General features: G+C 41.3%; 3 protein-coding genes and 1 long non-coding RNA gene across 5 annotated transcripts; 2 read left to right on the plus strand and 2 right to left on the minus strand.

Annotated features, from left to right (window-relative positions):
- Positions 1-3,915: 3,915 nt before the first annotated feature.
- On the minus strand, positions 3,916-40,989 carry GPR176 (G protein-coupled receptor 176). 2 transcript variants are annotated; one of them, XM_032110892.1, is made up of 4 exons: positions 39,867-39,939; positions 11,295-11,362; positions 9,245-9,497; positions 3,916-8,362 (listed from the first exon to the last, which is right to left on the minus strand). In XM_032110892.1, the coding sequence occupies exons 3-4, from the start codon at positions 9,487-9,489 to the stop codon at positions 7,255-7,257; spliced, it is 1,353 nt and encodes a 450-aa protein (XP_031966783.1). In that variant the 5' UTR covers positions 9,490-9,497; positions 11,295-11,362; positions 39,867-39,939; the 3' UTR covers positions 3,916-7,254. The 2 variants fall into 2 exon arrangements, with proteins under 2 accessions (XP_031966783.1, XP_031966782.1); XM_032110891.1 differs by lacking the exon at positions 11,295-11,362 and having other exon boundaries at positions 39,867-40,989.
- Positions 40,990-41,501: 512 nt separating this feature from the next.
- On the plus strand, positions 41,502-83,020 carry EIF2AK4 (eukaryotic translation initiation factor 2 alpha kinase 4). Its single transcript, XM_032113168.1, has 40 exons — positions 41,502-41,558; positions 44,910-45,272; positions 46,923-47,038; positions 48,191-48,293; positions 50,868-51,041; positions 51,887-51,967; positions 52,419-52,567; positions 52,863-52,978; positions 53,647-53,804; positions 54,237-54,772; positions 55,150-55,259; positions 55,811-55,968; positions 56,318-56,730; positions 57,475-57,544; positions 58,644-58,727; positions 59,923-60,045; positions 60,488-60,592; positions 60,825-60,882; positions 61,577-61,656; positions 62,466-62,567; positions 63,157-63,207; positions 64,229-64,465; positions 65,076-65,151; positions 66,737-66,858; positions 67,262-67,311; positions 67,403-67,571; positions 68,041-68,157; positions 68,567-68,632; positions 69,172-69,342; positions 69,939-70,073; positions 70,189-70,296; positions 71,050-71,178; positions 72,522-72,608; positions 73,930-74,042; positions 75,577-75,635; positions 76,820-76,917; positions 78,948-79,016; positions 79,654-79,698; positions 80,810-80,934; positions 82,161-83,020. The coding sequence occupies exons 1-40, from the start codon at positions 41,502-41,504 to the stop codon at positions 82,213-82,215; spliced, it is 5,238 nt and encodes a 1,745-aa protein (XP_031969059.1). The 3' UTR covers positions 82,216-83,020.
- SRP14 (signal recognition particle 14) lies at positions 80,614-86,998 on the minus strand. Its single transcript, XM_032110657.1, has 5 exons — positions 86,897-86,998; positions 86,356-86,428; positions 85,554-85,666; positions 84,998-85,030; positions 80,614-84,666 (listed from the first exon to the last, which is right to left on the minus strand). Exons 1-5 carry the CDS (start codon positions 86,918-86,920, stop codon positions 84,577-84,579), a joined length of 333 nt encoding a protein of 110 aa, XP_031966548.1. The 5' UTR covers positions 86,921-86,998; the 3' UTR covers positions 80,614-84,576.
- Positions 86,999-87,026: 28 nt separating this feature from the next.
- On the plus strand, positions 87,027-105,565 carry LOC116444911. The gene is made up of 3 exons (XR_004240584.1): positions 87,027-87,875; positions 101,694-101,766; positions 105,140-105,565. It is a non-coding gene; the product is annotated as an uncharacterized LOC116444911 (long non-coding RNA).
- Positions 105,566-132,978: the final 27,413 nt, after the last annotated feature.

Raw genomic sequence — 132,978 nt, forward strand, 5'->3', positions numbered from 1 at the left:
AGGCAGGCAGGAAAGGGAGGAAAGCAGGGAGGCAGGCAGGTAAGCAGGTAAGCAGGGAGGAAAGCAGGGAGGCAGGCAGGAAAGGGAGGAAAGCAGGGAGGCAGGCAGGCAAGCAGGGAGGCAGGCAGGAAAGGGAGGAAAGCAGGGAGGCAGGCAGGCAAGCAGGGAGGCAGGCAGGAAAGGGAGGAAAGCAGGGAGGCAGGCAGGAAAGGGAGGAAAGCAGGGAGGCAGGCAGGCAGAGAGGAAAGCAGGGAGGCAGGCAGGCAAGCAGGGAGGAAAGCAGGGAGGCAGGCAGGCAAACAGAGAGGAAAGCAGGGAGGCAGGCAGGCAAGCAGGGAGGAAAGCAGGGAGGCAGGCAGGAAAGGGAGGAAAGCAGGGAGGCAGGCAGGCAAGCAGGGAGGAAAGCAGGGAGGCAGGCAGGAAAGGGAGGAAAGCAGGGAGGCAGGCAGGCAAGGGAGAAAGCAGGGAGGCAGGCAGGAAAGGGAGGAAAGCAGGGAGGCAGGCAGGAAAGGGAGGAAAGCAGGGAGGCAGGCAGGCAAGCAGGGAGGAAAGCAGGGAGGCAGGCAGGCAAGGGAGAAAGCAGGGAGGCAGGCAAGCAGGAAGGAAAGCAGGGAGGCAGGCAGGAGCCCCGTCCTTACCGCGGGAGCACAGCAGCAGCAGCGGGCGCCGCCGCCGTTGCCGTGACGACCAGGCCAGCGAAGTCTCGCGAGAGCTGCGGGCTGTCCCGGCGCGGCGCGGTCCCGGGGATGGCGGGGCGCGTGTCGCGCTGTTCCCGGTGCGTTCCCAGGGATCCGGACGTGAGCGAGCTCTCCCTGAGCCACAGGGAGCCCCTCTGGAGCGCTGCCCTCTCCGTCCTGGTGGAGAGGAGTGCTGCCTGGAGGGCGCCTCTTTCTCCGAGCCCCCCGTGCCGGGCCCGTGTGAGCAACAGGAAAGAAAAGTGACTGTGCTGACCCCTCTGAACGGTGTCCGTGCTGTGAATTATTAATGTTTCTTTGCGTAGTCTTGTTTGTCTTCTGCATTGTATCGTGTATACTTGCACACAAGGCTAGTTGAATCACTTTTAAATAAACCCGTTAAAACTTTAAAATTACTACTGTGGTCACTGTTTTTACGTGAACACTCACTGTTAATATGGAATTAAAACAAACTGTAAGGACTAATTCCCCTGGTCCGATTAACTTAAAAAAACTGCAGAGACAATTCCGGGCTCCTACTGCTTGCTTTGATACCTATGTGTGTTAAAATCAGGTTTTCATTGGCAGTAAAAATTCACAAGAAACAGTTTCTTCTGAAGAAACAAAGTTCATCTCGTTCAAAGTAAGGTTTTGATTGACAAATTTTTGTGCCAAAATAAATCTTACTTAGCTAGTGGTATGTAGTGGGGTCTGCAGTAGAGTTTTTATTGATGCTTACAGTATATGGTGTTTTACTGTCACATATGCCACTAAAAGAGCAATTTTTCCTGGTATTTAGTGTAGTAACGATGCAATGTGGTTCACAGTTTAAAACTGAAGACAGAGAAAATGCACTAGTGAACCCTGTGTGTTTTTGCCTCCTCACTAAGCATGCTGAGCTCTGGTATGTTAAAATTCTAACATAAGTCTTGTGACTGCTAGTGCAATACCATAGTGGTGTTTGGAAACTGTGATGCTTTCCATACGCTGCAGATGATGATTTGAAGCAAAAAGCAGAAAAATGCATGTTTACATCTGCAAGCTGCACGTCTAAGGCCAGTAATGACAATGCGAAAGCAGTAGAATGGACAACATCATTCAGAACTGGCTAAACTAAAATACGGGTTTTCTGTATTAGGAATTACATTAGCTATGAGTAATGAGCTATGCCAAGCAGCTAGGTATAACTGCCCCAATATTTTTTTTTTTTCGACAGTACAGTGCATATGCTTAACAGCTGACAGAGTTTGACTTATTACCAACTTCCCTATTACCCTTGCCTACAACCTCACAAGAGCCTGTGGAAAGAGGCTCTGGATCTGGTTACAAATGGACATAAAACTCCTTTGGATTTGGTGCAGGAATGGGGTTCTTACTGGTGTTTTTCCACGTAGAATCAGTGAAGTTTTCCTTCCAATGAGACTGTCACACCTGAGATTGAGTAATAATGTCTTAGCAGGGATATCTCAAACCACAGCTGATCTTATGATCTGCTATGTGTCCTAGAAGATCCAGAGATGAAAAGAAGAGGTTCGCAGAGTTAATCTCAAATCCTGTAAATCAGGTCATGAGAGTCTTCCTCTCCAATAAGAACTGAACTTTAGTTACATTAAATAACTTTAATAAATAATGTTAATAACATTAAATATTACATAATCTCAAATATTGTTATAGGTGGCAGGTGTACTTATACTGAAGCTTGAACTAAAAAAGCAGAATCAAGGCTGTGCTTTCTTTTTTGCCTTTCCAGGAACAGGTCAATTTTGTTCTGAGATAAACTAGATACTTCTCTGAAATATGAGTTTAAAAAAAATAAAAAGGTTGCAATGGAAAAAACTCTTGTGTCTAGGAAGTGCACAGCAAGAAAAGCACTCCAAGATGTGCTTTTCATCCTAAAAGATGGGTTATAACATGATGAAACCACATTTAGACAAGCCGTCTTGATACTCAGAACACAGTTGTCATAGTAACAGAATTCAATCATCCTCTTCTCCCTAATCCAGTCAAAAAGAAACACAAATGAGGGGGGAAATACAGGGAACTTGTTCCAAATTACCACTGCTTACCTTCATACTCCTCTTCTGAAAAGCCTTTTAATACACAAATAGGTAGCGAAACAACTTTCATTTCATTGTCTCATACATGTTGAGAAAAAAATATCAACATTTTTAATGCTCAGTAGTTAGTTATCTTTGGTTATTTTTTAATGTCCTTCTATGTACTTACCTGAAGTGCTTTTTATTTACCATAAGCAATATTTCTAAGGCAGACTGTAGCAGTTCCAGTACTCAGGTTGACATGCAGAGCTAATATTCACTATATTAATTCCTCTAAATATTAGGCAATAAACAGACTCTTTTCTTGCAAACAAGTGATTATGCAGTAGTATTTTTTGACTGGCATGTGCCAAGTTAAGGGCAAAGAGCCATGAGTTTTGGGCTATATTCAAATTTTCCCAGAACCCTCAGTGAGGATGAGTAGAGCTCTGCAGTGATACAGCAATCATCAACAGTAGTGGTACAGCAGAGCAACGTGTCAGCCAAGGGAGACAGGCCAAACTAAAATGCTAAGGCCAGAGTCAATGGTAAAACTCCCATTGTTTATTAAAGCCAGGTTTTAATCCTTGACTTGCATTGGAAAAGCTCCTGTCTTGACAAAACTGCCGTCCATATTGCCACACCTGCTGCTGCAGGATGAGAGCAGAGTGTGGAAGCAGAAGCTCAAGATGGACTGGGTTGTGCTGAAATGCCTTAGTGCTACAGGTGCAGAGTGTTGGGAGTTTGCAACCAAAAAGGTGCCAGGCAACCCAAACAATTCAACCCTGCAAGTGTCTCAGGACATTCTTCTGTGGCTTAGGATGTGATCCAGGCAAAAAGGAGAGGGTTTAGTTTTACAGAAATGGAGGCCAAGAAGTTATAATACCGCTTAGTCAAGTAGTGTGCACAAAGGAGTTTTTGGAGTAAATCACCATCTCAGCGCATTATGCTTAGGCATAGGGAACCTTGGGATGCAGAACTGCTGCTAGAGAAACCCTGGTTTGCATTAACAGATGTATATTCAGGAACTGGATCTCATTTGGTATTTCTTATGGTTCCTTTTAAAAATCGTCCACTTTCTCCTCACAGAGAAAATACATGTTTTTAAGTATTCCACCAACATACCATTATCTAGTACTGAAGGACTGTTTTGGTTTTTCATTGGGTTCGGGTTTGGGGTTTTTTTAATTTTTACATGATGTTTGTTTGAATTTAACAATATTTCTTAAGGATATCTCAGAACAATAAACTGACATTGTCCTCGTAGTCTTTTCATCCTTTTTAAACAACTTCCTTCTTTGTTTAATGTGAGCTCTATTTTCCTCCCTTGTGCTAGAATAATGGGTTCTATCTTTCCTTCCTCCAAGTTTATTCTCCAGTAGTAAGATTCAGCCTTTAAATCTATTTGCACAAGCCAAATTACCCCAGGCTTTTTCTTCTTAAAAGTCCCATGACTTTGCTTTGTATTTCACATTTGTTCTTCAATAATCTAGAAACATTTATTTTACCAACACCTGTGGTGGTTAAAAACTACCATCATTACAAAAAAAACCAACCAACCAAAAAACCAAAAACCACCCCAAAACTCACTTCTGCCTAACTTTTATGTGATGTTATAACAAGACTTGATTTTTTTTTTCCATGTTGGAGACTGGAAAACATTTTGCCCAGTCAGATTATTTGAGCAACAATCCAAGAGACACCAGTAATGACTCAAAGCTACTACTGTCTTAAACTGAGTTAAAAATGAAACTCTACAAGTGAAATATTCCATCTTGCATAAAAAGTTTCCTGGATTACTGTCTTCTGATGGCAATTCTAGCATAGAGGCTACTTTGTGAATTTTACACAGATTATTTTTTCTGTAAAAAAGATGTGCTTTTGTGAATTTTTTCCACTTCTTTTAAACATTTGCATGGATAAATTGCTGAAAGATGGACTAAAAAAATATTCTCAACTAATTCTTGAGGCACGGAAAGCCATTGTAGTTAATTTTTTGTTGAAGGGTTTCCATGTCTTTGGATACAATCAGCTAAAAAAAATACAATCAAGTTTTTACATGTATTCTTTTTGAAAGAAAGACGTATTTTTTTCTCAACAGCAAAAACCCATCACAAACCCTTCACTTTCCAGATATAACACAAACTTATATACAATTTAACTCTTTAAATTTATCAGTGGTATTTCATTCAACATGAGAGTTGAAAAGGACAAAACCAAGTTTGCTTTCCTCAAAGGACTTCAGATCTGAGTCAACATTTATCCACATTCAGTAATCACAGAGATTTTGAGCAGTACCTATATGTAAGTGGGACATGAATGTTAAACTTAGCTAAAATTCATAAGGAAACTACAACTCCTACTTTGATTTTTAGATTTTCAAGATTTTCTCAATGGCACCTGTTCTTTCACTAACTTTGGAAAAACAAACACTCCATTAAATTACTTTTTATTGACACTCAAAAAAAATGTGTGCTGTGGTACTTCTCCACCTCTGCCACAGAAGGACGAATTTTTTCTGGAATCTTTCTTCTGTCTGATTTCAGGCAAGCTATGTCTATCTTCTCATCTCTGTATCTAAGAAGGGCAGCTCAGGCTCCCACCACCCATTGAAGACTGTTCCTCACTCCCAAGCTGAGAAGCTCTTGAACTAGCAAGAAATGAAGTGCACTGAAACCACAGAGGAAATGGAGAAAAATATATTTTACACACTAATTTATACACTTTTCTTTAAATACATTTTTATTAAAACATTTGCTTTTAATGACTTGTAGAAATACCACCTTGGAGCCATCAGAAGCTGGTGACTTCCTTCAAACATGTCAAAGGAAGAAAAGGTACATTCTGCTTTAGCAGAATTTTTTCTCACTTTTAAGATTAACTGGTTGGATTTAGTAAGTTACTGTGAACTTTTCAAGATTCTTCACCTTGTCCCTTTTAAAATATGCTTTAAAGAAAACTACTTTCATAAACAGACAGTAACCACAGATAAAGGTTCAACATGCAGCAAAGGGCTGAAGTACAGGAAAACCACAAGGAGTAAACAGGTGTTACAAGACTGTGCTTTTAAGAAACTACCCACAGAGACAACAGTGAGTGCAGATGAAAGACTATTTGCAACTGAACAAGAATGAAAATACCAGGGCTGCAGTAGTTTTAGGTCACCTAACAGACATAGTTTAAAGTTCACATTCAGTATAAATGAGACAATATGCCTGTGATTACGCTGGGAGACAAGCGGCAGCACAATGCCTGAACTCTCACAGAAAGGCTGCTGAGCTGATACCAGGGTTGGCATGACTGTGACTCAGGAATTAGGCACCAGATTTGCAAGTCTTGTGTTCATACACTGGGCGCTCTACTCTGCAAGAAGAGTGGAGCAGCATGGTTGGTATCTGTATCTGTGAAGATAGGAGGAAAACCTCTCTACCTCTGGCAATATGGAGCAACAGCATTAATAAACCTTTGCCTTTTGAGGTCTGTTACCAGCTTCTTCACCCAACAGTTCAGTTGTCACTGAAACACTCAGAATCCCTCTCTGTGAGTCTCTCTGTGTGTGAGTGAGAGACAGACTTGGAAACTGAGACTGTCGTACTCAGAGAAAGGCTACTAGCATTTCACCCCCACTTCTTTCATTTGCTAGCTGTCCCGTAAGAAAACAGCAGAGTGCACCAGCAGCTTAGTTTATTTGAAGGCTTACCCCACAGTTACTTAATACATACATTACACTTTAGGGACATTTGTACATGCCCTTTATCACAAGATTCTTAGCACATATATATTTGGATTTGTCCTTCATGGTCTCCAAACCAGTTTTTACTTAGAACTACAGGACTATATGTGGGATCTTTATAAAAAAAAGTCTTTCTCAGGTTTAACACACATGATGATTTGGGTATTCTTGGCTTTGTGGATGTTTTAAGCCAAAAAACATCGGTTTAGGTTTTAAAATAATTTAGATGTTTGGCAAACGCTTGGTAGCTAATTTGTGCAAAAACATCCAGCAAGTTTTAACACTGATCAAATAAATGCGCTTAACAGAAAACAAATGCACTTAATAGTCCATCTTACTTCATTAATGAAATGTGCAGAATCTTGCTGTGTCTACTTGCAGGAGAGTAGGACTTACCCATGCTGCATGTCTTCTGCTCTCTACAGCCTCTCCTGTTAAGTTACTTTGATACCCAGTCCATTTTAATATACCATGAGGTTTCCCAGAAAACCAACTGCCATATTTCCATAATCCAGCTATAAAAAGAGTTGCCAAATCCATATGTACTTTTGAAAGTTAATAATAAGACAGGTATCATTGTAAGGATTTCAGAGATAAAATTACAAATTTCCGTCATTTGATATATTATTTTCATGAAGTATTTCATATTAATAAGGAACATTTGTATATATGTTTTTCTTTTGTTTGTTCATTTAACTTATATTTGGCAAAAAAAATCAGGCTGTAACAAATTTCAACATAATAAAGATCCATGGGATCAAACATGTAATAGAAAGTGACCTTCCTCTGTCACTTAAAACTCCTGCTCTTACTAGGAATCCACCTTGGGAAAGATACTGACTTTATTGTTTCTGCTGACTTTTCTTTCTGCTTTACACTTAGGCTGTTTTGTCTGGATTAGCTCTTCAGGGGTATTCCCCAAAGGAGGCAGGAGTCGCTTCTTACTGTTTCGGTTTTCTGAGAGCCACTGTGGAGGCAGCTCAAAGGGTCCGAAACCAAACTGCATGGAATACTTGTCATTTACTGTGTCAGCCTCTGTGGGCACAGCTAGGGCCACCTGAGCTGCAGAGTCTGCAATCGTCTGTGGTATAAACCTGTGAACCAAAGTCTGTCCTAGCTCTAAACTGGCGGTAGGAATTTCTTTCCGTTGAAAGTCACCAGAGCCAATGGATTTGGTCTCATTCTCCTCATCTTCCGTAGGCTTGAAGATTTGTTGTTGCCCAATGTGAAACATCTCCAGAAGCTGGCTTCCTGAATGGACACTGGGCTCCAGATTATCATCTGCAATACCACCCGAGCTGACAATGTTTCTCCTGCTAAACCTTCGGTGCAGCTGTACTATTGTCCCCACTAAACACTTCCGTACTGATTTGTTAACAGTTAAAAATAATAAAGGGTTGGCTAGCAAAGAGACCTTGGGCAACCAAATAGCGGTGAGGAGCAAGAAGACTGATATATCTGAAATATTGAGTATAGTGCGGTAAATCACCAAAGTCACGTAGGGGACACTGCAGAAGATAAATATCGTAACCATAGAAAGCAGCATGACATGGAGCTCAGCTTCTCTCTGGGAGGCATATGGGATAGAAACTGTATTCTGAGGGGTCCTTAATGCAGCTATGATGACTTTTTTCTTCTGGCTGGCACTCAGCGCTCTGCGAATAAGAATCATAAAGAGAAATACCACAGCCACTGGTACAATCACAGTGGTGATATTATAGATGATGACATATATCAGGTGGCCAAGGGAGTAACTCCAAGATTCAGAGCAAGTGGACATGGCATAAATATCAGACACATTGGTCACAGCAAATACTGGAATGCTGGCCACTATTGCATGGGCCCAGATATAGATAACCAGGTCTCGGGATTTTGCATCAGATATTTTTCTTTCCAGAGGGTACAAAACAGAGTAGTATCTGTCAAAAAAAAAAAAAATTATTTTAATGAGCATACTGCTTAAGAGAAACCTCTCAGGAGCCATCTGAGCATAAAGCTCCAAATCCCTAACTGAGTTGCCAACTGACTACCTGTTTATGAAAGGAAAAAAAAAAACAAAAACAATACAAAAAACCCCCCAAAGGTCTGCCTTTTCAGGTCTGTCTGTAGAAAAAACCTGAATATTTAAATGTCAAGCTATATTTTTGGTGGTGAAAATTTCTTTCAATACATCACTTTGGCTGATGCATATGAATATTATTTTGAAAATTTCACCATTTACTTACTTGTAAACTAGACAGGACATTGCACACACTCAAAATTTCAAAAGACATGATGGAGGCACATGTCACATTCAAAGGCCAGACTCATTGTTTTAAAAGTTGCTTTATAGCAGATTTTTTCTGGATATTTGGAAAAAGCTGTTGGTCACAAATTACATGTATCCATCTATTGGAAGCACAATGGTGTTTTGGTTTGCACAAACTGTGGCTGGCAAGGCCCTGAGCAAAAGCATTGCTGAACATTGAATATTCTGTGTGCAGTTAAATAAAAAAGTGCATCTCTGACATGCACTTCAAATTTCAGACACTGATTGGCTGTTTGCTTACTACTAGAGTACTACTGTGGACTTTTAAGCTCACAGAGTTTTCATGACAGACCCAACTCTTCACACTTATCATTATAAGTGGTAGGAGTTTGTGTTTTTTGTGAGGCAGATCACAAGTCTTCTTGGAGAAGGGCAAATGATAATGCTGTTCCAGTGGCAACACTGGTGTGCATTACAGACAGTGATACCACATTTATCAAGACAGAGAAAGAAGAAAGAAAAATCCAGGATCATGGCAAATTTTCCCCATTACCTGTCAAGAGCAATGGCTGGAAAACTTAGGATGGTCACTGAGCAGAAGACTTTGTGCAGAAACTTGGCAATTCTGCAGAAGAGCATCGTATAGATCCACCAGCAGCAGTGTGGACTGGCACTAAGAGCAATGTCAAAAGGCACACAGACTAGGCTGGCACAGATCCCCGAGCAGGCCAAATTCTTAATGAATCGGTTTGTTACAGATTTAAGTAGCGATGTTCTGCAAGTCGACCACAGCACCATGATGTTACCTGTGAGTAGAGACAGGAAGCATAAAAAAAGGAAAACAGACAAACAAACAACTATCCCCAAACCCCAATAACAATAATCTTAACATATCTGAATGTTCCCTAGTACTGCAAAGAAAAATAATTGTTTGGAGTTTGCCAGGTATCACTGATTTGCATCCTCATGCTGCTCAAACTAGGAAGTCTGTAATGGCTAGTGGCTTTATAAATCAGAAGGCCGAAAACAATCACACCCCAGCTGCCTCCTCCCGGCTTCTGGTAATAAATGTATTAGGGGATTTCAGAGGCAAACGCCTAAGATAATTATCCAAACCATATTTTTAGATACTTACGTTGATTCCTGTATTAAATGGTCCATCCTGAGTATTCAAATACAGACATTGGCTAAAGTGCTTATATTTTAATAAATAGTACAGAAATCTTTTTTAAAGATAAAAATACACTAAGTAAATACAAATATAATTAAAATATAAATATAAATATGTAGTTTTAATCTGTTTGTAAGTGGATCACAGCAGCTTGCTTTTCTTTTCACTGACATTTCAGTGGCACAGACAGGCCTGTGTAAAGCCACATACAGAAGAAATCTACCTTTCCACCCTCCCCCAAGACATTCTCTATGTACCTAATAACAAAACAAATGGGACAAACAGAACAGAAAAGACTTGATGCACGTAACTTCACAGAAGAATACACAGAATGCAACCCACTGTTTTGGATCTGCAAGCCCTATACATTTGTTTCAAATAGTCTGGATGGATGGCAGTGAAACAGAAGTACAGAAAAAAACCAGGATTAGCTATGACAGTATTTTTCCCTTATCATTGCATTCCATCCAGATCTCAGAAAGAAATATCATATGACAGACACAAGTTCTCCATCACAAATTTCCCTATGATTCTATCTCACACAGCATCAGCCCAAGAGTAAATTAAGTGATCTGTTCTTACAGCATGGGGCCTTTCTAATGCATATCAAGATACCATAAAACTCATAGGATTTTATCTCTCCTTTAAGAATCTGTCTTTAGAAAGATCATAGAATCATGGAATAGTTTGGGTTGGAAGGGACCTCTAATAACATCTCGTCCCAATGCCCCTGCCATGAGCAGGGACACCTTCCACTAGACCAGGTTGCTCAAAGTCTCATTTAACCTTGCCTTGAACACATCCAGGGATGAGGCATCCACAATGACTGTAGGCAACCTGTTCCAGTGCCTCACCACTCTCACAGTAGAGAACTTCTAGCTAATATCCAATCTAAACCTGCCCTCTTTCAGCTTAAAGCTGTTCCCCTTTGTTCTATGACTGTATGCCCTTGTTCAAAGTCCCTCTCCAGCTCTCTTGTAGCCCCCTTGAAGTCCTAGAAGGCTCCAATGAGGTCTCCCAGGAGCCTTTTCTTCTCCAGGCTGAACAACCCCAACTGCTTCAGCCTGTCTAGATCAAGTTCTCCAGCCCCTCTGATCTATGGAGGCAGGATTTCTGCTAACACAGCTAAGTGGGGCACACATATTCAAAATCATGTAACCTGGTCCCAGCTTTCCAACCCTGCCTTCACAGACATTATTTTTCTCCTTTATTTTATTTCTCCCAAAGCTGTACTGTGCAGTACCACCAGATCAGTCAAAGCATAGCTACCAGCATACAAATACTGCCTGACAAGACAACTCCATTTATTCTCTGTAGCTGGACAGCATGCAAAGTAGAGTTTAGCTTCCCACCTCCAAGCAAAGTTAAATTGTTCTTACTGCAGACCATATCAACAGCCATGTTGTGATTACTCTATATTGTTGACACTTACCAGAAGTTCTTTTGAGTTGAAGTGTAATTGATTTATGTGGCAGATTTGTTAGCGTTTTTGTAGGTTACCTACAAATAGACATAATGAGAGAAAACAGCATCTTAAGCTGCTGATTGAGATACAGAAAAGCAGCTGCAGTCCCCCAACACTTCTCTCTGTTGGCACTATCATTCTTTGCCTTGATTTCTCCTCCAATCAATAAAAACCCCCAAGTTTTTATGTGCCAAGTAGAGTTTTCCTATGGCTGGCCACGTAAAATACCAGCAATATCATATTCTTGTTCACATGGCCAATGTGTAAAAGCAAGTGGCAAGTACCAAGAACTAGCAAAAGGTCTAGTTCTGCTTGCTTCTTGATAAAACAGCACTGTTTCAACAGAAGCATACAATATTAACTTTAAAATCTACCTCACAGACCTCCTATTTTGGTCTGCAGTACTTGAATATCATTTGGGATTCAATTTTCTATATATTGTGTCAGGTGTTTTATGCAAATTCCTTTTCGATACTGACAAAATATTGAGTTACATCTCTACTATCTGATGTCTTTTAAAGAAAGGAATCATCACCTGGTTTTGGCAGGTGCTTTGGGCTTGACAAGGTATTCCTCAGGCAGTATTCAATCAGTTGTATTTAAGCTTTCTAAGTTGCTAGGAGATACTCAGTTAATCAAACCACTTGCTTTCAAAAGTATCTCCAACTCCCCAGCTATTAGAAAGTACTTCTAACAGTAATAGTATATTTTTACAATGCCCTGGAGAGGGGAGAAAACAGGCTTTTTGTGTGTGTGTTTCTGTTTGTTTGTTTGTTTTACATTAATTTAGATCTTTCATCTAGTTTCAATTGCATTGATTATAACCTTAATTCCCAAGCAAGTTTCACCTGCATTAGAATTAATATAAATGAAGAATGGAAAACTCTAAGAAATCAGAAGTGTTTTCATTAATACTTCAGAAGCCTCTAGAGAACTACTGAGCTACTCTTCAGGGTCCTGCAGAGGAGCTTCATTCAAGACTCCATATTCTCAGCTGTTGAATTACTTCTACAAATTATGTCATATTGTCATTTATACATCAGAGTCACAGGGAAATGAAATTAGCTCTGGTTCTGACTGATCCTAAATGGGAAGAATGAAGTGTGTAAAAAAAAAAGTATTGGTTCAAAGATAAGGAAGAACTCTTCAAATAGCAAATAAAGTCAGAGCCTGAAAGGCAAAAAGGGATAAGCAGACAGAAGTGTCCACTTGGGACACTGGAAAATTAGTCAGGGAATATCCCTCAGGGAAACATTATTTTTTCATTCGCAACTATAAGTAATTTATCTATTAATAAACTGCTCTAATGAACCAGATAAGCTTTAGTATAGACTGGTAAATCTTTCTGCTGACACCCTCAAATCAGGTATTTCCCTTCATGCATCCCAAAGCAGAGGAAAAATTACACCAGAAACTTTGCATGGTATCAAATATAAGAAGCTTTGGAACAAAACTGCAAGCATTTCCCATTTCATTGTTCCTCACTTTTCCCCAGCAACTCCTTTCCATGGAAGAGGATAACACTGTTCCAGGCAACAAGGCAATTCAACGAGCAGTTGTGCTCTGAATACCAATTGTGCTATGAATCTTTTCACAATGTCTAGAGGCTCTTTTCGACTCTCCATCTATTAGTCATTCACTGATGAACCTGGGAAAAATTTATTCTCCTGAGGTTACAACTATACTGGGCTGTTGCACATCCTCACAGTGGGCAAAGCTGTCATTTTCTACCATGGGTTAGTTTCAAGAAGGGTTTCTGCTGGATAACTGGTCTAGAGCTACATTACCTTGGATTCAGACTTCCTAAGGGGTTTGTACTGGTTAGCTGGGAGGCATCCAAGAAAAGCTGGAGTGAACAAGCAGCTGGAAAATGCACCATCTTGCAATTTCCTATAAGTCAATACTGTCAGGGACATGAGTGTCATTTATAAACAATCACATGTCACAAAGCATATCCCATATTGCCAAGTTCTACCACTAACGCAGAAAGATGAAGAGTTTTTAATTTAAAAAGGAAAAGCATATCTTTGGTCTTCTCAGAGAGTGAGCTGTGTCTGCATAAAACCCTTACGATACCTGACATTATTTGACAACCTTCTCAGTACACAGACTGACTGAGCAGGACATAAATATCAACCTTAGAATAGAATAGCTGAAGTTGGAAGTGAGGTTCATTGACTCCCTGCTCCTCTCAAGACTGCCTACAACTAAACCCTATGATTAAGAACATCATCCAGAAACTCCCTGAACCCTGTCAGGCTTGGTGCTGTGACCACTCCTCTGGGGAGCCTGTTCCAGTGACCAATCACCCTCTCAGTGAAGCACATCTTCCTAATGTCCCATCTGAGCTTCCCCAATGCAGTTTGATTCCATTTCTTCATGTCCCTTTGCTGGTCACCAGAGAGAGGAGATCAGCACCTCCCATTCTGCTGCTCCCCTTGAGGAAGGTGTAGGCTGCAATGAGGTCACCCCTTTGCCTTCTCTCCTCCAAGCTGAACAAACCTCAGCTGCTCCCCATAAGGAGCTCATCTGTGCCTTTGACCATTTCTCCAAGTAAAAAAGAAGTAGGAAATATTAAAGGTAACCACTGCATGAGAAGCAGCTCTTTTCACATTAGAAACATGTTTAAAGCCTGCCACAATCAGAGTTCATTTTATCCTGTTATTATCATAACTATCAGCATTCAATAAATCTCCACGTACTATATACCAACTCTATTGTATGAGATTGAAAAAATGGTTGTTTCCAGTCATCCCCTACTTTTTTTTTAAATTGAGACACATCATAGATAAGGAGCCACACAGTACATTAAGTTGCATGGAAGTACACTGAGAAAGTAAATACAATGGCATGCTGTCCAGAAGTCCTTCTAGCCTTTACTGTGGTTCAAGTTTACTGAATCTACAAACAGTAACATTCTCTGACCATGAAATGTTATCAGACTACATTAGTCTGATTCAGAGCAGCAAAAATTACTTTTGCTTCTCCTCCAATCTGTACTCCTTGAATTTCACTGCCAGACGCAATGTGTTTATGCAGGCATCAACAGCTGAGATAGTCCTGAAGTACTAGCTCTTAGCAAGAGCTTAGCTCTTCAAAGAATGTGAAAGATTCTTAAAAATACCTTTAACAAGCAGAAGTAAGATCACCATGGAAACCAGAAACAGTTATCTAAAGAAATGTATTTGCCATGCAGTCATCCAAAAAAAAAAGAATAAATACTGCTGTTTGTCAATTAATTCATGGAACTCAATCCATTAGATGGGTATGACATCCACCTTACATTTTTGTTAACTTTAATCAGTACACAATTGAATCAAAACAAAGTCTGCACTCCAGCAAAATCCTCCTCCTCACAACCTGCCATCCTCTGCTTGCTCACCTCCCTCCAGAGCAGGTTCCAGGAATTCAGCCATCCTTCCTAGCAGAGAGCCTCTGTGTACCCCACCCACGCTCCCTGCATTGTCACAGGGAAGGAGATGGCAGCCTTCTTTATGAAAAAACAAATCAGGAAGCCACAAAAAAGGTTAGAAACTAGGCTTTAGCCAATAAAATCGTTCATTAAAAACAACTAACTGAAAAAGTCACTCTCTCCATGAACATGATGAATAGGAAAAACTTCTTGTGTTGAAACACCAGATTACATTCCCAACTCTCCCAACTCTTTATTATTGTTTTTCAAAATATTTTGACGAAAGAGTTTTTCACAGAACTTATTCTTCCAAAAGACAAACCACATTCCAAAAAAGTGGTTAATTGGAAACATTTTTGGCAACCCATGATAGGAAGCTATTAAATACTGTTTTTATATTAAGATGTATGTTTACCTATTCTTCTCCAGAAAGAATATGGATATATCAGGATACATTTTGGCTTACACAGCTTGAGGAAATGTGCACGTTTATCACAGAAACACAGAATGGTTGAGGCTGGAAGGGACCTCTGAAGACCATGTGGGCCAAAACCTGCTCAAGCACAGATAAATTCTCGCAATACTTGGTAATTCTTTTTATTTTAGTTTGTATGAGTGTAGCCATGAGACTGATGGAATAACCTTTATAGATGAAAGAAGACCATAAAACTAAAACAAAAAGTAAACTTCCTGAAACCAAATCCAACCTTTTTCTAACATTTTAGCTACCAACTTCAAAATTCAGTGATTAAAATAACAATTGCAGTCCAGTTAAAAATAGTGGGAAAATATTTAATTTGTCATTTTAGAACATTTCTTTCAATTTCAGTTTGTACATATGTGCAACCAAATGTTTTATATCCAAAATGAAGTGTCTGCTGCAAATGAACTACCTTGGAACAAGGTTTGCTATATGCCTAACTTTCTTTTCCCTTCATAAAACAGGAGAGCTCCCTAATTTAAAGTTGTTTCTCACTCCTATTCTTAGAATTCTCATTCACACATTCCTACTTTCATCGTAACTATTGATTCAGAAGTATAATTATGTAAGAGATTTATCAGGTCAAATGAAATACACAAAGCAGGAATTTGCCCAGCACAGGGTAGCTCCCTGCAGAGCATAGATTTAAATTATATTGGAAGGCCTTTCATTTAAAGTGATACTTGTCTACATGGTTTCTGTTCCCAACCATGTATAGTTACAAGGTAGGAAAAATTTTATGGAAGGAGCTAGTTCATAGCAGCTCAGTCTCAGAAAGTGAACAAAGATTTTCTTGCAGGAACAGGTAAGTCACTGGCTTTTGTTGCAGCACCACTTACAGTTAGTCCAAGGCCACAACCTGCCTACATAATCCACTGGCAGCAGCTACTGTGACTTGCTCTGAAGGTGGAGCAAGGGAGAAAATATATATGAGGAAATTAAAAATTATACTTACAGAAAGCATAATTTATGTGATATGATGGTATTTTTAATGTTAAAATCACTATGCGAAATTATCATTAATGTATTTCCATTTTGACTTCTATTTTACTGTTGTCCTTAGTATTTGATATGTTTATTGTCTGCAGGGAGATTCTAAAGTAACTGCATCATGCTAATGGTCTTGTATTCCCACTTGCATTTCTTTCAGATATGCTTACTTGAAGGAAGATAAAAAAGCATTGCACTGATAATCTTCCAGTTCTTCATACCCCCTGCCACTTTTTCCCACCTCACCTTTTGTATTTTCTATCCCACTAAATGGAGAGAATTTCTAGACAGGAACAATAATTTTCTCCCTTTTGATAAACTACGGTCCTTCCACAGCCATCAAGATCATTTCAGCCAATCAAGAAAATAACCAAACCCACTTATTTTGCTTCAGTACACTTGACTTGCCTGAATTCCTGGCCTCTATTTTAAAACCAATCTTCTCAAAGAACCTGAGATTCTTCAAGATCCTTGGAAGGAAAACAAGTTTAAAGAATATTGCATCTGCAACTTCAGAACCATGGATTGTTCCCTTGTCAGGAAAATATGGCCACAAAGTGTAGCATTACCTTTCAAACCTAAGCTAGGAAATTGAAAAACTGAAAAAAGAATGTCCAGATGTACTGCTCTAACCATAACAGGAATATAAGTCTTTTCAAAGTTAGTAACTTTTTGAATCACAGTTCCTAAGGGACCAGCTTGTTCTACTTAGAACCAAAATATAACCAAATTTTTTAAACCAAGGATTTTACATGACCTCCATGAGAGTCCCCCATGACCTCGGGACCAATGTTTTGACCACTTCTATAGAGAAAGGAAATAGAAGGAATAGATATAGATGAGGTAAAAATATTGGATGCCCACATCATCAACATATATGAAACCATTAGTAGAAGCATGGGATCCTGAATCTCCTTTGCCAACAAAGGATCATATCTAGTGGATCCCCTGGCCACTTTATACAAGGCCTCATGCCAGTCACCCTCGGAGAGCAAATCTGATGTTATCAGTAAAACACTGCAAGGCCTGGAATGCAAGTGAAGCCAGTTATCTCTCTGAACAATCTGTCTATTCTTCAGCATCCTTGGCACAAGAGGAATAGCCACTGTCCCCTTGTTTTATAAAGCAATCACAAAAGGGCTATTTTGAACCTGTATTGTCATGAGAGGACTGTGTCAAGCAACAGGGTGATTTACTCAAGCAACCCTGACCACTGTGCTGAATCTAATTGCAAACAGCAGTCTTAACACAGGAAACAAGAGAGTTTTAAGATTTGTTTTTAAATAACATTGCTGTTTGCCTCTTTGTACCTCTTTCTTTGTAGAGAGCCTGCAGACACTTCTGTTGGTAACCTCACTATGTAAGTGCAGCCATGGCTCTTCAAATGCTCCTTTTTTTCTGGCTTCCCACAAGCACCTGCAATGCATAGGCAGGTATGTTGGTGCCACTAAAACATAAGGTCACAAAGATGTGACTTTTCACATCACAAATGCTTAATTTAGAAAGCCAGCCCTAGTCCCTAACAAGGTTCTTTTAGGAGAAACCTGCAGGACCCCTGCCATCTCTGCATGACATGCCAAGGACAGATCCAGGAGGAGACTGACAGTTTTGCACTTGTGAGGTTGTGAAAAAAAAATTGTGTTTTAGAGCAACTCCAGCATTTGGCCTGGGCTTTAAGCTGCTCCACCATCAACAGCTGACAGGAGCAACTTCCCATCTTCCACACTCAACCTGATGTCCTCCTGTGCTGTGTTAAGAACCTTACTCCCTCCTGGCTTCACCCTTATATCCATACAAAATGTTACCAGACAAGAATGCAATGCAGAAATGGTCCAACGATGCATAAGCATGATATAACAGAAATTAGTTGGTGTGCCATATTGTAGTATAGTGGATATGTGAGATCTGTGCAACCTATACAACCAACTGGACAATTTTAATTTTACTTAATTACTGGGTAGCTGATTTTCCCTGGCTTGCTTATTGAGGAAAAAAATGAGAAATACACACAATTTAAAATGAATGACACTTAACAGAGAGCAAAATTTTAAAAGCCTGTGGTAATTACTAGTAGTTGGAAGACAGACTTTATCTTTTGTTTGGAAATTGAGGCTATCTTGCACTCTTGATTTAAAAAAATTCCTACCCATTTGCCCCAATTTTCATCTGCCATTACAGCTGAAATTAGGGAGTTTGTAGCTGAAAGACACCACACTAACAGCTATTTCATAAAGCAGAAATTATTTCCTGACCTACCCCACAGTCCTGCGACTTTTTTTTGCTCTATACAACTAAGAAAGATCTGACATCATTCCTGCGTTAGTTTGCCTGTGCTTCCCTTTCTCCAAGTGCCCGTTTACTACAAACAAAATTTTATTTTTTATATAGTTTTGCCATGCAACCATTCACCATGCCACCAGCTGGGCATATTTGCTCTTAATTTTTCAAACACAGATGTCTTCACACAGAAATTACATATGCCTAATACATCCTGTGCAGTGGGATTAATTTACATTATATTTAGAAACAAGCTTTTTCCCCTCCTTGCCAGCTGACTGTCATGAATGGTTCTCTCTGCTCCTCCCAGCCCTGTGAATGGACTCAAGCAATACTCACTAAGAATAAGAAAGTAGAGCTGGGACTCTGACACACATCTGATAAACCATGAGTTATACACTGAAAAAATCAGTATGACCCTAAATCAAATACTATTTAGAAAATCACATGGAAAAATATTCTATTGAGTTACCAAAGTGTGGCATTCCTCTGAAGAAATATAAATTTATGGAGCTGAATCAGATTTATTCCAACTTGTCAAAGAGAAGAGATGTGTTCCCATTGGACAACTCTGGGCAGGCAAGGTGCTTCACTGTTAAGATAATAGTGGCATTTCTGGCCTGACAGAATGCAAGAAGTGAGGTTTGGTTTGACTTGGTTTGTTTTTTTCTTAAAATATATAGAGGCCTGAAGTATAATTTTAGATTTTTTTGATCAAGTATTTCACTTACAAAATCAATTGTTGATTGAGACTTCACAGATTTCCTCTCCCTTTTTTTTTTACAGTCTGCCATCTGTTACAGAATTCCACTATTGGACTTCTTTATTGTCCAGTCCCAATCTGCTTTCTTTTACTCTTCTTATAACTGAATTCCCTTTTCTTTGCTCAAAATCCTCCCAGCAAGAAGCAGTTCACAGGTCCATTCTCTGTTAGACAGCACTGTTAAACCCAGAATAACACTGGGTTTAGTGAAATGGGCCTCAACTTTTAAATCTTCAAATGCCTTCACAGGAAACACTAAAAAAAATTAATATTAGTACTTAACACTTCCCTTCAATTAAAAAAAAAAGCCAGAAATTCAGCTTATTAGGACTAATGTCTTAGAATCCAGAGCAATATGCAAGTGCCCAGGATTGACTGTAGTAAAAACCAGATTAAGATACAAAAACTGGAGAAATACTGACATTTTTCTTGACCTCAAGAATAGGAATTTTTTTTTAAATTCTAGGCCTGGACACCATCTAGCGGCAAAATAGTTCTGATAGTAAGATAAGCTGTAAAACTGCCTAACAGTCACCCCAAATACACTCCTGATGTGTGGAAAGAATTTTTAACTTTTCTTTTAACCTTCCAATAATCCAGATGACTGCCATACTGGCAAAGGAAAAGAACATGGTCATTTTTGCTTTAAGTCTCCTTTTCTTCCCTAGTGTTAGAAATACAATTAGATATCCATATTTGAACATCATAAATTGCTGGGCACAGCAGGAGATAATGTACCCTGAAACCTGCCATAACATTGCCAGTACTTTGCTGTGTGTTACATTGCACTACTGTGCAGCAATGCATGACATATCATGTGCTGGTGACACAAACTCCCTCATCAATCATCCACATGCAGTATGTAATTTTAAACTTGTGTTTTGCTGATAGATGCAGCTCAACAGAATCTCTTTGCTGATATATGGAATTTTTAGGCCTCTTAGCATATTAAAATCAAACTGATTTCAATATGAAAACATGATAAAAAGCTGGAACAATGTAACATAAAACTAGTTTCTAGTTTTATTTTCTGAAACTAAAAAATTATTTCGTTGTCTTCTTATATGTATATATACATGACCTGATAAGGTCTACCCTATATTAGCCATCTGCATGTAAAAATTAAATGAACCTAAGACCATGCAGCATAGAGCGAACCCTGTAAAGGACAGCAGCCTCCAGCAGAAATGAGAGTGAGGAGCCATGTGTGCATGTCCTACCTCTTCCACCAAAAAGGATACACTGCACACAGGCAGTGACTTGTTTGATTGGGGCAAATCAGCAAGTGGGTGCATCAAATCACTTACAGCTTGCTGTGTTTTCCTCCACACATATACAAATACATGCTCATTAGCAAAGCTTTCCACAGTTCTTGCATCTGTTCTCTGCAGCCATCTCTAAAACATTTCTTGTTGTGAAAGAGCCAGTAAATCCACAAATAACCAAGATGTTAGCTGCTGTTTCATTGACCTCTGCTTATTAAACATTCAACCCATCTACTGCTACAAACCAAGGCATGTATTACTTATATTTCGTCTTTCGTATTTTTACATTTCTCATCCACTTTGTCCCTTTTGCTTTCCTTCAAAGACTACCATGTCACACTGGTTGGGAATACTTAGATGACACATTTACGTAATTACTCCTCTCTTGTACTGAGTCATCCACTGTCAGCAGGTGAAAAGGTTTCGTATCTCCCTATGCCACATGAAAACAAGCAAAAAGTGAAAACAAACCAGCAATTTCTCTTGACTTTAGCAGATGAAGTAGCAACAAAAACATATGCCAAATATCAATAGTGATTTCAGCTCTTCTGTTAAGGGACTAAAATGTGTCCATTAACAGATGAAAACCCTTCATGTTGTGCCTCCATTGCCTGGATGTAGTATTTTCAGTAATAACTATATAATTAGTCTTGTTACCTTAAAAACAAACATGGACATACTTTGTGCCTTCAGGGGGAATATGAAGAGGAAGATAAAGATTGCATATTTTAGTCCCTCAAAAATCACTATGACAAATCCAAAAGGTCTTCCAAGATAGCAGAGACAAAGAAAAAGCTCTTGTTTATTTAACTACAGGGGTTTTGGCATACTTCAACTTGTGACCTTAATACAAGAAAAAGTAGTGGATCCTTTCCTGAGCCATTTAGGGATTTGTCTGTGGAGACCTGCAACAGAAATACCAAGATCAGTCTGAATGAAATGCAAACAGAAGCAAATATGTGTGAAAGCATCAGCAGAAACAATAAAGCAAGAATGTTTTATTAAAAGAATGTTAAAAGAATGTCATGAATGGATACTGACAGCAATTCTTAGACCACAGTAACAATATTACATGAGATAGAGGCAGTATAAACCAGTTCTGCGTTTTTTCTTGGTCTTGGTCAATTTAAGCTGTTGCACATGAAAGACTAAATTCTTCCTTACCACAGTGGTTTTGATAATTTTCAGATGAAACCTTTCAGAAGCAATCAAAGATTTAGTTTTCCTTAACCACACGTTATTTTTGATATGGACAACATTTCAGTTTTTTCACAGAACGGTTGGAGTTGGAAGAGACCTCTGGAGATCATCCAGTCCAACCCCCTGGTAAAGCAGGTTCACCCAGAGCAGGTTGCAGAGGATCACATCCAGACAGGTTTTGAGTATCTCCAGAGAAGGAGACTCCACACACTCTTATGGCAGACTGTTCCAGTGCTCTGTCATCCTCGAAGTAAAGGAGTTTTACCACATACTTGGATGAAATTTCCTGTGTTTCAATTTGTGCCCCTTGTCCTGTCACTGGGCACCACTGAAAAGAGTCTGGCCCCATCTTCTTGACATCTGCCGTTAAGATATTTACATGCAATGATAAAACATATATCTTCAAAACATATCTTCTTGATTCATTTGTGAGGAAGATTATTTCAATCTTGAGATTACTTTTATTTCACCATTATACTCATTTGTATCAGCAATAACCGCAAAAACAATTCAATAAATACATTCACAAATACAAATGTAAGATCACTCTACAACTAAAACAACACAGTTGTATTGTTTGGATTTGGGATGTGTTTGGGTTATTATTAGCATAAGTTACTAGACATAAAACTAGCACTGGAAACAAGAAAATCCCATCGAAAACATACGATAATTGAAAAAGAAAAAAAGTGGAATTGTTAAAAAAAACCAACAAACAGTAGTGTATATGGTGAACCATGTCATGTAACAAAATTACTCACAGGTTTGTTATCAAACTGTCATTGAAGTTCCAAAAGCAAACTATCAGCATGCTTACACTAAGAATGTACTATCAAAGAATCTTAAATACAAATAAATGAATATGTATGTGCGTTGTTTTGCTCATGTTAATTCAATCTCAGTAGGGCATTTTATTCAAAAAGCTTATTAAGAAAAAGGCATTCCAGAAATTCTCTTCACCTAAGAGACATTGTAATAAACCATTCAGGTACTGAAGTGCCAATACAAGCATAAGTAATGCTTAATGAGGAGGTACTCAAAGAACAGCATAATCCACTGTCAGAGGCTACCTCAACTCTTGCTTATTTTCCAGTGGGAGACAACCCATTGTCAGTAACTGTTCAAAACAATTTGCTTCCAGATGTGTACTGGGGAAAACCACATGAGAATCACTGTGTAAACGTCAAAGGTAAGTTTAATACAAGCAAAGAGAAGACTTCACTGTGACAGCAATTTTAAATTGCCTAATTTTAATAATCTCTCATATTTTGAAAATTATATAAATACAGCAGGAAAAATAGCCACCTGTGTTCCAAAATGTCTTCAATAAGATGCTTTCATTTTAGCAAACTAGCATATGGATTTCTTTCAGATTCTGTTGAAGCGCTCCCTTTCTGTTTTTTAAAAACAAGGTATTTATTACTGACAGACTGCAACATTCCAGTGCTTTCCTAGAAAAATATTCTGCACAGGAAACCATATGACAACCCTTTGCCCTGTCCTGACAACCCACTCCTATGTACAGAGAAACCTGCGAATGCTCCATATTCATGACCAATTTGGATCTTTGTGCTAACATGGTAAGAGTGACACAAGCCATAATGCTGCTTTAAAAGCTTTAATTTATGAGAATTGCATTCAGAAACAACCTCTTTTCTAAGAGCACAATAGAGGAAGACTTCATCAGTCAAGTAAAGTCTTGAAATTTAAACACTATGTGCTCTAGACTGAAAGTAAAGAAAGAAAAAACAAAAAGCCCACAGCATTTTAGTGAGAGTCTGCAATTGCCTCCGGAGCCTACTCAATAAAAATTAACTTCAGAAATTAGCACTAAACGATGCAAAAAAAAAATCACTGCATCGGAACTCAGAGGCATTGTTAAAACCTGATTCGTTCGAGCATCGCTGGTCTGAGCTACTCGACGGAACACAGGGGAAGCTGCACACTGAGGAGAGCAAGGCATCCCAACCTGCATCCTAAAGCAGAATTTATGTGACTTCCGTGATTCCTCTAAAATTATTTTTAGTGGAGATTATTAATTTTTTTGTTCATGCCTCGCTGCTCAACAGCAATCAATCAAAAACTCCTGGTATTTCAAGGATGGAAAAGTTAATTTACCATTTCAACCTTTATTGGCAAAATATGCTAATAGGAATGGAACTGACAACTACAATGGTTAAATAAATTCTTCAGAAAGCATCTAGTGTAAGCATTAATAAAAAAAAAGTATTGAACTATTAATGTTTGATTTTTATATACATTACTGGTTATAAATTACTTATTAATAGCCTACTTAAAATAGTCTTAATCAGACAGTATAAAGCAGTAAGTATTGCCATGTGTAAATAGCCTTTCCTGAATTTAAATGGTTAGACTAAACAATGCATCCATTATTTCATATCTAATTCACAACATGTCTGAGGGTTTCGATTTTTTGCTTGTGGGTTTTTGGTTTGTGTGGTTTTTTTTTTTTTTTAAAGAAAAGCAGCTCTTCCAGATCAAACACTTGGCTAGTGATTTCTACCACAGGGGTCATTACGATATGACAGCAGTCATTTAGCTTTATTTTTTGCAGTGTTTTGAAACCACAGACGTATCTGCCTGGGTACAGAAAGCTCCCTTACAGGCATCAGTAGAAGGCACCACTCTCTCAAGGCTGTATGTTTTTAATGTGACCTGATAATGATATTCTGCAACAAAAATGGAAATTAAAAGTAAATTTTATATTGCCATACACTAAGAGAATTGGGGAATGAACCAATGGACTATTTTCATTTTCTGGAAATGAGCAGACTTAATTGGGAAGCATTTTTATATATCCTATTTTTGCCATCCCACTGATCCCAGGCGGCCTGATTTATGAAGTAGTTGTAAAATATTTCATAACTAGCTTTCCTTTGCTGAGATGATAGTATCTCTGTAGGAAATGCAAGATTTACATTATAAACAAACCTACTCAGAAAAGATAAAACCATCACAAAATGCAAAACTGGGACCTGAAGCCCCTTTTCATTCTTGAAGCAGGCCACTGTTGATGAATTTGGCTGTCCCAGTACTTGTCTAGAGGAACATAATCACAAAGCTACACCTTACTGCCTTCACAACCGTGCTAAGACTATGGCACAAGTCCTGACAGGAAAGCAGGACTTGCAGGTCATCTCTGATTCTCCCTGCTATGGACAACAGAATGAAGGGGAGAAGATGGACAGTTTTCCTCTACTCTTTCAACTCTTTCATCAGGTTAATAAATCAAAGTAATGCAACCCATAAAAGAGGGACGCAGGTGTTTTTCTTTGAAATACAAAATGGGGGGGGAAAGGGAGAGGAAGAGACTGCCCCTTGTATGCCCATCACACATGGCAAGTCCAAATTCTGCTGGGAATATTAAAAGAGCATTAGCCTCCCAGAGACACAAAGTCAGAGACTGATCTGTATTATTCTGATCACCATTTTTAATTCTCTCTGCAACAAAGGACCTAAGCCAAGCTGCCAGCAGATGCTTCTTGTGTCAATAGCTCACTCCTCACATCACCTTATGTCCCCCCAGTGTGATCAGCATTGACAGACCCCAGTGATCCGCTCCACAGCCTACCAGAGGAATCAGAAGGCATTGTCTGGTTAAATTCCATTTCCTTCAAACATCATATTTAGATGAATGCTGTACATTGATAGTACAATTACCAGATTACCACTACTCTGAAAATATATAAAAACTGTCATTCAATGCAGCTGGCACTGAAATTATTCCCTTCCTCTATTCTAACTTACGTTAACTGATTTTTTTTTACCAATTTTACATTGCTGAGAAACAGGACAAATGTTGAAAAAGAAATGTGCAGCTCTGCCTCTTTGTCCACACATATAGGATAATTTTAGGGTAATTTTTTTTATTTCTGAGCATTCTCTATGACATTTAAAAGCATGAAGATTTACTAAGACTTTTCATGCTGTGTTTGTTGGCTACAAAAGACATTAGCAGATAATTTTTTTCTCTAAATACACTTTCTGCTAGGTGTTGTGTTTGGGAACACTATTAATTCAAATTACCTGTTAATTTTACACTTTCACCCTATTTGAATTGTTCATGGCTGTTTGGGCTTTTTAAAATACATTTTCAATGCCTATTACTAAAGCTATATGGAAGTGCTCTTCAGGTGAAGTCTTCACATCTTTTCAGAGGATGAAGCAGAAAAAAAAAAATCTCAAATTACCATTTCAGTACAACAAACAACAAGAATCATGGCTCTGCCAGGTAAGGAGAGGCAAAGATGGTATGGGAGGCAATCTTTTCTTAAACCAGCTGCAAAAGCTGGGGGAAGAGAGAAAGAGAAGCTTTCAGGCTTAAGACACACCACTCTTGGACATGAGATTTGTTCAGTACTCTGATTTGTATTGTTTTTTACATAAGTTCTTTTTTATCTGAGTTAGCACAAACCTAGTAGGATATTTCTTACATTTACTGAAATTCAAGTCAACAAAATGCAAGATAAAGCAGATTTATGAAAAATGTGAATAAGAAGTAATCTTGAAAGCTAAGTTTTGTGACTCTAATGATGCTGTCATTGAGACAACCATTGCATTAACACTGCAGCGTGTACACAGCTCAGCTGCTCACATGGAGTAACAGTATTTAGCTTTTTTCATAGACACTTTTCAGCATATTTACCTAAGAACCTTTATGTATGTGCCTTTAAACTTGATTTTATCTATTTGGATTGTCATTACACACAGTATCACACAGCTTGCAATCAGAGCAGGTGGAAGTAACACTCCAGTGTAATAGCTTTTTCTTTTGTACCAATGCAGGATCATCAAGAATTCTCTATTTTGCTTTCTGTGGACAAAACTGATTTATACTTTTGTGATCTTTAGCAAAAAAAATACATTAAAAAACCCACAGGGGAACATACAACAATCAAACATGTTGCAGAAAACTCCCATATTCCTCATTCTGCACCTTACAAAACGGAATCTTGCATTATTTACTAGGCCAAGAGAGGTTTAGTTCTAATCATGTTAACTAAATTAAGGATAAGACACTGAAAATAAACTAACTTGATTAAAGGCAACCTCTTTTCACACTGGCAAAGTTGAAAGTTTACAAATTTACAGCTTTAACCATGTTTTCTAATGAACAAAATTTCATTTATCATGAAAAACCTATATAAATGCAGAAAGATGTTTTTCAGTACCAGAATGGCAGACCAACATTTCTCTTTTTTTAGAAGCTTTGAGGCACACCAAACTTTAGTAATCTATTGTAATAAAAAAATGTTACAAAATGAGCCTTCTCAGTACTGAAACATGCCACAAAGATTTGATTCAGCAAGAAACAACCATGAGGAGTCCAAATGCTTATTTCTTAAACACAAATCTCATTTGTGACTTCATACTTTTGAATGCAAAGGTAAAACCAAAGCAAACTCCCATACTTTGTTGGTTACAGTTCCAAGGTCCAAGTTGGACCCATAGAGAAAAACTCAGATCTGGCAACAGCTCCTGAACTCAAATGTTACCAAAAAATACAGGCTGCTGTTCTTGTTAGCAGCAGTAAACAATTAAAATGTTGGCCAGTTATAAAGTCACATTTAGAATGTTTGAGCACTTTTTCTGTTCTATTTGGAAACATTTTGCTCTGTTAACTGATTTCCCCATAAATCTTCCTATGAAAACCTTCAAAAAAATTACCCAAGGCCTCTAGCATGAACTAGATCAACACATGCAAAAGCATATGACCTGGTATAACATCCCATAAAAGGGTGGCCAGCAGCTTTATTTACCTAAGATAGGGATTTACAGTAATAGCCGAGAACAAATCAGCAAAATGCTTCTTTTCCCAAGAGAAAAAGATATGGGAATGGCCCTCTCTCCTGCTGAAACATCACCAAGGCAAGCTACAACACCTATCACTTCCCTTAGCTTTTAAAATGGGAATGCAGACTGGGCAAGAAAGGCAAAAAACTGGCCATCTTCAAGCTGCCAGAAAGATGTTCAGAGGAGCACTAACCACTGCCACTAACATTCTCCATAGAGCTACAGACATACCTTCACACAGACATCATGTCATGTATTAACGTGCACCCGTGCTGTTTACAGTTATGTGCAAAAGCAAATTTCACAAAGGCTGACTACAAGAGCATCAGTGGTCCCAGCTGGCCTCACCTGGGAGCCCCACGCCCTGCCCATGGCTCTGGCAGCTGTGCTCAAGCTCTGAACTGGGCACACAGTCCAGCAGGTGTGCCTGCCTCCTGTCTCTGGGTTGGATCTCAGACCTATTTCACTTTATTTTCCAGTTAAAGTGATTAAATATTGTGTGCTTCTTCCTCCTTAAAAGAAAAGGAACATCAAAAATATGGCAGAATTTACTGTTAACCTGTACAAAGTTTGGGGGCTTTTATGTTGACCAGAGAAGCTCCCTCTCTATTTCAGTTAGGGTAGATATTTCTATGGCTGGTTTTCCTAACATGAAAATTAAATACAGGAAATCAAAATCTCTCATTTGTCCTTAAGGTCAAACCAAGATTCCCCACTGCTTTACTGCACTATATGGCACTTTCTAGCATGTGTTCCTTGCTACAGTACAGTTCTATGATTTAATACTCCCTAATAACTACTAACACACTACTAGTGTTTGAGACTCCTATTACATGCTGCTGTTGCAGTAGTTACCATGCCAAAACCAACAAATCTCAAAAAAAAAAAAAAAAATCTCTGATTGCACTCAGTAGGTTTAGCAACAAAACAGTCAAAAGGCAACAGGAAAAAGGAGATGTAAGAAAACTCTTTGGTCTGCCTGCTGTCTTCTCCATAGACCAAGGTAATTTTGTGCAACTCACCTCCATATCTACAGTCGGATTATTATATTCCAGTTATTTACAGTCTTTGCATCCTAATTTAAAAAGCACAGAATTTTTTTTTTTTTTACTGCATGCTCCTGTGATGATCTCAGTTTATAATCAATCTTTTGGGAACCCCGAAGCAGCAGCAAATTGTTTAAAAGACTTTGCATGTCAAGGCAGAATTGTTCCACACAGTGGTAGTATCTGATTAATCAGAATTACTAAAAGCACTCAACACCCAGCAGGGATTTTCTAATTAAGACCCTTCCAGTGTAGTGAACCATTTTTCAAATAAAAATTTATTATAAAAATAACTTGACTGAAACATGATAGAAGTGTGTAGGAAGGAGAGTGGAGGGATGTGGGTATGTGTGGGGGTTTTTTCTAAAATCAAAAGTATATGAATATTTAATTTCTAGAGTTTCCAAAGGTACAACCTGGCCATTGTCTACAATGAGAGACCACAAATAGGAGTATTGAGATAAGATCACAGTGTTCCCTAAGAAGCCATGTTATCTTTGGAAGTCACTTAGGCCCAATTTTGCAAAAGCCGAGGGTTCTTTGGGTGACATCCCAAGCCTGATCCTCAGCAGATGGTGACCATCCATCTGTATGGCTTCTCAGGACAGACAGCCAAAACTCACTCATAATTTCAAACAATTTCAACTGTATGAGTTTATATGCACATCACAACCATTGCTCCTTCTGCTACTACCTTCACATACTCTAGCTTCTTTTACTCTTTCCTTTGCTCTTTGGACTTCAGTATCTCTTTTCTTCTGCTGACTGTGTTTTAAAAAACAAAACAAAAGGATGTCTTTGCTGTCCTATTCCAGAGGCTTGTTACAGTCAGAAAAATTTTAGTGTGGTGGCGATTTATTCTTTTTTTCAAATTAAACTGCAGACATAGAATACTGAATACTTAATAGAATACTTAGCCAAATCTCACACAAACACTAGAGAACTGCAGTGGATGAAAATAAGGATAATAGATAACAATTTTTATAAGTGAACTAGAAGAATATTCTGTAATACACTATTGAGTTCTGCAGCTTTTTCTGTAAGTATAATAGTAATTCCGTTGACCTGTACATGATGTTCCTTGCAATGTTCCCATTTCCTATTAATGCATCAATGTTTGTGAGGAGTGGGCAAAATAAGCCTCTTTTAAAATATGGGCTCAAAATAAAACATGGACATGTCAGAGAACAGTATATGTGGCAACATCCCCCCATTGTTTCCTGATGATTAGTAGTCACATACACAGTGTTACTGTACACATATAGGTAGTTTCCCAGATTTAACTTAAGCAAGATAGAGACACAATGGATTTAAAAAAAAAAAAAATTGGATGCTGCATCCACATCCAGCCATCACAGGGTATCTGTGCATGCCAAACAAAATAGGAAGAATGCTTATCTCTCTGTGGTGGGAGTACATGTAGCAAACAAAAAGGAATCAAACAGGGCAGGTGGCACAGCTGTTTTGCCCAGGAAAGACAGGAACAAGGAGAAGGTCAAACAAGACTGGTGAGTTTGGGACTGGCCTGCTTCCTTTGGTGGCCACATGCTTCTAGGTAAGTGGGAGTTTGCTGAGGCTACTCCAAGTGTTTGCCAAGAAACTACATCTTACTTCACTGCTAAGCACCTTACAAAGACACCATCCTACAGTACACTAGAGGGTCAGCAATCTTAGTCACTGAAGCAAGACAAGCTAAATTAATAAAACTTCTAAAAACTAACATGTTAAGCCAGCCAAATTCTGGAAAGAAACAATGCTACTGGCCAGAGCACAACATATGTGATTACCTGCTCAGGGGCAGAGAAGTCCCTAACTCAGACTGACACAATCCAAAGGGGTTGTAGCTAATGCTCCTCTGAAAAGGCAATGGAAAATAAACTGCCTAATACCACAAATGGAAAAGGCAATCAGACTACTCTTTTTTGGTCTAGATACTCCTAAAAATTACAGATATTAAACTGAAACAACAAAAACCACCCTACCTCTGTGTTTTCCACTCGTTAAAATTAATTTAGGCAATAGCAGAAGAAAATGTATTTTAGCCCCTTTTATAACTGAATTTTTTATTTGTTCTATGGTATCAAAGAAATTATCCACACGAAATAGAGGTACAACAAAAGTAAGGCCTGCTGGAGTATGGAAACATGCCAAGTGACACGAGGTTTGTGGACAAAGGTGTAAGAGGTTACACAAGAAGCAAGATCACTTCATATTTTATCAGTCTTCTGGAAAAAATTCATGAGTTCTTCTCTGTCTGCTTTGACAGACAAGAAAATAAGTCAAAGGTGGTAGAAAAAAGCATATTAAAAATAGAGTCTCTGTCTCCCAAACAATTACAGGCTTTTTTCCCCCCTCCCAAGAGAACTGGCAGAACAGAAGGAAGGACTGTATTTGCCAGGATGCCACACTATTCATGATGGAGAGGAATGTCAATTACAGCATTGAGTATCATAACTAACAAACCATTTTAAAAGGCAGCAGTCCACAGCAATGTCCCAGCAATTGCCAATGACAGCAATACCATGAGCAGGGAATAAGACAATTAGAGCTCTCCCTGCCATCACCATTTCAGATTCACTACTGCTTTCGTTACTGCCATAATTGCAATTTGCATTGTCTGGCTAAACTAATGCCTTACCATGAGAGGTTACACAATTTCTTATTCAGCCAGCCTTCCAGTCCAGGATATTTTCCTCATTGCAATGTTTCTATGGAAGCTAGCTGACTACAAGGCAGCAGTTCTTCTCCCTGCTTCCAGCTGCTAAATCTAATTTAAAGATGCTAAAAATAAAAAAGGCTTACATGTAACAGTACTGTTCAGAAGACAAGAGGCTGTATTTCCTACAGGGAGAGCATTTAACCAGCAGTGAGATGAAGGGAGGTACAATATAATAATTGTTTCACTAGTATTTCTGCCATTTGAAAATTTTCGAGCAGTACCTAGCCCACTACCAAAACATTTTGACAACTCTTTCCTCATTGGATATTGAGACAGCAAGTTAGGAAACATAACATGGAAAAATCCCAAGTCTTTTGGCATCCAGTTTAGCTACTGCCCCAGTGACCACCCATACCAGACACCTAAGACTATTTAGAGTAATTTACAAATTCTGTCATGGGCCACATGGGTGCAGGCACCGAAAACAAGTACAAGAGGAAAACAAAACATTACTTTGGCATTATGGACATTTTTCCTTAAATATATACATGATGTATATAAAATCCACTTTTGGTTTTCTCTGCAAAGCACTTCACAGTGATATTCCCATTAGTATACATCTCCTGTATGATCTCAGAGCCTCATCCTAACCAAGTATCAAAAAGAAGTGTTTTGTAGCCTATATTAAGAAGTATGATTACAGACTCACCTCCATGAAGATGAAGGAGCAGAGAGATGGCAAGTGTGGGAACCTCAAAATCCTACTCAGAGAAAGGAGCCCCTGCCCCAAACCCTCCCCAGAAAACAAGACCATTTGCCAAAGCCGATAATACAGATTTTATTTAACGATGAACGTGAGGTAGAATGAAATAGAAGAGGGAGGGGGACCAGTGGAGAGATCAACTAGAAGATGGTCACCACCTGCGGACCCAGTGATATTCCATTGGTTCTTCTTCACCCTGGGCTTCTCAGTGGTGGGGGTCCCAAGGTCGTTCAAAACTTTGCTATTTATACATCCTAGCAAACAAAGGAGTTAATGCTCATTGACTACACAGTTCTCTTATTCTATTGGCTAAATTATTTCCTCGCCTCTAAGGCTAATTAGTCCATGTGCTTAGTCTTTCTCTTCTTTTGAGCTGGTGGGCTGTGAGTCAGTAGTTGCAATCTGCTCCTGCCAGAATCACCTTTTAGGGAATCCAAGCTGATTTCAGCACAGTTGCCGAGTTGGTTTTCCTTGTGGCTTTGTGTCCATTAACAGTGATAGATTCTTCTCCCCACGCTTTCTTAAGATGCCCCTAGGTCTGAGATAACACCTGGACAGTAGTATCCCCTTTAACTTATCTCAAGTTCCCACTATACTGGCTTATCTTACAGTCCAAGCTCCAGGTATTCAGCCATGGTGGTTTGGGCAGGAACAAGTGGAGGAGACCAGAGGGAAAATGAGATAAAAGCCATCTATAAATTGGCACTTGGTTCATACACTGGTCTGGCCATGCCCTGCACCTGATCAGCACAGTCTGTCCCACCTTCTCATTAAATGCCATTTCCAACTCTTCTCATGGGTGAGGGGCTCTCTCCTCCATGGACCTGTGAGGAAACAGAAATCCAAGTGCAGTAACTGGGGGAAGACCATGCGACATCAGGGCTGATGCATCAGGATGGCAATGCCTGGAGAGACCAGAGAGTGAGTATTTGTGTGGGTGTGTGTCAGTGTGTGATCCTGACTGAACATCAAGGCAGACCAGCCAGCAAGTAGGAAACACTCAGGAGGTAAGTGTTGGCATGGCCATAGGTGTGATCCAGGTAACATCAAGGCAGACCAGCCAGCAAGTAGGAAACACTCAGGAGGTAAGTGTTGGCATGGCCATAGGTGTGATCCAGGTAACCATGGGGGGACAAGAGGGCTATGAAAGTTGGCCAGCAGAGGACCAAGAGCTCCAACCCAGCCACTGGAGAGAGCCATCTACATCTGTGTGTCTGTGTGTGAGGCAACTGGGAGACAAGAGGATCCCAGGCCAGCTACTGGATAGACTGGGAGTCTAGGACCAGCTACTATGGAGTGATCCATATTGGCTTATATATCTGTATACTTAAGTATTTTATACTAATGGGCTTTCATCCTGAGCAGCCAGAGAAGGGAAGAGGATGAGGCCATTGATACTCCTTGTGTCTGCCTGAATGCTGCATCTTCTCTCTGTGTCAGTCTGTGTGGCTGCTTATGGATAATAGGTATAGATGGATCGTGTACATGCCTGCCTCTTGGGAATTCGTGCTCAGCCTTGCTAGTCCTCTGTTCTGATGACATGGGGCTGCAGCAGGTACACCTCTATCAGCCTACAGGATTCAGCAGCACTGCCAGAACATTCTGTGGAGATGTATACAATTTTTTAGATCTTGAAAAATGTTTCTAAGTGGCAAGCCTACTTTTTCCAACATCACACAAGAAATTAATTACTAAAGATTAACAGAATAGAATAAAAGCCTCGTTTAAATGCTTATGATGCCTGCCTAATAGCAAGCCAATAAATGAAATTGTAACAGAACTAACACTATTTGAAATTCTTGCTAAGTGCGTGGGTTCATTCATGCCTAAAATGCTAATTTACTGCCCATAACATCATTACAAAATCTTGTATCTAGATTTTCACTGAAGTTCGAAACAGTCGAGTGATATACACCAGCAGGCATTTCAGCAACTGTAACTCACAGTGAAAAGCAAAACATGACATCCAGTCACTTAGTTAAAGAGCTGTGGTTCATAGGTCTCATTAAAGTGTTCACACAGGGACTACAGACAGTAAAATGACAGGTGTGAATCAGTTTCTCCCTAAATAGTAGCAGTCTACAACTTCCTCACAAGAGGAGGCGGAGGAGCAGGCACTGATCTCTTCTCTGTGATCACCAGTGACAGGACCTGAGGGAATGGCCTGAAGCTGTGTCAAGGAAGGTTTAGGCTGGATATCAGGAAAAGGTTCTTCACCCAGAGGTGTGGTTGGGCACTGGAACAGGCTCCCTAGGGAAGTGGATACAGCAGCAGAGTTCAAGAAGCATTTGGACAATACTCTGGGGTACATGGTGCAATTCTTGGGGCTGTCGTGTGTAGGACCAGGAGCTGGACTCAATGATCCTTGTGGGTCCCTTCCAACTCAGGATATTCTGTGATTCTAGGATAAATAGGGATCAGTTTAACATCCTTGACATACATGATCATTAGAGACACTGATTAACCCCCCCGACACATGTCTGAGGAACTCTTCAGCACACAGTATCCCCACAGCATCAGGCATGTGCATTTCAGGTATAAATCACTGCATCTCATGCTTCCAGGCTAGGTAAAGGGCTGTTTTCCCAAAGCCTCTCTTTTAAACGGCAGCAGCAGTGCTACCTGAGGGGCCGCTCAGCCAAATCCGGACACAGTGCCTCTGCTGAAGCTCGGGGAGAAGAGAGGTCTCCATGGCAACAGGGGCCCCAGCAGTCTCACAACCCCTCTTCTTCATCTTCTCCTAAAACTCGATTTTTCTTCCAAAGAGAATTGCTTAGTAGTTCAACTGAACACATATAAAAAGCAAAAGCATAACATCTACTGCAGATAGGCTTTACCAATGCACATCCTGAACTGAGCTTAACTGCTGCACAGTCCATGACCCCTGAGGCTTAGAACCAGCCATACAGAACCACAGGGGAAAATTATTACTACAGTGTTATGATACTGCAATATGTTATTACCATGCAATTATTACATGCAACCACCACTCATATCATCATTTGCCTGATGCTTCTTTTTAGACTTGATTTTCAGTCACTTTTTGCTTTGCCAAACTTTATTTCAGCTAATCAGCAATTAAGTTCATCTATGCAAAGTGCCTGGTTAAGAAGATTTCATCTAAGACACTTATTGTAAGTGTGATACCAGTGAAACAGAACAGCATCATTCCCATCCCCAAACCTTTTTGTTTCTTCCCTTCAGATGACTCTACCCTTTTTGTGGGCACCACCATAATTTTTTATTGGAGGTCTTGCAGACGTGATCCTCATTCTTTAAAACTTCTCTCAGTCTAGCCTTGAATCACATACCTGCAGTATCTTTTACTGCAAGATTCCCTGCTCCATTCTGTATAGAAGATGCCTATGGCAAGCTTTACTGGTAGCTATTCAAAGACAGGTATTTATTCCTTATGCTAACGTACATTTGCCTTTACAAGCATGTTACCTAGGCTGCCAGTTACTTCAGGTTTGTACCCCAGAAGGGACCTATCCCTTTACAAATTAGTTGCTGCAACAATACCCTTTTACATCTCTCTGCAAAGATATCAAGACAAGGAGAAGAAGATCAGTTTCAGGGGCAGAGAGAGACTGGGAAATCCTCATGAAAAGGGGCAAGCCTGTCCTGCAGGACACTGGGAAGGCAGCAAGGGTTCAGTTTGCACTGCGATATTGGATATCTCTTTCACAGCACATCATTTTCCTTTAAAGTGTGGCTAGAAATCAGGAGGTAACCAATCTAACCCATGGCTTTCCAAAAAGTGCTAAAACCACTGAAATAGAGTTGAAACTTTAGCAGAGCATACTCAGCTTTTCCAGTTAAATTTTCTTCTGTACAGGACAGATTAAGGAAGACAAAAGAGCAAGTAACATAGAGCCTAATTCCCAAAACCTCAAATAAGGCACTGATCTAAAAGGTCTGGGAAAGTTTCCTGGATTTGGGATTATGTGGGATACAGTTAGTAAAAAATGAATAGAAAGTAAGATGCATATTCAGTCTGGGGAGTAGAGACTAGCAACGAGGACATCTCTTTCTTGTTATAATTTGCATCAATTTTTGTGTGTGTGGATTTTTTTCCTAAATGTCCAACAATCTTTTTTTTAAAGAAGAAATTCGGTTTTATCTAGCATGAAAATTGTGAACATATTCAAATAACCTCAGGAACAAACACTGATTCTCAGACCCTGGAAATACAAAAAGAACAGAAACCACAAACCACAAAAAGGGGGAATTTAAGTTAGATACTTGGAAGAATAAACTGTGAGGGTGGTGAGACACTGGAACAGGTTGCCCAGGGAAGCTGTGGATGTCCCATCCCTGGAAGGCTGGATGGCGCTCTGAGCAGCCTGGTCTACTGAAAGGTTTTCCAGGCCATGGCAGGGGCGTTGGAAGGAGATGATTTTTAAGGTCTCTTCCAACCCAAATGCTTCTGCAATTCTATTCTACAATTCCATAATGGGATATAATCTTACCTAAACCTAATGTGACATGAACATTCAGTTACACCAGTCAGTAAAAGCATAACTCATAAGCTCCTCCATTAAATTGCAGCGACTTTATATGCAAGTAAGTAAACTGTGGGAAAGTCCAGGTTAAGAGTGAGAGAGCCCAGATCCTCATCTACCTCATAACAGTTACTTCTGGTCTTTCTTTCCCTTCTCCTGAGAAGGTGCTATTGTCCACTCCATTTCACCCATCATTTTTATCTCCCTTTCAAGCTAAGCTCACTGCGCATACTGGTTCCAAGAGCTCTTTGAAGACCCTCTTCATTTCCCAGATCTCATCCCACTGCTCGCACTCAATGGAAAGCAGTTGCAGCCACCTTCGGTGACCTCTCCCCACCAAAACTCAGAAGTAACACACTCTCTTCCTTCTTTCAAAGCTAAAGTAACAATTAGTCTCTGCAGACTGATTCCTTCTAATGGCAAGAGGAAAATATGCCTTGCAGATCAGTATTGCTGTACTCCTATATTCACTACAAAACAAATCTCAAGATTTTTCTTTGATAAAAGGAAAGCTATTAAAAATGTAATCACTTGGAAAAGGAGCCTTATATCATCCCAAGCTCAAAACAAAACAAAACAAAAATTGATGATGTGCTTTCAATGTATTTAAAAGTAACCATGAAAAAGAATAGTTTGACTCTTCCTTGCCTTCAGCAGGTATAACAAAACACTCAACACAGCACTGTTTTGTCATATCACAGTGAGAACTAACACAAGAATTTTTCCTAGTGTTCCAAGTCTGCCCACAGGTCTCAAGTAGGGGTCTTAAATGGAAGAAAATGAAACCATAGCATGCATCTCTCTCACAGCTGACAACATTCTTCTGTACAGCAGGTACCTAAATTAAATTTGCAACACCGACCGTGACTCTTCCCTCTTGCAGGACCTGGACTTCTCCATGCCATAGACTCCTGCTAATGTCAGACCCCTGTAATCATTATCAAGACTGAGTCATATAGGTTTGTTCCCTTTCAAGCTTAAACTAAGAATAATTTCTTCCTTTAAAACAGTAATGCTGTTTTATCAACAGCAAAGTGGCTTGGGCACGCACTGATGCTGTGAAATGTACAAGTTGCACATCCACCCAAACCAGAAAGGATTCAAACCCACACATCCTACCTCTGAGGGGTGTGACCCCCATCTCAGGCTCTAGGGAGAAGGGTAGTCTTATCCACCTACTGAAGGGCTACCCCTCTGCAAAGAGGAACTTGGGACTCACTAGAACAAAGAACTGCTATTCTGCAGCTTAACTGAGGGGCTCATCTGATGGAGAAAAGAGAGGGATGCCACTCATGCTCTAAGGACCGTGGCAGAGAATAAATGATAATTAACAGTGTTTGTGCAAGCATTAAGTGTGAGGTAAATATCCAGTTGTTAACCCTTGCTGATGCAGAGGTACTGTGCAGCATGCGCACATGCAAAACTTTTGGTACGTATGAGACTTGAGCACACAGGCACCAAAGCCCTGAGATCTTCTGGAGATGTGGCTTTCTTTCCATTCAGTAACAAAGAAATAGTAGTACATTTATTGGGTTGATAGGGGAAGACATTTTTAAAGACTCCAAAGTTTTCAGCTGTTATGATAGTGTGTATCATAAATGGCTTAAATTAGCGTTTCAGGGACACAGGGAGACGAGAAGCGAAGGCTGTTTCAAAAAAATAGTTAAAATTGGTTTCCATCACTGTAAATTCACAAGGCCCACTGCTAACATTTGTCATTGGACTAGTGCATTTTCATGATTTAAAAAAAAAAAAAATCATTTCCTCCCCTGTTTAGCTCTTTGATAGGCCTGGAAAAGTTATTGATCTGGAAGTTTCATCAGCCTCCCAGCCATCCAATCAGAAATAAACCCCTTGTGACACGTTGAAATCTTTTCCCAGTTCACTTCTTGAAAACAAATTGCAGGAGTGCCAAACCATAACCTGTATTAGTCTTTCAAAATTTCTAGCTATAGTTATTTTTTGGTTGGTTGGTTTTTAAAAACTCCTAGCTGCTGAAGGAATGATTACATGATAATGTCTGTTTTCTTCTTCAAATAAAATTGGAGGATCCATACTCATTAAACTAAATCTGGACATATGACTCAAATTTATTCTCTGAAAGGTTCAAAACCCAAAAAATAAAGAACTAAAATTCTGACTTTTCTCATCTAGTCTTGTTGCTTTAGGACACTATTTGCTGGCTATTGTTTTGTGACAGGTACTATCCAAAATACAGGAAAAGACAAGAGTACCTATGATGTTAATAGTATCCTTTCCCCACACTATGTGCTAAATAGGAAAAAAAAAGCAAGAACCATGAGGATTACCCCCACTGCACAGAGGAATAATTGATGCCAAAAGACTCAGGGATTTACAGTAATAACCAGTAAGTGCACTGTTGACTGGGACTCGACACTGTTCCATGGCTATGCTTACCATCTTCTTAGAAATTATTTAAGTGATATTGCCAAAAACAGGCAAATGTTAGAATTCATTGCCATGACCACAAAAATGGATTTTAGCATTATTGAAGATCAGGAAAATCCAAAACAAATCCTTGATAAAATGAGCCAATGACCATTAGCAAATACCGGCTGAACTCCCTTAAGAAAGCTGGACGTTTTCTCAATCAAGCCCTGTGTGTAAAGCTTTGACTGTTTGAGATAGTAGTGACATTTTACTGAAATCCAGCTTACTTTTCTCCCAAACAGTGCTAACTTGACTCACCATAAAGCTTATTTTGCCTTTTTTTTTTTGCTAAGAAATGAACACATATTCCTAAAAAACAATTTGCTACAAGCATCAAGAAAGCAACTGTACACACTTTAGTAAAATTATATAGCAATAGCTTACTACCACATATCTAATCTATGATCCCTACTGTAAGGATAATGAGTAGGCAAGGTTGCACATGGTTATACATATTTACAGTATAAAGTACTTCCAAAGGATTTATTTAAAATCTGCGAGACACAAATACCAAATTACTGCAAAGTGAAACAGAAATTCAGCAAAACTTGTTTAAAACCCTCCACACCCTCTTTTATGTTAAAGAGAACAGATCCCATTGCAGCTGAAAATAAGCGTAACCAAACCCATTTAATTTTTGCCCGTTTACATCCTGTTGTAAAAGATTATTTAGTAATACATGCATCTAATGTATAAGTTCTCATCTGTGACGAATACATTTTAGAGTAACAGCTTTTACACATCAAAACCCACAAGGAACTTGAAACCATACGCCTGAGGACCAGAAATGCAGTAAGACGAGTCACGAAGGCAGTCAGTGATGCCGGTTACCATTTGGTCTGCAGTCCCTGACCGCAAGGATGGGGGAAAAAAAAAAAAAAATCAACAAAGAACTCTAGCAACTCTCACTCACCCAGCAAAGAGCCCACGAAGATGACAACCTGCACGGTGGTGGTGAAGTGCCGGTAGCTCTGCTCCTCGCCGTGCTCCTCGCTCTCCACGCCGCCCGCCTCGCTGACATTCCCGCCCTGCCACACCATCTGCGCGGCCGAGGCGCTCCCCATCTCCAGAGCGCTGGTGACAGCCTGGGACGGGGCACGGTCGCTTTCATTCATCAACACCCAGCTTCTGTCGTACCCCATGGCGAAGTTCCCGCCTTCCTTGCTGCCACCTAGTATCACAGGTTGTCCAGCCCTTGCCTTTAGCGAGTGAATGGAGCCCACAGGCACCAGGGTGCTTCTGAGGATAAAGCCCGGTCTCTGCCTCTCGGAGGCACCTTCACCACATTCCTGTGTCCCGAGAAGCAGGGCTGGCTGTTCGCGTTTCCACCTTGTAAGTCATGATAGCCGGTAAAGAAAAGCAGAAAACAAGCCAGGCTTCTCCTTCCGGTCAGCTGTCCCATAGTTTTTGCTTCACACCGCCACAGGTCTCCTCAGCATATTTTACCGCAATAAGCGAGAGAGGGAATCACGGTCCCCAGAATCACACCCCACGCCGCGGCTCATGTTCCCACCGCCGCCGAGGGTCGCGGCGCGCCTGCCGCACACACGCACGCACGGCCACGGGCTCACAGCACAGCGCAACCGGCCTGCAAAAGTGGAGGGGCCACGAACTCTGTCCCCTCGCTCCACTCTCAGCGTTGCCGCTGGCTTTGCTCACAGCCCTGAGGGAGGAAAAGCATGGCTTTCCCTGTGGCACATCTGCTCCCGCTCTCTCCTCTGCTCCTGCTCTCTCCTCTGCTCCTGCCCGCTCTGCCCGTGGTGAGACAGGGCTCCCTCCCGACTCTGCGCGGCGCTGAATGCCGCGAAGACCCTACACAGCGTCCAGACAGGCCAGTGACTGCTCAGTAGCTTCCCCTGCACTCCCGCTATTTCTCGGGGAAAATGAACTGGGGTTTGAATCGCAAGGCGGGGACGCTCGAGCGTCCAGTGAACCGAGGCGGCTCCGTACGATCCCTGCGCGCCCCGCACTGAGCGCGGCTGGCAGCGACACTCCTGCTCCTTCGTGCTCCCACATCCCGACGCGGGCGCCAAGCTGCTGCGGCCCCGCGCTGCCGAGCCCCGCGGCGACCCCGGGCCGGGGCAGGAGCCGCAGCCCCGCCGCGCTCCCGAGGGCGGGCACGCCGCCATCACGTGGCCGCGGCGCTCGGCGGCGCCGCCATTTCGCTCGGGGGCGGCGGGAGCGCGGGGGCGCGTTTTAGACCGGTGTGTTAAAACAGGTCCCTAATCCTGATGACAGGCTTTCAAAAGACGGTGATGGGTTCTAGATACGCATGTTACTTGTTAAAATAGATTTTTTTTAAATGTATAATTTTCCAGAAAAGCTCTTCAGGGGACGTAATAAGTTCGGGCATTGATTGTACAGAAGGTGTGCATCCATATAGTGGGTACACGTTTGCCTTTAATTTGAAGACTTTAGGGGAAGTGCTAGCTAAAAATTAAGCCAAAGAGGTTTTTTCAGACACTGGACAGCCAGTCTGGAAGTGCCCCGGGAAGAGGAGCTATCCACGAGCCCAGCCCCTGCACAGCAAGGCTTCCTCAGGGACCCCATGTCCATGAGACGTATCCCAGTGACATCTGCCCAGTCTCCTGCGATGTCAACTTGGGTGATCCAGGACAGAGCTAGGTGCTGTGCCATGGGTTCAAAGACATTTGCTGACCACAGGGATAGGGAACTGCCATTGTCCCATCCCACCATAGGTCCTGGAGGCTGTTGGCCAAGCCTCTTCTTGTACCTCCGTGTGTTTGGGCCCTGCCATTTGCAGCCTCCTCTCATTCCTCTGGAAGCTCATTGCTCCAGCCTCTTTCCTAGTAATTCATGTCTCTGACTCACTCTGATTGTGGCCTCAGAATCACTCATCCCTCCTACTTTTCCTCTCACCCATAACTCATTCACCTTGTCCACCCAGTCCCATTTTTCCCCACTGTCCCAGGCAATAATCAGCAGCTTTTACCATGCTTTCCCCTCATCTTTCCTTTCCTGAGACACCTGAACAGGTTTCTTCCTCCTTTTGGTCCTCCATCATTCTTGTGGCCAATCTCTGTAAAGAATCTGACCTCAGTCCCTTCACCTCCCAGCCACCTGCAAGGTGCTTTTCCTCACACAGCCGTCCCTTTCTTCAGCTCCTCCATGTGGGATGATAACCAAGGAGCCAGGCAAGAGCTAATGCTTACTGTCTACAGGCTACACTGTGTACCCTCTACATTGTCTTTGCATCGATCTGTATAGTCAAGAAAGGATGAGTTGGCTAAAGGAAAAGGTCCTGTAGAGATAGCGTGATCCGGGTTTGACTTTCGAATGGAACAGAACAGAAGTAAGTTGTACAACTGGACCTTTAAAGGGCACCAAAGCCAAAAAAGAAATGTTTGCCTGATTAAAAGTCATTTAAATATTAAAACACTCACACCTGCATATGCTAATAAGCTTAATGAAGTACATACTACCACATAAATGACTGTATTACTCAACTATCTGCTTAGACCATGTTACAGATAACCTAGCAGGAGGGGGATCAGATTGGGCTGTATGTAAGAAGGGTAGACCTGTTAGGAGAAAGACCCTAAAAGATATTAGAGAAAGTTCACAGGCTACTCTCCTCCTCCTCCTTCCAAGTGGAGGTGCTGTGTTAGTAAGTGTCTACCTACTATTATTATTATTATTATTACTATTATTATTATTATTACTACCCAAGTTAACAATGTTATCATAAGAGCTCTACCACAGCTAGTGCATTTATTCTGACTTTGTATTTCTGTTGCTTCAATAAATCTCATTATTTGTGAATCTGTGCTTGTGGAAGTTCCCACTGAACACAACCAGACATATAATGCCAATTTGGTTATAATCAGAATAAGCCCAGCTGCACCCAGCCCCTCTGATCTCTGGGGACCAGCTGGAATGCAAGAGGGTTCATTTTCTGCCAGATTTCTTACTCTTAACACTCTGGACCCTTCCCCTTCCTCCTGCACTTCACGTAGGAAGACTGACTTCTCCTCACCATGCACATGGGGAAGTGAAAGCACATTTTCACAACTCAATTACATTTTATTTGCTTGAATTAAATTTTATAAATTTTAATGTTGTGGGACAGAGTTTTAAATTTTGTCTTAAATTTTGGAAGGGAAGCTTCTGTCCAGATGCAATGTGGCACATGTTTGGGGCAGGTGGATGTTCATTGTATTCCAGTAAGTCTGTGCTGAGCATGTGAATACGCTCTCCAGTAATGTAATTTGGTTTAGTTCTTGAAGGTTTTCACAAGGTTAGCTAGCAAAGCATTGAATAAGGTTCTTCTTCCTCTCTTCCTTCCACCTATCAAATTTTCACACTCCTGCTGAAGTGCAAGACTTTTTAAAATAAATTTTCAGAATGTTTTTATTATTATGTTATTTTACTCTTTCTTCTTGGAAGCAACAAATCATTATTAATGTAAGTAATTACGGAAAAAACATAGTTTGAGGTAGACATCTGGTCTAGAACATTTCATCTTAACTGGTTAAAATTTTACGAAGTCACAAAGTAGGGCAGCTTTAAAAGGCATGATGTTATCTGTCCCACCCACTGCAATACAGTGTAACAGGGGAGAAATCTCCCATGTGCTGGACGGTGTGCCTCACACCACGTGCTTGGGAAGTATAAACACATAATTTCTGTTAAAGGAAGTTTCGCTGACATTTCTTAATTACTTGCTGCATTGCGTCTTCTAATTGGCCCTTCTTGCTGTGTCTTTGTGCGGGAGAAAAGATGAATATGTGGCCTAGACACTTTTATTTCCAGTTTTTAACACAGGGAAACTTTTTATACAAATTGATAATGAGAGCGCTCAACTGCACCAGAGGAAACTCCAGCGATCAGTTACAGTGCCCCAGGTCACAGCTGACTGAGCAAAAGGACGTCTCTGTTGTTGCTAAATAAACACTAAACAGCTTTGGTCATGCATTTCCCACCAAAAAGCAGATGAGATAGAAAGACCCTGCTGCCGAAGACGCATTCTAGGAATGGTAAGGAAAAGAGACCTGCATCATCACAACAGTGATACAATTTAACACTTGGTTTTAGTTAGATACTAACGACATTATTGAAGTGCAACTGAAAGATAAAGTATGCATGGAACAAGCTTTCAATTTCAGAAGGACAAATTGAGGGCTATAGAAACCGATCGTAAGTGTAAATGAGTGGTCTCTTTTTAACAAAAATTCTGTACTCGAAGGTCAGGGAGTAAAGGGAAAATCAACAAAACTCCATTCCTAGATCTTGGTGCATGGTAGCAAGCTGCAGTCTACTGTAACATTTTTCTTTCCCTGGGGATTACTCCCTTAATAGATAAGCTTGTATGTATGAATTTACTTGGGGTTTCTTTATGAAGATCCCAAAACTTTAAAGGCTCCATCCTGTGGCCGTCCTTTCCAGTAGTAACCGTATGAGGTGACAGAAGGAAAGCACGTTTTCTTCTCTGGTTATCACTGCTCCCCTGACAGCTCTCAGCTGCCTGTCTCTGGCAGGTCCCACCAAGCATACCCGGGGACTAAGGGGTATTCACCTGGTCTGGCCTCATTTTGTGTTCGTAGTTCAACCAGACAAAGACTGTTCACGCTCCACCTGCTATTAGTCACTACAGCAATTGTCGGTGGAAACCTTTTTATAGTTTTCACGGGAACTTGTATCCTGCCCCAGCTCTACATGAAATCTATTCTGAAATTCTTGGCTATTTTTTCCCTTTTGTGAATCTTTCTGAAGGTCAGTTTAAAAAAATCTACACAGTATCCAACAGTATTTGCTGTGTATTTCTGTATTGCAGATATACCTGGAGGTATATCTTGAGGGAGTTCAGACTGGACATTTGAAAATGTTCTTCACCCAGAGGGTGATTGGTCACTGGAACAGGCTCCCAGGGAAGTGGCCATGGCACCAAGCCTCCCAGAGTTTGGACAGTGCTCTTAGTCACACTGTTTAGTTTTAGGAGTCCCGCGAGGTGCAGGGCACTGCACTCGGCGCTCTTTATGGGTCCCTTCCAACTCGACCCGTTCCTGTGGACGAGCCGCTGGGCCCCACGCGGCGGTGGCGGCCCCGGCCCCGGCTCCTCCTCCTCCTCCTGCCGCCGCGGCGGAGGCGGTGCCGGGCCGCGCTCCGGCACCAGTTCCAGGCTGGCAGCGCGGGGGGCCCGCCATGGCCGCTGCACGCCCCCACCGGCGCCGCTGACATGGCGGAGCTCGCCGGGGAGCCGCCGGAGAGCTACCAGCTGCGGCAGGAGAACGAGCTCCAGGTGCTGGAGTCCATCTACGGGCAGGACTTCCAGGATCTGCGGCAGAGCCAGGCCTGGAAGGTAGCGAGCGGGGTCGGCTCACAGCGCGCGGGGCGGGGGCGCAGCGGGCCGGGCCGGGTCCCGGTGCGGAGCGGGGCTGGACGGCGGCGGGGACGCGGCTGGCGCTGCCTCGCTGCTGCCGGTCCGTGTCTTCCGCGCCTGCCGTGTCGCGGCTCTCGCTGCGTGCCCGCGGTCCTTCCTCCAGCCCTGCAACCGGCCGCCTTTGCGATTAATCCTCGAGATAGACGCGCTCGCTCTATAATCAGTGCTGTGCTCGTAAATCGCATTTTAATTAATTGTCAGGCTTTTAAAAAATTGTTTCTTAATTCATTCCTTAAGCTAGTAATTACATACCTGTTCAATTAATTCATCTCATCGGTATACATGATGATACTTGCATAGTTCTTATATGCTGTGGTTTTGTCACAGTGCAGCTATTTCCGTGATAATAATTTTGCTTTCATTTTTATAGGTTTGGGGTTTTTCAATTACAACTAGTTAGTGCTCAGGTCTGGTACTTACTACTCTCTTCCATTTGTCTTTCGTGTCCACATTTAATTGATACTTCCTTTCCAGCTGTGTCCGTGATACTGTTTTCCTGTACCTGGAGTTAATGGTCGCTCTGTTCTGTTCCACAAGTTCACTTTTACTGTTGTTTCTTTTTACATTCTTTTGTCTTGAATGTCTACACAATATATTCTCTGCTTTCTTTTGTGCCATAGACTTGAACTTAAATTTTTTGCAGCAACTAAGGACTTTTTATGAACTTCGGTTTTTTTTCTCTTTTTATGAACTTTGGTAAGAATAAGTAATTTGTTGGGTTTCCAGAAGGGTTCACTCTGTATTGAAGGTCATATCTGACATCCTCTTGACTTGGCATGTTCTCCTCCTTGCTAGAAAAGCAAAGGGGGTAGTTACCATCTGTTTCTGTATTTGTTATTCCATGTGGTCTTACTTCCCTATCTGCTTTTCATGTCACTGAGGGCTGGGTTGTTTTGTTGTTGTTTTTTATTGTTTGTTTTTAAACCTAATTGAAAAGAAAAAGTTGGGAATGCTTATATGGGCATATTTTACTTTATTTTGATTTTGAGTAGGTGATTTGAACAGGTTGGGGATGAGGAAGGCAATGCTTGTTAAAATTCTGGTTTATGGCAAAACACAAAATACAACTACAAAAAAATTACTGTCCATTGGTTTGGCCATGTAAGGTGTATATCAGTGCGACATTATGGTCCGTTGCCATGTCAGAAAATAAAATAATGCCTAGTGTTAATGATCTAAACACAAAAGCAAAAATGCTGTTTTTAGAATGAATGCTTTAATTTGTGATATAAATGTGTTAAGTTTATTTAATTTTTTTCTACTGCTACCTTACAGTAAGCAGAATACAAAAGCTTTATTATAAAACTTCATTTTTGCTCAGTCTGAATCATCTTTCTAATGACTTTAACTACACTTATCTGAAGAAGTTGTAAAAATATGCTGGATAAACCATGATAGTAAGTGGACCAGCTCACTCCTATTGAGCAATGTCAACACATTAGCATATTTTTTTCGTGGTTTGGATGGTCTAAGCTGTATTCTACTATAATATAGATTGAGAGTTGTGTGTTTTCATTAAAACAAAACCAAACAACCATTTTCAATCAGAAGTTTTGTTTTGTATTTTAGGTACGACAGCCTCCTGAAATTAATTTAGTTCTGCGTCCTCAGGGATTGACTGGTGCTAATGAAGTGTATGCCAAAGTTGACTTGTGGGTTAAGTGTCCACATACTTACCCTGATACGTAAGTGAACATTCAAATATAACCTTTTTTCTCTGCTTTCCGTAGTAAAGTGTAAGTTGAAAAAAACATGGAGCTTTATTCATCACTCTTAGTCTTGCTTTCTGCATGTCAGTATTTATTAAGCTTGTGGTATTTTATAATATGCAACTCTAAACTTTGCACCTGAATTGGATTTAGTCTTTTGTGCAATGTAGAATAACAGGGATGAGTTTGTCAGTGCAAGACTGCAGCCCCAGTTTGTAGCTTGGAGATACATAAACACAGGTGTACCTGCCACTATCTTAGTGCCCTTGTTAAACTTCTTCAACTCCTGACTCTTTCAGCTAAGACCGACTGAATTTCCTTTTGATTCAAGGCCATCTGCTGTTCTGTTTTCTGCTGGATTACCTTTTGGAAGAGTTCTCCATAGAGAATGTAGAAGGGGTTGTGGGTGACCAGCCTGCCCCAGCATTTTGTTGGCAAGTGATTTCTGGGTGAACTGTTGGTGCCCCATTTTGTTCAGTCCTTATACCACTGATAGTCCAAAGCATAACTCCCTTCAGTCCATCCATTTGTGCTGTGGCATGAGTGCTGTAGAAGGGAAATGCTGTTCCTTACTAAGTAATTGTTCAGTTATACCCTATAGCAAGGACATAACAGCTACTCTCATTTTTTTTTCATTTTAGTTTAAAAGAGCATACCTACAGATATTTTGTTTGTTTACCTTATTTTAAATATTTTTTAAATTTAACTAGTATTTATTTATTGCATTTGTTTCTTGGGGTTTGTGTAATCTGTATAGTGGTGATAAATAAATTTTAAACATCTAAATGTTATGCTAGTAATATTTTAAATGGCTTGTTCAGTAAGTTAGTGGTTAAGTGCTGGATTATTAGAGTCTGCAGGGTTTCTTTGGTAGTTCTACTGTTAAGTGTAACCAACAGGTAATCTGGTAAACCAGAAAATTTGATGGTAGGGAATTTAATACAGTATTTCTGGCTTTATCTTGTATATGTAGTATTTATATTCTGCTTCTTTGACCACTGACTAATTGCCAAGTAACTATGAACTCTATTCCTTTTCCCTCACACACTGTTTTTATCAACAATCTGTTGCTTTTTACACTCAGTTTTTCTAATAAGGGCTTTTTTATGTTTTGTTGCCGTCCCTCAGAGTTCCTGAAATACAACTAAAAAATTCAAAAGGCTTGTCAAATGAGAAAATAAATGAGCTAAAATCCAGACTAGCTGAACTGGCAAAACAGCGCTGTGGAGAGGTAAGAGCTTTTCACTTCCTTGAGAAATATACTCTGGACTTAAGTAGTTCTAAAAACGTATGGTATAATATAGTGAAATACATCCACATTGGAAGTGTAAGTTGCATTGCTTTTAAGGAAGGAGGGACTGTCTTTCTTAGGAATGTTTCTAATTAATGGAAGTCCAGTCTGTGAATCCTCTTAAAATCCAGTGCATGTATAAATGGTGGAAGCTTTATTCCTGTTTAAAGGTTCACGTTATTAGGTTTAAAGGTTCTAAGTTATTTGGCAGTATGAAAAGCAATGATAACTGTAAAACTGAGAGCTTTCTTCACTTTTCAGATTAATTTGAATATTGTAAGAGGCTGTATCTGTTTAGGCAAACAGTGGTTACCTGGGGAATTTTTCCATGTGATCTTGTTCACCTAATGCTGAACTGAAGGATAAGAGACCTTTGTTCCAACACCAGCTCAACACTTCGTAGCACAGTCACTCCATGCCATTGTGCCTTTTTTTCTTCTGTGTTTAGGAGTAGTGATAGTTGGGTTGCCCTGGAACAGGGTAAAAAGAGAAAGATGGAGAAATATGTGAAGCTTAGCCCTTGTATCTATTTTAAGGGATTTTGTACATCCTCAGGTATGTTTAGTATTAATGATATCTTTCTGTTGTTGCTGAGGACTGAAATGATTCAGAGAATTATGAGCAAGCAAAGAATTCTTGGTGAAAGCAGGGGTTTTGGTGTTTCTTACTGCTATTTGGAAATATTGCAGGTGAACATGCTTGAATAGCTCCATTTGCCTTTTTACAAGTGAGAGTTACACAGCTGTGTACATTATAATAGGCTGAAATGGGACAATATTTTGCTTTCAGTTTCCCAAGCCTGTCAACTTTACAGGTTTAGCAAGAGCTATCTGTCATTCAGTCCTGCCACATCAAGCCTTTTTTTTCCATTTGAGTACTATACTTGTATTTTGATTGCCAATTTTTCTGCAGATACTTTCAAAATAACTCTTTTAGCCAGATTTGTTTTGTTCATTCTGTTCAATAACCAAGAATTTCCTCAATTTTTTCAGTATCTTTGGAAATAAGCAGTTTAATGGTGTATTCTGGAATTTAGGGAGTGGGCTTTGTTGTTTGCTGGTTTTTTCTAATGACAGTGCTATGGACAATTCATCGGAAGTACAAGGGTTAAATTCTCTAAGTAACCACAAAACCATGCAATATATACTTGGTCTGCTCACAACGGACCCCAAGAGTTATCAAATCCCAATTTGATTTCTGATCTCACTGAAAGGACCTAAAATATATCATACATCTTCCTAATGTTGATTTTCCAAAGCAAGAGTCATGCTTGCTCCAGCAATGTGTAGATGTGTTTGTGAGTTACATGTATGTACATGTTTTGTATGAATGGCATATGCAGTTGCATTTATTACTGAATTACTTTATCTGCAGCAAAAGGGAGATAATTTTTTGCTCTACGTTGACAGCTATGCCTTATTAAATTCTATTCTGTGATATAGAAAGTTTTTCAATACCTCAGCCACCTGTTCAGACTGAACAGCAAACTGTTGGTGTTTTTTTTAATTATTGAAGCTTCTCTTGGTGGTTTTTTTTTGATACATATGTCTACATGCAATGATTGCCTTGCCTTCTGAACAGTAACCTGGGAAAGATATTTTAGTTGCACATGTCAGATTTATGCATGTTGTGCTATTCTTTCTATTTTGAATTGCCTCCTGGCTTCATTCTTACTTTCAAGCAGGGGATTCAGTGTTTGAGAATCTTCTAAATGTCACCCTGTTACAGGCAGATGGTACAATTTAATTTGGCTGATCTCCCACCTGTACATGCAAATCCTGCTCAGTGCTCCTGCTGACTGCACCTTTGTTCTGGACTATTCTTTAATTTTAGAGCTAAGATGGTCTATTAGCAGTGTAGATTGCTTGAATTAATAAGGGGATGCTACTAGACTGCTGAAAGCTTAAGCCCTGACAGGTCAATAGATTATCAATACATACACAGGTAAACAGTAAGTGAAAATTGATTCCAAGCTGGCAAGCCATATAGCAGAATTCAGCTGAGCAGAGTTTTCAGTTTTCTATTTTAGTAGTCGTGGTTATATGAATATGGAATGCCTTATGTGACTTACAGTTCTAACTGGGGGACTGCTTTGTGTAGGAAGGGTTGGATTTGCTGTTACTAGAGAAATAAGTAACTATTTCGTAGCAGTAGGTGCACTAACAGATAAGTGCAAAAGATTTGTTTTGTTGTAGCTCGTATGTCATAAACCCATATCTTTGGGAGTAGAAAAATCATGCCTAAAAGAAGATGAGAATGTGATTTTTAAATTTTACTTTTCTTTTAGAAAAATAAGATGACTTGGGTTGTCTGACTTCCAGTAATTTTTGCAATCTTTTCTACTGTGGTCAGGGATTTTTCCTGTTACAGTTTATTAATAAATAGAGAAATATGGTAAATTCTCCTTGATAAGTAAAAAAATTGGCCATCATGCTTCTGCTGTGTTGCTTTTTGGGTTGGGTATCATTTGGCTATCATTTGACTCTGTATGTCATTCATTTTTTTTTTTTTCAGGTGATGATATTTGAACTTGCTGACCATGTACAGTCATTTCTCAGTGAGTATAATAAACCACCTTCCAAGTCTTTTCATGAAGAAATGCTAAAAAATCATCAAAAAGAACAGGAAAGATTGGCTCAGGAGGAACTGCGTAGGGCACAAGAAGTTAAGAGAAGAGAAGAGCAGGAGGTAAGAGAAAACAAAGTATGAATAACCATATATTCTCATAATAACATAATCATGATTTTAAAATCACTCTGCATAATGGTGAGTTTTAGTGAGTTATTAACTTGTCAGACCTGCCAGTATGAGTGGATCAATATGTACTATATGAACAATCTGCTGCTGTAATTGTAATATTTTAATGATGTGGTTTTAACCCTGGGGAATATTTATGCCTGAAACAAACCTAAATGTTGATTTCTCATCCTATGCAAATCACTTATCAAGAGGACCTTATACAAAAGTGTAAGCGAATGTGCATATTAAATGCATTCAATCTTAAACTAGGAAGCGTTAGCCAGGCAGACAGGCTATCATACCTTCTTTTGCTCTTAGGGTGACTGGAATATTCACTGTGACAGACATCTCTAGAGAGCACCAAATTTAATCTAAGGAGAGGTCACACCACCACCATCCTTCACTAGAAATGAAGGGATTCATCCGAGTCTCACAGGGGCTGGTAGTGTGAGGTTTCCGCTCTGTGGGGAATATGGATAGAATAGCTCTGGTTTTTAAAAGATTGTTTGGGTTTATCTCCCTGTCTTTTTTTGTGTGTGAAACTTTATTTTTGGGTCTGGCAGTAGAAGTAATTTACAATTCCATTCTCCTATATCATACAATTGATACTGTTAACTTCCTCAGGAGAGCTAATTTGACTTCAATTTTTTTATTCTTGTGACATCCTCTAAGTCCTCTTTTAAACGCTTCTGAAAAATCAGCATCATAGCTTTTTTCTTTTAAATCAGGATAAGATTTTAGCAGTTGCACTGCATGTACTGTTGCATCTCTAACAATACTGAAATTCATTTCAGCAACGTGAAATCCTTAATGAGATTCAGAGAAGGGAGGAAGAGAAAAGGGAAGAAAGAAAAAAGAAAGAGATTGCCAAACAGGTATTCTTTCTAAGCAGGTGTGCAAAAAAAACATTGCAGTAAGTTCTTCCCAGGACTGTAACAGTACGTGTAAAAATTTGAAATCTTCTAGGACATCTTCTCTTATTCAGGGCCTTTAGTAGATCTGAATTAAAAGAGGTTCTTGATTATTTCTGGGGTTTATATCTGGAATAGACTAGCATCTTGAGTGTACCAAGGTGGATATTTTCAAACAGGAATAGAAAAAAGCTGGTATATTAATGTTTCCAGTTTCTTTACATTCTGCCCCAGACAGTGTGGAAATGTACTTTCTGAAATCTCAGCACTTCTTCTTTGGTCTCACATGTACATTTATTATGAAAACGTATTTCTTCTGTCATCTGCATGACTTCATGGAATAATAACTAAGTACTTGCATATGCGAGGATAGGAGTGACTTCTGTACTTACTTGGTGTCTTTCCTGATTTATAGGAACGTTTGGAAATAGCTGCTCTGAAGAATCCAGAAGATTCTCACAGGAGAGATACTGCAGGACACAGAGTTGCTTCACGCTTAAATGGGAGCTGTTTGGAACATGGAGGGAATAATAAACACCGACCAAATTCAGCTGGACGTTCAAAGTATGTCAATTTGCATACGGATTTTTTTAGAATTATTTATTTATTTATTCTGTTGCAAACATTAGATTACAAAGTGAAATTTGAAGGCAAGAGAATAGTGTGCCATGTTGTTCACCTGCTCATTTTGGTCTCTTTCCTGTCCCCTTCCCCCACTACCTTCATTTGTCATGGTTTAACTAAGCTATGTGCTGTGGATAACTTGGAAACTTTCCAATTTTGAAAGTTTGTATTCAACTCCTGACTTTAAATATACTATATGTCTGAGTTGGAGAAAAATGTTCTCTTCACATTTCAGACGGGAACGCCAGCTTTCTGTTAGTAATAATGAAGAGTCCCCTGGAAATCATGAAGTTTTGAACTTCAGCACAAGTGGTGCTGGACAACTTACTGTCCATAAAGGAAAATGTCTAGGTAAGCAAAATTACAATTGCAGCTTGAAATGCTGGGGTTTGGGATGCTTTCAGTAACATGTGAAACCACTGATAAGCAGAGGGCTGGAGATGCGTACTTACTCTGCTTCTGTTGCTGCTGACAGCAACGGCATAAAAGCAGCAGGTTTAGCAAAATCATTAATACAGGACATCACAGGAGACTTTCAGAGCTGGAAGACCTCCATGAAGTGCCCATGTGGACAGACCATCAAATGTTTTCACTGTTTGTTTTCAACATAGCACTTCCTCAGTGGATGGATGAACAGCCTCAAGGTCTCTCAAGAAAGGAAAACTTTATTGTTTTGCAGTTTGAGGATGAACAATTATGTTACTATGTGTAGAGCTGGCATTTGCTAAGCAGGAAGGTTGTTCATTTATTAAAACTTTAAATTCTTGAAGATGTGCAGCAGTTTTTTGTCAATGTGCTATTGCTTTCTTTTGAGTACTGTTACATAGCATTCAGTCTCATCAAGCCTGATATTTTCCATACTTACAATATAGATATGTCTCTTGTCTACTTGTAAGTAGGTTTATGTTTCTGGCTTTAGAAAACAGGCTTACTGGTATTTATTTAGCATTTGCAGGAGCTCTTGCCAGATCCTTAGAAACAGAAGAAGCCATGTTCCTCTTCTCTCCCTTTGTGTATAGGAAAGGATGAACAGCTTGGTAAATCTGTCTACAATGCCTTGGAAATTCACAGTGGAGACTTTGTTCTAATATATGAGTGGGTTCTGCACTGGCAAAAAAAGATGGGAAGGTTTCTTACAACTCATGAAATAGAAAAGATTGAGAAGTCTAAGAAACAGGTAATGCCTGTATTTTGCATTTGGCTTAATAAAGTTTAGGTTGAGGTTCAGTGTTTTTCTTCAGGCTGCAAGTTTAATATAAACTTGAGAGGGTAGTAATCAACTTGAAAATGCTAATCATTTAGAGCATCTGCATGAAAGAAGATGAGATGTTGGGGTATTCAGGAGTTCCCTTTGCAATAATACAAATGCAAGAAAGTGTTTGCAAGTATGCATAAATAAAAGAATAAAATACTAAAATTCTGAAGAAAGAGGGAACCAAGTTTACTTGTTAGAAAGCAAAGCTGTACTTTCCCCAGTGCACAGTACTTCCTTTTAGAAAAGTATGAGGATGTCATGTATTTTGTACGTATTTTGTATATGCTACATATTTTATTGGAAGTGTGTTCCAAGATGTGACAAAATGCATGTTATGTTGTGTTTCTCTACCAGCTTCAGGGAGCAGAAACAGAGTTCAGCTCACTGGCAAAGCTAAGTCACCCAAACATAGTGCATTATAAATGTATGAACCTCAAAGAGCGGGACGACTCAATTGTGGTGGATATTTTAGTGGAGCACATAAGTGGCTGCAGCCTTTCTACGTACTTACACAAGGAGACTCCTGTTCCAGTTGAGCAGCTGCGCCATTACGTGATCCAGATCTTGTCAGCTCTCGACTACTTGCACAATAATTCAGTAGTGCACAAGGTCCTTTGTGCTTCCAGTGTCCTGGTAGATGCTGAAGGAAACATCAAGGTCACAGACTACAGCATTTCCAAGCGCTTAGCTGACATCTGCAAAGCAGATGTTTTTGAGCAAACCAAGGTTCGTTTTAGTGAGGATGGTCTTCCCAACAAGCCTGGAAAAAAAGGAGATGTATGGCGTCTGGGCTTGCTTTTGCTTTCACTGAGCCAGGGTCAAGTAACCAAGGAATTCCCAGTTGCTGTTCCTACCAGTTTACCTGCAGACTTTCAAGACTTTCTGGAAAAGTATGTTTGTCACATTCCTGTTTCTTCTTGTCTTTGATTTTCCTTTTTCTTTTTTTTTTTTTTTTTTTTTTTTTAAGATTTTAACAGCTTTTGCAAAGAATAACTAAATCCTCCTGTATCTCTAGTTGTAGTTTTTGTAGAAGAGATGATTGCTCTCATGGCTCGGGCTGCTAATCTGGGATTTGGGAGAGCAGGTTTGGTGCTGTCTTTTTCTCTGCTCTGCCACCAACTGTATATCACTGTGGATAAGTCATTTAGTCTGTCTTTGCTTCCTACTCCTGCCTGAATGATGGGGGTAATAATTTCTTAAATATAACTAGAACTCTTCTAACATTTGTGTCAGACATGGAATAGTTCTCTCTGTGGTTTGCTAACAGGTGCGTTTGCTTGGAAGATAAAGAAAGATGGACTCCTCAGCAGTTGCTACAACATAGTTTTATAAACATTCCACGAATAAAAATACCTGTAGCTGATGAAAATCTAGATGGTAAGGAATTTAATTCTTCCTGTATTCTGCTAAATAAGTGGCCTACGTGCCTGCAGTAAGAGAAAAACTGAGCTGTGCTACAACTTCACAAGACTGCACAAGTGTGTTACATTAACTAACCTAAAAGGTAGTGTGGTCTTTAGCGCCTCTGTCCAAGACTGGCTGGGGTGGACTGACGACTGTTTTTTCTTCAGTAGAAGCAGCTCATGCTTTAAAGAAACATGTAAACTCATTCACCTCCTGCATGGTGTACATGTAGACTTAACTTCGTCTTTGGAAGAGGGTGTTCCAGTGAGACTTCTTTCCTTCTTACCTTCTTACCTTCTTGTTAAAATCATTCCTTTGTCCAGCATCATTCATGTTTATAATTAAAAACTGTATTAAGGTTTATGCTTGTACTAGAACTTAACTCTACACAGCAGAGCACTTCTGTATTTTAGGTTTTAATTGCACTTGAAGTTATTTAGGTTTTGTCTCCTTGATCCTTATTTGGCAGTCCCTAGTGCCTTCTCCCTATATTGCCAGCCATGGTAGCTTTGTCTTCATTACAGATTCAGCAGGTATAGATTGCATGGAGACAGTTGTGCCCAGCAGTCGGATATCCAGCGCTTCGTTCTTCACAGAAACACAGAGACAATTTTCACGATACTATAATGAGTTTGAAGAGCTAAAATTACTTGGTAAAGGGGCTTTTGGAGCAGTCATCAAGGTATGGTATAAAAATTGTTTCCTCTGTGGAAATCTTTTTGGGGATATGTTTTGTTTTCTCTGAAGCAAAACAATATATTCAATGTTTGCATGGTTTTATTTACTGTGTGCTAGTGTGCTGTGCCTGTGTTGAGGTTTTTATCTGGAACTGCGAAGTCTGAAAAGTTTCTTACAAGAGGTTGCTAGGAGATTGGGGAAGAAGCCTGTCAGTATGGGGAACCTTGCATTTGAATTGTAGTCATTTTCCAGGTGAAAGGAAGACTTCCTATACTGTGAAATTATTCTTCTTCTAGCTCTGCTTGGTAAGGCGTTTGTAAGTGTTTGACTTTACATTAATTTGAATTTTGCAGGTGAGAAATAAGCTTGATGGTTGCTATTATGCTGTGAAACGCATTCGCATAAACCCTACCAGCAAGCAATTTCGGAGGATTAAGGGGGAGGTAACTTTACTCTCCCGCTTGAACCATGAGAATATTGTGAGGTATTACAATGCTTGGATAGAAAAACATGAAAGTCCTGTTCCCACTGTGTCAACATCTGAAGCAACCGAAGAGAGAAGAATGCACCCCAAAGCTGGTCTCTTCATCCTTTCCCCTGAGGAGACAAGTGATGTGGAAACTAATGCTCCTCCTCCGTGTTTGACAAGTTCAGTTGAGTGGAGTACTTCATGTGAAAGATCCTCCAGCAACAAATTCAGTGGAGCTGATCAGGAGTCCAGTGATGACGACGATGATGGTGATGGCGTGTTCTCGCATTCAATTTTGTGAGTAGGCTTCAGTACTGGCACTATAGGGAGCGTGAGCAGAGTTAGTTTTCCCAAGTTTGTGCCTTATTATCGTTCTTGTTTCTTTTGTCAGCAGTAGTTCACAGTATGTTTATTTTGTCCCCTTGTTCAAAACTAGTGTACTTGCCAGCAGTCAGATAGCCAGGAAGAGGAAATTTTCTAGATAAGATTGTCAGTCTACATGGAAAATTTTTTGGTGTAGTCTTCTTGAAGCTTCTTATTATTTCTGCCAGAATGCATGACTGTTATGTTTGGTTGTCTTTTCCAGCCTTGAGATTCAAGTTTTTTAATAAACAGTAACAGAAATATTACAAATCTTGAAAAATATCAAACTTGCCCTTTCTTTTTTGTTTTGGTTTTTATTAATGTATTCCATACCTTCCTCTGTGTATGGTTGGGTTTTCTCACTCACAGTCATTTTTTTGTATAAGCAAGTAAGTAAACTTATCTCAGTTTTGCTTACTGGAAATAGTAATTAAATTTTACTGATGCAAATATACACCTTCCCTTTTAGAGACTGGACTGTCAAAGGAAGTGTTGCTTTGCAAGCAGGATGCTTTTCTGGGTATTGTTTCGTTTTGCTTTTTTGTTTAAGGCGTATAGAAAGTCTTCAGCAGAAGCTTAGATTTTCTTATTTTCCTCTGAATAATTTCCAGATTCTTTAGTAAATATTTCTTGGTATGCAGAACTTTTGAGGTTTTTTTCTTTCTATTTTTTAAACAGGCCAACCACAGATTCTGAAAGTGAAATAATTTTTGATAATGAGGATGAAAACAGTAAAGGTCATTCTCTGGTAGGTGTAAAGATAAAGTTAGTGAAAATTAAAATATAATAAAATAGCCTTTGACAAGTAAACAGGTCAGTTAGGAAGTTTTATTTAACTTCTGATGTAAGTACAGAAACATGTAAGGTTATGTTCTGTTAGAGTGAGTGGTGTGCCATTGTGAGCTGCATTCCATAAAAATCAGTCTGATGCAGCTAATCTGGATCTGTTTCCTATAGTGTTTATTGAGCTAAATATGAGGTTTTTTTAGTCATGACCCAGGTTATTGCAAATTTAACACTTCAGTGTATTTATGACTTAACAGTTAGCCATATGGATTACACGGTCTTACACCATCTCAAAGTTGAAATTCTGTTCTGCACTTAGGTGCTTTTAACCAATATATCTGTTCATAGCCCCTTTTTAAAGCAGACAAAATACGTATTGCTGGCAGACAGAAAGGGAGGGGAAGTCGTTGTAATGTCTAAGGTTTTAGTTGACTTTAAGATTGTGTCACAGCACTTGCTGTGGACAGTCAGTGCCCTGTATCACTAGAAAGCTAATGCACGCTTTTCTACAGCCTCTAGAATATGTCACTGCCAGTCCTGATGATCTGTAACATGCTTTTATTTAAAGCTTCATCCCTTTCCTCTTTCTGTTATAATGTACATTGGCATGAAAAAATTTTCAATATATAATTTAACAATATGGTAGTGCATTCTTTTGTCATTATACATATATACACACACCGTACCAAAATTTTTGATTGAGGGTGGTAGTTGCATTATGTATCAAGCAAGCTTTCTATCTTTTAGTTTCAAATTTTGTCTTTTTCTCTTGAAATTTAAGCTTCATCCAGATTTTCCAGAATTCTTTCCCTTCAGTGTCTAATGATGGCAAAATGTTACTCATTTTCACTTTGAGGGTTCACCACTCCTGCTTTTCTAGTTTATTTAGACACAGTGGTATTACAAAAATGTCGTTGTATTATTTTGCTGTTTTTCAAACCTACCCGTAGAAGCTGAGTTCTCATCAGTGTATTCCAGCCATTAAAAAATAGTAGTATGCATAATAAAAAAGTGCACAGCTTTCTGTAGCTAACTGTTCTGTTACTTTTATTGTGATAAAGAATGAAGAAGGTAATGAAAAGAGCAGCCATGGAGGAGAAGACAGGACACCAGTCATTCAGACAGTGCATTATCTGTACATTCAGGTACAAATGTGCTCGTGTGTTCACATGAAAGGATACTGTTTATGTCAACCTGCAGAGACTAGTTGCTGCTTTTCATGAGAAAAGTAATGACCTTTAAAAATGCAAATGAGTAAGTTCAGTGCTGTTTGTGCAATGGACTGTGTTTTTGAAGGCTTGCATGGTGGAAGGCACTGTGCCATGCATGTGGTTTGTTATGCCTTCCAAGGCTCTATATTTGTGACTGGAGAGAGCAAAGTTTTTTACTACTATAGTGCATAATAAGGTAACTGGTGTTGCTCGTGTACAAGTAAAAGTTGGCAGTTCCTGACCTAACCACAGTACAGCCCAGGCAGCCAACCTTTGAGTCCATGCCTTTCAAAGCATTCTTTCGCCTTGTGCTTACTTGTTGAGAATATCCATCCCAATCCCCAACACTAGCTGGTGTTCCTCAGTTTGGTTATGGTGTTAATTCCCAATGTAGACTTGAAGTCTACCGTGTTAAATTCCAGAGAGGAAATTGTGTTTCACAGATGTGGAAACTTCCTCATTCTCTTCAAAAGCACAGCATTGTGTATGTACTTTATTTTAATAGAAATCAGTAATCTGTAAAGCCATTGTATGGCTCTAACAGTAGGCACAAGATGAAACTCCTGCAGGGTTGCAATTTCAGGCTATTCTACTGGCACCTCCTTTGTGTTAGGAGTAGCCAACTTCTCCCAGAAACAGTCTATCATAGCTAACTATTCTGTGGTAATGTGCAATTTTTTATAATGCACTTAATGCTAGAGCTTGTCTGGAAGGAAGTTACAAGTAGGTGGAATTACATTTTAAGACACTTGTTTGCGTGTGTTGTGTATATTCATAATAAAAGCAGCTAAGATGCCAAGTGAAATAAAGCTAGAGATTCTTTGGGGTTTGGCTTTATCACATATTATGGCTTGGCTGGTTCCACCTTGTTGTTAATGTTTATGTTAGAGAATATGCTGCTGCAAGCTCCTAGGATTGTCCCAGAAAATGAGGTAGGACCCAGAAGTGAGCGCATGTTTGTAGCTAAAAGACAGCTGTCAGGAAAATTCCAAATAGCTGAATGTTTTGGTGAAACTATTTGCTCCTGAGCCCTGACATTAATATATGTACAGATACAAGTTTCTGATAGTCTCTTTTCTTGACAAAATTGTTCTTTCTTCCTCTGTCCTCTATGCATGCACAACTGAAGATGGAGTATTGTGAGAAGAGCACATTAAGGGACACTATTGACCAAGGGTTATATGAAGATACAAGTCGGCTTTGGAGGCTTTTCCGAGAAATTTTGGATGGGTTAGCTTACATCCATGAAAAGGTTAGTAAATATGATAGTTATGACCTGCGCATAATATCTGTGTTATGCCTCTTTCTTTATGGGTTTCTTCATGTTCATTTATTAGCAAGTTTCCTCTCTTTGCCCTTTCCATTATTAGTCTATTCTTGGGGTTTATTATATTTTATCATTAACATGATTTTTATAATGAACTGCTTCAGATTTTACCCATTTGTCATAAAAATTTGACCATCTTTTAAAAACATTCTGTTAGGTATCTGGTAGCACTGAAAATTGTTTCTAGCTTCTGGGCTACAAACTATAGTCAGTCTTCAAGACTGATCTTCAGTGACTTAATGCAATAGATTTCCCACTGTAATAAAAATATGTATTATGATTTTCCAGTCTATTATAAAGACTTATTTTGAATCTTGTTTATTGTTTAATATGCAGTGGGTCTTTTTTTATTCTCCTCCTGTAACAGGGAATGATCCACAGAGACTTGAAACCTGTGAACATTTTTTTAGATTCAGATGATCATGTGAAAATTGGTGATTTTGGTTTAGCTACAGATTATCCAGCAAATGCAGTAAGTACAGCTTGAAGTGAATGAAAAACTCCTTGAATTTGGTAATGTAATTACTTGAAAAATAAAACGTAAGTTAAATGACCACAATGTTCATATATTGAGAATGCTCTAAACTTCTTTTAAATTTGTGAGGTTATAGAATTAAACCATGCAGTGCCAACAGAAGTAACAAGAAAAGCCAACAGAAGCATTTCATGTGTCATTTACAACATGACTGTTTTGCTGGTTTCAGGTGGTCTCTAAACAAGAGGAAAATCTCTCGGATGGTTCTGCTGTGTCTGACCCATCAGGTTAGTTTACGTTGCAACTTGCTCTAAATTATTTTAAGCAAACATTATATTCACTGGTCTTGTACATTCTGTTAGAATTTTCGTTTGTTCTTTGAAAATAAAACTTCTCTTTACTGAGGCCAGGGGTGGGACCCCCAGCCACCAAGTTGGGTGCCTGTGTTATAATCTGGTAGTTTTGCCTCTTATCTAAGAATTAATTTGTTATCTCTGCTAGCCTTCTGCCATAGATCAGTGCTTTCCTCATGGTGAGGTATATAGAGATCTGGTATATCTGTTCCATCTGCCCTTGTATTCTCTTGCCTATACAGGACAATATCAAGACTTCAGCATCCTTGATTGGTTGGCTTGGTTTTTGTTAGAGTCTGAATTTGTTGTTTTAAGGAAACTTTAGTACATGGTACATTTAAAGACAGGTGTAATGGCAGTGAAATTTAGTTGTAATATTTGTGTGCTGACCTACTACTACAAATCTGTAAAGCAGTAGATAAGTTTAGCTACTACAGATAGACACAGGTACTTGATGTGTGAAGGTAAGAACTGTCTGTTTGTCAAAGTATTCTCAGCTGGGTCTCTCTTAGTAAGGACTGCACTCCAGCCTAGAAGACAGAGAACATGACTGAGTTTTTTCTGGACGTGGATGCTGCATTTCTCTCCCACTTTCTTGAAACTGGTGCTCTCATCTTTTGCCACACAGGTAACTTGACAGGGATGGTTGGCACTGCGCTGTATGTCAGCCCAGAGGTCCAAGGAAGCACTAAATCTACATACAATCAGGTATGATTGGAGTAGACCTAATGAAAAGGTAGCATGGAATCTAAGATGTACCAGCTATGATTTGGGTCATTTCTCCTTGACAAAGATGTGTGGTGGGACTCCTGTGATAATCAGGAGGATTAATCATTCCTTCAAGAGGAAACCAAGGGTAGAAGGATGTGGGCAAGTCAGTTTTTTTGCCTGTGCGTGATCATGACTAGATGCAAGCGACTTTAAGTTGAAAGCATGTAATCATGGAGGACCTTTATAACTGAATAGGATAGAAATCTTACCGTCTTTAGTTAAGGTAATAAAGCATATATTGCTGTTCTGGATTTCTAGACCTTGACTGTGGGAGGTGGGGGTGCATTTTTTCTGTCAAAGAGAATCCTGTTTATGTGCAGAGACAGACTGAATTTCAAAGCAAGAAAATGTTTTCAAAGTGGGGGTCATAGAATTATAGAATGGTTTAGGTTGAAAAGGACCCCAAAGCTTATCCAGTTCCAACACCCTGCCATGGGCAGGGTCACCTTCCACTAGACCAGATTGCTTCAAGCCCCATTCAACTTGTCCTTGAAGACTTCCAGATGCTAGATGATAGGCTTTAAAGTCTAGCAAATCTTAATGGGTTGTGTCTTCTAACAAAAAAGCTTTAAAAACAAAAATAATAAAAAACACACAAAAAGACACAGGAAAAAACCCCAGCCTTCTCTCCAGCTTTAATAGACTTTGAAATTTAGCCTAAACATTATTTTTTTTCCTCTGCTATTTTCATCTTCAGAGAATTGATAGGTACTACATACAAGTTTTCGGGTGTTTTTCTTCCTTAGAAAGTGGACCTGTTCAGCCTAGGTATAATATTCTTTGAGATGTGTTACCATCCTATGAATACTGCATCAGAAAGGATCTTTGTTCTTGGTCAGCTAAGGCTTGTAAGTACCCAGATATGAAACATACTAATTCTATGCATCAAATAGTTTGTTAAGAGAAGAAAAATGATGGAAAATATAGCAAAAAAATGTTGCCATAGGGAGTGCTTAAAAACAAGGTTTGTAAAACATATCTTGAAAAGTGAAGAATACAATTGGAGCTGATACACTGACATTCCTTTAATGCACTGTGGATTCTAATGGTATTGCCAGCAGTCAGTGTTCTGTCTGTGAAATTAATTTTTACATGTCAGATAAAGGAATCATCTCTTTAGTATACCTAGCTTTAGGCCTGGTGGGCCTTTCTCAGGAATCAGTTGGTATTTGTAGTTGGTAAATGCTTGGATTATGGGTTGTATTTTCATTGTACGAAACAACATCAAAGCATTCTTTTTCCTTTTAGCTCTTCAAATTAAATTTGCCGTGTGGGGGGTTTGTTTGTTTGTTTGGGGTTTTGTTGTTTGTTTATTCATGGGCAGTGGAATGCTTAGTTTCTCTGTTTAAATATGTAGAACCTAAAAATAAGGCTAATCTGAGCAATCTGAACTGCCTGTTAAAATTGAAATGTGGATTTTGTTTTTTGTTTTGTTAGCCTGCAATTGTATTTCCTAAGGACTTCGATGAAGTCAAGCATGCAAAGCAGGTAGTTTTGATGATATTATAACTATTAGGTATTCCCTGTCAGGAAACATTAGTTATAATTTTCCCCCTTAATTTGCCCCTTAATTTCCCCCTTAATTTCCCACTTAATTCCCCACTAGTATTCTCTGCCAAGTTCTTATTACGTGATATTAGAACAAGGTAAGGAAATGAAATCTCAAAAGAATGTTCTAAGTTGACATGGAAATATATTTACCAACAAAATTCTCAGAGCACAGTCATAAAGAAATTTATAGTTCACTGGCATGCCTTTCTAGCTCTGAGGGACAGTTTTGGCTTTTTATGCTCAGAGAAGTGGCAGCTCAATTGTTTAACTTTTAACTTAAACTTTTTGAAAGAAATCTGTCACAGAACAGAAAGAGATGAGCAAGCTCAATTGGCTGCTTGCAAGAGCTGCCAAGGGCGTGTTCTGGAGGCCTCCATGGCAGAGTAATGAAGTGATAAGGGGCAGTGTAATCTTCTCTGAACCATCTAGGTAGCTTTATCCTTCTGCTAATCAACTCTTTCATTGACCATTAGTATTAGCTTTTTGTCTGTTATGCTTGTAAAACAGCAATTTGCATGTTACTAGTACCATAAAAACATTTCCATCTTGTATATTTCACTGAAATATGCCAGAAAGATTCCCCCTTCTCTAATATTTGTACCTCTCAAGTCTTTGATTCTGAGCATGAAATTCTGCTTTTTCTTAACTTGGTTGATAAAGAGATGTCAGAGCTAGCATACCATGGAACAATAAAGGATAAGGATACTACATATTTTGTCATCCCAGGAGGCACAGGTCTGATAATTTGTGTGGTTTAGTAAATTTGTTCAGATGATAATAAAAGATATTCAGAATTTACTTAGCAAATAATATACACCCAAAAGATTTAGATTCTGCTGTTCTGTCCCCTGTAGCGTCTCATAGTTTGTTATTGTAGTGGTGTGACTACCAAGTTTGTTGTAAATACTGTTAACTTATAAAATGTTTCTAATCTGTAATATTTTGATTTAATTTGTAGAGATTGGTTATTACATGGCTCCTGAACCATGATCCTGCAGCACGGCCAACAGCTGTGGAGCTGTTAAAAAGTGAACATCTTCCACCACCACAAATGGAAGAGTCTGAACTCCATGAAGTCCTCCACCATACCTTAGCAAATGTGGATGGGAAGGCCTACCGGACTATGATGAGTCAGATATTTTCACAGCGTATATCTCCAGCAATAGACTATACTTATGACAGTGATATGCTGAAGGTTTGTAAGTGTTCAGGGGATGTGTGGGTTTGGCTTTTTACCCTGTGTTGAATTTTTCAAAAATATGCTTATATGGGTAAACCTCTAGTGTGTTTGAGTGAATTGCATTAACTCAACATTCACCTTGCCATTGGTTCCCATTTAAAATTACAGTCTCTACTGTGTGGGTTTGAAAAGCCACTTCCCATTTGAACCTTACATTCATTCATTCTTCAGTGAAGAAACCAGCAGTGTTTGATTGTAGCAGCTAAAGCTTTAAGCTTATGTCCAGATGATGACTTTCTTTACTCTGAATTCCTGTCAAACTAATCGTTGACTGGTTATCAGCAGAAAGTGTTGCCTCTGGATGTTTTCTTCCCTTTCTAATTGACGTGATTTTTCTTAGTTTATCAGCTCTTGAATCTTTCTAAATCCATAGAAATTCAAGGTAACACAGTACAATAATGCTTCGTATAGCTGTAGTTCTTTTTTATTATGTAAGCATTTCAGTTTTTTATAGTGGGATGAGATAGCAGAATGTTTATTGCCTATATTACATGGAATGATTGCCTACATGGAGTGTTCATCGCACCTGAATTATATATGTACTTTTTATTTGTGATGGTTTCAGGGTAGTTTTTCTATTTGGGCAGCCAAGATACAGCAGCATGTATGTGAGATTGTCAGCCGGATATTTAAAAGACACGGTGGGTGTGTTTACAAAAGTCATTAATTACCTTTTTTGTGATTGAATGGAATGGGTTTACTGCTATAAGAGAAATCAGAAAATATGTTCAGTAGTTGTACATCATTTGAAGTTTTTATAATGTTTTCTTCTGTTATTTTGTCATTCCAGTAATAGCTACTAACATAAAATCTGAATGATTTACACAGAAAGAAGAGTAAAAATCTTCATTATATTTTTGAATGTATACAGTTGTTCTGATAAATCTGTATAAGCTTTTAGAGGTGGAGGCTGTTATGCAAAATCTGGATCTGAGTATAAGGGCAGCTCGTAGTGGAAGACCAGGCATCCATGTAGCACAGCAACCTCTCTTTGAACAGCCAGAATGGGAAGGGCATAAGGGAGAGCATGGAAACGGAGCAAGTGTGTAGTGGTACTTCCAGTGATAGTATTCTTGGCAATGCTGTGCTGTTCAGGAGTTTCCCGAGCCAAAGCTTATGCCATGATGTCTTCTGTTTTCCTTTCCAGGAATCTATCCAGTCATTAATATTAGTATTTGCTTAAAATTATTTTTTGAGAAGAAGAAAATTTATGCAGCTGTTGTCACACTTGAAATTTTATAAATTGTGTTGGCTTACAGGTGTTCATGATACTATTTTATATAAAAATAGAGAATTTTGAAATAGAAACTAGGAGTTTTCCCAGTAAATCATCATCTGATTAAGCATGATCAAAGTTTGGCAATACCAAAGAGTAAGAGACTGAGAAATGCGAAGTCAGGGAAGAATTTACTCTCTTCCCCCACTCCTTAAAGCTTGACAGACTTGGGAAAGTGTTTGTCAGCTTTTTAGAGACTGAAATGTTTTCATTCTTTTGGAAAAATAATGGGGATTGCGTATTTTTTTTTTTTCCCATTAGATTGTCTCTGACATCTGTGATGGTTAGAAGAATTTCTTTCTATCTGAGAGATCTTTTTTTCTCATTTAAAAGTTTATATTGAAATCTAATTGAGTTAAGCTTCAATAATATTTGATTGAGAATCACTAGAGACTTTAAAACAGGAAACTATTTTTCAGTAATAAGTGGTATTATTAATAGTAATGAAGATTGGATTCATACAGATAGATGGTTGCAAAATATAGCCGGGAAAAAAAGGTGTTTGTGAGGCTTTAAAAGGAAACACAAACACTTCTAGTATGTTTTTGAGACAGAGGATGCAACATGTCTGAACAATATTTGTTCTGTATGGAAGTGCCTCTAGACCAAAGCAGTACTTGCTACGGGTAACTGCAGAGTTTCTCATCTGTTTTGTATGCCTGCTTTTGTGAAAGTGGTGTTTAAAGAGGGAGGGCAAAGTGAGGATTCTGCTAGGCTGTGGAATTGGCAGTTCCCTCTTCTGTGGCCTCCCTGCTGAGCCCAAGAAGCGTGCAACATAGGCATAAAACTTTGACATTCTTTCTTTAAATATGGAAGAGGCAAGTCTATTAAGGATATTTATTTTTTTTTAACTTATGGATTGATGTAATTATGCCCTGCAAGGGTGTTCATGAACTTGTAAAAAGCAGGTGTTACTTGTGAAATGAGAGGTGTTTTCTGGTTTTGTGCAGGAGCCATCAAGCTCCATACTCCGCTGCTGATGCCCAGAAATAAAAAACTATATGAACATAATGAAGCTGCATATTTCATGGATCACAGTGGGATGCTGGTAATGCTTCCTTATGACCTCAGAGTAAGTAGCATCATCTCTGCAGGCAAAGCTTGCAGAGGGTTTGAAGGGTGCTGTGGTGGAATTTGGTTTAGGCTTGCACTTCTTTTGACTGCTGAAGTAGTATATCTTTCAGTGTCTCTTCTTGTACTCCTGAGTTCTGTACTCATGCTCTTGACAGCTGGAGCCCTGACCACGTATTGAATAAATAGCCTTTTTTTGTTTGGGTTTTTTTTAACAAAGGTGAAAATAATGTTTTTATTTAAAACTTGCAGCAAGGATGGTCAGAATACTATTACTTAGCTATGTCAAGTACTTTAACCATTATATTAACTGTGTAACTGCGCTGTATAATTCATCTCCAGCTACAGAGCTCCTTGAGACCAACTGTTTTGTTTCAACAATTTTCATGTATTTTGTTTTTCAGATTCCTTTTGCAAGATTTGTAGCTAGAAATAACATCTCAAACTTGAAAAGGTAAGAGATGTAGAGGTGATGTTTTGCACTGATACCATGCTTGGACAGTGACTTCTGAAGAGGCTGATTGATTCTTCAATGTTTCCTTTAGATACTGTATAGAGCGAGTTTTCAGACCTCGGAAGTTAGACCGCTGTCATCCCAAAGAACTCCTAGAATGTGCATTTGACATCATTACATCTACTGGAAATAGCTTTTTGCCTATAGCAGAAACAATTTATGCAATTTCAGAAATCATTCAAGAGTTTTCAGTGCTACAGGTAGATTTTCTAATCAGCCCCTTTCCTCTCTTTTCCACCCAAAATTTTAATCTAACTAAATTTTTAGTTTGACGTGTTGTAAAAGGATACTTCCTTTAGCCTTTAATCTGTAGTCAGTTACAGAACACTGTCATAAAGATGTGTTTCCTAGGTAAACTTAAAATGAAGCATAGGTTTATGTGCAAAGGAAATATTAACTGAATCCTTTAAAGTACCATTGAAATAATGTCTTTCTTCTGTCAGGCAAGTGATTATTGTAGAATGAGACAAGACTTGCCATTCTTTAGTTAGAAATGGAAGGTAAGGTAGTGAAAGAAGAGGTTTGAAGTTAATTTTGAGCTATTATTAAATGTTCAGGAAGCCTCTTTGTTTTGTGGGGGTTGGGGTTTTTTTAAGCAAAATAGAATGTAAGTAAAACCTGCTTTTTTCATTTCTTTCTTCCTTTCTTTTTTTATTTATGCTTTGACAGGAAAGAAATTACAGTATTTATCTAAACCATACTGCCTTACTGAAAGCTATACTTTTGCACTGCGGGATACCAGAGGACAAACTCAATCAAGTCTACATCATTCTGTATGATGCTGTGGTAAGGCATTAGTTATTAACCCAGCATCTATAATCATCACTGCAGAGTATTCTATTTTGTGGAGCTTTTTCTAAAATGACTAACCACCCATTGCCAACATAACCAGGAGTATACTCTTGATATATAAAAAGGCTGCCTATCTTTGGACTGTAAACGTAGATTACTCACTTTTTTGTTACTTCTGGATTGGGATGGTTTAAGATGATTCTTGAATGTGTATTTATGAGAGAATTATTCACCTGTATGATCAAGAATTGACAAGCTAATCAATAAAAACTTTAAAATGTATTCTAATATCAGTTAGGTCTTTTCTACTTTATAAGCACAGAATATAGATGAAATTAATTTGAATAATTATGATAATGCATTAAACCCAACCAAATGCTGTTTTAATCTGTTTTTCTTGTAGACTGAAAAGCTAACTAAAAGAGAAGTAGAAGCCAAATTCTGTAATCTTTCTCTCACATCAGCTAGTGTAAGTGATTTTAATTCAGTGTTTATTTCCCTGTAATTTGCCATAAGTCAGTAGTATTTTATTTTCTTTGTAATTTACCCAACCAGAGTAAGAAAAATAAGCTGTTGCATGTGCTGTTCAAAATAGGTCAATCTCTTTGCAAGTGGTCTGACTTTGTTCCCTGCTTCCTCTGGAAGTCGGTATTGCAGTTTGTTCTTTAAACGTATTTCTCAGGCTGTGGAAACTAATAAAGGGTAAAAGGTAGAGTGCTATTTAATAAAACAAACTGAGAGAAACGTTAAAAAAACTTCTCTGCAAATGTTGCGTGTGCATAGAGTTGAAGTTAACTTCTGGACAGTCTGAGACTTGTGTCTGTCTATTCTTTTCCTCAACTCCACTAGGTAAAAACAGGCTGCTAGACAAAACAAACAAAAAAGGCAGATGTCTTACTCCCACAAATGTCAAGTCAGATATTTTTCTTTTTTTTTTTTAGATGGGACCTGTTATGGGTGTTGTCTGTGTTGCTATGTGTGCTTATAATTTTATTTTTTTGTTTTTAGCTTTCTCGACTCTACAGATTCATTGAGCAGAAGGGAGAAGCAAGTAATGTATTTCCATTTCTAAACACAATGATAAAACAAAAGCCAGGTGTCACTCAGCTGTTGAAGCATGGTATGAAGGATTTAGAGGAAATCATTGGTCTGTTAAAACAACTGGGAATAAAACTTCAGGTGTGTGAAATACTCTGCTAATAAATTAATGGATTGAAAGGCTTCTGGGCCTTGTAATTTGCCAGGAAACAAAGTAATGATATTTTATAATAGAAAAAGCACATGCAAGTGTCTTTTGATGGCCTATAATAGTACTGGCATTGATATTTCTTCCTTTTTTTTTTTTTCCCTTTTATTTTTTTTAAGATGCATTTTAAAAATAAGACCTCTTCAGTCAGAAGTCTCTGGCTTGACTTCTGTCTAATGACACTCAGACTTCTTGTCTTCCCCCAACCAAGACTGAAAGCATTACTTAGAGCATAAAAGAGGGGTTTTATTAAATTTTGGAACAAACTGTAAATATTTTAAAAATGCAGAAATCTAATGACTGCTTAAGGCCTTCACCTTCCCTGAAGCTTGCTGTTTGGGTATTGTGCTATAGGTTTATTGGGATCTGTAAGATTAAAGCACCATTTCCATATTTTTCATTGTATTTTGAAGTTTTGTAGATAAGGAATATTACCATGTATCTTCCTTATGTAAAAACAGTGTTTTCAATCCATGCTGCTAACAGGAAATTAATTCTATATGTGCACATATTCATTTTTATTTTACAGATTTCTATAAATCTGGGACTAGTTTACAAAATACAGCAGCACAATGGTATTATCTTTCAGTTTATAGCATACATCAAAAGAAGACAAAGAACTGTGCCTGAAATTCTTGCTGCAGGAGGCAGATATGATCATCTGGTATGTGCTCATCTCTTCTAATAAATTTGGATGGGTTTTTTTAACCCATGAAAAAGATGGCATTTTGCCGAGGTAACTATTTGATCTTCCATTTTGGTTTTTTTCTTGTTTTGAGATTCCACAGTTTAGAGGGCCACAGACGGTAGGACCAGTTCCTTCAGCTGTTGGAGTCAGCATAGCTATAGATAAAATAACTGCTGCTGTTTCCAGTGTGGAGGATTCTGTAAGTCTCTTTTTTGGGAAGTGGGGAATTTGTTTGTTTACTTCTCACGGTTCAATAACCTAATCGTAGCTGGAGATTGACAAAAAATAAGATGTTCAGATGTGTTCCAAAATAATACCATACTGAAAAAGAAGGCAGATATCAAGATGGCCTGTTTTCTTTTGTGTTTCTCCACATAGAACTATTTAGTAAATGACTGTTAAGGGAAGGCAGGATCTTCAGGCTTCCACCATTTTATTTTCAATTTAAATGGAATATTTTTCTCAGCCTGTGTATTCTTTCAGATGGAAGAGTACAACTGTAGGTATTTAGTGTTATTTTCTCCTTACTACTTCTCCCTTTATCAAAATATAGAAGATGGAGATGGAAAGAAACTTTAAGAATATTGACTACTTTGTACAGTGTCACACATCTTCACTTGACTGTGGAATGTGTATTTTATTATGTTCATAAGAATAAATTAACGTTGCCAAGGAGAGTGGGAAGGAAAGAACAGAATAGGCTGGGATACTTGGCAAGCTGAGGCTGTGGAGGTGCTTTGCATCAAAGATTGAGCTTCAGTGACTTTCAGACAGACTCAGGTAGATTGTAACTCTCAAAAGAGGTGGATCTAACCCCTTTTTTTTTTTTTAGCTTGATGCACTTTGGCAAATGTTGGTATATTTGTCCATCTTTGTTACTTTAACTGCCTTATGAAGGGGGAAGGGTGGTCTTGTGACTAATCTCGACTCCTTGGTTTTACTTTCCCTTCAGGTTTCTGTCAGCTCGTGTGACCTGCTGGTTGTAAGTGTTGGTCAGATGTCAATGGGTAGAGCTATCAACATTGTTCAAAAATTCTGGACTGCAGGAATTCCAGCCGAAATAATGTATGACTGGTCCCAGGTAGAACTTTTATCTTTTATGTGTTAACTGTATTACTGTTCTCCAAGATCAGTGCAGACTGAAACCATACTTTTTCAGGGTATTTTTCTGTTTTTATGGAGGTACAGACTCATAAGACTGAGCATGTAGGGTGCTAATTCAGACACACTAATGTCAAGAAAGTCTCACTGGCCTTGCAGTATTCTTTTGGTGTATTTAAAAGTGTAAAGAAGGATCCCTCAATTAATAAATTTAATACTTAATAAGGGGTACATCAAGAAGAAACAGTAGCAGCGATTTTAAATAGCCAGATAGATGGCTGAAGATACTCAGGTACAGAGGGGATATTGACATCATTCTACTGTTAGAAATAGAGTTTGGCAAACTGAGCTACCAGATGGGTCCCTATGTAGTCCTTGAAGAGATGTGTTGTAGGAGGGGAAGACAGAGTGACAAGCTGAGTTGTGCCCTTTTATGTCCAGCTGAAGCCAAACAGAGCTTTAGCCAGCACTACCTCGATAGAGTGTAGTGAGCTATGTGACAACACTGAAGTCCCTTTTAGAGGTGGTGGCACTTACCTGAGGATTATGAGTCTACTTCACCTTTAAGTGTCCCAGTTGGTGACTAACAAAAGAGAGACTCTGCAGTTGCCCCTTCCAAGTCACGTGTTGCAGGGCAGGTAGTTTTGAGCTCATTCAGTACATTGTCTGACGTTTTTGTAATTTTTTGCCATAACATTTCCTACAGTTTCAATCTCTTGGGACTGGAAAAAATATAGATCATATACTTTTCCTGTGATCACCTAGGCTGGAGTTTCTTGCTTTAGGGTTTTTTGTTTGTTTTTTTGATTCATAAAGAATGAAGATTTGGGTAGTTCTTGGGTGTGTCTAATGCTGTCCTGCAACCCAGTGCTGAGTAAGTCAGCATAGCCATAGGTTTACAGGAACCCAGCTAGAGTCAGCTTTTGTGGCAGACCTCCAGCCATGCAGGACTGAAAGCTGCAGGCAGCAGGGTGGTGACTGTTTGACTGATGTTATATTGCACATTTTTACAGTTACTTAGACCCTGCACTTCTAGGTGTAGATAGCCCTTCTATGTGGGAACTGGGACTGCAGGGCCTAGGCATTCTCTTTATCTAAGTGTAGACTTAGATTTCGATTTTAGCAAGCATTAGGTGGATAAATATATGCATCATGGAGTTTCATCTGCTCAAGTTGTTAATAAAGCTTTTCTCTCTCGGAAACAGTGTGACTGTTGTATATCAAGTTACTTTAATTAAAGACAGGAGACTTTGATTACTCAATTGGTCATTTTATAATCTGTCAAATTAATGTCTCATTCTCCTTCCTCTGTTAACACTTTAGTCCCAGGAAGAACTGCAGGAATACTGCAGATGCTCTGGGATTACATATGTGGCTCTGGTGTCAGATAAAGAAGGAAGTCATGTGAAGGTAAGCATGGGAACAGAGGATGCTTGATGGTATTTCAGATTTATACTCTGTTATTTTACATTATTTTATTTTTTTAAGGTCATTATTAATATAATATAAATTATACTTGAGTAAGTGGAGTTGAGGTAAATACAGTTTCGGTTGTTAAGTCGTAGAAATGTTATTCCGAAGAATTTCAACATTTTAAACATTTTTTATCCCTACATTACACTGTTATTCACAGACCTCCTTCCCTCTAGGAAAGTCCAAAAACTAGTGCAAACGTTGCTTGACTGTGCCATCAATGGTTTAACATGGAAAAAGGTTTCTCTTGTCTCTGATTTCTTTGAATCTACAAAATGAATTTGTTGAATTAGCAATCTTTGCAACTGGCACCTTTTCATGTTACAAAATAAATACAACTAAAATGTAAATCTAAAAAAATCTATGTAGTTCCAACAGACAGTCAGAACCACACTCTTCACCTCTCTCAACTCAGGTTAAGATGCAAAGACTGGACTCTGTCACAACGTGAATTACCATCTTCTGTACTCTGCAGCCTGTGATTCTGGTGCCTTTGTTTTTTTGAAGTTAAAAGTTTTAAAATATTTTGGATCATTAGAGAAAAGGTTATCATTTTTTGGATAAAGATTCATTCTTTGACTGAAAAAAATACTAACCATTTGACAGCATCTGGCAAGGACAGCCAATGTGCCTTACTAAAATGTTTTTCACTTCTTATTTGCTCTGTTATTGTAGCAACAATAATTGCAAGAATAAGTAAATCATGATGATGACAATGTGATATATCAAAGTCCTCCACAAGCTTATTATAGAGTGTTCTTTTAAAAATGGCTTTATTGAAGCAAAACCAAGAAAGGAGATATTAATGAGGTGAATGGTGGTGTTACTGATTAATCTCTTGCCAATAAAGATGGTGCAGATTCCTAAGTTTTGAATGTTTGAGTTAACTCCTGCAAACTGAAAAGCAAGCCTTATTCTAATGTTATTGCTTAACTAAAAATATTATATTAATAATATGGTATTTACAGTTATAAACCATTCTGCTTAGAACTTAATTATCACATATTAAATGCAGGGAGCCGAGCTAGTTTACGCTTTGGGAATGCAGAATAAATTAGTTGGCTGGAAAAAAAATCTAATCAAAGATTTAATTTTGATTGGTAATTGATGTGATTGATTGGTAATGATGATAGCTTCCTACCTTTGACTCTTTCACCTTTAATGAGTGAAACAGTTTGGTTTTGATTAAATTTGATAAGTTGATTTGTATGCCATTTTAAGAATCAACAATCTTATGAACTATTGAACTACATCATAGGTGAAGTCCTTTGAGAAAGACAGGCAGACAGAGAAAAGGATTTTAGAATCTGACTTAGTAGATCACCTGATCCAGAAACTGAAAATGAAAATCAGTGATGAAAGATGTAGTAGGTAAGTAGCATAACATGTCAGTGATGTGAATAGTCAAAATCAGAAGTGAATATATGTTTGCATGTGCTCAGTTAAACATTAATTTTATTTGGCAAAGAAATTGCTGAATTTCTTTTGAGAGGAAAAGAAAGCAAAAGGCTTGGTTATAGAATTGAATTGAGATAAGAAAGAAACTGATTTCCCTAGCTGCTGCTACATTCACACATCCATAGTGCTTCATAAGCATAGTGCCTTCAAAAGGCCACAGTTACCCTAATGCTGCTAGAACAGCAGTATTGTTTGGCTGGCTGCCTGCAAGTCCCTGTTACTGAGCAGAAGTCCATTACATTTGTGTACTGTGTAATCAAAGAATTAAAGCAGCAAATCCCTTTCATTCTGAGGCAGTACTGGTATGGTGAAACGCAGGTGTAACTGTAGCACACCTGTATGCTCTGGTGGCACAAGTGAAAGTAACACCTGGCAAAGACTTGAGGTACACAGGAAAACCCCTTCATCCTGTTTTCATTGAAATTGCTATTTATTGTCACCAGTGGAAGTTAGTACAGAAATGACAGGAGAGGCTAGTCATTCCTGTGTGCTCAAGCAGTACAGCTGTTACTTACACGTAGCCCTCTAAGTATATCATTACAGATGCACCTAGATATATTTATGTGTGTGTATGTATGTGTGCATTGGAGGCAGGAATAGACATGCATTAGTCACACAAAGTAGAATTCAGAATTTGGATTTGCCATCCATAGTTTTTCTGACTAGGCTTAACAATAAAGGAAATCATTGAGCTTGGAAATGCTGAACTCAAGCAGTAGTTTATACAAGTAGTTGATGTCTCCAGCTACCCACCTCTCTTTCTCCTTTTTCTGGCCTCAGCCAGTCTTAGTGTTTAACTCTGCAACTAACCTGATCCTCAGGTGCTTTGTGACAGATCTACTAGAAGCTGTGAAAGAAAATCATTCTTTCATAATGTTACCTTATTTCTAAATCCTGAAAACAGAATGGAAAAACCCTTGCATGGTGCTGCTAAACAGAGAAATGCAATAGCTGATTTTGTAATAGCACTGGCAAATTTCTCTTTTAATGAATTCCTGAATGTGGAAAGTAAAGGTACCCAAACTAATTATTGAAAGCTTCTTTGAATAGGTGTGCTCTTAAATATAAATACTACCTTTTACACGTTAATAGTATTCTTTCACAGAAACCTGTGAGAATTAAATTAATAATTCAGAGAGAATACTCTCACAATATATTTTTGTATTAGGATATAAATCACTCTTGCATGATATGGAGGACATTTTTTGTATCCACAGGAAGCACTGCTTCTAGACTTGACTTTTTAATGTAATTTTGGATGATTTCCTGTCAATTCCTGAATAGAATTTATTTATGAATAATAAATATATGCTGGGAAGTATCCGTAAAGTTATTTACCTGTTGGAACTAAGTTTAAGTATCTATGATAGTCTGAAACCACTGTCTTACTACAGTATTTCTTTATGATTGTAAATCTGTTTCCTTAACTGTCTTTGTTTATTTTTAGAGAAACCTCGGATAATCTTTCAATACCAAATCAAAAAGGATCATTTACTAATATTTCAGGTATTTAATATCTAGTTACAGAACATACAAACTGTTCCTCTTTCTGCTCAAAAACTATTTTATAGGAAAATATTACCAAAGGCAAACTAAGACAATGTTTTGTAGCAGAGCTCTGATTAGAGACACTGCTTCGTAATCTCAGATATTGTTCCAAGTGATCTAAAACTGAATTTTTCTCCAAACTAACAAAATCAGTGCTCAGACCAATGGATAGAGTATTCTCCATACAAGCATTTGTTGATGCAGTAATCCAAGAGGTTGGGAAAGCCAAAACTCACAAGTTTTTCCTAGCTGAGGAGAAATTTAAATGTCATCTTGATGAAAAATGACTTGAACTTGACTGAGAGCGTATTGAGACCTGTGTACATTGACTTACCAAAAAAAACCTACAAAAACCATTTTTTTTCAAATGAAAATGCCTTTACATTTCTAGCTATGGTTTTGCATTCCTTATTCTGATAATATAAGTTTGTAGATAAAGAATAATACTAAGTACTTACTGTGTGGCTCAAGTTTGGCATTTTTGATAGTTGTTTTATTGAGCACTGCTATAGTGGGTGATGGTGGTGATTTTTAAAGAAACACTTCACACACAAACACTTCTGCTAATAGGAAGGGAGAGAGGCAAGGTTTAACTGGGGGGGGTGGGGGGGATGTGTGTGTGATTACCAGAAGTGGCAATTGAGATTTCAAAATAAGTAATTTCAGATTTTAATTCTTGATTTTGGGGAAGCTGGGGTTTACTGTTTGTTTCGTCAGTGATTCTGCTATGGGACCAAGCATTAAATAGTTGCCTCATTCTTGTAATAGCTTTACTTTTTTTTTTTTTTTTTTTTTTTTTTTTTTTTTTTTTTTTTTTTTTTTTTTTTTTAAATATTAGGTGCCCTGCATTCCTTTGTAAAATTATTCAAGTCATTTGGAACTTTTTCTTAGTTTCAGGGAACAGTGATGTAAAATACCAAATTTCTTAGTCTTAACAACCAGTCCTTCAAAGTCATAAGTGAGTGTTTGAGAATTTATGTGCACGTGTCTCATTATCCTGTCAGATTTTGGAGTTTTTCAGCAGCTTTTTAATCCCTGTTCTGCACTGATTTTAGCTTATTAATAATTTGTGAATTTTCTGTTTCTTGGTACTTGTTGTATAAAGAAATACTATAAACTAACATTATATGTTTGCATTTTAGGTGTGTTTGAATCACATGGATCTCTTGTAGTGCCTAATGTTAGTGTTATAGCTCCTGAAAAATTATCTGCCAGTGCCAGGCGTCGTCAGGAAACTCAGGTACACGCACATCAAATAAGTATTCAGAAGTGATCCTTAAAAGTTAAGGAATGGTAGAATTCATACTTCCATGATCACCTAACTTATACAAATTGATGCTGTTTGTTCTTTATTCATAAAATAGACTATGAATAACCCAAAAGGTTGAAGGCAAAGACCACCCTTTTTAACAGTTTGGATGTTAGGGATTATCTGTGACATCGTGGCTCAGCTATCATTGTGCATACATATTAGAAATCTCACTTTACTAGGAACCGTGGTTCTGGAACTTCCCTTTCTTTTTCTTCCTCCCTAAATGCTGAAGTATGTTAGAGGCTGTCGTGGTTTCACCCCAGCCAGCAGCCAAGCCCCATGCAGCCGCTTGCTCACTCCCCCACCAGTGGGATCAGAGAGAGAATCAGAAGGGTAAAAGCCAGAAAACCCCTGGATTGAGATAAAGACAGTTTAACGTGGAAAGCAAAAGCCATGCACACCAGCAAAGCAAAACAAGGAATTTGTTCACCACTTCCCATGGGCAGGCAGGTGTTCAGCCATCTCCAGGAGAGCAGGGCCCCATCATCTGTAATGGTGACTTGGGAAGACAAACACCATCAACTCCAAATGTCCCTGCTTCTTTCCTCCACTTTGTACACTGAGCATGCTGTCATATGGTCTGGAATGTCCCTTTGGTCAGTTGGGGTCACCTGCTCTGGCTGTGTCACCTCCCAACCTCCCATGCACCCCCAGCTTCCTCACCAGTGTGGCCATAGGAAAAGCAGAAAAGGCCTTGGCTCTGTGTGTTACCAAACAAGTTATATTGGTTTTAAAAAAGGAGTCTATGCAGCAGTGGGGGAAGATGTTAGAAAATTCTTTTAACTTTAGTACAATAGTGTTTGATCCCTGCATCTGTGACTAATAGTCTTGCACTAGCTATTGCTTCCTTACTTACCTTTATGAGTAATTAGCTGCTCAGCAATAACAAAAACGTCTCTATGTTATCAATCCTGTGTTCAGCAAAAATCCAAAACATAGCCCCATACCAGCCACTGTGAAGAAAGTTAACTCTACCCCAGACAAAACCAGCAAAAAGGTACAAGTTCATCGTACTTCTAATTTGTAGTATGTTTGTAAAAGATACTTTATGTATTTTATTTTCATTATGTTGTCTCAAACTGAAGGCCTAAGAAAAAATTGCAGATTTTAAAAACCACACAAAAAGCCCCAAACCAAAACAATAACAAAAAAACCCCACAACCCTGCCTAAAACATGATACTATAGTAATGTAGAAAAGATTCAGTGATGCTAGAAACAAATGTCAAAGTTTTCTCATTTAGGATTATTAGCCTCAAGATATTTAGAGTACATGGTAAAGCAGAACTGTAATCTTACCCCCTTTTCAGTCCAAACTTACATGTGCAACAAAGAAATCTCCCCAATTAATAGTTCTCAGAACTCAAATAAAGAAGTGGATGTTACTCTCTGAGCTTTGAGCTAAACAAACTTGCTGTTTTCAGGTTTTGAATATGTAAAAGCAACTCTTCCAAGGTACAAAAGACAACATAATGCAAGGCTGCAACTACATTTGTAAAGTGCTACCTTTGCAGGACCACTGGCTTGCTCTGAAAAAAGGTGTTATAATGTAGAACCCATATTTTAGTTTGGCTTTCAAAAGCCATCCTCCTTCTTTAGCTAGAGGTGATTCACTGTATCCAGTCACAAGTTCTCACTTTCCTTTGAAAGTTATCTAACACCCAGAAACAGAGGGTTTTCACTAGTTATGCAAGCATGCACATTGTTCTGTCTGCTTTAGCACTGTGCCAGTATTACCAAGTGTGTACCATTGCTTCAAGTGTCTCAGCCCCAGTTTCCTTCCTCTCATCAAGGATCATTGTGAAACTTTTACTGAAAATTATATTAAACAATTGTTTAAATATGATGTAGTTCTACATCTTGTTAGATGCAGCCTCTTTTGCTCTCGTCTAGATTTTGTATTTCATAACCTGTGTCACACATGCAGTGTATCTTAGTTTTGCCCCTCTTTTGTTCCCAGGTACAAACAAGACTTCAGACATTCATTTCTAGCCTGCAACAGAAAACAAGTGAGATTGAGATTTTAGCAGTAAGTATTTAGCAGAAGCCTGAATTAATTCCAAATTCTTAATTGCAGTGGATGATGCTGTTCCTATCTGGAACTAACTATTGCCAATTGCCTCACTTTAGAGATACCAAATGAATCAAACTTCTTGTTAAATAAGACCCCTGGTCTGTTTCTCTAATACATGAAAAGTATCTCAAATTGCATCTATGGGACAGTTCAGTTGCATGGAATAAAATTTTATATAAATTTATATGTAAGTATTTAGTTGTAAGCTCTTAAGCTGTAATTAGCTGTGCTACTGTGGTAGCTGTAATAAATTGTTCCTGCTAGATTTGCACTTCCATTTAAGCCAACATAGCTCTTGTTTGTATATAGCTTTTAGACTTCACTGACCATGTCACAAAGGACTTTAAAATGGTATATGCTTTTCAGGAAACGTAACTGCCTGTTTGCCTGCACCTATGTGCAACTTTCCATAATGGAATCTGTCATGAATAGTTAGAAAGGTTTTAATCATTTCAAACTAAGTTCACAGTTCTGTCAGCATGAGTCCTTCTCTGGAAATCAAAAAGTCTGACTCCGTTCAGTATAGCTGATCTCTAGCTGGCAAACTGATAACAGAGAACTGTTAAGTATTGATTTCTTGGTATTTTTACAGGTTGATCTGCCAAAAGCAACTGTGATACACTTCTTATCATTAGAGGTAAGCAATTAAGTATTGTTGTTAGAACTCTACCTGAACACAAGAGATGATAAATTCTGTTCCCAATGAATGGAGTAAAATTCACCCATTCTAGATTTCTCTTTCAAATTTGAATTAGGTTTAAAACTTAGAAGGATGTTTTTACCCAGGGAGCTTGACTGAGGCTAGAAAAAACATTTTGTCAAATGTCCAAGTTACACAAGACAACATTAGGAAGTCTTAATCCAAAGCTCTGAGGTTTTTCCCCCCCAAGAATAGTTATCTAAAATTAAATGTTAACTGCTCTTTTTCAGAAACCAGTAAGTATTAATAGCAGTTTCTACAAACGTGTTCCTTGAAGCTCTTAATGAAAGAGAGCCCAAAATCCAGAGGCAATTGTTTCAAGTACAGTAGCTGAAACATCCCTTAGTGAAGCCAGGATAAAAAAGGGGATGTATAAGTATTATATTGACACCTTGAACAACTCAGGAACTGGTCAGTGGTGGGTGGGAGAAGACAACACCAAAGACAAAGCTTTCTTCTTTTCTCCACTGACAGCACTAGCTTAAGAGAGAGAGGGATGCCTCTCCACCCCTAAAAAAAACCCAAACTCAAGAATGGCATCCTACCTCGAAGTGCATTTAGTACTTTCATACCTTTTATCTGCTGCTCTGAAGCAGTGCTTGTCTGGTAATCAAACCCCTGTGAAACATATCAAGATATTTTCAAAATGCTTCGTTCATCCAGTCTGTCTAAATCACAGAGGTAGTTTATCACCTTGTATTTAAAAAAAAAATACATATGCACACGATCAGCTTGCATGATTCACTTTTGATCACCATTACATCTGTTATTATATTCTCTCCAGCACTGCCAAGATGAGAGCCCTTTCCATTGCTTATGCCTTTTTAGCACTGAAATGTGTTAAGAAACTGATCACGAAATTAATATTTTTTATTAAAAATAAATGAAGTTGCACGTGTTGTTGACATTGATAATCTTTGAAAGCTATTTAATTAAAAGAGCATTGACAGTACACAGTATTCAGAAGGCTGCATCCTACTGGGAGAAGTATTTTCTTCACAAAAGAATTTAAGACTAGCATAGCTCCTTGTCAATTTCTTTTTCTTAGCTTGATGGAGACAGACAAGCCTTTGATGCTACTGTGAGACAACTGATGTCACGATGGCCCAAACAGAGATGTTCATATTTACAAGCAATTTGTGATGAAATTTACAGTATCAAAATGGAAAAGAGGTAAATTTGTTAAGCTCTTATGGGTACATGAACTGCCTCAATTATTTCTACATTCAACCTAGTAGAGAAGCTGCTCCTAACTTGTCTTCCTCTTTCCCCTCTGAGGCAAAAAGAAATACTCAGGAAATGTGTGTACTTCCTTCAAAACTATAGGAAGAGTTGACTGGTCACTAACCCTCACTGATAAAATGTAAATTCTTCATTTTTCTAAGTCTTTTCAGGAAGCTCTAGAATGTATTGCAACTTTCATCTCGCTGCTGTGTTAATAAAACTGAATAGCTGGCAATTATGTACAGCCAGGTATCCTGCTATACACAGTAGCTATACTTCTATATATGTAAATATACAATACATGTATATACTGCTACATAAAAGGCCTCTTTTCTGATGAGAGGGACTCCCTTTGTCTTTTAAAACTCATAAGCACATTTAATTCCTCCTGCTTTGAAATAATACGATGGCAGTCAGGCATAGGTGGGAGAGTGCCCAGTTTTGTGCAGACACGATGCATGCTCTCCCAGCATGTACAGTAAAGCCCATTTCTGTTTTGTAAGCATAAAAACATTTATGTCCAACTCATAGTCTTGCTGTTGGATTCTGGCAAGGCTGATATACAGTCTGGACACATCCAGTATGCCCAGTTTTAAACCTCAAATAGTCAAATGTTGCATGTACTGGTACAATTGAGACCTGGGTACTTATGCCCAATTACGGGTTTCATTTCTAATACATTTTCTTAAACCTTTGTTCCACTTGAAGGTACTACTTAACCTTTAAATAAGACTAAAACTTTGGTTCCTTTTTCTGAGATGCACCGAAGTTGCTTCAGGTTTGCTGTTTACCAAGACAGCTAAATACCAAGTAAAGCATTTTCTTTTCTTCATGGGGCTTGCAAGGCTGTGAGCAACAGAACTCAAATATTACATACATATAATACTCCATACAGTGCTGGGTATGAATGTAATACAGTCCCTGACAGTCTTCCTCTCCCATTCAAGGCCTGAGCACTACTTTGCTGTAAGCCTTCAGAACACTGAAGTGAAAACTGAACAGGCAAGATCAATAGAAAGAGGATGAGGGGAAAATTCAAGTCACAGCCAAACAAAAACTTACTGGTTTTCTACTCCATCTTTGCTGCTATCTTATTGTGAGGTTTTGTCACAGAACTGTAGCATTTGAACCTGCAGTTTCAAAATTCTAAAATTCTTTTTTCCTTCCCTCTGCAGGGTTCCTGCACTCATCCTGTACAGTTACCGAGATGAATACAAGGTTTTGTTTTAGTACTTAAAGCATCGTTTGTGGGATGCTTCTACAAATGGGCAACAGTGTTTTATCAAAAGGAATTTCAAAAAGCTGTAATAATGCAAGAGAGGCAACTAGTCCTTCTTTCTCTGTCCAAATGGCATTTCATGTATAATATTGTCCTGGTTCCAGCCAGGACAGGGTTAATTTTAGCTGTAGCTGGGAGGGTGCATGGCCAGAGGTTGATCAATACCACCCTCACACCCCCAGGCCCCTTCCAGGTGGGCACAGCGTGGCAGAGGGAGCAGTTGGGTAATGTTGCTTCTGGGGACTCTGTGTTCACCTTTCCTGTACCCTCTGCCATTGGTATTGTTACTGTTTTCTTATCTCACTGCTGTTTCCAGTAAATTGTTCTTACCTCAACCTGTGCTCTTTACCTTTTGTGCCTCCGGTTCTCCTATCCAGCCACCATCAGGGGGAGAGGGTAGTGAGCAGCACATGGATTCAACTGGAGCACTAAACTAGAGAATGACATTCCTAAACCATGACAAATATAGAACTAAATTCTTTCAAAATGTGGAAGTAACTGTTTTATAGGCAATTAAGGAACAAGTCTGACTATAGCCACAGATATGTATTACCATGTAGTTCTTACCCCTTATGCTGCACAAATCAGCTGTACAGATGTAAAACTACTTTTTTTTAAATAGTTTCAGAATGCCTTAGTACTGCAACGAGAAACATCAGTTCTAGAATTATGAGAATGAATTACCTCTAACAAATTGTTTTAAACATTTTTGAGTTTTTATGTAATAAAAACTGCTGAGCTTTATTGAAATACTCATTACAAGCCTTCTGTGTGTCATTTTTGGTTCCGTTTTTTAAATCTGCTGTTTTAATTTATATATAAAATATGGTAGATTTCAGGCTGAAAAGTTGTTACAAGCTGGCTCCCTGTGCTTGTCCTGTCTGTACTTTTGCATGTAAATTAAGCAGCAGCTTCTGCAACATCAACACCTGATAAAAGGAAACACTTGTTTCAGACCTGCAGAACTTAAACCAAAGACTAAAGAGAAACAGAAACCTGCATGTGCTTGAGTCATAACCAAAGTTTTGAACTAACTTTCTTTACCCGAGTGGTCAGATGACGTTTGAAGTTAGAATCATAGTAACGATGGAAATATTATCATTACCTTCTTGAAGCTAAACAGCAACACAACCCCATCAGGAAGAATAAAGCTGAGAAACTATGATTTACAGCAGCTATAGTTAACTACGCATTATATTTCACAGCAAAACACTGGATGAATATGCAGAAATATTAAGGATTTCTGGAACTATACTGGTGTTCGCCCTCCCTCCCCACTTGGTACCTTCTGTTTAAATAACTTAGACCTCTTTCTTTCTCTAATGACTGCCATTGTAGGCTCATTACATTAATAAATACCTACTTACTTTTTCTACCCTTTCTTGTAGCAAAGAGAAGGGCAAAGTTAAAATATGTAGAGGTAACTTGCAAGACAAACCAAAAACCTTCTGAGAACTGTGAAGGTTCTACCAGCAATGCCCAGCAGCAGCAGACAATCCTAAAGGCATAAATAGCTGTGCCATTCCTACCGATTCACCAAGACAAGTCACAGCTGTCATTACACTCAATCCATTTCTCATTATGTTTAATAGGAGCAATTACAGATTTACTTTTTGCATCTGCTTATACGAAGGAAGGAAAATTCAGATCCCTGCATATACTGAAGGATGATGTTTTTAAAAAACAAAAAGTTTAGGTGACATGAGCATTTTAAAGCGATGTCTGAGGGGAACATTACACAGAGTCCTACTCTCCCCCCACCCTGAGCCGGGGTCAGAACAGCTGGATCAGCATGGAGTGAAGGCTCTGCAAGAACTCAAGCACTGTGCTGGCTGCCTTGGGGATATCTGCGTTGCATCAGGTAGAGATGTCCCTCAGCTTAAGACAGAACCAAGAAAGCAGCTGTTCCTGATAATATGTTGGCATCTGCTTTCCCTCGAACTGCTGAGGCTCATCTATAAAACTGAGCATCTGTCACTGAGACTCCTGCTCCAGCCTTGTTTTGCTTCTGGTACAGAGCATTTCTCTTCACCCTGTGCTACCCCCCCCCCCCCCACAGGTTTTACACTGCAGAGTAAACAGCAGCAGTGTAAGTACAAACCAGCTGAGTGTAAAGCTATTTCGGTATAATGCTGTACATACTCCTGCCATACAACAATCCAAAAAGCACCTCTGCTCTCAGTTTAAACAAAAGTACTGATCACATCCCAGTATCCTGCTGGAAGGAAAGCCAAAGACAAATGATAAAAACAAATGGACTTTGCTTTGAGCAAGGGTCAAGTCTATTATAGTGATGGTAGTACGCTGTCCCATCACTGCATTGCTTTACTCTTCTTGGCCTTGCTTTTCTTGTCTTTCTTCTTCAGGCCATCCATGTTAGCTCTTAGCAAATTTGAATATGCCTGAAAAAACAATTAGAACCGTTTAGAAGAACAATATAAATTACAATATGCAAAAGGTAACATTTTATGTATTACTTATGGCTAATTACCTGCCTTTTCACAGGGAATCGTGCTCTTACACCCTACACCAGGAAAATACTGTTTCTAAACCAATGTACAAGATGAGATAAAACAGGATTTTTTTTTTAAACAGATTAAGACAGATGGGTAGTCTAAGTTAGTTTCTGTGGCAGCTCAGCACAGAATCAACCTGTTCACAGCTGTCCAGTGCTTCCAACTGACCACTTCTACTACTTACAGAAAAGAAAGATAAAAGGCATACAAAACTTACCATCTGGAATTTATTTACTTCCTTTGAGCTCACCTAGGAAAGTAATACCAGAGGTTAACCATGGAAACTCTGGCTTCTATTACAGACCAAGTATCAGTATGTGTTTACCCACCAGTTACCATCTGGTCTTTTTAGCAGCAGTTGGATCAACTCATCACATTCAGTGTTCAATATGCTGTACTGGTATGTCATAGGGATTTAGAAAACTGAAAACACTCCTTGATTAACAAAACACCCTACAGGCCATTCATTCCTACGTCACGTGTTTTCAAATGGGAAGAATGTGAAGAAGCATACAAAGGTCTGATTCACTTGTAGGGCCATAAAAATGCAGCTCAGGTTCTCAACTATTTCTCAAAGCAGCATTTTTCCTTGTGTCATATCACAGAGCAGAGCTAAAGTCAGCTAAAGCCTTTCTCAATCCCCCATTCAAAGTAAACACACACCGGGTTTTCAACTTTCAGTTAACATTTTCTCAAGTTTCACTTAAAATGTGGAGCACTAAATCAAAAACACATAGAGCCACTAATCTTTCTAACTTAAAGTTGTCACTTACCACTGTGCTAATTTTCTTCTTTCCATCAGTTGCTCTTAGGAGACACTTGTTGTCTGCTGGTTCAAAACTTTCTACGTGGCCTTTGCGTGGGACTGGTTTTGTTCGGCCATCGTCTGTATTGAAAAAGAATTTTTATTCTAATTTTGTTAAAATCAACAGATGCCTTCTGATGTGAGATGTTAAAAACTGCTCATGAGGTCTGTAAAACACCTTGGAATTTGAGGCCATCAGAACTAATACTGCTGCCAAATTGCCCTTACTCTAGAAACCAGAAGGATCTGTTCCATAAACAACATCTGCCAGAAAAAAATAAAGTAAAATTCTCCAGAACGTGCTGCATGCCCCGCCTGCTCGAGTAGCAGCATGCTTTAAATGCATGTCACCCTGCTGCCTCAACACACGGCCTCTCAAGAAGTGCCAGCTAGCCAGGAACCAGAGCAACATGAACACACAAAAACATTAGAACTCTCCCTTTACAGAAAACTAGCGATTTTCAATTATTGTTTAACAATCAGAAAGTCCCAGTATTTCCTGCAGTCTGAAATACAGTCTTACTCAAAGATTATTAGTACTAATAGTACTAGTACAACTAGTAGTTGTAGGGCTAATAGTATCAGAACTGCCATCAGTAGTACCATCAGTCGTACCATCAGTAGTACCATCAGCTGACTGGTTTGTCCTATGGCCGCTCTTGTTTTCAGATACCCTGGATTACATCTGTATCGCTTAAAATACCTGCTGACAACACTCAGTCAGATTTAGAGGAACACCTCTTTAATCCACTAACAGACTCAACACTTACATTTCTTCAGCGTTATGAAAACACTGCCGGAAGTCCTGCACTTTTGGAAGAGCCTGGTAAGCTCCGTCAGGAACTGCAAGAGAAAGAGACGCGCCCGTGGCTGGGAGCCACCACACGAGCGCCGAGCTCTTCCCCCCGCGCAGCGCCGGCCTCGCCCCGGCCTGTCTCCCGCCCGCGGGAGGCAGCGCCGAGGGAAGGCGAACTCCCGGCTTTCCCCACGCTGAAGCTGCAGGACACGAGGTCCCAGCCGGGGGCGGCCCGGCCCGCGGTTCTGACTCCGGCCACGAGCTCTGAGCCCCCCGGACCTCCCACGGCCCCGGCCCTCCTGCCTCGCCGAACCAGAGCCCCCGGCGACAGCGGCGCTCGCTCCGCTCCCCTCCCCCGCAGTGGCTCCCACTCCGCCGGGGCCGGCACGGGCCCGGCGTCGCCGCGGGACTTTGCGGAGCGCCCCTCTCTCTCTCTCTCCCTCGCTCGTTCGGTCCCTCCCCCCGCGGCGGCACACAGGGCTCGCCCCCGTTCCCGGCGGGCCGCGGCCCCGCACCTGCTCGCTCTCCAGCAGCACCATCCTGCTCCGCTCCGGAAGGGCCGCGCGCGCACGCGCAGACCGCGGGCCGCTCCACGTCAGCGGCCCGGGCCGGGCGGGCCCGGGGCGGCCCCGCCTGCTCCTGGGCGGGGACGAGTGAGATTCCAGCGGCCCGCCTCCTGCCGGGGCCTGGAGGCCGTGTTTCCTAGCGCGCGTGCCGCGGTGTCCGTGCCCGGGCACCGGGAGTCGCTCGCAGGCTTCACCTGGAGCCGGCCCGTCGCCCCCAGTGAGGCGCTGAAGGGGCTGGCGTAAGGGGCGCCGCTGAGCGCGGCTGGCGGTGAGGGGCGGGATTTGAGACTAAACGAGGCAGACCCCTGGATTTGTACGAAAAGAGCAGAGGGGAAACCTGCGCCTGGTAGGGCCGAGAGGGCACTTCGCACCCCTGACGCTTGAAGCTCCTGGGGGGTGGGTTCTGTAACAGGGGAGTTTTCTGTCAAGCCCGTGACAGTCGGTGCGGGAACACACAGAAGTAGCACGTGACCTAGTGCCTTTTCGTGTTTATCATTAGGAAAACAGATCTATTTTTCCTCCTTGGACCTAACAAAAGTGAAAGATAATGCCTTAGAGATTAAAAGGAAAAGCTGCTCTCAGGCTCATAGGTGCTTGAGCCCCTGAGGAATTCATACTGTTCATTTATGAGCTCTGGTGTGCATTCTAGACAGAACTGAAATACCTTCTTGCATTATCATTCTCATGGTGGAGGTGTTGTTCCATATATGAAACAACGCGTGATAATCAGAGAGCCTAGTCACTCCAAAAATCCTTTTTAGAGTTCACAATTATTCACGGTGCTTTTGCAGGTTCAGCGGGAGGCAGTAGAGGGTGCTGTGATTGCACACACAGAAACGAAACTGCCTAAAGAACAAGGAAACAAATACCCAAGACGCAGGTCATTGCAACACGGCCATGGTTTATGAAAGTCTACGAGGTTATTAAGGTAACTCCATTATGTTAAGAGTCAAGGGAAGTGTAGAGATCCAACACTACTTTCCTATATCATGGATGGTATTATCCTCCTGATGCTTTTGCGCTTGTATTATTTGCAGTTGAGGAGGAAATACTTCAGTAAAATAAATTCCATTGTTCCTCATAGCATTAAAAATCTCATAAAAAATAAGGAATGTATGTGATTGAAGCCTCCTGAAAACAGGCATTCTAAGGGGACACTATCAGTGCTGTGGTTACAAGTACTGATAGGCCAAAACCCTGTAGAATTTTAGTGATGGTCCCTGCCCCTACCAGCTTACAGTCAGTGGGTACAACAAGCGAAGATGGGTGGATGCATGGAGTCATTGCTGACACGTACTTCCTCTAACACTGCCTGATTGCTGGAGAAGTCATAACACACTCCTGACTACAAGAGGTTGTTTTGTCAGAAATCAGAGTAGGGTTGTGTTTTCAAGAGAGCTCTGAACATGGACAATGTAAGAGTGTTGCAGATTTTTATAGGCAACTTGTGAAAGAAGAGCAGAAATGGAAAAACTAAAACCATTGCAACATACTCCCCCTTGGAAACTACCATGGTCACAGACACTGGAAGGCAGAAGTACATTTCCACTCGTGCTTGCCAGAGGAGAAGATGGGTGGTCTTGTAGCTGTAACACAGGGACTACAACTCTCACCTGAATTCTGACTCTTGAGTTCACCAGAGAAGTCTTGTGTTGCCATGAACTGGTCTCCTAACCTCTCTGTGCCACAGCTCCTCATTATAAAGGTGGAGCTTTATTATTGAAAAAAGCATCAATGCCTGTGGGAAGGGCATCACAGAGGTTTCTTTCCCTTTTGCACAAAACTCTCCCCCCCTCTATTAGGCACTACCTCTGTTGCTGAGGTGTACCTTTGGGACACTGCAGCTGTGGTGGTGCCCACCTTGATGTAGCTGAGGTGTCAGCAGCAGTGTAGCTGCCACATCAGAGACTGTACAAAGATACAGGGCATCTACCTCTGCAGGCAGATTCCTTACAGGAACCAGTGGCACTAAAGCTCTGGTTCTGCTGTATACTGGAAGAAGGGACAAAGGGGGAAATTGCCATGAAGAACTCCAGAGACTCGCATGAAGTTTATGTTTTTCAAATCTGTTGTTTTATCAGCAATTTTTTGGAAAATATATTTGTCTCACTGCTAATAAAAGAAGTGGCTCCACTGAACTGCTGAATTTCTTTCCACAAGAAAGAAGGAGGATTTTTTTTTTTTGCATGTGTGCATGTGTGTTAGCTTATCTTCCCAATCTTGAAGCTGTTTTTCAAGCCAGAATGTCACAATTTAATTGGGGGAGAAGCCTTAATCACAACTTGCAAACAAGGTGAAAATGGAACATTTTTAACGATTCCTTTCCAAAAAATAGATGGAACAGGGGAATGCTGACATTGCTTTACTTTTGCCAAAGGCTGCCAACACTCCAAGGGAATAAGCTATTCAGCTGGTGAAAAAGTGCTGAACAAACACTGAAGGAGCTAAAGGGATACTCCCAATCATGATATACTTACTTTTCACTCTATCTCCTGCCCCAGCCTGATGTCTTTCCCCTCACCCCATGCCCTAACATAAAAAAAAAAAGGGGGGGGAATAGAAAAAAATAGGGAAAAAAAAAGAAAATAAGAAAAGGCAGGTTGGATTAAAACAGTAGCAAGAGGAATTGGTGGATCCTGAGAGTTGGCAGGGGTATTAGTATTTTGTAACCTGATCTGTCATGTGACCAGGGCCAGGCAATAAAAATAAGTCTCCTACCAGCCCTCCTGTTTGCTCAACTTTATTATATGGTGTCGGTGGAGAACTACTTTTTTTTTTTTTTTTTGGCAAAAATTTAGCAAATGAAGCCACCTGAATCATTAAATCCTGAAGGAAATCTGGCAGAGAACTGGAGGAGGTTGTTGCTGTGCTTCCAAGTTTTCCTGGAAGCAAGCATGTACTGAAGAGAAAAGGAGAAGGTGAAATCTTCTCTCCTAAATGTGGTGGGAGGGGCAGGAAGCAGAAAAACAAAACTATTAGAAGTAAATTAAATTCTTGATCAACCTTAGTAGAGGTTGGCAAAGATCTATTTAAATTAGCCAGCAAAGATTACTACTCATCATGGACTGGCACACACACATATTCAGCTGCTGCACACCACAGCGAGCAGAAATGTAATAACATACTGTAAATTACAGTTTGCTCACCACAGTGCTCAAGATGAGTTAATAACAGATAATGGCCCACAATTCACAAGTGGATCATTCTGGTAATTCTCTTTGATCTATAAGTTCAAGAATACCACGTCAAAGTATAGCTATGCACAGGAAAAAGAGTCAGTGTTAGAGCAAAACCCTAGTAACAGCCTCCCCCCCCTTTACAAGTCTATCATTAGCACTGTAAAAACAGAGATGCACACCTCACTGCCTTACTGGCCTCACCAGATCTGAGATCAGTAGGCAAAGGAAAAGCCTTCCAGAGCCAACATTTAACAGAGGTTGAGCAGAAAGACTATTAACCCTGGAATAGCTACCAAAACATCCCTAAGCCCTGTGCCAGGGGAGTAAAAAGAAGTTTTAACAAGAGGAAGGAACAGTTATTCTTTTTTTCTGGTATTAGGTGGATTTCCAACAAAGCTATCAGTGGGTTACATATGTACCGGTGAATGTCAGTTCTGAGATTGGGTCTTAACCTTCTTTGTAAGTGGCTCTTGTGAAAAGAAATAAAGGACATGCAAGGGGGCAATGATCAGAGACTTGTTGGTCAAGATAGATACAGAGGCACCAAGCAATGTTATTTGCCTCATCAGCTGGTAACCCTGAAAAAGAGAAAGATTCTGAATACTTTATAGATTCCAACAGAGAACTAAACAAGGCATTTTAGAAAGATCTTTCTGAGACCACAATATGCCATCAGAAAGCTGCTGAGTGAGAAGCTTGTCCTAATGAGAAGGCGAACTTCCAAAGAGAAGATCTCCTCAAGAAACAGGTTCCTTATGTCTTAGGAACTAGTCAATTTACCCTAAGCTCTTCCCTAAGCATTTCTGTTCATTTTAGTGAATCCCTCCTATTTTATTTAATATCATGTTATATTTACACATAATGAGTTTCAAAGATAGGTTAAGTGTAACCTTGAGTTCAACAGACACTGATTTTCGTTGTGTAATAGCAATGCTAACAGTGATTTATATTTTGTGAGGGAGACCAGGAAATAGATATGGATACATTTCTTAAAACTCTAATGCACCACATTACTATTGTAGTGCAAACCAAAGCCCATCTGAATGAGATGCAAAAAGATTGTTTGTTGGACAAGGCCTACATGGTTTTGAAGTACCATCCAGATTTTAGAAAGTTTCCCTGTCAAGGAAGATGAGGGATGTATATTTACCATATTAGTAAGTGTCTCACACATGCTCGAAGTGGTTTTGTGACAAGCCCCCATCTCACAAAAAATGGGGGGCAAAAGGCTGAAGGAAAAGCCCAGATGCAGATTTGTTCATCTGTACAAGTGATAGTGTCACCTGTGCTCTCTAAGGAGACCCTGCAATGGCATGTATGTACTGAATCCAGGAATAATGCTGTAGTGCTCGACACACTTCTGGGAACAGTGAAATTAAAGAGCCAATTCATTTAACTCCCGAAGTGTGAGAAAGGGCCTAGAGACAAGAAGCAACATATTATCATATGTGCTTAGTTTGAAGGACGGGGCAAGCAAAAGACAATCTCACATACCTCCAAATCCAATGCAAAACACTGGAGGAAAATGGTCAGATAAAAAAGGAGAAAGATGCAATTTGAACATCCACCGTGTGTTTTGACTGATCCTGGTAACTTTCAGCTGTGCATAGAGCAGAGCAGAGTGTAAGAGCAGCCTGTTCTGAAGGAGTGCACCTGCGAGGTGACACAGCTGAGCTCTCCTGCCTGTCCCCTCCTCCTCTCAGTCCTCAGTCTGTGGCTGCTGGCACCACTGCTGGGAAGTGACACTGCACTGCCCACAGAGACATCAACTAGAGACTGTGTGGCCATGAGTGCGGCACCGTGGGTTTGTGACATAAGCGCTCAGCATGGTTTCAGTGGGTCTTTGTAAGTCATCTGTGAACTCCACTAGTGCAGGATCAAGCTTGTACAGTATCATGCACCTTCTGGGTGCTCTAGAAATGGTGTTTACCAAACCTCACATCTCCTCTCTCCAGCAGGAAGGGTATATATAGTCATCACTTCATTTAGCATGGCAGATTTTTAAGTAGACACAAAATGTCTGGTTAAGAGCTGTGCAAAGCATCAGGGAGGTAATTAAGTTGGAGCTCAAGAGTAATGAGGTGACAGAGATTAGGTTGAGCATCATTTCTTTCACATCGATGTGTCCTACTTTCAGAAAGACAGAAATGCACTTGTGAAAAATTTCCACCAAACATTCCCACTGAGGTTACAGGAATTTTTTTTAACTATGTAAGTATTTAAAAGACCAAGTGAAGAATATCACAACATTTAAAAAAACAAAACCAAAAAATAAACGAAAACAAATCAACGGGAATTCTAGGTCAGCAGGATGTCACCAGGGAGGATAACATGTTATCAGAGATCACCCAGGGATGTGCAATTATAAAGGGAGCCACGATGTCATTGCTATCCTCCATTTGCAGTCCCATCAGAAGGACAGAAACCCCAGCAGCGTGTATTCTCTTGATACCATGGGGTGTTGCTGTCTCAGGAAGAAAAGGGTCACCTACCACCTCACCAGCACTATTTCCTGCCTCTGTTGAGAATGCCCAGCAAATCTTATTCAAGATTTACTGGTACGTTTTGCTCTTCCTTAAATACTCCTCCAAATGTCTCGACACTTTCTAGGAACAGGGTGGCGTAGGGAGGCCACTCTGCACAGCCAGCAGCTGCCCTGGGTTCGCTGGGTCAGCGGCTGGAGGAAGCAGTTTCCTGTTTTGCTGGTGCTCAATGCCACTTAACAATAGGGGGAAAGAAAAAACTGCAGGATCTAGGCATTGCAAAGCTGTTTTCTACATGAGCTGTCCGCCTGCCTTCCCCTCTCCTCCAGACACCCCCACCTGACACACCCAGCCCCAGCTGGTGGATGGCAGCGCAGGAGAGGAGGCAGAGATGCTTGAGACTGAGGTTACAAGGGCTTGAAGGGATCTCTACCATATAAGCAGCCTGGACCCCATGTAGGTGAGTCTGAAACAGCAGGCTGGATATTACTAGTTTGTATCTTTTCTTCTGCCTCCTGTGAGAGAGAAAATGAGAATCGTGTGTAGTGCTTCTGGAGCTTCAGTGTCAGCAAGCGTCATTCATGCCTTCTTACAACACCTAAAACATCTCGTCCATCATAGTAGATGGGTTTCAACAATATCCTGAGGTAACCATTTCCAGCAGTGGTCAGTTCATTAGGGCAGGAACAGCACAGGCGGTGATTTCTCATTCTGCCTTTCTGAAACATGTCCTTCTTTAGTGGTTTTCTCAGTGCCAAATTCTTAATCCGCTTTTATCAGCTCATGGAGTGCTTTTACACTCTTACTTGGCTCCTACTGCCTACACACTCAGGAAGCATCCCTTGCTACCGTGACAGAGTTTGGTTCTGGTGATGCCTCTCCATATCCAAATCCTACCTCACTTACTGGCTTTGTTGACCAAAAGCTTCTTCTGACATTAAGGGTTGCAGGGGGTACCTCTGTAGAGCAGAAGAAACTAAGCATTGTAACTGTGAGTGGAGCCACTCAGAAACAGGAAGTGCAGGTGCCCAAACCGTAATCTGGGTTTGTTGCTATCCCTGTCCCTTTATTTCTGCCTCCCCCTCTGTTTCTGAATACATGTTGTCTTCAAAGGCACACAGAGCAGCAGACAAGAGCCCCAGGCAGATGGGAAGTCACAGGCTCTTTGTTAGTGCTCAGGCTATAGAAATTCCAGGTGAGTCACCCCTGCTTGCAGGAGCAGGTAGCCTAGACATTGCCAGTCAAGCTCGTAGAGCCTTAAATGCAATCCTGACAAGGAAATTATCAGAAGCAATGCAGATATTACAAATGCAGGTCTTTTGTTATTTCCTGTAGCCTTAAAAACTTCTGTGACAACTGAGCCCTACAGCTTTCAAAGTTCAGGAGTGGCATTGCTTGAAGATACAGTGTGCAAGTATTGCACTAAGTTTACCAAATACTGTGCTAGAAACCTCCTTATTGAAGGATTTCTTTTGTTAAAATTTTTGTTTGTCTGTTTGTTTTTGCAGTGAAACCTCAATCCCACCTGTTGGTTTTGGTTTGGGGGTTTTTTTTAGAGAAGTTATGATTGGGTTATAAAGCCAGTAAAAAATCAGTAAAATCTCCGGGGCTTAAACTGCCAAGCACACGGTAAAGTTTTACAGAGAACTCAGACAGAGAGACACAGTAAATGTAGGGCATCTACCATGCTTAAACCTTGTAATGACCCAACATTGTTTTATCATCAACTGAACACAGCAGGAGAGCTAAAACCCCACTGAACTCCATTGGAGGAAGAGTACTCTAGGTCTTTATGAAGCACATTACAGAAAGGATATGTTTGACACAAAAAAAGCCCCCACAAATCCTAGGATGAAAGTGACTTTGTCTATGCTAAAGGTTTACCTAACATTATTTTGCAATCAAGGTATGGTGTTTTCTTACATTCGTCTTTACTTTCATTGTTTTCCCAGACAAGACTGAAGAGTATCATTAATGCAATTTCTCAGAAGACATCTGTCATCTGTCACATGTGTTTATATATCCATGCCTACTGTGTGCAGTCTGGGAAAATCCCCTAGTGTTCTTGAGGGAGAAAAAAGACCACAGGGATGAGCAGTGGCATGACACCAGCTACCCATGGAGTAGCAGTGTCTTCAATGTTGTGTTGCACTCAGTACTCTTAGAACAAGTTAATTACCAGGTTAAAGGAAGATAATCAACATAGGAAACAACATCATTATTCAGCAAGACATCAAATGCTATCTCGGGTGCCTGTTACTCTTGCTCGACCAGTTCAGCTTTTAACAGTGTATTAGTCATCTGACCACACTGAACATCAATCTTTCACTCCTCATTACACACTCAAATGCAAGCTACAGTATAGACTTGCTCCATCCTGTAATTACAATATATAGCCATGCTATAAAATCTATTATGTCTAGAGGTTAGACTCAGAAACAAATTAATTGATTGCACTTTCTCCACTTCTAGGCTAAGATAAGATTTTGTTGATTCTTTTCAGTGAAAGACTACTTTTTCTGTAATTAACATGGTTTGCCATAATAAGTAGCATGTCAGCAAGAAACTCTTCATACAGAGGCAAGCAACAGGCATTTTATCATCACAAGGCACCTGATTATCAGTATTATAAAGTTATCTTTTGGCAGAGAAGTCTTGGCAGCAAATAGCCTCTTCAGTGTGAGATTAGCAGTTCTGCACCAGGCCAGAGCCCAGCTGACAGCTCAGCCTCTGCGTGCGTGCCGTGGCACTGCTGCGTGGGGGACGCACCCCTTTGCACAAGTCAAGTGCTTTGCCATTCCACCTGGTGACAGGGGTAGCAGTTCATGCCTTTCAGAAGCGTACAAACTGAAATGCTGGATTTAAATCGGATCACATGATTTGTCAGATGGCAAATGTCAGGGTGGCCTGTGGACTGTTTGAACACAAGAATCTGGAGAAAGCTAATATTTTGGCAGCTCTGTAAATAAGGTTTTCCTTGTTTTTTGCTCTATGGAGGACAGGACTCCAAAAGTGATTCCCCAAATTCTCACTGCTTGGGGAACAGTAGTTCGATCCAACTAGGGACCAGGACTGTGGTGTGGCAGGAGAATGCACAGGTCTTGCACTCATGGGTGTTGTGGTTAGGCAGTGTGGGTTCAGAGAGGCACCAGAGAGACAAGCCTGTCCTGGCTGAGGAAGATGCTCATTTTCCCAAGAATGATTTTACCTTTCTTTTTTCTCTTTTCCTACAAAAATTGTCTTAGGGGGGTTGTTTCAGTTCCTTTTTTCCTTCAATTTTCCCCTTGTTTCCCTCTGTCTCAGCCCTTTCCTCCCCATCAGTCACTTCTCTGTCACCACTTGCCATTCTTCACTACCCCGGTCATGTACCTGGCTGTCACTCAGGATGGTTTTCACTAAGCAGGGCAGTGACCTCACTAACATAGGGACTTCCCCGCCCCTGCCTCTGGTGTGAGCTGAAGCACTAATGTCAGAGCTGGGGTAGCCATGGCGCAATCGAGCTTGGAAGATGAATCTTTTTGCTATTCTTTTTGCTCACATCCCAGCACAGCTGTGTCCAAAGAGAAGAGTGTTGTGCTGCTTGTGGTGTGGTGGGGTGTTCTGGTGCAGTGGTTCAGGCTGCTGTAGGACTTAGGCACGCCTGTATAAAACAATGGTTCCCTACCCAAAGCACCCACAGTTTAAGTGACTTTCATAAGCTTAGCATGCTCAGAATCTCTAGTGAAAGCTGCAGTGCTGTTCAAAGAGCAAGTTGGGAAAGTCCCACTCTCTGCAGAATGAAAGTCCCATCTCTGAGTGAGGAAGAAGGTATCGCTTTCTCTCCTTTTCTCCACTGTTTTGCTCCAGGTCCTAAGATACAAAACAAACCCAGGATATCTCAGGGAACATTCAATCTGCAGCTTGTTCTCAGCTGATCCTGTTGCAGGGAGCAAGTTTCTGGCTGATTCACGAGCAGTAAAAATAAACAGTCTGGGGAAGGCAGGGAGGAGGGAGGGAGACTGGTGGTTACAGAGGAAAAAGTAGGAGCTACGGCAGCTGGTGTTTTCTTTGCTGGTTCTTTTCAGAGGATTTAGGCAGGTTGGAGATGTAAGTGATTAATGGAGAATGATAACACCTCAACCCCCTCCTCCTCCTTCTCCTGGAAGGAACATGAGTCTTTATGTATATCACTGGTCTCTCAGCTTTAACCTTTCCAAGATTTACACACTCCATCCACTCCAGTGCAGTGCTGTGGAGCTGACAGCACATCTGGGTGTATTAACTGTACACTCTGCGGTTTTTACAAATGCTTAGGGTTTGTTCTCAGCCTTTGGAAACACTGCACTCAAAGCTCTGAGACTTTCCCCACGGACTGACCAGACTGAAGACGAACTGCCACACAAACTCAAGACTCTTTTTGGGTGTTTTTTAGCCTCTTCTGTGCATGGAGTAAAGGCCACAGCTATGTATTGCTGAACCCCAGTAAAATGTGCCTGCACAGTGGCTCCCAAAGCATATTTGGAAATATTGTACAAGTAGCAGAAATCCTTTTCTGTCCCCCTCCATAGGTATGTCAACTGCTTTGCCAAGTACTTCTAGGGATCCTATTCCCATCTCTGCTCAGGGCTGATCATATCATGACACGCTTCTGTTCTCTGCCACATGGTTAAGAGGTCTGCTTTCCTCCTGGCTTTCTTGCACTGGAGAAAAGTGTTTGGCAGAAATAGATGGGCAAAGGCGCATACATAGCTTCTGCCATTGATGAAAAGGAGTTGCAACAGAAGTATTGTGTTATAAGTTTAAAGATGAGATTCCCACCAGGAACAGTATAAGACAAAATTTAAGGAGATGTTATTTATTATTTCTCTTAAGCAGGGCTGATGGAGGCATAAATTTAATAATAATAGTGTGCTACTGAAATTACTAAAGTACTGAAAATACTGAAGGTGAGATGGCACATAACAGAGAGGATGAGTAGGATACCAGGAAAAATGTGATGACTTCAGAAATTCACAGCATAAAGGTCATACTCCTAGGCAGCAGGAGCTCCTGCTGTAAAGACAGGGACACAGTATTTGTAAGAAACAGTGGTGAATAAAGACCAAAACTTTTTCATCCATTACAGGATAACTGAGCCACCAGTATGACACAGCCATGGAAGAGGTGAACACAGTCAGAGGATATATTAGACAAGATACTTTAGTTGATTAGAAAAGCATTACCACCATTGTATAAGGCAGTATCAAAACTTCATCCCGAACAATGCATACAGCCCTTGTTACCCATATTTACAAAAATAAATAGACCACAACCCCTGATGATCAGGAAAATGAAAACTGTCCTGAAGACTGTAAAATAAACTGATTTGAAAGCAACAAAACAAGAATGGATGAGCAGGGACAGGAGCATTTAAATATGTCAGAAAAGAAAACAACAGGGAGAGAGAATTAGTAATTTAAACTAAATCATGACCTTAACACAAAAACAAGATGTTATATGAAATCATGACCAGGAGAACAAGCTTATCTAAAAAATTTCCTTTAAATTTAACAAGGGGGAAATAGAGCAAACTTAGGATGGAGCTTCACAAGTTATTAACATTTTATGATGCATAAAGTCCCACCAGACCTTTTCCATCCCAAGTCCTGGCATGGACTTTGCAGATGCATATGCATTAAGAACAGCATACATGTTTACTCACAGGGTGATTTAATCTTTAATGATCAGGACAAGACACTGTGAGGTACCAGGGGTGGGAACTGGAAGCTGTCGTATCTTGGTTCCTGGTTGAAATTCAGACCAGACTGAGTGTGGCTGAAGGAGAATCACCCAACTGTTGGTTGGTAGTTTCTTTGGAAAATAAGCTGCTTTGCAACTCCAAATGGACAGTTTTCTATGTCACGAAATCACCACTGCTAAAAGTGGTGATGGTGGAAAGATTTGTTGGCAGTCTTTCTAGCAGTGCCAGAGATTGCCTGGACAGGGAGAGCAAACAACCGTGTGTATGGTGTAGTGGAGGGCGGTGGGTGGAAATCACACAGCCATCAGCTGATGTTACCTGCCCTGAGTCCAGAGAAGGACCCAGGTCCCTATCACTGCCCACAAAGCACTTGTTCATTTGACTTCACCATGGAAAGTACAGACCAAGATCAAACTGAATGGTAGCACCCTCTTACTGTCCCATGGCTTGTGGCATCTGTTCATGCTCTGCCAGCATGCATTTACACACACTTCCCATTCCCTGATTTATGAAAGCCTGAACTATGTGCTTGCAAGGGAGCCATGTGCCCCTCTCTTGCATCTCCCAAGAGCACACCCACCACCACATACTCTGCTCATGGTGCAGGCTGGGGGGGAGGACAAGAGGCCTGGTAAAGGCTGAGCTAGTCACAAACTCACTGGAGTTTTCTTCAGTTTTAAGATCCAAGACTGGCTTTTGCCAAGACAAATGCTGGCACATCCTGCAGTAAAAGGGAGGGGGAGTGCAAGGGCATGAGGGAGTGGGGTGGAGAGGGAGACCAAGAGAGACAACTGATTATCTTTTTTTCTACCATGCTGGTCCTGTGAGATAGGAGAAATTTTTAATGCATGTACATACTCCAGGTTTTTCAAAGGCTGTCTTTAGCTGTGTATCATATTTCCAGGGGTCAAATGTTTATACATTTTGTCTACAAGAGTAAAAATGTGTCTTTTTGTTGGGGAGTGACTGATCACAGGAGTGAGCCAGAGTGCAATACATTAAAGAAGACGCAAGTTGCTTCACTTCTTCAATGAGGTTAGCTAAGTGGTGTAGGCTCTGTGCCCCATCTCGACCAGAACTGGTTTATCAGTCAGACCACAACACCTTGGCTGCATTGCATCCTTCCTTCCGAACAAAACCAAACCATCTTGAACAACACCTGAGGACGCTTGTTTATTAAGCGTATACCAGTTTTGAGAATTCTTACATCTTTTGATATGTAAATGCTTTCCTGGAATCAGTCTGACCACATAACTTGTTTAACCCACAAGACACTGCATTTGCAAGCAGCACATCACATACAACTTACATGTAAATGATGCTGTAGCCATACTGATGAACTTTGTCCAGATGGGCACTCTGCAGATCTTGAACACAACCAAACTGACTGGCTATCTATAAATATAATATTATTAAATTAGTTTTCTAATTAGGTTCAACAAAGACAGGTGCCAGATTCTGCACCTGGGGCAGGACAAATCTGAGTGTACATACAGACTGGGGAATGAGACACTAGAGAGCAGTGCTGTGGAAAGGGACTTGGGGGTCCTGACTGACAGAAAGTTGAACATGAGTCAGCAGTGCTCTGGCAGCCAGGAGGGACAGCCCTGTCCTGGGAGGCATTGGGCACAGCATTGCCAGCTGGGCAAGGGAGGGGATTGTCCCTCTCTGCTCTGCACTGGGGCAGCCTTGCCTCAGGTGCTGGGGGCAGTTCTGAGAGCCACAGTAGGAAAAAGATAAAAAGCTCTTACAGAGCATCCAAAGGAGAGCAACAAGGATGGTTAAGAGTCTAGAGGAGAAACCAGAAAAGGAGTAGGTGGAGTCACTTGGTCTGCATCCAGGCAGAGACTGAGGGGAGACCTCATAGCTGCCTGCAGCTTCCTCATCAGGGGAATTGGAAGGGCAGGCACTGATCTCTTCTCTGTAGTGACCAGTAACAAGAGCTGAGGGAATGGCCTGAAGTTGTGTCAGGGGAGGTTTAGGTTGGATATTAGGAAAAGGTTCTTCACCCAGAGGGGGGTTGGGCACTGGAACAGGCTCCCCAGGGCAGTGGTTGCAGCACAGCCTGACAGAGTTCAAGAAGCATTTGGACAATGCCCTCAGGCACATGGTGCGACTCTTGGGATGTCGTGCACAAGGCCAGGAGTTGAACTTTGATGATATTCTATGAGTCTAGGTTTTTAAGAAGTAATGTAGTCAAATCTTTAATGTTGAGAGAAAGAGGGGAAATTAGAAGATTACTGCACAGAGAGCTCTTTGTTTACTTTTAGAAAATGATAAATTCAAGCACCATTTGGATGTACACCACTATGAATCTGTCACTATAGGCCACTGAACACTGGATATTACCCAAACAGGTTTTTATCCAGTTCCTTCTCAGGATCATGCCACCATTCCTTCACAGGGTAAAAGAAGAATCGCTGCTTTGAAAGACAGATATTGCTTATAACTCACCTTTATTGAGGAAGTTTTAGGGAACAAGGTAGGATTTCTAAGGCCTTGAGCAATCTGGTCTAGTGGGAGGTGCCCCTACCCATGGCAGCAGGGTTTGGGACTAGATGATCTTTAAGGTCCCTTCCAATCCTTAACATTCTATGATACTTGTGCTAAAGCCAGAAGTCCTATGAACAGCCTACAGGCAAAACAAATTCACATTTCTCACAGGATAAACTAACTGCTTCTCACTGGTCCTGCTTTAGTAGCTGCCTCCAAAGGCAGTTTTGTTGTTGTTTTTAAACAGATTGCCTCAGAGTTGATGGAGAGATACTTCCCATGGAATAACAAGCTCTGTGGCCCTTTAGTCATCCTGCATGCATCAAGCATGCAGCAGTCTCAAGAGGTCGTGTAGTATTGCCCACGCCAGATCAACTCTGCCTTCTCCTGACCCCTGAGTTGCTTAGTGCTAGGTGCTTGTTTTCCATGCTCAGCCAGTTCAAGCTCTTCCCATTCAGAACTGCAATACTTGGGGTCTTTTTGTAGCTACCCTTAAGATAGGAGGTCTGTCCTACTTGGCCTCAAGTACCTTGCATACTACGCAAACACAAGCACTTGCTGAGTTACCAATTCAGCCAGGAGCAGGCTGAGGTGTGGGCTGTGAGATATGGAGGGCCTGCAACAACTGACAACATGTTTGGCACAGCACAAGGCATTAAGGAAGACAAAGCCCAACCTCAGCATGAAACCATACCTGACTTCCATGTGTGTTTGTGTAAGGCAGGCAGCTCTTGAGAACGCTGTTGTGTTTTTATGTGTGTTTAAACAGAGCCTAGCACAACAAAGTCCTTAATCCGAACCAGAGCTCTTAAGTATCACAGTAATGCAAATTAAATAACATTAATAATACACTTTCCCTCTCTACTCACCAGGTCAGGTCCCTTGTTGTCATTGTTGGGAAGGAGCTGGGCTTCACATCAAGCTGGGACACATCTTCAGGCTAAGGTCAGTTACTGCCCGTTAGCCAGGCTGCCCTGCTGGACCCGCAATCATGACTCCTCCTGAGAGGAGAAGTATGTTTAGTCTATACCCAAGAGAAAAGTTAATGTCATTCATCCTGTGTTTGCCCCAGCTAAAAGCACATGTTTGTACAATTACCAGGGTTTAGCTAACACTTGTATTTTTGCATGCCACAGCAATTTGGCTGTGTCAGAATCTATAGGACCTTTTTTTAGAAAACAAAGAAAATGGAGTTGGTAAAGTTCTCAGCAGACATTTGCTGAATGTGTACTTTTAAAAATAGTGCATGCTAGTTGCTGTCACTAAATTTAATGAAAGTTCTAAGACTTCTAGCAAAACATTTCTGATCCCAAAAGAAAATACGTTTCAGTCATTTCCATCTATTCTGTAATTCAGCATTATTAGTTGGCCCATTTCCCACAAGCAGAGTGCTGTACAGCAGGTAATCCTACAGACACAGAGTTTGTCACAGTTCATCTTCTTCCATGAAATTGCATTAGAGTGAATAATAACTGATGATCTGCTCGTGAATGAGTATCTCACCTCTTCTAGTTACAAGACGCAGGGAAGAACTATTAAAATAATTAAACATACACAGCTACATTATTAATCAATAACAAAATTTTACTAAAAAAATTACAAACAGTATTTGACCACTCACTGAACTTGGCTGACAGCAGAAAACCACCTTCACAAATAATATCACTGTCAGAAAAACATAATTAGACATATTATTTCCAAGTAATATAGAAAATAATACATATAGAACAAACATGCAGCATTCAAACAGTTACATTCAACAGATGCCTTCAGTTAGCTGCTCCTATATATACAGGAAATATCATTTCAGAAGAGGCTCCAGACAGAACACAAAATCAGCATTGTGCCTTTTAGCATTGCGAAGCTTTAAAGAGGTTTAAGAAGGGAAGCAAGATTGTAAGTTTGCTTATCAGTAACAGCTTTTTTGGAAGGCAAATGTTGAGAAAGATGAGCGATATTTTCATAAGATTAAAAGTATGTCTTTTGATAGGACATTTGATGGTGAGTTCTGTAGGTAAATGCACTGGCTTAATGGTCTCCTTCATGTTGAAACAGTATCCTCAGCGGGATTTGCTTTCTCGGCCGCTCTAGGTCCCCTCCCCCAGCTCTGTGACATGAGAAATGCAGTGTTCTTAATGACTGGAGCAGGAGGGATCTTGTTATTGTGGCTGCATCACCCCTCCAGGACACAGTTCAGTAGAAGTTTGTCATGTGGCTGAGCAGAAACGATGAATGCAGGTTTTATGAAGTTCACTCCCCAAATACAAAGGAACAGGGGAAAAAAACCCACCACATTCATGGCTACAGGCTGCGAGAGTACACAGTTCACAGCCGGAGCTCTACATTGATCACTGTCAAGCTGCTGGGCTGCAATGCACCTGCGAGCTGTCCCCCACTCCCTGAGCAGCAAGCCTTTACCTGCACTCCCACCTGCATTTGCAGCATCTCCCCCCTTACCCATCTCCTTGTTTCTCACCCCTCTTCTTTCCTAGCTGAGGGGCATTCAGTGCTTCAGTATCCCTCTGATACCTAGCTTGGATCTGAGGAGAGCTAATCACCCCCTCTGCTTAGAGGCACGTGGAGATTCACCAGTTAATATCCCCACAGGCTTGTTTCTCTGCTGCCCTTGCCCACCTTATCTAGGGTATTGCTTCATTTCCTGTTTGCTCCCAGCAGCAGCCTCCTTTGCTTTAACTCCAGGCCATTATGCAGGCTAATATCAAACAGGTGGAAGAGGTAAACATTAAAAAAACCTCAAAAAACCTCAGAACAACCCAACATGTCCTTCCTCTCCTCAACGGGCATGATGATATTGTCAGGAAATGGGTAATAGCTGCAGGTGCTAGAAAATGAACTACATGTATAGGAATGCCTGGAGTTTGAGTGTTGAAAATATACAGACAAATAACTTACTGTGAATAGTTTATTCTAAATAGGTAAGCAAGGTCTCCTTGAGAAAGCACCCCGAGCACACTTCTGGCATAACAGCAGTCATCTCGCTCTAAGCAAGTCCCCCAACATCATAGAATGGTTTGCATTGGAAAGGGCCTTAAAGATCATCTCATTCCAACCCTTCTGCCATGGGCAGTGACAACTTCCACTAGATCAGGTTGCTCAAAGTCCTGTTTAACCTGGTCTTGAACACTTCCAGAGATGGGGCATCCACAGTTTCTCTGGGCAACCTGTTCCAGTGCCTCACTACCCTCACAGTAAAGAGTTTCTTCCTCATATATAACCTAAACCTACCCTCTTTCCGCTTAAAGCAAATCCCCTTTGTTCTATGACTGTATGCCCCTGTTCAAAGTCTCTCTCCATGTCTCTTGTAGCCTCCTTTTTTAGGTACTGGAAGGCCACAATAAGCTCTTCCCAGAGCCTTCTCTTCTCCAGGCTGAACAATCCCAACTGTCTCAGCCTCTCCTCATAGGAGAGGTGCTCCAGCCCTCGGATCATCTTTATGGCCCTCCTCTGGATCTGTTTCAACAGATCTGTGTCCTTCTTGTGCTGAAGACCCAGAGCTGGGTGCAGCTACTCCAGGTGGGAGGAATGAGAGTTTGGGGCAGCCAGGCTGGCTCCCAGTGACAGCACAGTGCAGTCCCCAAACACACATCAGCACAGGGTCAAAACCTGGACTGGGAACTGCCACACCCTCACCTCCCTGGCTGCCACCTTATCCTGATCTGTTCCCAGTGTGTTTCTCTCTGCAGGATTTGGGGCCTTGGTTGCAGGAAGCAGGTGACAGTACTGATAAAAAGCAAATGCCCTCCTGCTGTAGTATGTCCATAGGCAAGTCTGAGTGTAACTATGTGTGCACACACTTGTCTGATCTGACCATTTGAGGTTCATGAATGCATCACATGCTAGGCTTTATAGGTTAGGCACTCAGCTTAAGAATTTTCTGACATGTGCTGGATCATTTAGTTTGTTGGCATCTATGTGACAATAACGTAAGGTGCTCTTTTCCCTAGAAGGAGGACAAGCAAGGCATAACGATATCAGGAATTGCTCCCTTGGCTTTACTTGTCCACTCAAATTTGGGAAACTATATCCCTGAGCCCATTTCAGCAGGTTTACTTTGGAAATCAGTATCATTGTTAGCTGTCAATAACTCACTCCATTTACTGCTCTCAGCTGCTCAGGAGGACACAGCAGACTCTGAGACGGGTAAGGTTACTGCATGATAACAGCAATTCTTAAGTCAAATAGGATAATGAGGCTCTCCCTAGATGGTGACAAGCTTTGGATTTCCCATAGAAACGTGTGATTGTGCCTGTGTCTTTGCCTGCTGTGTTGAGGACTCTCCCCCTCTTCTCCTCCGCAGGTCTGGTTCCCCAGCCCCAGCCCCAGCCCCAGCAGTGGTGGAGCTGAGTGGCTGTGGGCACTTGATGCTGATTAAATTCTGCTGACTGAGGAAGATGTCAAATTCTACCCAAAGCAGAGAGCCGCCAAGGAAAAGCTGCTTTTCTTTGCTTTTGACAGCTGGAGCCATGAATTTAAGCAGAGGTCTCACCTTCAGGCAAGTCAACAGCTGGGCAGGGAGCAGTCTTTCTTAAAGAGAGAGTGCACTGTATTTTGCTGGAGTTCAGTGTTGCCAGGAGGTGAACGAGTTGAATTGCAAGAGAACATTTATGGAAAACCCCAGGTGCAGCTGGGTTTTTTGTTGCCGGGTTGTTTTTGTTTTTTTCTTTTTCTTTTACTAGAGAAAGACCAAGTAACAAACAAGAAAGAGGAAATGAAAACAGTCTTAATTCCCACCCTTGGTGTTTCTCGTCTTTCATTTCCCCTCCTGTATGAACAAGGAGAAGATGCAGCTTGTGTCTGTACAGGAAGTTCCTGAACCCGAAGTCCTTTTGCTAAGATGTCCATGCACTGCGTCACATCTATTTTATACTTTTTTAATGCTATTTTTATATGTATGCAATGCCATTCTTCAGGAAACAGTGGCTCTATTGATCAGTAATGGGGTCCATAAGACTCTTCCCTGTTTCTAAATCTGTCTGTGCACAATGGCAATCCAAAGCTCTTTCTGCTGAGGAACTGCTTCTTGCCTTTGCAGTGTGAAACCTGCATGCTCAGTTCAGGGCCCAGTGGATGGGAGTTCCCATAACAAAATATCACTGCCCTAACTAGATGCCCATTACTGCAAATATTACTGGCACTATCACCTGAAAGGCTGAGGGCTGAATGGCACTAAAATATAATTAGGCTTCACTTACACACTATACTTTCTGAATCTAAAAGAGAAACTTTGTCACTGCAGGGCCAGGCTTTGTGATTTTCAGTCCCATGGAGCAGAAACCAGGATCCAGAGGAGGTTCAGACCTTCTAGGAGGCTGGGACAGACACAACTCAGATCTAAGTGCAGTGGGAAATACATAGCACACAGTCACACGGCCACTGTCACATCATGTAATTCATGTGTGTGTTATCTTAGCAGGTGTGACCGGCCAGAAGTGTGAAATGTAGTGGAGCCTTGCTATTGCCCTTTCCTACCCTCCAGAGGTACAGCTAAAGCCACAGCTGCTTACAGTACTCTGGCCACCAGACAAGAAATTTGGGGGTACTCCCGAACTCTCTTGTGGGAAAAACAGCTTTAGGAAAGGACTAGGTACTAGTTGGACCAAAAGGAAAGTGTATAGCTGTCTAGTTTGCAGTCAGATGGTAAGGGACATCCTGGGCTCCACATGCTGATGTCAGGGATGTTTAGGTACTTCATGCATAGCTGCCTAGTGCAAAATGCGAAAGCAATCCTGAGCAGGGCAGGGAAGCCAAGGCTCTGGCTAGTGAGGGTCCTAGCCAGTAGGCATCATAACCATAACCATTCTTTTTCTCGCTGACATTTCCAATTTTATTTTCCTTCCCAGCTGAAGACCTACAAGAGAAGAAATGTCCCACCCCCAGTCTCTCCCCTGATCCTTATAACACTTTCTAGGGAGGTGGGAAATGTGAATTTTAAACCCTTCAGGAGGGAATTATCTGTCTCCACAGTACCTTGAAAATATGAAATGAGAGCTCTCCCCTTGGTTAGGCGCTCTCCCCTTGTCTGTTACTTTGGGGCATTTAAGGTATATCCTGGGAAGACTCGCAACTGCCAAGCTCTGTTGTGAAAACACAGGTTTATCATCATCATCATCGTCGTCATCATCATCATCATCATCAGTGCTGCTTTGAGGGGGAAGAAAGCCCAAAAAAACCAGCAAGCATCATCATCCAGCCCAACAGGGAAAAGAAGGGAATGGCAGAGAGTAGAAATATTTTGTGTCTTGATCTCCACCACTACTGTTGATAATGGAGTAGAAGTCGCAGTTCTCTGGCCTGCAAACACTGAAGTGCTAGTAAGCACTGTAAGAGTGCTTAAATAGGATTTTTCTTTGGATGTTAAAAGTTGAAACACCTGTTGAAAGTAGGTATTTGCAGAGTTAAACATAACTGAGGTTATCAACGTTAAAGTTTGTGATACAGAAACCAAAACTCCATCCAGATCCCAACCTTGATACAGGCAGGCCCTCTTTGGATTTAGCCTGATCCATTTCAGCATTTTTTCCTAAAATTTTTCATCTTACTTTAGCTCCATCAGTGGTAGAACATTGAAGATGGTTGTGAAAAATGTGTTGTCTTATTTATCAAACAGACAAGGAGGCAGACAGAAAAAAAGTTGTCTTAACTATTTTGTTATGATGGCATAGATGGCATAGATGGAATTTCTGCCATAATAGTAATAACTACCACCCTTAAATCCTTTTCTGAAATTCATGCCACATCTCAGCTTTTAAACATTTTTAAGTGCAAAGGCATTTGGAACACCTGAAGAAGTTATATTTCAAGTAGAATTGAAAGACAGAGACCACTTCTTGCTTGAAAGCAAGACAGCATGGAAATCTGGTGCCACACTTCTTTCTTGCTAGATTTTCTGCCTCATTTTACAGCCTCCTGCTGTTCAGGTGGTGCTCTGTAAGAGGAAACTTGGATGGCTAAGTATTTTTCTGAATCCCATTTTTAAATTCTATGAAGCATCCGCCATCACCATCTCAGGTAAAAAAGATCCTGGGTGCAGTTGAAACCAGAAAGACATGAAATGAAAAGAGACAGTTTGCTGTGAGCATTGCAGCTAGAACTGCCAGCTTTGTGATTTTAGAAGAGAAACTTAACCATCAGCACGTCGTGACATTTTTGGTGTGATGCATGATGATGTGTGGGTGGATTGCAATGCCACATCTTGTTATTTCAATGTATTGTCATCATCAGGGTTCACTGAAGCATTGCTCTGTTTCAGCAGAACATCATTATCTCCTCTAGCAGCTTCAGCTCAGCCAATCCTAATAGGTTCACAGGTATTTAGTGTATAAAAAAAATCTACTTTGCCTAGATTTGCATGTTAATATTCTAGCAAACCAGATAACTGGAAGCAATTTCATAGAAAATGATTTTAAAATGTAGCTGCATGCATTCATAGTAGAGGCCTCATTCTCACTTCAGTCTTTTCAGAGAAGGGAAACATGCCTAGTTACTTTTGCAAATAAGCATGTCATTTCCATTCCATACAATAATTATAATTAAAGAACATATTAGAAGACTATAACAAAACAATTTTCTCCTAAAGACATAAAACTATTCTAAAAAAGCATCGATTATAAATTTTTCTTCTAGTTCCCAGGTACCTTGTGGGAACAAAGAATGATCCTGCAACTTTTTGTCAAGGAGAGATGCAAATAATATGATTAGCTTGCTACACAAAATGGATCTGATCTTGAAATACTGGGGTAAATATCAACCATGCCTTCTAGAAATAAAGCTTTAAACTAACACTAATGGAAGTCATAAGATGAAAGCTTTCCCTGCCACATTGAAGATACAGGACACAATGCACAAACCTAGCTGAATTTGAAAGAGAATCCAGAATACAGTCTGCAGTTAAATAAGCTAGGATCTGTTAAGCACAGTTGTTTATTCATTTGGATAGTAGCTTCCCACACAGGCCATGTCCTGGAACTGTGCTGAGATTATTTGAGCTGTGTGAAGGACCTCTGTGTCCCTATTACCAGGAAATAGTTAATATTCTTCCCCGCTGGGGCCCACATGCACCTGCACAACTGTGGTGTGTGGTTTCTTCTTGCAGCTGCATCTGTGACTCTGCTGCTGCCGGCGCAGAGGTTTTAAAGTGTAAGTGGAGAGCTGGTAAGGCTGCCCTTCAGTGGCACTGCAGCCTCAAGGGCTGCTGCAGAAGCACTGAAACCACTCTCTGACGAAAGAAGTGGGTTCAGCAAAGTGTGTTTCTCAGCTGTTAATATAATACCTCTGGAAAATTCAACACTTATTATAAAGATACCAATTAATGAGGTATCCTCATAGTGCCATTCTGGAGTTGCTGTCTATTATTATCTCAGTTTTTCCAGAGGAAGAAAATGAGGCTGTGAGACTAACTAATTTGCCTAAGGTCACTGAGAGCAAGCTTCTGACAGATCCAGACATATGATGAAGATCTTTCCCAGCCCTGTAGTGTGGCTGTTCAGCTTCTTTGCTTCTCCCTTAGTTTGCTATCTGAATTCCTTGAGCAAAAGGAGGACTATTTTTGTCCCAATTGCTAAAACTCATCATTCACAATATCTGCTCCCTCTCAGGAATGAGAAGATTATGGGGGTCAGTAGTCAGAAGAGAGAGTTATCAGCTAGCCCTGGGCTCCAGGAGTAGTGATTAGGATCATCTGTTATTAACCACAGACACATGCTCTGGAGCAGAAGTGCTCAATTCTCCTCTGCATTCGAGATCTGTCTGGTGTGAGGGTGATATATGGGAGGGAAGAGATTGTGTTCACTGATTCCACAAGGTGATGTGATTTAGAGGAGCTAGATGGTTGTTTTACTCTATTCCCATCATGTGATCCCCTCAAGGCTCATATACCACTGAAGGATCGCCAGAGTTGAAGGACTGCTTGCCCTTCACATGCTTTTTCTGCACCATTCCTTCCCCCAGCATGCTCCCTGTGGTGTGGTGGGAGAGTGACAATTGGCACATGAGCCAAATCTGCTGCCTTTGGACTGATGGAGACTTTTTCCCCCCAGGCAACATTTTTAAGCCAAGGATTTCAATGTCAACCTTGCTTTTAAGAGAGTGTGTGCTGTTATCTTTAGGTTTACAACTTTCTGAAAAGAAAAGATTTATAGGAAGAAATATGATAGTGCATATGTGCACCTTATCATGCAAGACAGGCAAACACAGCTACATGAAGAATTACTGCATGTGGTTGTTGGTGCATGGTTGCACAGGGAGTTTTACTTATGTTCACGCACAAAGCTACTCGTTTCACGCAAAAAGACTGCCAGGGTGAGAGATCATGTAAGTGGAAGAGATGCTGTCTTTGTTTTTTGTGTGTACCTTTTGGTGTAAAAATTCTCCCTGTCTGCTCTAACAGTAGCTGTATTTAGGTTAAAACCACAAAATGTCTCAGCATAAATCACTGAAGTTCTTCCTTCTCTTGGAGACTTGGTTTCCCCCTTTCCCCCCTGCTTCTTGGCTTTGTTTTATTTAACCTAAAATAAAAGCCTGCTAAAGTTTTTTTTTGAGTAGGAAAAACCTAACCCTCTGTGGCACAGCAAGTGACCCTCACTTTATCTGGTTTCGAAGAACAAAAGTTATAGGAAAGATTCCTGGGAAATGTCTTATTACTGCCATAGCCCTAAGCCTTGATAAGAGCTCCATCAACCTGATACACGCACACATACATATGTAACAGGTGGCCACTGCTCCCAACCAACCTGCTTCCAAAAGAGAATGAGGCATTTTCTCACAATATTTAGATTCCATAAACATTTTGAAACTCCTTCTCCGTCTTCCTGCATGCTTTCAAACCCCTGCCTAAAAGGCCAGGCCACACTGCAGCAAGTTTGATTTGGAGCACTTCATTGTCACCAACCCTTTATCACATTCAAGCATTAGAGTTTCCCTTAAAGGAATTGAAGGATCCACCTCTGAATTTCTCTTCTGGTGTTCAGCAACTCTCAGGAGAGCCGCTTTGTCATTAGGCTCGCAGCTGTCCTGGGCAAGTCACTCATCTGTGAGTTTCCAAGCTTCTTCATATAACTCATGCATAGGGAGTCAACATTCTTGCAACTCTCCTGCAAAGAAATACCCTCTACAAGAGGCAAGAGAATCAGGTGGGTTTTTCTCACATTCATTCCATATCTGGCTCATTTTAGGCAGAAGGCAAGAGCTTCAGCAGGAAAGCAAATACTAGTGAACCTTTTGTGTCAGCTCTGGAGCACCTGGATCCAACATCTGCTGCCAGCCAGGCCGAATAGGAATTAAAAACAAGAGAAAGATGGCACTACTAATGACTCAAATCATGGTGGGAGAGCCTCACAGGTGTGAGCAGTAAGGGAAAAGCAATCCCTTCATCTGCTCTGGAGCTAAGGCACTTGAATACTTTTCTGACACTTGAGGCTAAAGGTTGTTTGTTGGCTGGCTTGGCAGCTCCTCAGCGCTTTGCTGGACTCTGAGGTTCCTCCTCTCCAGCAGGTCTCCCATTGCCTGGTAGAGAAAGCCTTGATGCCTGGAGGTTTTGCCTCAGCCAGGGCCTCCACTGAGCTCTGCTGCACATCAAGTGCTGCAGCAGTGCAGCCTTCACCTCTTGCATCTGCAGGCCAGCAAGCACAGGCTTGGTCCCCAGCACCTCAGCAAGTGTCACGTTTTATCTGTGCCCCATGCATTTCAAAATTGGTACTAAATGCAATGATGCCATCTGCCTCTGGCCATACCAAAGAAATTCATGTTATTACCAGTAACACCAAATAAGGCAATAAAAGACATTGCTTAGTTTGCACAACCTTTTATTTTCCTTCCTAGAACTATTTTTAGTTAAACAATTTTCTGCCAAAAAAGCTCTGTCTGTGTCCAGAACTGCCCTGGTCATCGGCGCTGTTACCAGGGACTCGAGCTTTATGGCCCTCATAACTCCAGAGGGCGAAAGGTCGAGCTGTGGAGCCTTTGTGTCAGCTCCACATTTCTCTTTAAACACATGTGAGAGACAAAGCTCCCCTGAGACCCCCATGGAAACTGCCTCCGGGGGAGGGGAGAGGGTGAGAGAGCACTGGCCTGGCAGATAAAAGCAACATCAAAAGGAGCAGGGAGCAGCTGTCCATCTGGAGAAGCAAGCTTTTTTTTTCCTTCTTCTTCTTTTAGGAGAAAGAGATTGTCTCAAAGGATAGTCTCAAAAAATTTTGCATGAAGAAGAAGGAAAAAAAACCAACAACCAACCCACCGGCAAGGGGGAGGGCAGAAAAGCCCCCGCAGCAAACAGAAGGAGGTGCTGCTTGGCAAAAGTCCCAGGCTGGATCATTTAAATCACTTTTAGTGCCTCCAAATGCCCGTTGCTGCCTCTGTTTATAGAGTCACAGCGAGAGGCCTGAAGAGAATATGTTTCCCAAAGCAACATCTGAGCTTGGGAATGAATCAAAACTCACTTCATACACTGCAAACCCTCTTTCCTCTGACCAAGCTTTTGTTCTGTTGCTGGGTTTGGTGTCAGCCTCCAACCCAACAAGAAAAACCCCCCAGCTTGGTGACCAGATAGCTGTGTGTGTTTGTGACAGGGAGGGTTTCACTACACAGGCTTTCCAGTATGTGTAATTGCCAATAATAAACAATAAACAGTCGGCGTATAGGTATTTGTACATATCAACACAGCAGTGTAGGTGTAATTCTTCAGTGTTTCAAAATGACAAGTTGCCCATCTATACCATTAATTTACAGGCACAGAAAGCTCTTGCCCTAGGCTGTGACTATTAAAATAGTTACTCAAACAAAACAAGTACCCACCCCAAAATGGCAAGAAAACTGCAGTCAAACTCAACAAATTCAGCAAATCCCAGTCAATGTCGTAAATGGGACTGACATTGGCTACCTCCCACTCCAGCCCTTGTTCAAGGATTTCCCATCATGTTTGCTTGCACCTGAAGACACTTAAGAAAATGCTGACAATATATTTCACATTTCAATATTTGTTGAAAATATATTTGAAAAACCAGTCAGTCATATAAAATCAAGAAAGTCTAACTAATTTTTTGCCAATCCAGCTCTCTCAGTACTGTGAAGCTGAAGGTTTGAAATTATTTGAGTACCCAAGAGGATGCCAGGCTGCAGCCATTGGAGGCTCTTAAACTCTGCACTGGTGAAGATATTGCAAATGGCCTGTAACACATATTTATCTATCCTGGACTCTTCCTAACATGAAAACACCTGAAAGATTCCCACATGTCCAGCAATGTACCTCATACCAAAGGGAGAAGGGATGAAGGATAGAAGCAATAGCCCTGTTCCTTCACAAGGTGGACAGCACCCTGGGGTGCTCCCTGCCTGCAAAGTCCAGCGCAGCATCACTGCCCTGATGCAGGAACAGGAACTTCCCTGCAGGAACAGGATCTTCCTTCCTCTCAGCAGTGTGGGTACAAGCCACAGCCAGGGGCAAGCACCCAGCCAGCTGCACCAGACAAGCAGTCAGCCCTGCCCTGGTGATCCCTGACACCCTGTGGGGTGCTTCACAAGTGTGCCTTGAAACAACTCGGCTTGTGCAATACACATCTGTGCAGGGCTTCTGCATCTGCAGAGAGCCGAGGGGGAGCACACCATTCACAATTCACCCAGGGACCCTGATCAGCATCTCTTCATGTCTGCACAGTCTCCCACAGTGGCAGCCTGGGTTGCTCCTAAAAACCTGTGGTGGCATCCAGAGGGCTGGCAAATGTGCCTGAGTGTGCCCAGCACACTCCATGCAGCATGTTGCAGGCAGCGCTGCAGACCTTGCTAGGCTGGGGGACAAGGGCAGGAGCTGTGGGGCGATCTCCTGGGAACTAAGCTGAGATGTCATCCTAAGCAGTGAAAGGAGAGGGCAATGCCCTCTGTACTGACATGGATTATTGTAGCCAACTGGCAACAGGCACGTGTGCACATTGGAGTATCTTGAGAAGACAGATACCTCCATCCGCAGTGCTATCCATGACTCCTGCGGCACCCTCCTGTCCCCAACTCAGGCATCCCCTGTGCCAAGGGCAGAGCCAATCCCTGCCTTCCTAACAGATCCAACTCCCACCTTCTCACTGCTGGGATAATAAATACCTCACGCCTGAGCACAGCGCTGGGCCAGGCTGCTCTCCCGCTCCCTGACAGCACGTCCAGGGGCAGCAGATTGGCAGGTTGCTGGAGGAGGAGAACCTCGCGGGCTGGCAGGCAGCCAGGATGCTGTGGCCTCCTGCCACAGACCCTGCATCTCGCAGGGCCAGCCTGCCAGACACGTCCCCTTGTCGCGTGACAGGCCACTGGGTTGTTTCACAGACTAGAAAAGATTTGAGAAGGTTTGCTTCATCACTGAGAGGCCCATGCAGGGTCCCCTTCACTGTCCTCACTCAGCCTGGGGTTTAGAGGGGCTGGTGGGTGAGCCTTTTCCTGGTTCTGGTTAAGAATTTGTGCCCAGGGTGCTGCAGATGACTTTCATCTCCCCATGTTTCTGATAGGGATACTCTGTATTTACTCCTGTTTGTATTCTGCCAACATCACCAGGGTGTAGACCTTCCCTTCCTGTTCTCCATCAGTGCAGAAAGGCACACAGCCCAGGAGAACCCAGGACTCACATTGACCCACCCATTGGGACAGCGGTGCAGGTGAGCTCCTGTCAAATCTGGATGCAGAAAGCCAGTGGCTCTTTATACCTCAGGTGTGTCTGTAGTCACTGGTGGTCTCTTACCCGAAAGCTGGGTTCTGTAAATCCCCACATATCAAACTGCTACTTGCAGCCCCACTGTCCTGGCATGGCTCCAGTCCCAGCTTCCACAGTGGGAATAAGCAGAGAGCCTCTCCTTCCAAAGCAGCTCCAGTGCCCAGTCCCACTCACAGCCCCACAAACCCGAAAGTTGGCTCTGATGGTGTTGGTGAAGAAGAAAGTGCTGTTTTTTCCTCAAGAATGGGCTATCTGCCGTGAACCACAGATTCAAATTGTGGTGAAGACTAGGGCTGCCCATACATATACATTTTCAGATGTGTCCTCTTTTTCTGCGGATAAGTATCTCCAGTTGGATATTTTTGGATATTTTTGTTTTCTTTAAGCTTTATAGATTTCTCATGGTTTTCTGAATATTTGGTTGGCCTGTGAGGTCAAAAGCCCCTTGCTGCACTGCAGCACATCTCAGAGTCTCAGACAGGTGTCCAGGAGTCACCCCAGTAAGTCAAATGCACAGACCCTACTGCATGTGTACTGCCCCAAATATCTAAATTTCAGTCTAAAACACAAAGAATAACTGTACAGGACACACACATGCTGTGCATCTGCCTGCAAAGTCTTAAACAGAAATATGGGAGCCCTGGAGCAGAATTTGTTGCAAATGTGTTACTCAAGCCTACTTGGTCTATTCTTAGTGCCTTTTCCTCCATAGTAATGGGTCACATTAACAGATTGGTACTTGCGTGATCTCTTTGATTCCTCATGATTATCTCCCAGCTGTGTCTGGAGCAGAAGTTTCTGACGTTGCTCACTGCTGTGGTGGCCACTTCTGTTCCTGTGGTGCACGCTGTACAAAGGCTGCTCATCTAATTTCCCCATGACCTCACGGCACAGGATTTGTACCCCACCGCTCCAATGGCTTAGATGGAATTATCCTAGATATAGCTGAATACAATTTCTATCAGAATCTGGACTGTATTTTAACCACATTTAGCCCTTGACTATGTTTCAATTATGTTTCACCTTCCACAGACATTTAAAATGCTCTTGCACTTGCACACTGTTGCAGTGAGTGCCGCCTAGGAGCCGCTCTGATCAGCCGGGCAGAACGTGTCAGTGCAGGACAAGGTGTTTCTGATGGCTGGACCGAAGCTGAGACCTGTGCATCTGCTGGACAGCCATCTGAGCCTGAGTCTTGCCCTTTTTAGCATGCTTCGTTTGAGCATGTAAAAAATTGCTTGCAAAAACAACATCTGAAAAAAATCCTTCCAATTTTAAGGGTAAATGTCCAGAATGTTAATTTATTAAAGCAAGTCCCACCAGACCATGCACAGGCTCTGAAGAAATGGCCCAGAGGTGCATAGCAGACTGAGAGCAAATCCTGAGAGTTTGTCAGAGTAAACTCTTGTACAAGTTGCTTTCTTGTTCTTTCCTCACTGAGCACCCCTGGTGCTCCACGGGATTTGAAAGACCCAGAGGAAGACTGCACAATGAAAGTGCTCCTGTTAATGCAGCACCCTCGTCAGGCACATGAACCCCAGGGCCTCAAGAAACCCCTTTCCTGACTCTTTGTTTTGCTTCACCAGAGCTCTGCCTGTACTGAAGGGGTTACTGTCTCGTACAATATAACAGTGGGGCTGACTTGGCTGGAACAGACATTAACTTCCACAGTAAATCTGGCAGGAGCTGGTAATTACAGAAAAAGCAGCCAGGGGTCATGGCCAGCCAATGCTCTGGAGTAACAGAGCAGAAAATCAAAACAGAGGGGGAAGGGAAATCATATTCATCATAGTCTTAGGGCTGAGGTCGGTCTTCTCCGAACTATCAGGAGCCTGTCGTCAATTGTTATGTTTAGAAGGAGCCTCTGGAAGATGAGGTAATAATAATGTTAAACATTAACTTGTTAGTGCTCCCGCTGCACTGCAAATTCACCTCCACCCTAGCACAGCTGGGAAGGGGGAATGAACACTCCGTGGAAACAGCCAGGAATACGGGTCACTAATTGCCCTCCTGCAGTTGTCCCATTTCTGGCAGGTTTCTAGTGCTAACACGCAACCCAAAGGTTCCTGCTTCATGAGTCCTATGCTCTGCCCCCAACCTGCATTGTTTCAAATCCTCCAGCACACGGTTCTCCCCTTGCCACCCCTCGGGAGAGCAGGTGACAGGGCAAGGGAGGTCTGCCTGCCTTGCAGCGCTGCCTCCGAGCTGGCAGGAACAGCACCCATGTGACTCCTGCACAGGGTGGCAAAGCCTCTAGCATGAAGCAGGAGCAAGCATCAAGTGTCTTCATGGCATCCGGATAAAGCCTGGGAGAAAAGAAGACTGGCGATGTTCCTGCTGTCCTACAACTCCCCATAGCTCTGCCCTCCAACACTGCTCCTTCCAGCCTGAGCTAAAATAGTGGCTGCCCTGTAGCTGGGTCTGTAAGCAGGGCTAGCACTTCCTGAGAGTCCATCCATGAAGTTGTGAGGTCACAGAGGATGTGAAGGGTTGTAAAACACAGGGCAACTAACAGGTAAAATAGTTATTTTGACACTGGAAAAGCCAAAAGCACTTCAGCTTTGGACTTTGGTTTGGACTCTCACATGCGTAGAAGCCATCACAGCATCCTGATGGGAAACCCCATCCTTTGACAGAGTTGCCTAGATTAAACAGAAAACATCCCATTTCAGAAACAGAGGAAAATGGGGCTTTATCCCTGGCCATGGTGCAGTTTGGCACGTACCCTCTGACGGCTGCCTGGCCTCACCCAGACCTTTTATAAATGGAGGGTATTAAACTTGCCTAAAGATGTGCTGAGGCTTAAATAATCCACAATTACAGAGTACTGCTGACATCTACAGAAGATGAGAGCCATTAAAATGGAGAACTCAACTATCAGTGGGAATATAAAAGAACTTGAGGTCTAATGCACAGAAAACATGAATTAACTGATGCAGATCGAGCTGGCCTCCAGAAAAAGTCATTGGCATGGGTGGTCCCACATGCTATGTACACAGTGGGCTTGCTCGTGTGGCAGCCCTGCTCCAGTTCGAGGGAGAAGCCCCTCACCAGCTGCTGCAGAGGGGGGCCAGAACAAGAGACCCTTTTCTGCCAGGCTGGCTTTCTGGCTCAGGCTGACTGATCCTGGAGAACGCTGGAGAAATGATTTGTTTACTCATTAAATGACTAACAAGGTGGCCCCTGTCTGGCTCTCTGCATGCCGGCCAGTGCTCAGTGGAGCAGAGGTGGCGGCCGCTGGTAGAGGCAGTGGGCGACCAACCAGCTCAGAGAAGAGAGGGCAGGAGCTGTGCATGCCAGCCCAAGGCCACTGGACCCGCCCCACTGGCTGTATCCCATCAGAGTTTACTCTGTAAGTAGTGCTGGTGTTGCAGTAACCCTGTAGACAGTGCACAGGGTGGTAAAACAGACACCTGTAAGTACATGTAACACAGGAACGTGTTTTAAAGCCAACTATGGCTTTAAAAAGAAAATTCAAAATAAAATTGAAAATTATGCACACTGCCTTCTACCCACTCTCCTGCATCTCCTCCTTGCGTTCATAAAAACCTATTAAAAATGGGGAAAAAAGGAATTCTGGGCTCAGACCGGTTCTTAGCTGCTGGTAACCACTCACTGCAGTACGGCCTGCAGCACACACCACACGGCACCCTGTCTCAGCATTCACATCCAGTGTGGCCCTCTGACACACAAGCAAGCTCTCAGTGCAATTCGTGACCGCGAGTGGAAAGAGCCTCGGTAGCTGTGTGCCCCTAGAGGCTGGGCAGCAGTGCATGTCTGCTCACAGCAGCTGTGATCCAGCCAGCCGAAGGCGGCTTATGGACAGGCGAGAGGCAGCCCTGGCACTCGTGGGCCAGGTTGCAGCTGGGTAATAACCAAGCCATGGCACCAGACTGTGATGTACTTGTATTTTCAGACTGCTTGGTGGGCTGCGGTGCATGCTTGGGGCTGGGGCTCTGGCTCCTTTTCCTTGTATTTCTGTTCAAATAAAAACCAGGAACTACGATCATCTTTTTCTTCAGGAGAATTCTAGCCCAATCTTTGCAGGCCCAAGGTGTTAACATAAGCTTCAGGTGTTCACACAAACTCTGGAGTACTTCTCTGAATTGCAGCCTGCCTTTGTTCAGGTGCCACACCATTCACAGAAACGGGAGCCCACACAGCTGCCCCCAGGACCCACCAGTGCTCTGCAAGGGTAGGGTCTGGAGGAAGTCAGTCCTGTCACTGCCCATGCAGCTCTCCTGCTGATACACAGGCACAGTTCCCGCCACGTAGCGCTGGGGAGGCATCATTTGTTAGAATTAAATATCTCCAGGGTAAAAGGTTCAGGTTTGGACGTCTCTGAGGGGAGCCAAGCCAAGTGCCACTTGAACTTTTGTGAACCATAAAATGTAAGGACACACAAAAATAATAGTCCAGGAATCTTCAGAAGATGTGGGAAAAATTCTTACTTTAAATACAAGTGCAATTTTCTCTAACCTCAGTGTCATGATTCAGCATTTCTAAAGTAAATTATTTACAATAACAAAGGCAAGAAACTTAAGGGGTTTGTGTGCGATCAAGGTAAAAATGAATTTTGCAACATGAGAGAGATGAAAGGTAGATTATCATGGAAACAGAACATCTTAATCCTACCACTAAGGAAAAGCTGAATCCTCCACCACAAAACCTAGTCTGAGTCATTGTATAATGAACCAAGCATTGCTCACAAAAACTCAGCTCTGAGCTCTTTTTTTTCAGATAATAAAAACAGTGCTGATATTTTTATATTGAGTTAATGGTCTTGAAGAAGAGCCACAAAATTGTACTTTGCTCTACAAACCCCTGCTGAAGAAGAGAAGTAAATCTGGAGGGTAACTAAGAGATTCTGGATGCACTGTTTACTTATCATGTCATCACACACACACATCCCCCAACCCCCACCTTACCACCGCCCCCCCAGACCTCTTTTTTCCTCCCACACCAGCACCTAAACCCACTTGTGTGTTTGTTGGGAATTACAGGGCTGTGGTGATTTACAGTATGATTCAAAGAAAAGTAGAAACCCTCCTGCTCTCTCCTAGTGTTTGCCAATTCTACTAACACTGAGGAGGAGAATGCCAACATAGCTTAAATCTCAGCAGACCTTTACAGAGCTCGCTCAGTGTTTCTATCCACATTTTACAGCTGGAGAAACACGTTCAAAGGCAGGACCTTGACAGTACCAGTGTGCTTTTACAGAATGGATTCAGCTGCCTCAGAGTTAGCAAGATGAGCCCTGGCACAGGCAAGGTCTCCTTTCCTGGCAGCCGAGTCCCAAAGGCAGCTGAAAGCCCCCCTGTTCACAACCATCTCCCAGCAGTGCTAATGCTTCTGCTCCAGTACTAGCAAGAAGAGATTTCTATGGACATTTTGCCTGGGTGGGGCAGAGATTAAATGGTTTGCCCGGGACCCGTGTACAGGTTATTGTCACAACCAGGAAAGGTAGCTAAATCTCTGGCTCATGCCGTTAAGGATGTGTGCAGACAATTGGGCTGGGAGCTTGTCATCACCTCTTATGAGGAAAGTGAAAGGGGGAGCCCTCTTGGAGAGCATTAGTGCTTTTATTGCAGAGAGATATTACAAAAGATTGCACAGTGGAACATGTTCCAGAATCAGGAGGGAACTCAACCCTAAATCTTTTGATTCCTTTTGCAGCTGGAAACATGTCACAGCAGGATCCACTGCAGGTCTTAGTGCTGGAAAACAATGGAAATAAATGTACAAGAAGGCTTTTCTCATATAAAAAGCACAGTTATTTTTTTTTAACATGAAATTGTTTTCACACCAGGCCTCTCCCTAACACTAGAAGGATTGTGACAGGCTCAGGAATGAGCAGATGTGGCACGTGACATGAAGGTGGAATTCAACAGCTGATGGAAGAGATATTGATCTAAATTATACTTCACTTTAAGGGTGTATGACCCTTTTTGTTACCCTTTGACTGGACTTTCTGAATGCTTCCGACACAGATTCCCATACAGATTTTCCAACACAGAGTTCCTTGAACTGGAATATTTCAGACACTGCAACTGTAAAAAATCTGTGAGGAGCAGCCTGAGAGCTTGACTCCCTCACCTTGAACCTCCTTGGATGTGGTCAGGGCTAGCCAGCCACTGATGTGTGAAAGCCAGCATTTGCTTGCTCACTCATTTGCTTTCAACCTCCACCCCCCATAGCCATTGAAATGTTGCTTTTGGCAAGAACTGGGGCACAGGGGAGGGACAATTACCACGAGCACTCATTGTTTGCAGAATGTTTTTCTTAATGCCTTAGAAAAAAAAGAAAAGGGTCAGGTTGAAAGGTCAGCCGACCTTTTTGTTTTCTTTGGAATGAGAGATTCAAACTCTTCAGAAAATGTTTTATTAGCTCTTCTGAATTTCACTTTCCGCAGAGGTTTTCTCTCCAGGCGATGTTTAGAGGCACCAGCAAGGAGTGCCCATGCTCATCAAGCTGAAGGTGATTTAAGGAGAAGGACAAGATCTGCACTTTGGGTAATGGAAAGCAATTCTTCGCTTCAAGTTTTGTTATGAAAGAAAAAACCCACTTGCTTACTGAGGAAGGAGGAGCTTGGAGAGTGAGCAAAGGGCTGTGGAGTCAGTTTTACATTAGCCCTGGTCAGCATTCACTGGAAACTCCTCTGCCTGATTCAACCACCATCTACCCTCTCACACCAGGAGCATTTGCAGTCTCCTGCATAGATAAGGAATGTTTATCGGACAAGTCCTCGCAAGTGACATTTCAGCATTTCAGCCTCTGGAGCGGGGTGGCAGGAGAGGGCATGGTCGTGTCCTGGGAAGGTAGCACAACAGCAGGCTGGCATTGAGTGGAGCGGTGCTCCGGCTCTGCCTGCGTGACCCCTTTTCTCCCTGTGGAAAAACACAGAAAATGAGATTCCTCTCCTTTGTGAAGGGCTTTCAAACCTGATGACAAAAGGCAGTATTCAGAGCTGGAAACTATTATTGTTCTTCTCTGGGGGCATTCAGTCCAGGACAGGTTGGATATTCAGCAGTAAATGAGGATAAGAAAATGCCATTTGCTATAGCATACATGTGAAATCAAGGATTTCATTCTCTTCATTTTGGTAACTTTTCTTACCACCTTATATTTGGCAAAATGTGTTTTCAAAGTAATCCAGGTAGTTCTATTCATGCTAATGGCTCTAAGAAAGGCTGATTTCTACTTTTTCGTTTTCAGAGTTGCAGTCATTGAGATGTAAAAGACATGGGCACCAAAAAGAGATGTTCCTGAAATTAGGGTCATCAGAATGGTGTGGAGGCTCTCAGGGATGGAGGGATGGCGTTCATGCCACCATTTTCTCATCATGAGTATATGAATGAGAAGAGTGGTTTTGCATACAGCCTCTCTTCATCAGCAGACCCTGAAAAAGCTTGAGTTTTGCATTCATACTTCTCAAAATGCTTCACAGCAGGAGCAGGCATCACCTCCCCCTCCACCAATACTCTAGCACACAAGTGCCAAGCCCGCCTAATATATTGCTAACAGGTTTATAGCTGATTATGGGGATGCGAGTTGCAACACAGGCATGTCTGTGCATGGCAACGAGCAGTCCCATGTCAGAGATCCAAGAAGCAGGTCTAAATAAACCAGTGCAACACTGGGTGCAGAAAGTAGCTCAGCTCTGGGAAGTAGAACAGCTGTGTCAGCAGGGCATGCATGCTGGAGGTAGCCCAGATGATAAACCTGCTACCTGAGGTTGCTGCAGTGCTCATCCAACATGGCTGCTGGGCTTCCAATCTCCAAGAATGGTTCTTTTGGCTTGGGAGAGAGCTCAGGGGCTGCAACACCACAGTCCATGAAGCAACACAGACACCTTTTCTTTGGAGGTGGGATCAGAGGGGATAGCTTACCATTTGTCCATGGTCCCTTCCTATTTACAGCTCCTTCATCCGTGTGTCTGGGTGACAATTCTGTCTAGCTCAGGAAGAGGCTGGCTAAGCAGTGGCTCCCCACGGGTTTCAGATGACCCCAGTGCAAGCCATTAGGAGGACTTTACACCCTCAGCAGACCTCCTGTCTCTGGATTCAACCTGCAGCTCAGAAGACAAGCCCAGATTGGGCTTCTCTTCACAGAAGGAATTCTTGCTTTCTCACCCAGAACAGAGCTGCCCCGCTGCGTGGCCCAGCTGTCCCCTGTGCAGTACCACAAGCCCTGTTCCACCCACCCACCTCTCTGGGTGCTGCACAGGACAGGGATGGTGCAGGCTCATCCTCTGTAGTTTCACCAGACAGGCATTTTGGTCAGCTGCCAGGATTTGGGATGGCAGTTTGATCCTGCAGAATAAACCTATGGATTACAGATCAGAGCAGTGTGAGTTTCAGAGATAGGCACCCTACGTGAATCCAAGGTACAAAAACAGAGCCCTGACCCTCTCCTCAGGCAGGGTAACCAACGCCCTGGCAGCTCGGCAAGCGGGCGGACTCTGTTACCTAATCTCCAGCTGTGGGCTCCACGCCGTGCCAAGTCTCCTTTGGCTCTGTCTAGTAATAATCGTTTCTGGAGTCCCGCCAGGGCCTCCTGCCAGTTCCAGTCACACTCTACTAATGCGAGAGGCAGAGTTTATTAATTCATCGCCAAGGCCCATTGTCTGGGACACTGCCTGGCTGTTTATTTACTCCAATATGGTCTGTATTTACTCAGACAGAGCAAGCGAGGGGACTTTGTTTAACTTTGCAAGACCTTCTGCTGGAGGAGACATGTGACCTTATGCAGAACTTCAGATAAATGTGCAGAGCTCGTGAAGGACCTTTTTTTTTCAAGTGTGGCCTCAAATAACACCGGTAGCCAGTATTGACAAACTGTAGCAAAGTGTAATAAAGGAAAGGAAAACATAATAGAGTTCTCATTTGAAATACATTTGTGAGTGTTTTGAAGATAAAAGCAGAAAAACAAGCATGTACCCTAGGACTGAGGCCACGAGATAGGGATTTGCAGCAAAGGGAAAAGGCTTTGCCTACAGAAAGGGACAAGTCAAGACATGTTAACCTGAGGCCACCCTCCCCTTTCCACCGGCCTCCAGCAGCGTGGCGCTGCAACTGGAGGTGAGAAGAGGCTTCTGCTGAGGACGTGTAATGGTACCTGATGGCAGCATGCCAAGGGGCACACAAGAAGACCAGTTGTAAAGCCCATTAAAGCTTTGTCAGTCGGGAGAGTAATTTTTCCAGGTAATCCCGCTGTACTGGCATAACCCTTGGTGTGAATTTCTGTTGACATAAACATGTCTTCTGCTAATGCAATTGAAACTGATGGCTAAATGTGATGTTTTCTTCAGCAATAAAACCTATTTAAGGAACTCCGTCTTCTTGTCATTGCTCTCACCTTCACACTGTTCTTGGTTGAACCTTCATTTGTAGTGAAATTTTGCTGTGAACTGAATCTTTGCAAGAATCTCCATTTGGGAATGAAGAAAATAAAGCCAAACATTCTCCCCATAATATACAATATTTGCAGTCCTGGCTAAAACACCTTTGTGTACTTGTATACTGGGCCAACTCAGTCCAGAGAAAGGCTACTGTATTCCTTTAATTGCCTGGTTTATTCGATGTGGTAGGAATTGTGCATGCATGTATGTGTATATACAAACATACAGCTACTTACATGCACATGTGTATTTGTAGAGACAATTGCCCTGGGAGTGGGGGTAGGGAAAAATACGGCCATCTGAACAGTGCATGCTCTAGTCTGGCTTGTTTTAAGTCAGATCCTCAATGCTATTGTAACATGGTTTTGTATTTAATTTCCTGTGTTTGTAACTCAAGCCAACTTCCAGTGTTGCTTGTGTGAGTGTTTGGGTTTCTCTGAGGGACTTTCTTTTGTTGGAAAGTGTGAGGATTTTAACATAGCTGTTAACACCGCACTAAAAAGCCTGATCTTGTTTTCATTGGGGCAACAGCTAAATCACCCTCGTGCTCACAGTGAGAGCGGTGCTGGTTTCCATGTCCAGCATCAGCATCTCTGCACACCAGCCCTGCCTCTGTCTGGGCACACGGTACAGCCGTCCCCGGGGAAGGTTTTGCTTCTGATTTGCACCACTCTGAAAGCCCTGTGTGTCTTAAGTGGCTGACAGAGCAGGTGGATTTAGTTCCTGCATCTCCAGTTTTCTTGCCTTTGGTGGACATGCCCCCACCTCTGCAGGGGGATGAGCAGGACACACTGCACGGGCTACCCCGTGCCGCTGCTTCATACGTTTGTGCAATCCGGCTAAATGTGCCCAGGTGTCAAGTCAGCATGGCAAAGCCCACAGCCTGTGTACTTCTCCCTCTGGCCTTGCCAGTGAGGCCTCTCTGGGCAAGAACAAGGGCACTGCTTCCTCCCTGCTGCCTCAGGCCACCCCTCAGCATGCTGCACACTTTATGCAGGGACAATGGACCTCAGAGCACTGATGGCACCACTCATAGGAAACCATGTTTTCGGGGGGGGGGGGGGGGGATGGTGGTTTCTGTGGCTGCCAGCTGACCACAGCATCGGCTTCCCTTTCGGGGGTGCAGTGGCTTGACCCCTGTCCCCACCACGCCCTTCGCAGCTGAGCCAGGCTGCAGCACAGCCACCCGTTCCGCCTGCTGCCAGCAGGGCTGTTTGCACCGCACGTTCCCATCGAGGGCTGCTGCCCGTCCTCCTCCACAGGCAACGCTGCCTCTCCAAATACACACAGTGGCTGATACCATTTGTTTGTTTACTGGAGAAGTTTTGCAATGGAGTGTGAAGAGAGGGATATAAATGTCAGGGTACCACACGTGGACTAGCGCCAGAACAGCGGGAGGTGACGGGTGGGTTCGCGTCTCTGTGCGGGACGCACACATTACCTTCCCTGGGATTTCCTTTCCAGAGGGAATCAGCAACATCCACGGTGGAAGGATGAAGGTGCTGTAGAAGTTCAGGATGCTCTGGTCTTCTGACATGTATTGTGTGGATCATGTTATTCTCCTTTGAACTGCATTCTCCCAAAATGCCTAGGAGCGAAAGGATCGGCTCTTGGGAAGTGGGTACCTGAGCCGGGCAGAGCCCGGCATTTCTCTGCCATAGCACACCATCCCTGTCACTCCTCTCTAGGGCTCATACTAACACCTGCTGGTTCAATTTTAAGAAGACTGGCCTGGTGCTATCCATGAAGGGTTCCCATATATACCAGCCCACTTTAGTCCAAATTAGTGAATTTTCCATGCTTTTGGGGACTGGGGCTGGTATTCCCCAGTGGTTTATTTGGAGTAGCATGTGAATCCTAGAGGATGTGTAATCTTATGTTGACCATTGGGCCTCATTTGTGTATTTTATTAGTTAATTTTTAAACACTGACCTAGAGCTCTGTATCCATTTTAAAATAGTCCAAATTATAAATAAACAGACTGCCTAGCATGGGCTTGGAACAATAAATCAGGAGAAAAACAATTAAACACAACAGAAAAAAATTGGTCTTGAGAGAAAACAGACATTGAAAGAAGAAAAGGCACACCAACATATATTCTAGAGGGAGAAGGAGAAGTAATACAAGACTTAAAGGAAAAAAAAGGTAAAGAAAGTTCACATGCTTAAAAAATTAAAAAAAGAAAAAGAAGGATTGAATTCAGGCAATTAATAATGCAGCATTAGCACGAACATCTCCGTTAGGCTTAATTACAGTAGATTCATCTTAAAGAAAAATCAATCCTCTAAGCAGCTCTTAATATTCACCTTCACTGCTTGTACCTGCTGAGGCTGTACCCATATCACATCAAAGATTACACACAGCTGACATTCCCCCTCCCCAAGGGGCTGGTGAAGGCAGCCTGCCTGTGGGGGCAGAAGGCAGCCTGGGAGCAAGGGGACCCCAGCAGCTGTGATAAAGGAGCAGGGGGCCCTCGCCCTCCTGTGCAAGTAGCCTAGGCTGTTTACTGCAGATAGGGGAAGGAAAAAGCAAGAGTGGTTTTTCACTTGGTCAGCTGATCTTTATTACCTCTGAGTTTGGTGACACAGGCAATGGTATTTGGTTCTCACTTCAGAAAGCACGTCTGGCAGTGCAGTGAGTGGGAGCCATTTGCTGGCACTGTGGCCCGGTCACTCATGGACCTGAACTGCCACACCTATTCACACTCTGTTTATTCTGTATCATCTCTCTGGCAGCAGCCAACATTTATTTTTCCAGAAGATGCAAGAAATCTTCTACAGTAATCTGTCCTGGAGAAAACTGCTTCTCTCTTGCCAATAGCAAGAGTTTGATTTATGTTCTTCATATCACATCTCTAATTTAATGTTGAAAGTCAATGATCTTGCACAGGACTATCTGGCTTCATTTACTCACTCTTGGACACAGTGATGTGGCAGTAAGTCCCCTGATTAATTACACACTGTATCTGAAAAATGAAGGCAGTGCTTAGGTGGCCCAGCACACCACTGGACCAGCAGTGGAGTGGTGCAAATGGACTGCCATCATGGCACTAAAGGGAGTGAAGTCACCTCCATCCCTCCTGAGACACAGACACTTACTGCAGATGTGCAGACACAACGCCAAACTCTGGGCATTTTGCTAGATCAGTGAGGTCGGAAGGCACAGGGCATCCCTCGTGTACCCACCAGGACTGGCATTCACAAAGCATCCATCAAGGTCCATATAAAAAAGCACAGAGGACTCACTTCTCTTGAGCAAGGCATGCTCAGCGTACCCTGCTGCTGCAGTAAGACCAGAAGGGGGCCTGGTGGCTGTGTTGGTCTGTAATCCACTAAACTATGAATCCTGTGATTTAAATGGCTACAGAACTGTTTCTTCTTTCACTTTTCCATCTCTTCCTCTCTCCCAGGCGGCAAGTCTGTTACATCCAGTTGCCCTAAACTCCAAGGACCAGTCAACTCTCAAGAGACCCATGGTAGCTCCAGCACGCCCTGCCCCAAAGCTACAGGCTTGTGTCACAGGATGGTTTAAATGTTCATGGAACACACACACTGAATACAGCACATAACATGCAGACCTTCCCCAGGACCCTGAAACAAGTGACAACAATATGTAGACCTTGGTGAGAGTAGTGAACATCACCAGCCTTTCCCCACCTTGGCTCCTCTATACTGCAGAAGAAGCTCTGAGCTAGGCTCAGGCAGGAGGAGGAGGTCCAGAACCCTTTTCCAGCTTGTGTCCTGTGAATAATTTTTGTATACTGGTTCCACAGTTTACATGAGCATGTTCCTCACTTCCTGACTCATTTTTCCGACCTTCCTGCATGGGCCAATGGGTTTACCTGACCCAGGCTCATCTCTGTACCTTCCACAGGCAGCACCTCTGACCCTTCCCTCTGCAGTCAGGGGTTTTCCTGTCTTTCTGTGAAGGAGCAACTTGCTCTCCCAGCTTTGGTTAAGCAAGCCAATATCCCAGGGAGTTTCCAGCTGTAAGAACTGCCAGGAATATACACTATTTCAAGAAATATACACTGTTGTGTCCTAGATCACACCTGACAGGGATGTGAAGGAGTAAAGGCTAGAGGGGTTTGCCCATATCCTGGGTATTTCATGAGACACCACTTTCCCCCCTCCACCCACCTTGATGCAAGCAAGGGAATTCCCAGTGGGATGAAGATGGGTGCCTCCTCGTCCTCATTCTCTTCACACAGGATGGAGGTGGTGTTTCAGGCTGGGGAAGCAGCACCCTATCAGTGTCTTATGGATTGCTAGGCGCTAGAAGACTTGCTCTGGATGATAGAAGCTAAACCAAAGTGACAAATCTTCAATTTAAGTATTCCAGACAAAACCCTTAAATTAGATGGGATGAATCAGGAGTTAAATACCATTTGTAAAACACTTTGGGATCCTTCCTGCATTTCAGTGAGCTGCACGATATAGCCATCTTTCCCAAATATTTAATCAACAGGCCTGACAGGAGCAAACATCCAGAGATTTGCTCATGTGATGCTTGCAGTTGTGAGGCTACCAAAGCACTTGGCAGGCTGAAGGGCAAACAAAAGGGACAAATGGCGAGTGCAGTGCATTTGTGGTTGCTTCCTTCTGGAAAGCAGCGACCTGCCTGTCCCAGCACAGCGCAGCATCTAGGAGAATAATATCCCAAAGCAAGAGTGGCAGTGGTTTGCATTAAGGAATGGTCTCCACGATATCCACAGGCATATTTATGTCTGACTAAATAAACACAACCATACGTGGTACATTTAGTGCATTAAGTAATTCCAAAGGGAGGCTGGAAGCAAATATTCTCAGGCACCTGAGGGGATGCCAACACTGCAACATAAAGGCATGACCAAAGGATGCCCACATTGCAACATAAAGGCATGGCCAGAGACTTTGTAGCTCTCCAAGAGCTAGCTTTAATTACCTAGCTCAGGTACTGATAATGCAGCACAGATTAGCTGCTCAAATATTTAGTTTTCCTGGGCCAGTTTTCCATCCAAGGCTGACTCTCACATCACTATGGATAGACTGCAAGTTCTGACAGACCCTGCCTAAACAAGCTGTACTCCATCACTCTCCTGGAACAGAAAGGCTGCTCAGTCTTTCACTTCTCAATCAATGATTGGAAGCTGGTATACCATGCCAACAAGTACAAAGCAATCCAAAATTCCCACCACGCCACCAACCTCTTCCCCTTTTTTCCTGAGTATGCTCCACAGGCAATTTTGGTGAAGTTTCGTGAAAGGCAACCACAGGCCTGCTGCCCTTTCCATCCTTGGCCTTGTGGAACATTTGATGTCCATGCCTCTGGCATGATACACGTGATGCCTTCCACAGATGCTGCTGTCTGGCCAGCACGTTGTTTGCAGGTGGATGTGCAGCTGAGGGGCTGTGGAGCCAGGACCAGCTGGCTGACTGGATTGCTGAAGCAACTCTTGCACAAGGACCAGGGGTTTTTGGGTGGCAAAGGCAGAGGGTGAAGCTCTACACTGAGGCAGCTGAGGCAGAAAAAACAGTGGTTTCAGCATTCACAGACCAAACCAGAGTAATAAATAACTACTATAAAGGGTTGAACTGGGGACTCTACATACCTGAAAAAAGGTAATGTTTTGAAATGAACGGCCTCTGGAAGCACTGAGTAAACAGGTTAGAAGGTTTGGTGACTTCACATATTGGAAAGATAAAAATTACACACTGCAGAATGAGGAGGAGCCAAATTCCATTCCTTACTGACATCCAACCAAAGGCAAACATGGCAGCACAAACTCCATGCTCACAGAGATTCAAAACCAGGCCTTTCACCACAGCTTCCAAGCACCTGCTATCTCTTTGTTATCTTCTTAGAGGAAAGGATCAGGGCTTATTTTTCTGTAGTTCCAGCTACCTTTGCTAGGGATCCAACTGACTTAGTTTTCTAGCACAGAGAGCAAGAAGCAGTTATTTGCTGGGTCAGCTTTAGATCCCTGGCTTCTCTATGAATCTCTCACTGGGCTACTTCTATTCTCAAAGAGCCTTCTAAATAACATACACAGTTTCAAGCCAAAAGGGAATTATGCTGTCCAGGCAGCTGTGGTTTATTTGTGTCAAGGTGGGGGCACTAATGTGTATTTGGCCATTCAGAATCACAATTCTTTCAACGTCTTCTAAATCTCAGCTTCATCATTCCTACAGAAACAGTGTCTGGTAACTATTCCAACACCTTAACTATTAAGTTGCTGGAATTGCTTTCGTCTTTCCCTGCCTTTGTGTACACACTTTTTTCTCCCATCAGGTTAAAAAAAATGCTTGCTCATAATTTCCCATCCAAGCATCAATATGACAAAACTCACCATTTGCATGTTAAGTGATGTAAAAAGTTGGGTGCAAAATTATATCTTTCAAAAGGTGATGCTTTTATGCTGCTATAATTTCTCCCACTAATATTTCCTTCTGTTCTCTAAATGTTCTTTCCTTAAAGCTTTCATTTTGTGGCCCTGCCAAACTGTCTATATTTTCTTAAACTCTCATTTCCTCTGGCACACAGTTCTTGCTTATAGTTACAGTAACTAAAAAAAAAAAAGAAAAAAAAGATTTTGCACTGAGACCAATTTCCAGGATGTAATCTTCTTTCTTAATATTGCTTCACCACCCTTTTTGTTCTCATGTTTCTGATTGCTGCAAGCTTACCTGTTAGGTTTGGAAACTATTAATTCACTTCATTTTCAGAGCTGTTAAAAAAGAACTAAGCAAGAATCATCCTGGTCTGATGCCTTTTATAAATTCCTGCTTGCTGTGCAAAGGCTGAATTCGTGCTTTGTTCTTGCTGGTTACTTGGATGCTGCATTTCTCTCCTCTTACACCTCACTCCATTTTTTACAGCACCAGGGGTTTTCTGTTACTCTGTCTCCCCCTTCCTTCCCCCCATCCCCACTATAAATTGGGGGGTAGCTGTGTGTGTTAACAACACTTAATGCTAATTCCTGCAATGGATGCTAAGCTTCCTGGGATTCAGTGCACCAGGTTAGACAGAAAGGTGTTTTGTGATTCAGGATTTCTTTGGGCTATACGAGCATTCCCTGCTTGTACAGGAAGTGGCAGAAAAACAGTATTAGGAAAAAAGCAGTGAAAGTACTACTCCTTTCCTATGGAGCATTAGCATTATGAATGCAGTGAATGACCAAAGATTTAATTTACAATAGTACTAGGAGTAGCAATTTCCTCCAAAATGCTTTTTAAAGTATTCTGATTTCTCACAATACTATGGAGAAAAAAGTATATTTCAGTCATTCTTTACAGAGATAAAGTGAGTCATAAAGATGTTATTGCCCAGACTTCCAAAACAAGTTCATACTTTGTGCATTGAGTTCTCTGTGTGCTTACCATAATTGCAGACTTGATCACAGTAGGGATACACACACGTACAGGGGTAGCATAGTCAGGGACACTCCCTTTTCCCTGAAAACACTGCACCCGTGCTGACGGTGAAGCGAGAAAGGACCTCAGCATCCAGCTCCCTCAGGCTTCACAGAAAACCTACATGTCTTTCAGTAGCCTACAGCCAGGATTTGTAGAAGATTTTGCTTGTATCAGTTTCTTTCACCATGCAGGAAAAAATAGTGATGAGTTGATGTTATTTTCCTAGGAAGAGTAAGAGGAGGAACATAACAAAACCAGCGGCAGCAAACCAGGACTACCTGTGACAAAGCAGAGAGCAGAGAACAGCCTCTAAGGGGAGCAGGGAGATGAGCAATAGGAAAAACAGGAGATCATAATTTTTCACTTCATCTAAAATTTTAAGTCTCCCCCTCCTTTAAACATCAAAAAATCTGGCATCTGACACACTTCTTTCAGCCAAGGCAGCTTTCCCTCCCTGATGCTGTTTTGCGAGGTGAAGGAGCAGGTGACAAGAGGCTGTTGCATGACTTAGTCAAAATGAAACCTTGCTGCTCCTTGGAAACCAAAGTGTGCAAGGACAACCCTTTGCTCCTGGTATCTTTTAGACACACACCACAGCTTTTTGTAGCTACCAAAACATCAGAGCTGCTGGCTTTGAGCTGGTGTGTTTTCGCTCCTGGTGGGAGGAGTGCTGTTCATGAAGCCTGCTCTGGGATTGTTTACATTCTGTCAGAAAGAGCTGCTTCCGTTAGGAAAGTTTCTCCCCACCAGCCATCTTAAATATTTTCAGTAAGCTTTTCTAATCAAGAAATATTAGGAAACAAGTCCAAAAGCCAGAGTTAAATCACACTGCTCTACCTAAAAGCAAAGAATATTTATTTTTGTCTCTATTTCAATATCTTTTGCCCTGGTGATGAAGGAGCTGATCCTGTTTTCAATTTTACATGTACTTATCTTGCTGACTTGAACTGTTGCAGAGAGACGGAGATGCTAAGCTCTGAGCTGGGAATTACTTAACAATAGCATCTCCTTTTGGAGACAGAGCAGGAAGTCCCTTTAGGGCTGGGTTAGAAAAAGGTGGTAAGGCATAAACAGAAAGCAAACATAGCCAGCAAAGCCCCCCAAGGTAAATCCTTCTTGGCTGCAGGTCTACAGCACAAAGCTGGGCTCTGATGAAATCTATTACTTTATGAGCGGGGTACCTTTAAATGTTTCTGAGTCAAACATCCTTAAGCCATTTTCCTCTAATTTTGTGATTTTTATGTATAGATTCAATACACTGCAAAGGAAGGCCAACATCCCAGTATGCGAGAGACTTGTGAGGGCACTTGCAAGCAGATCTTGGGAGACACCACTGGGAGCTGAGGAGTGCTCTCCTGGGCAGAAGCACTTTGGTGGCTCTTGCAGAATGATCTGTAGTGACTATTCAGAACTCTACTTGAGAAGACCCGGCTTCTGGTGTATTCTTAATGGGGAGTGAAAGCTTTTGATAACTCTATAGGAACTTGGCGTTCGTGCGTTTTTCTCCCTCTCTGGATAAAGTCTTGGCAGCCGCTCGAAGTCTATTTTAAACAAAGCCAGTGATTTCTGGAGAGATGGAAAACACATGAAGGGCACAGTGAATAACAAGCAAAAAACCTGACTGCAGGACAGCGGGAAACAAAAGTGATAAAGAACTGCTT

This window comes from Corvus moneduloides, chromosome 6, assembly GCF_009650955.1.
Source record: "Corvus moneduloides isolate bCorMon1 chromosome 6, bCorMon1.pri, whole genome shotgun sequence".
NCBI lineage: Eukaryota > Metazoa > Chordata > Aves > Passeriformes > Corvidae > Corvus > Corvus moneduloides.

Coding starts and splice junctions, on each gene's coding strand:
- GPR176 (XM_032110891.1), bottom strand. CDS start 40,095: ATGGGGTACGACAGAAGCTGGGTGTTGATGAATGAAAGCGACCGTGCC. Junction 9,498..39,866: donor CTTCGTGGGCTCTTTGCTGG/GTGAGTGAGAGT, acceptor CTCTACTCACAG/GTAACATCATGGTGCTGTGG. Junction 8,363..9,244: donor CCAGCCATTGCTCTTGACAG/GTAATGGGGAAA, acceptor TTTTTTTGACAG/ATACTACTCTGTTTTGTACC.
- EIF2AK4 (XM_032113168.1), top strand. CDS start 41,502: ATGTCCATGAGACGTATCCCAGTGACATCTGCCCAGTCTCCTGCGATG. Junction 56,731..57,474: donor GTGTTCTCGCATTCAATTTT/GTGAGTAGGCTT, acceptor TTTTTTAAACAG/GCCAACCACAGATTCTGAAA. Junction 67,312..67,402: donor AACATCTCAAACTTGAAAAG/GTAAGAGATGTA, acceptor TGTTTCCTTTAG/ATACTGTATAGAGCGAGTTT.
- SRP14 (XM_032110657.1), bottom strand. CDS start 86,920: ATGGTGCTGCTGGAGAGCGAGCAG. Junction 86,429..86,896: donor TGCTGCTGGAGAGCGAGCAG/GTGCGGGGCCGC, acceptor TTTCTCTTGCAG/TTCCTGACGGAGCTTACCAG. Junction 84,667..84,997: donor AAGTAAATAAATTCCAGATG/GTAAGTTTTGTA, acceptor TTGTTTTTTCAG/GCATATTCAAATTTGCTAAG.